At 41.3% G+C, this 115,979-nt stretch overlaps 2 protein-coding genes across 12 annotated transcripts; both read left to right on the forward strand.

Annotated features, from left to right (window-relative positions):
- The first annotated feature begins 2,464 nt into the window (after positions 1-2,464).
- Positions 2,465-44,834, forward strand: TBC1D2B (TBC1 domain family member 2B). Of its 7 annotated transcripts, XR_015259832.1 has the most exons (16): positions 2,465-2,833; positions 7,376-7,402; positions 10,836-10,989; positions 16,203-16,368; positions 22,571-22,728; positions 23,748-23,974; positions 25,790-26,182; positions 27,575-27,685; positions 28,845-29,038; positions 29,559-30,053; positions 32,019-32,136; positions 32,833-33,018; positions 34,372-34,493; positions 37,405-38,201; positions 43,353-43,460; positions 44,633-44,834. XR_015259832.1 is itself a non-coding variant. In XM_086756886.1 (15 exons), the coding sequence occupies exons 1-14, from the start codon at positions 2,480-2,482 to the stop codon at positions 37,598-37,600; spliced, it is 2,901 nt and encodes a 966-aa protein (XP_086613012.1). In that variant the 5' UTR covers positions 2,465-2,479; the 3' UTR covers positions 37,601-37,640; positions 38,019-41,478. The 7 variants fall into 7 exon arrangements, 6 of the variants coding, with proteins under 6 accessions (XP_086613012.1, XP_086613011.1, XP_086613014.1 ...); XM_086756886.1 differs by lacking the exons at positions 43,353-43,460; positions 44,633-44,834 and having other exon boundaries at positions 37,405-37,640; positions 38,019-41,478; XM_086756885.1 differs by lacking the exons at positions 43,353-43,460; positions 44,633-44,834 and having other exon boundaries at positions 37,405-41,478.
- A 488-nt stretch (positions 44,835-45,322) lies between these two features.
- On the forward strand, positions 45,323-97,347 carry DAPK2 (death associated protein kinase 2). 5 transcript variants are annotated; one of them, XM_086756878.1, is made up of 12 exons: positions 45,323-45,458; positions 53,064-53,161; positions 71,117-71,338; positions 78,838-78,976; positions 81,854-81,983; positions 83,115-83,163; positions 83,846-83,872; positions 87,568-87,720; positions 89,099-89,144; positions 94,514-94,603; positions 94,774-94,854; positions 95,385-97,347. In XM_086756878.1, the coding sequence occupies exons 2-12, from the start codon at positions 53,085-53,087 to the stop codon at positions 95,457-95,459; spliced, it is 1,089 nt and encodes a 362-aa protein (XP_086613004.1). In that variant the 5' UTR covers positions 45,323-45,458; positions 53,064-53,084; the 3' UTR covers positions 95,460-97,347. The 5 variants fall into 5 exon arrangements, with proteins under 5 accessions (XP_086613004.1, XP_086613000.1, XP_086613002.1 ...); XM_086756874.1 differs by lacking the exons at positions 94,514-94,603; positions 94,774-94,854; positions 95,385-97,347 and adding an exon at positions 90,029-91,723; XM_086756875.1 differs by lacking the exons at positions 45,323-45,458; positions 94,514-94,603; positions 94,774-94,854; positions 95,385-97,347 and adding exons at positions 45,755-45,936; positions 90,029-91,723.
- Positions 97,348-115,979: the final 18,632 nt, after the last annotated feature.

Genomic DNA, 115,979 nt, shown 5'->3' on the forward strand with positions numbered 1-115,979 from the left:
GAACAAAAAAAAAAAAAAAAAGTGCTATTACTAAAATATTCGTTAATTTTTAGGAGAGAAAAACGCACCAGAAAAAAAAAAGGAAATTTCAAATATTTTCATGTTTGACAAGCTTTGTGGTTCTTTTGGGAGTATAACCAGTGTTTTGCTATGTGTAAAACTTACTTGACTATTGTACTATGGTTAGGAGTTACATGCACACCAAAAGCTTCTTCGGTCCTCGCCTCTGGGCAGGAGGGAAATCTCATCTTGTGAAATGCTATTTGTATTTTTTTTCTAGACATTTCTTAACAGCAGAACGTCACCAGTACCATCTGTGCATTCTGGACATGAAAATGTGAAAGGAAGAAGGAGGTAAATGGAAGAACATTGTTTTCATTTATATTCGCCACAGCAACGTAGAAATATGTTATTTACCAGTTCACATCTGGATCTGTTTGTGAAAAAAAAGAGATCATACATGAAATAAGGAACTTATTTCCCAAAAAGGGGAACTTTCTGTTTACATGATTCAACTGTAAAATTAGGGGATTCTCCTGCTTTGAGTGTTGTAAGGAAGCTGAACAGAAATTAAAAAGGAGAAATACTGACAGCAAAAGTTTTGAGGATTTAGGAATTGATTCTGTGATTTGCTGCAAGATGCAATTATTGATAGCCAGTAGAGTCATGGGTGCTCAGCACACAAAGAACAAGGCCACGCTTCACTAAATTGATGAGATAATCTAACAGATCAGGGATAAGTGCCGGGCACTTAAACTTGTCTAAATGACTGAGATAAGGAACTGGCAGCTTCTAAAGAGAATCAGTGTGTTCCCTGTGTAACTCATGTTCTGGCAAGTGACACTTGCCAAGAAAGAGCATGACGCTACCAGAAGACCAAGAGTACTTTGTCTTTGGGGAGGAAGATACTGAGCAGTGTATATGGAAGTAACATTATTGACTGTTGTTTAAGCAGGATCAACCCTTCTTACCTTCCACATTTACTATCAGCCTCAACTTTTAACAGCACAGAATCAGTCATTCTAGTCTGAAAAAAAAAAGGAAATAAAAGAGTCTCGCCTTAGTGTGCAATATTTAATCTTTCAGTGGATCACACTTCATGTCACGTGAGTTGACTGGGAAGATAACTTCCACACCTCAGTTTCTATAACAAATTACTCAAGTTTCTCTGCTAACAGAGCACTGGCTGTTTCCTCACTCGACACATTTCTTATCAGTAGGCGACATCCGGAGGGGAGGACTCGAAGAATTCTGCAATCCCTTATGTCAACATCAAAGTGGAACCCATGGACAGCCACGCTGAATATTTGAGTGCTTTATATCCTTTACATCCCTTAGCAGAGAATGAAAACGGTTTCTGGCAGATGAGACAGTTACTTTTTATTGAGAAATTAATCAAGGCATTTAAAAATGAGGGCAGATTAAGAAGCTGTGGGGAAATTAGGACTTCTGCATAATTTGAACTTCCAAACTGTCAGAATTCAGTCAGATGAACCTAGTTCATAAATAGCATAATCCTAATAAAACCACCATTGCAAACATCAGCTCCAACCATTGCCACAATTATTTTGACAGCAAACCTGTTGTGCTGTATTTAAGGCTGAGAATGAAAAGCTGAGTGTCATGAAACATGGAATTGTCTCCTCCCCTTTTTGGATGATTATGCTGCATCAGACTGTTTACTGTATTTGTACCCAGAGCGTTCGGCACGTTGGATGGAAATGGGCAGGTACTGTGTTCCAAACGCAGACGTGAAAGGATGTGTACGTCCCTGTGGCAGCCTGATCTCTTCACAGCGAGGTTTTCTGTGACAGGAGCTCTCTGTTATTAAAAGATCCCTAGAGTCTAAAATGTGCGAGACATTTCAGCAAAACATAAAAATGTAAATAGTTTGGCCTGTAGCCATTCTCAAGTCTAAACCCTGCAGCTTTTTACTGCATGTTCCTTAATCTTTCCCCATAAATAGTGTGATTTGGGAGTCCGATAGCAGCGAGAGCAGCAAGGGTTTGGTAAGTAAGAGTGGCCCGTGCTGGGGCAGAGAAACGGCTGGCAACGGGAGGCCACACGAGTCACACGGTTCCCAGCAAGAGAAGGGTTTTAATCTCGGCCACGATTTGGCAAACGCTTTTTAAACGTGGTCCCAAAGTATCGGCGCCCGGCAGCCCTAAAGTGAGGGACGCGGCGGCGGAGGCGGCTCTCCACGTCAGCAGCGGCCGTGCCCTGCCCCTTTCCCGGAACAGGACCGCCCGGAGGCCGAAGCCCCGCTCAGGGCTCTGTGCCCGGGGTCCCGGCGGGGAGCGGGCCCCTGCTCGCCAGCCGGGGCGGGGCGGCCCCGGGCCTTTGGCTTTGCCCGCGGGCGGGAACGCGGGGCGGGCCGGGCCGCACTACAAGTCCCGTGAGGCGGCGCGGCGCGGGCCGAGGCGGCTCCCTGCGCGGCGGGCCGGGCTGCGTCCGCGGCGGGGCGAGGCCAGGCGAGGCGATGCCGGCGGCGGGCTCGGAGGCGGAGGAGGGCCCGGCGGGGGCCGGCGGCGGGGGCGGCCCGGCGGGGGAGCAGGCCAGCCCTGGCCCCGGCCCCCCCAAGCTCTGCGGGTACCTGCAGAAGCTGTCGGGCAAGGGTCCCCTGCGGGGCTTCCGCAGCCGCTGGTTCGTCTTCGATCCCCGCCGCTGCTACCTCTACTACTTCAAGGGGCCGCAGGAGGCGCTGCCCCTCGGGCACCTCGACATCGCCTCCGCCTGTTTCAGCTACCACCAGCCCGAGGCCGCCGCCGCCGCGGGGGACGAGGCCGCCGCCTTCGAGGTGCACGGCCCCGGCGGCGCCGTCGCCGTGCTCAAGGTAGGCCCGTGGGCGGGCGGCACCCGGCCCCTCAGCGCCGGGGCGGGCGGCGGGGGCTGCAGGGCCCGGCCCCTCCCCTCCCCTTCCCTCCCCCGGGGGCTCGGAGCCCTCCCGCTGCCCGCGGAGCCCCCGGAGCGGGGCTGGTCTCCGCCGCGTATGGTGTGGTTTTTCAAAAGAGGAAAAGCGATATTTGTGGAACGCTGAGTATACACGCAAGATCAGGCTGTCCCTAGCGTTAGTTTATTTTTTCTCTCTTTGTCATTTTGATTTTAAAGTGCTTTGCTGAAGGGGAAGAAGATACTTGGCAAGCGCCGTCCCCTCGGAGCGGGATGGGCCAGCCGGCTTGGTTGGGTGGGTTCTGCGGAAAGGTCTGGGTAAGAAAAAAGATTTCCAAGGAAATCTGGCGGGTTGTGGCTTTGGAAGCTGAGAGGGAGTGGTTATTTTTCGCTTTGAGAGTGTTTATGTTGAAAAGCTGATGTGCGGCAGAAGTCTTCATCTAGCCTGAGTTGCGAGGAAGGAAGAGGAGGAGGAAGAGTTGTTTCCTGGTGGTGGCAGGGGCCGCTTAGCACAGCGGCTTGCAAGGACTCGGACTCTCGTGGGATGAGAGGTAAACGTTAGGATTGTTTTATGTATCTTAGCTTAATTGCCATGGCTAGGAAGAGAACCCGAGGAAACCGTTTCCTCTCCATAAAGAAGAAATAAATCTTGCTGAGTGTCCATTCTTTCTGATTGCTCTTAAGGCATATATTTCCCACAAGGATTGTTCTTGTGCCTTCAGTGTAAGTTTTCATGTGAACTGTGTTCCTTTTTAGCAAGATCCTTAATGTTAGAGTATAGTCTATAAAGTTACTAAAGTAAAGCAGCAGAGCTTCCTACTGACTGTTGGAAAAGCTCCTTCTTATACACTTCTTTAGCAGTGGAGATTTGAGCAATGATAATAAATGCTGCGATTGTAGAACCTGACTGTATAAAGCTCTTCAGTGTTCTGTTTTGATAAATATAAATCTCTGTCGAAGTAAGGAATCATTAACATACTTTGCTAAAGAATAAGCAAGTTGTTTGACTGGAAAACTAATATGATGATAATTTTAACTATGCTTGGTTAAGGAAAGGCAGTGTAATCAGCAGTTTTGCGTGCAATCACATGTAAAAATCTACCTTTGTAAAGCCGTAACCAAAGTTTTTATTGCTTTCAATGAATCTACCTTTATAGCTTGACTGTTTATGTTACAGAAGTTAAAACTGCAGCTTTGATTTTTTTTTTGGGGGGGATACTTTCACGGTTTTTTCTTTGTTTGTTTTTAATTACTATTTGGTAATTTTTATGTGGAAGTCTCCAGGAAAATATGTAATACACACTTTATTTTGAGGATTCCTTTTGAGTAGGAGAGCCTTTGTTGAGAAACATGAGATTTATGGTTAGGTTTATAGTGGGAAATAGTACATACCACCTGTGTAACAAGTAACTAGCCTGTCAAACAGTACTCTAGCAGCAGTCTTGGGTGTCTTCTGCAGTTGTGAAGATACAAATCGTCTGCAACGCTGATGCACAAGCGTAAGGAACAGAGGTTTCCTTTCTCATGTGTTTCTTGGTATCGTAGTCTGTGGTGTCTCATAGTTTTTGTATTATTTTTTTTCCTGTACTCTGTAGGAAAGAACCTGCATGGATGGGAGCTCTCTTCATGTTTCACTTGTGGGGATTGACAGAAGGGACCAGTTAAGGAAGTCAAGGTCATTTCTGTAATTATTAGAAAAAAAGAATTTTTTTATCTTCTACCTCTCTATTGTTATGATGCTTGCCCTAAAGCAGCCAAGTGATTGACCATAAAAATGCTATGACGTTGTAGGTGTTTATGTAATAAATAAGGAATTAATAAAAATCTTAAGGGATATTGCAGGACAAACTGGCCTTTTGTGGCTGTGTGATTCACCAAGGGATAAGGCTTTTGCAGCTGGAATTAATTTTCTTCTACCCAACATGATCATTCTTCAAGGCCTTTAAAAACATCTTTCAGCTAAATTAGGTAGAAAGAGAAATAAGAATGAATTCAAGATGTTAAATTGAAAGAAAGAACACAACCCAACCTCCCCCCCGCTCCTCGACTGATCCAGCCCCTGTTGAAAACAAATGTGGTTTAATCTATCGAGAAAACATTACACACAGAGCACGAGGAATAAAGCCCTCTAACTCACACGGCTTGTTTTCCTCAATTTGCTGCTTGTTCAAAATTTCCAGATCTCATGATCTACTCTTTCCCATTCAGTATTGGAGCAGTATGAGAAAAGCAGTAAGAAATTAGGAGGTGGAATTCCAGATTGAAATGATGGTGCTGTTCAGGAATGCATTATTTCTTTGTAATGCCTCGGTTTTTTGTTAATGCAGTGATTTCATCATCTGGATTGCTCAGTCTTTGCCATTTAATGGGAGCTAAGGACTATCTGATATACTTTGGGTTTGTTTCTCAGTTTGGTGGCAATTTCAGGAAAAATATACTGTAGCCTTTACAGCAAATAAGGCAAATTGTTTATAATTTAGAAATGTGGATGGCTGACCTGACACTTGCATGATTGTAGCTTTTCTTTATATTTCCAACAGTTAAAGTACATTAGAAGAAGCTAAGTATGTGTAAAAATATATAGTGGGTATCATCTTACCTAAAGAAGGAGAAAAAATTGTGTGCTTTATGAATTATGGATAGATTATGTTTGATCCTACAAATACTTGCTGGAACACAGAGTACTGGTAATGCAGTCAAGTGAAAATTTGCCTGTGTTTGCACAGTGAGGTCTGTCATGATGGGAGAAAAGAATTGTCATTATGAAAATATAGAAATAAACAAAGGGGTAATTTCTCTCGTATTTTTAAAGCAGTGACACAGTTCGCTTGCTTTTGAAGCAAAGAAGCACTGGCCAGTGATGACGGGCTGGTGTCTCGTCACTTGTGTGCGGATAACTTCTTTGTGACCAGCAGTGAATTGGGAGGGGAGGGGGACAGAAATTGCACAAACTTCTTAAAGAAAAAAAGTCTTCTAGGTTGTTGGCCAAGTAGTAAGCATTCCAGACACTGCGGATTTTGGAGTTCAGATCCTTGAAAGTATTGGACACCAAACTTGCTGATATCGGGATTATTTAGGAGCTTTTACTCTAATTTGTCAATAATCTTTAGGGATGTGGCAGCGATTAATCATGAGGTGCTTGAGGTTAAATAGTGTTGCCTTAGGACCCAACACCATTAGGGCTAGCTCTGCTTAGAAGGTGGCTCAGCAGTGAAGGTGACCTGTGTTTTGGGGTTGTTGGTTGTTTTTGTTTTTTTTTTTTAAACTTTGCTGGTTAGTGGTTATAATACTTTATATATTTAAAAATTGAGCTGCCCTCCACCTAATGAAGTGTTCTGTCTCTCATGGTAGGCACTGGACAAATAGAGAAGTCCTGAGAAATGAGGCAAGGGTGGAAGCGTTCCTTTCTTTGACAGATAAAGTTAATTTTAAAAGTGTTTGCAAATTTGTCTTCTGTTTAGGAGTAGGGAAAAAGGGAGACTTAGAATATTTTATGTGTGGTTTAAAAAAAAAGTCCATTTCAAACAACAAGCTTCAAAGATTAACTTTTTTTAAACAAAACTCATCTTAACAGAGATTCTCAGGATACTCTTTTGCTTGTAAAGTAAATAATTAAGATGCCTATATAAACTCAGCAAAAACTGTTCAAAGGGAGTGGAAAACTCTCCCTTTGAGAGAAGGAAGACGACGTGTGTGAAGGAAAGAAGGCAGAGTAACAGGCAGGGTGCAGCAGCAGCAGGGTACTCAGTAATTCTCGGGAAAATTAATTAAAATAGAGGAGTGAGGAACTTGCTCTGCTTTGCTGTCCTGTTTTGCGTTGAAGGACGGTAACTGCTGTCTGACCCCACGTGTGACAGTGGCATAACTGGTAAACTGAGGGTGCGTAGGTGCTGCTCTGCAGAGAACAAGTGCAATTGGGAATTTAAAAGCAACAACAAGGAGCAACTCCAATAAAATAATTTCATGGTTTTCTAAAGACTGTTGGGGAGAGGATAATGGGACAAATTGTGAAAAAGGCTTATTAAGTTGGACTAATCATGGGCAGAAGTTAATTGTAGGTATAATGTAGATGGACTCCAGGTGAATTGCCTCATTAGCTGTGTTGTGGTAGCAGAGAGAACCACTTAAGCACTACATCCTGTGTTAGTGGAAGCTCTGAATTCTTGGTGGTTTTCTGCTGGTGCACAGTAAAACATTGCTTTACGAGGCCTGTGTGCAAGCCTATCTAAAGGGAATGTAGGCTCTCAAATTTCTGAAAAAGGAAGACTTGCCACTGGATAAAACTCCAAAGGAAATACTTCTGTGCTGGAAATAGAAGGGGAGAGGTCTGCTCTCAGCAAAAAGTGACTGCAATCTGCAGACTTAAAGCCTGCTGGTGTGGTCATTCCAGAACTTCAGTGACGTCTGTGTGGATTGATGTTTCACAGTGTCCAGTTCTTCAGGACTTTCTGAGAAAAACCTGTTGTTTTCCCATGTCTTTTTTCAGGAGGGAAATGTTTTCCTGCAGTTTATTGTGAGTAAGCAAGAATAAATATATGAAACTAATCCTACACTTACTGTAGGATGTTGTGGATGTTTAAAGCTCATGTGGGTGCAAAAAGCCAAATCATAAAATAAAAATCTGTCTCTGATTGTTAAACAGTGATTGCTGAGCCAGAGAGAGCACCCTGGGGAAGCATCAGTTCTTGTTTGCCATGTTGCTAATGCTCGGTCTTGTAATCAGCTGCTTTCAGGGGCAAAATGTGGTGGTAAATGGATCTTCAGTTTGGCTAGACAAAAAGTGTTCTCATAGCAAAAATGAAGACAAATCTGGACTATTCATGTGCTCTATGCAGCACTTGCTGTACTTCCTTTGTGAGGAAATCTGTAGTGTTTGTTGCTCTTCATTGTTTTGCAGCTATGCCCTGCGCAGGTACCCTCTTCGGTCTGTGATAAACAGAACAGGAAGCAATTTGAAATTAAGCTGTCTTTAAAGAGTAAACACAGTAATTTGCCCAAGTAATGAGAGTTTTTCAGTGGTAGTGCCACCAGGCACTCTGAGCAAAGGCAGGAGAAGGGTTGGCTGAAAGGTAAGCACTCTGTGTGCTTACAAGGCAAAGGACTTAGGTGAGCGTCTCTTCGCGAGCATCAGCCTTTTGTCCCTGAACACACCGTGTTGCTGGTACCCGGTGCTTCTTCTAGAAATTACTTTTCTAAGTGAGCACCTGCAATGTCGGTTACCATCGCTTAGTCTCTTGTTGGTACTTGTGGATTGTCATTTCACACACTTTTAAATGACTCATAGCTGTAATTCTTACTGAATCTTAAAGATGTGTTTGAATTCTTGGTCACATATTACATATTCACATCAGTGACTGTAGGCTTGTAGATTCAATATTCATTTTGGGTTTTTTGTTTGTTTGTTTGTTTGTTTTTTTTTTAAGTCATAGAATCATAGAACAGTTTGGCTGGGAAGTGACCTTCAAAGGCCATCCAGACCAACCCCCCTGCAAGGAGCAGGAACATCTCCAACCAGATCAGGTTGCTCAGAGCCCCGTCCAACCTGGCCTGGAATGTTTCCAGGGATGGGGCATCAGCCACCTCTCTGGGCAACTTGTGCCAGTGTTCCAGTTTTTTCCTTATGTCCAGTCAGAATCTACCTCCTTCTGGATTAAAACGATTACTCCTCGTCCTATCACAGCAGGCCCTGCTGAAGAGTCTCTTTGTTATCAGTCTCCTTTAGGCACTGGAAGGCCGCTATAAGGTCTCTCTGGAGCCTTCTCTTCTCCAGGCTGAACAGTCCCAGCTCTCTCAGCCTGTCCTCACTGGAGAGGTGCTCCAGCCCTCTGATCATCTTCCTGGCCTCCTCTGGACTCTCTCCAACTGGTCCATGCCCTTCTGATGTTGGGCTCCAGAGTTGGATGCAGTACTGCAAGTGAGGTCTCATGAGAGCAGAGTAGAGGGGCAGATTCCCTTCTCTCAACCTGCGGGTCACGCTCCTCTTGATGCAGCCCAGGATGCAGTTGGCTTTCAGGGCTGCAAACACACATTGCCGGCTCATGTCCAGCTTTTCATCTACTAATACCCCCAAGTCCTTCTCCTCAGGGCTGCTCTCGATCCATTCTCTGCTCAGCCTGGATTTGTGCTTGGGGTTGCCCCAACCTATGTGCAGGGTCTTGCATTTAGCCTTGTTGATCTTGATAAGGTTCGCACAGGCCCACCTCTCCAGCCTGTCAAGGTCCATCTGGATAGCACCCCTTCCCTCCAGTGTATCAACCGCACCACTCAGCTTGGTGTCATCGGCAAACTTGCTGGGGGTGCACTCTCTCCCACGGTCCCTGTCACCAACAAAGATGTTAAACAGGCCCAGTCCCAATACCGACCCCTGACGAATCCCACTTGTCACTGGTCTCCACTTGGACATTGAGCCATTGACCACAACTCTTTGAGTGGGACCGTCCAGCCAATTCCTTATCCACCAAGTGGTCTGTCTGTCAAATCCATGTCTCTCTGGTTTAGAGAGAAGGATGTCATGTGGGACAGTGTCAAACGCTTTGCACAAGTCTGGGGAGATGACATCAGTTGGTTGTCCCTTATGCACCAATGCTGTAACCTTGTCATAGAAGGCCACCAAATTGGCCAGGCACGATGTGCCATTAGTGAAAGCATATTGGCTGTCACCAATCGCTGCCTCCTTTTCCGTGTGGCCTAGGATAGTTTTCAGGAAAATCTGCTCCATGTCCTTGCCAGGCACAGAGGTGAGACAGACTGGCCTGTAGTTCCCTGGGTTTTCCTTTTTTTCCCTTTTTAAAAATGGGGGTTATGTTTTTCCTTCTTCAGTCACTGGGAACCTCACCAGACTGCCACGACTTCTCAAATATGATGGACAGTGGCTTAGCAACTTCATTGGCAAATTCCCTCGGGACCTATGGATGCATCTCATCAGGTCTCATGGACTTGTGCACCTTTAGGTTCCTTAGATGGTCCCGAACCTGCTCCTCTGCTACCGTAGGCAATTCTTCTCCATGTCCTGGCTAACCAGGTCTCCTGCGTCCTTCCAGAGAGGGCCCGCATTCTCCCTGGTCTTCCTTTTATCCCCAGTGTACCTAAAGATTTTTTTCTTTTTTGCTGCCCTTGATGTCCCTGGCTGCATTTAATTCTGTTAGGGCTTTGGCTTTCCCAGGCTACCTGATCCTTGGCCACTCGGGCAATCTCTCTGTAGTCTTCCCAGGCTATCTGTTCTTGCTTCCACCCTTTGTAGGCTTCCTTCTTGATTTTCGTTTGGTCCAGGAGCTCCTTGTTCATCCATGCAGGCCTCCTGGAGTTTTTGCCTGAGTTCCTCTTTGTTGGGATGCATTGCTTCTGAACTTGGAGGAGGTGCTCCTTGAACATCAACCAGCTTTCCTGGGCTCCTCTTCCTCCATCTAAATATGACCTTTCTGCAGAAGTTCGTTAGCTCATAGGATCGTTAAGTAATACAGTATGTAGCTTTAGCCAGTAAAGTAGGAGGCATTGCAATGCATCATTAATTTGTTGGCTTCTGCTGGTAATAATGCAAGTTAAAAAAGAAAATGTGACTCTTCCTAAGCGTGTATGGGACTTTTTTTTTTTTTCATAATACAGATTTGTAGTTATGTATTTAAACATCGCTTTGGGTGTAAAATAAAGATGCTGCTGCTGCATTTTCTAATGTTTAAGTGTAAAACTGGAGGAAAAAAATGCATATGACGACTTCTAATGGGAAATGGATTTGACGTGAAAGTCAGGCATATGTAAGTGTGCGCGAGGTGCACCTAGTACATTAGTGGTTATTTCTTTCAAATCAGACTGGTTTGGGGTGGTGATACCTTGGTGGTCTGCTAATTATCTGGATTGTGTTTTTTTTTTTAATTGCGCTTGGAATTGCTCTATTCATATACCAAATACGTGCAGTGATCTCATCAGCACTCTGGTTCTTTGTGTTGTAGGCCGCCACTCGTCAGGATATGACGTACTGGCTTCAGGAGCTTCAGCAGAAGAGGTGGGAATATTGTAACAACCTTGACGCAGCAAAAAGGGACAGCAGAACTTCCCCTACGCCGAGTGACTTTTCCAAAGGTCTTGTTGCCAAAGACAGCCCTGGTAGGTTGAATATTGGAGTAAAACCAGAATGCATGTTTCTGTTCCGTGTCGGTTAATTAGTACAAGGCGTAGCATTGGGATGGAGAACAGTCTTAGGAAGTTTTTTTTGTCACATCTTGTTATCCAGTAACTCTGTGTAAACTTTGCATATGTAGATGATGCTAAATTATTTAACATAAATGTAATTTTATTTATGATTTCATATCTTACAAAACCTGTTCATTTTTTTAAAAACAGGTTTTTAGAAAAGAAGTAAAACAGAGTATTCGTAATACTGGGGTTCGTTAAGTGCCAAAGGACAGTTTAGGTTAGATAAGTTGTCTTTTAGTGGTTGCAGTATCTTGAAAGCTTGGTATGTTAAGTATCCTGAGATGTAAATTCCAGTTTTTTTAATGGGAACAGATATATTTTGCATTCTGAGTGACCATACTGTGTTCCTGAAATAGTGTGATGTGGTGGATCTATGTGACTGTGATAAAAATTTCCTGCCTTTTGAAACTGGAAAACAGTTTGCACTGAGATGCTACGTAAGTGAAATTCAGTCTCTGTAATACCTTTAGCCAAGCAAAATGTATTTTTAGACCAGTGTCAGTTATAAAAATGCAGAATAACTTTGTATAATACACTGATATATTTTTAAATACATTGCCCAGGCACTTCTGAATTGTTTTATTCCTGAATCGATGCAGAGATGGAGTGCTTGCTGATTTCTGTTACCCATCAATAAGATTGAGTAAGATCTTGTTGTGTGCCAAGTTAGATGTGTTAGTAAAGCTCTCGTGGGTTTAGACAGAGTCTGGAGGTCAGACATGTTCCATAAACAGATTTTGTATTTTGTTGGTTTTGATTTGCTCATACTGTAGACCCAGAAATGTTCAGCTGTCTTCTTCCCCGCCCTTCTCTCCCCTCCCCAGTTCAGGTCCCATGCTGCAGTGTTGTCCTCTAACCCAGTTCACTGCTTTCATTTGAGAGCGCTCTGCCTGTGGCTGCTTGCTCAACCACAGCTGGCTTGAGAGTCTGTGTTTTCGTAGGGGCTCAGCTTGACGTTTTGGCTGCACCAATCTAACAGCCAGTCACCACTTAAAGAGGCACCCAGCTCTCACCGTTGATCTGGCACTGGTGCTGGTCTCTCTCTTCCTTACACTAGTGCAGGGAGTGCAGCTGGCAGGAAACATCTTTTCCTCCAGGTTAGTTTTTGGCCAGCGTAGCTTCCTGAAGTGGTTTCTTGTAGGGACGGATGACTGTCAGGAGTCCAAGGGAATTGTTGGGAATGCAAAGGGGGGTGGTTTGGGACCACTTTTCTGGCAGCAGGCAGTCTGGGTAGCAGCTTGTCAAACCATACGCTGCAAGAACATACGTACTGGTGTGCAAGGACCTAACTGCTTGCAGGTGCTGGGAAGGGTGAAGGGCTTTTGCTTTCTCAAACCTTTGCCTTTCTACCTTCAGCCTCTCATTCTCTGCTGTGTAGTCTCCCTTTTTGCATTTTGTGGTGTTTGTCTGACCCTGTGCTGAGTTGGTTGAGTTCAAGAGTTAGCCAAAAAGGAAGGGTTTGTTTTGTTTTTTTTTTTTTTCCTGCTAGATTAATGAGTGGGACATATTTACTGTGCAATCAGGTGACTTCCAGAGCAGATGGAAGGGAGGGGACAAATGGCTAAATACGGGAATGCGGAGTAAAGGAGTAGGCAGGACTGCCCTCTTTTGGCAGCAGGCTGTTGGATCAGATCAACTATCATATGTAACTTGGCCCCACATCTCTGTTCTTTCCTTTTTGTGCTGCTGCTCTCAGAGCTTAGATACGCTGAAATATCTGTCGCTGCAGTCTGGGTAGGTACTGTCCTCTCACTCCATCAGATACAGCAATCGTAATCCAGCCACTTCAGGTCACTGATCTGATATTTTCCTTTCTTGGAAGTTGGTGGGAGTTTTCTGGATCAAAGCTGAACCTTCTTTTTTTTAAATTATTATTATTATTAAATCCAGTGCAAGGAATGTCAAAATTAAATGCATGGCTTGAGTAGACCCATCCCTTTCAGGGACATTCAGCAGTTAACCTGCATCTGGAGTATCTCATTTTTAAGGACAAATCACAATGATGACTATATCGTCAACTGAAGTGTTATAGCAGGGATTTCTTCAGGGGAAAATGTAAAGAGTCTGACTGAAAGATTGTTTCTTCTTTTTAAACAAGTACTCCAAAAGTTTAAGACTCTGATTCCACGTTGATGGCTAAGATATGTGTCTTGTAGGTTTTTTTAACCAAAATAAAAAGGAAAAAAAAAAAAAGGTGAAAGTATTTTCAATTATGTGCTTTATACTGGAGCATAGAAATTGGTTTGTTTTGCTAGTGCTTGAGTAGAGGTGCTGTTGCTAATGTTTTAAGTGGGGAAGTCGTCTGTCTTCAGTCCAGAAACAAAATTGCTTACTCTAGTCTTGCCCGTTTTGTCCTGTTTTCGGTCTCTCCTGCCTCAGTTTAGAAATCTGGACTAACTGGAACACAGGTAAAGCTAAGGTACTGCTTTATGGATCAGGCTTGACAAGTTTTTAGGCATATTCAAGGTAGTGATAAATACTTTAAAATATTTTTCAAAGTGGGCTGTGGGAAAGCTAATGTTACAAAAACCATTCTGTAGGATTTGTCGTGGAGCTGCCATACTATCATGGTAGTCAAGTAAATGACTTATTTGTTTATAAGATATGGGATTATTTTTTTTCTTGGCTTTGAGTGAATGTTAGTGTAGTTCTTGTAATTTCAATTCTTAGTTATGCTATTGCTCAACAATGTACTTTAATAAAAATGATATGTCGTGTTTATAAGATTGTTGTATTTTGAAATATGTTTAAAAACAAGGTTTTTTTTTTTTCTTGGCATTAGCTGACATTGCATAGCTAATACAATGTTTGCATTAGCAACCACATTACATTTTTGTGCTGTACCTGCTGTGTAGTCCGTACCTCTGGCCATTCAGCTGGCTGGTGTAGGCAGAGGACAAAATACAATGAGCAACCTCAGAAAGACAGAGGAGATTTGCCTGACTGATGAACATGTCTGTTAGATGAAATGCACGTATTAAAAATTCAGCTCTTGAGCAATTCATTTACCTGGGCCATACTATGAAGTGATTTTGTAGTCTTGTCAAATCATACAGGTGGAAGATGAAACAAGCTGTAAGTATGTAAGCAGAGTGTTAGTATTCCAGCCGAGTTTTGGGTGCCCGTAAGTTTTTGATGTGAGGTTTTTTTGAGGTGAGGCGGGTGGTTGGTTTTTTTTTCATTGAAAACTATCACATTATCTTTCCCCTTTATTAAACAATGAATATGATCAAAAGTTAGTTTTAGCTAGCTTAAGTCAGTTGAATTTAGAATCACAGAATGGTTTGGGCTGGAAGGGACCTTCAAAGCCCATCCAGTCCAACCCCCTGCAAGGAGCTGGGACATCTCCAACCAGATCAGGTTGCTCAGAGCCCCGGCCAACCTGGCCTTGAACATTTCCAGGGCTGGGGCATCCACCACCTCTCTGGGCAACCTGGGCCAGTATTTCACCACCCTCAATGTAAAAAAAAAAATTGTTCAGCTCCAACAGCCAAGGTCCAAAATAATTTGGAATTTAGTTTGGTCAATAAGGCACCGAAGAGGTTTCTATCAGCACTGCTCATAAAAAGAGGTCAAGGCAGTGTAACTTGTACCTGTATTTGAAACATGACGTGATACACTTGTTTCAGATACCGTTTCTCAAGGGTTTGGGAGATTTGTAGTGTCAATGATCTTTTATATTTGGTATTCTTTAGCACAAAATGTTCTCTCTTTCTGCTTCTAATCTTTGAGATGGGCTAAATAAAAGTAACCATGTGCTGAGTAACTGGAAGGTACAGCATGCTCAGAGATGGTCTTGCTGCTAGTGCCAAGTGATCTTCAGAACAAGGGCTGGAAGGCTCACCAGTGACAAAACAGGGTATCGTGATTTCCCAGGGCTTTTCACTTCATGCAGAGAATCATTAAGTGAGAAGCCCATCTGGTGTGTTATTTCCTAATATAGCTGCTGAATCCAGTCCGAGAGCCTTATCTACCTTTTTTAATCCACTTCAGCACTTTGTGAATGATACGGAGAAGAGCCTGAAAATTAAATTTGAGCTTGTTCTTAACTCACCTCTTCCGAGAGTTTCTAGAAGGCCATAAACCACTGTAGGCTATTCTATAATGCTTTTGCTATTCATAGTATATTCCATACTCTGTATTTCCTATTCCTCTGCCTGCTGGAGGAGGAGTGAGGGAGAAAGGAAGCTATCCACAATAATGGAGACACTGAGGTAATATATATATGACGGATTCTACAGTACGTGTTGGACAGTGTGGTGTGTTCGAGACCTGGCTAGCTCTGTTGGATCAGCCTGGATCCTCTGGACTTCATTAGCTCTGGCTCAGGGCTGGTGCCAGTTCTTAGCTGGTTCCTGTGGAGCCATTCAGAGCCTGCAGGAGTTTGCTGGCACGTGTGCTGTGCTGGACCTGAGCTGCATGTCTGCATGGCCCTGTGCCCGATCAGTAGATTTACTGAAATGCACAAGGGAGTTTGGCTGGATGAATTTAGCTGTAGGTGCATTCAGCTTAACCAGAGCTAATAAATCCTTGCTGATCCAATAGGTCTCTGTCTGCTGTGCTCATGCTGATGTTCTTGGCTCTGGGGACGCCCAGGCTGGGTTTGCACAGAGCTGGCTCAATCCGTGAAGCTCATTGACTTGCAGCAGCAGTGTCGCTTTTAGGATGAAGCACACCCTGAAAGCTCTGTCACAGCATTTTTGTGACACTGGTCCTGACTTAGGAATTCTGATAGACCTGAGCTTGCTTTACAGGGAGGTTTTGTGGATTAATATAATCAGTATGCCTTGATTTTTATGGCTTTGTAACTGCTTAAGCTAGATGAATCAATATTGACTGAGATGGTAAATCGCTCATAAAATAATGCTTCATGAACATCACACAAGTCCTGTTACCAGAAGTATGTGGCTGCAGTGAGAGCTCACTGAGGAAAACTTTGCTATTTTTAAAGTTCATTTGAATAGAGTGTTTTATAAAATTGTGTGCAATTTGAAATAAAACCCTAACTACATTACTAGCAGGCTTAGCATATGACTTTATATAGCCACTATTCTTTTACTTACGAAAGTTTTGCGTATTTTTCTTCTTCTTTCTCTCTCTCTCTCTCTTTTTTTTTAAAATAGATTTGAGTATCCTAAGTCAAAATGCTTCAGCAGAGAGAGCAAGAAATATTCTAGCTGTGGAGACTTCTCCTACAGACCTGGTGGGGGAACAAGCAGCTTCCCAACCTGCACCAGTCCAACCAAGTGCCATCAATTTCTCCCTTAAACAATGGAGTACTGAAATCAAGTAAGTTGGGGACATGGGAGAAGAAGTTATCATGAGATTGATAGTTGCTGGCAGGAACTATTTGCTGCTGAAAGATGTGTGTTTATGATAGGCAGAGCTTTTTAGAAGAACTGGGGGCGATGGGTGGATCAATACGTTGAACTGTATCTCTTCAAGTAAACTGTTTCTTTATTATAATTATGCTTACTTGTTTGGAGTGCATAGCTGAACATCATTGTGTAGCGTTACTGATAGCTGAAATGGAGAACCAAGTCCTGTAAAGCACTTCTAGGGACGGCTTTGCTTTCTGAACTCGAGCAGGGAGCCAGGAGTTGTATTCTCAGCTAGTACTGCTTTTTGTCCTTCATTCTGTAACGGAGCTGCTAATTGCTAGCATTGTAGTAGTCATAGTGTTTAATGTTTATGAAGTATTTTTAGTGATGAAAATCAAAACAACATAGATCATTCTTCTTCATTTTATTCTTAAAAAAAAAGCACAGGGCACAGATTTGAAGTCAATGTCGTTTGAGTTCCTGAGTGAAAATGTGGCAGACCCCTTCTGGACAACAGCAAACCCACATCTTATCCCCTCACTCTTAATGAGCTTACTCTGTAGAATTAATTGCTTTAAGAAAAGCAGTCCTGCTAGTTTTCAGCATTTCTAAATGTTTTTACACTTTGTTCTGCCCGCATAGATGGATCTTCCGCTTCTACTCAAAGAATATTGCAGTGCGATTACAGAGCAGCTCACAGAGCAGCTCACAGAGCGGAGCTGTAGCTTTGGTTAACTAGACCACATCCCTCTCAAGCTGTGAGAAAATGTTGTTGTTTGGTTTCATCAGCAGTGCTGAGATAAACAGATTCCGTTTAAAGCTTTCCTGTTAAGCATAGAGATCTGAGAGGTTACAAAGTGTTGCTGGCTTTGGGTTGGGTTTTTTTTGAGTTGTGTGTTTTTTGGGGTTTTTGTTTGTTTTAAAGACTGCTGTATAGGCCTTCATTTAAGTTCTAGAAAAGATGGCTTATGGCTGGACTAAGAAGTGTGTAAATCCTATTGCTGCATGTTGTGTTTAAACAGGTAGTCTTGTATGGTTTATTGGGTTTGGGTAGCCACTTTGCTCTGGTAGAACTTAAATTTGGTCGTAATTGTTCCTGTGAGGTGAATCCCTGTATACTTGAAACTAGTGTTTCTGGCTTTTAAAAACCTTCTTCTTGTTTTTTTTGTGGTTGTTTTGTTTCCTGAATTGCAGGTTATGTGCTCTGGGGAAGCCTAGCTAGAAGGGCAGTGTCAGGGTGAGCTTCTCGGTGTTGCCTGGTTGGTGTGTGTCAGTGTCTCTTTGTAACTGAGCAGAAAGGTAACGGGGGAGTTGTGGGCTGGGAAGCCCTTTTGGGTGGAGGGAGGTGTTTCTGGTGGCAGTGGCCCAGCAGATACTGTAGCACAGTAGTCAAGAGTTGGCCTTTCTCTCTGTTGCTGTGATGCTAATACCTTGGAGTCCTTGCATGTCTCTGGGAATAAGCATGTTAGAAAACTTTACACTGAAGCTCTTTCAGCCTGAATGCAACCCTCTCTCATTCCACTCTTTATGGAGATAACTGCAGTGGTTCATCTGTCTCAAAAATTTCCTGGGAAAATAATGTTTATTGTATCTACTAACAGATTATTTTTTAATTCCATGGGTTGTTTTCTATGGAGTGCTCTAGTGCCCCCATGTGCTCTAAATTCTAAAGCGGACATTCCCCCCTGCAAGCTGATGCTAGTGGGAAATGGTGTCTTTGTCGGTATTGCTCATTAAGCTCAAACATACTCTTCGGAGCTTTTGGAAAGTTTGTTTTTGTTTTTTTTTTTCAGAGGATTTACTGAGCCAGCAGCTAAAATTAAGTGTGTGTGATGTGGACAGTTGTACACTCTCTGGCCATGTATTCCGTCATTGGGATAAGAGTCTGACAACTTTGTCAGAAGCTATTTAGCTATGTGGTAATGTGCTAGAACTTCTCAGAAGTGTGATCACACTGGTCACAGGCCTTGCAGTGATGTGTCTTAAAAGCTATGGACTAGCATTACCCCTGCCTGTTTTGAGCTAGCAGGTCGTGAGCTAGAGGAACATTAAGTTCCTGTATCTAGTAAGATAAGTTTGCTCTGAGACTTGAGTCTGTAGCAGTTTTCACAAGAAAGGTGAATTTTCTTCAGCATAGTTTTGGTAAGGGACAAGTGGATTTTCCTTTTAATGGCTATCCTCAGCTGCTCCAGAGAGGGGCAGGGCACAGGTGTCGTAGTTCAGCCCTGATCGGACCAGACTACGCAGTCTCTCTCTCACTCCCCCCACACTCCGAGAGAACAGGGAGAGAAAATATAAGGAAAAACGGCTCAAGGTTTGAGATAAGGACAGGGAGAAATCCTTAAAGTTACCGTCACGGGCAAAACAGACTCAACTTGGGGAAAACTATTCATTTATTACTACAAACAGCAGGATAATGAGACAGAGAACAAGATAACCTCCCCCCACCCCTCCGTCTTCCCAGGCTTAACATTATCTCTACCACCTTCCCCTCCCGAGTGGCACGGGGGGGAAGAGGGAATGGGGGTTGCAGTCAGTTCATCATACGTTGTTTCACACCGCTGCTTCATGGTCGGGGGAAGAACTCCTCACATTCCTCCCCTGCTCCATTGTGGGGTCCCTCCCACGGGCCACAGTCCTTCGTGGAACTGCTCCGGCGTGGGTCATCTCTTTCACGGGTGCAGTCTCTCCAGAACAGCTGTCCCAGCAGGCCCTCCACGGGCCACAGCTGCCTTCAGGCATCCACCTCCCCCGGTATGGGGTCCTTCACGGGCTCCAAGTGGATCTCTGCTCCTCCGTGGACCTCCATGGGCTGCAGGGGGACAACCTGCTCCACCATGGTCGTCACCACAGGCTGCAGGGGAATCTTGGCCAGGAGCCGCATTACTCCTCCCCCTCCTTCTGAACTGACCTTGGCGTCTGCAGCTGTTCCTCACAACAGGCTGGTAGATGTCTCTCAGGATCTTTTTTTACATCTTATTCACTTCTCATCTCCTTTCCACTTCTTGCAGCCGGGCTGGACCGAGTCGGGCCCAGTCGGCCACCTGGCAAGAGGCCAGAGGGTGAGGCCTGCAAGGCCCATGAGGCCTGCACCTCCCCCTCTGCGCCTCTGCCCCCGCTCAGCTTCTTCACATCTTCTCTTCTCTCTCTTTTTTTTCTATTTTCCCATTCTTAAATACGTTATCGCAGAGGCGTCATCACGAGACATTCTGCTACCAATCGGCTCGGCCTTGGCCAGCAGTGGGTCCGCCCTAGGCCTGGCCAAGTCCCCTGAACAAAGGGGAGCGACTTCTAGCAGTTTCCTACAGAAGCTGCCACCTTAGGCCCCCCCTCACTAAACAAAACCACGACACACAGGTAATCTTAATTGGGACATATTTGCATAAGTATTAATGGTGATCATTTAGTGCTTCCACTTTCCATATCTTTTGCTCATTCAATCCTGCAATAAATGATAATTAACAAGCAAAACTATTCAGTAACCATGCAAAGGTCCTTCAGACAACAGCCTTTCGCATTACGCAGAGTTGGTTTTCACTCAGACCGTTTTGAATGGAACTCCTGTGAAAAAGCATTGAGTGGTCATGTAAGTCTTGTATTTCAACGTGCGTAATCTCGTTTGTCACTTCTTGATTGACAAGTGATCTTCTTTTGTTGGACTGAACAGCATTCTTTGTATTTGTATCACAAGAAAGTCTAGCTAGTTGTGTTGGACCTCTGCGTGGAATCAGGACAAGATTGGTAATATTTTCATAACAGTGAAAGTGAACTATTAATCTTGGAAAAATTAAAATGACATAGTCTTGTGACTATAAAAGCTGATGGCAAAAAACACTCAACTAATATGGTTTCTAGCATTTTCTAGTAAACATATGCAAACAGCAGTACTGTCATGGTTCATTGTGTCTGTTCTTTGCAGTTCTATGCAATTTGGGGCACCTTTAGAATATATGTGCAGAATCCAGTATCTTGCTGGATTATGAGTAATTTTAATCCCAGTATCATAGGAGGGATCAAGGTGTTTCTAAAACTTCAGAAAGCTTTCTCTAAATTGCTGGGAGCATGTATTTGTTACGAACCTAATGGATATCTTAATCAAAGACTTCTTCTTCCGGAACGCACCTGTGATGCATTTGACAGAGAAGCTATTGCTATAATAACTGTATTTGCATCCTGGGTAGCAGTGCTGAAATAATAACTGGAAAAAAGTGACCAGTATGTCTAAGCTGCGTGCATATTTGCAGTAACTGAAGTTGAAACATGCTTTCCCACTTCTAAAAATCTATTTTCAACTACTAATTGGCATATATAGATATTTAGGCCTGAATTTTTTTCACCTTTATGCTGCTAGCTACTTGCAGTTCTTATTTATGTGGAATATAGAGTTGGAATCATATTGAATTATAGTAACCTCAAGTTATATAATCATAAAATAAGACTTAAACCCAAAGCATTTAAAAATATGGACCCATTAGATCATATGACCAGGTCTTGCGTCGTGTGTCTGATTGTACTTGTCATACTGTGCTTAGGGAAATAAATATTGTTTCTTAAATTCAGCTACCTACTTTTAATCTAATAGAAAGCAATGAAGCAGTGCTACTTCAGTGTCCTTAAAAATCCCGTGCAAACGCTTTACAAAATTCAGCATCAGCTGTTATTGTTCACAGGCCTAACAGCAGTTTTTGAAGAACCTTTTTTAGAAGTCATTTGACTTCTTGTTCCTTGTGGTTTTTTCACGCCTTAGAAGGTGATGCTCAGACAGGATTTAAATGCTGAAGCTGACCAAGAGCAGAACAGGCGGTTGTGGAGTTGCATGGTGGAAGATCAGCCGCTGTTCAGAGAACAGCTCTACAGATGTCAGATGGCACTTAGCCATTTTGGGTGCCCTCAGAAATAGGTGAATGATCACCCAATTTGATCTATTTAATCTGAGCAGAAGGTCTGAACAATGAAATGAGGCTTCTTGCCCCCGACAGAAATTGTGATTCTTGCTGGAAAGTGATTAAATGTGTAGTGTAATTCAATTTTTGTCAAGTTTACAAACTGATTGTTGAAATAGTTTCAGGTGCCTGAAATTGTATTTGATTATCAATCCATTCACCTGGTTGGTGATATGTAGGAATTTTGCACTGCATAATGACTAGCCTAGAGTTCACTTTGATTGGATGTTAAATCTCTTGTGAAGCTGAAAGGCTGAGTTGAATCATCAAATGATCTTCAAGATGTAAGCTGGGTTACTTTCTGCTTATGTTTTGAAGAGTAAGAAGAGAGAATGTGGCTGACTGAGCGAAGGCATCTTTGTAGGCTTCCAGGTTGCACAGACTGTGCAGAAAATGCTGAGATGCTAAATACATTTCCAACTTTATACCTAAAATATTAAACTGATTCATATGGATTGATGTAGCATCTCTTCTCTAGTTGAACAAAGACTCTACAATACTGAGCTACATTAATACTCATGGACATAAGTGTGCATGTAAACATTTCTGATTTCATGATGGTTGTTGGGGAAGCTGAGTAGGGTAATCGCATGCTGCTCGTGAAGCATATTGTTCTTCTGTAGAATTATCTGTCTGGAATTTAGAGATTGCCTCTGAAATCTTCTTGCAGATACTTGGCAATGTTCCACCTTAGGAAAGGAAAACTGCTAAGGAGCCTGTCACCAGCGATACAGCTACAGCAGGTCTCTTGGATGATCCCAAGTTTGACATGAATCCAGAACATGAAGCTATAACATATGTGCCTCTTGACTGCATGCTGTTTTATTTAATGCTTGGCAGTTATCCTAAAATTCTAAGCTACAATAACTGATCAATAAAGAGATGCTGCTTCTAATTCTTAAAACTTTTTTTGTTTGTGTTTTCCCCACTGACAAAACAAGATAGAACAGAGTATGACACACAAGATCATAGTGGTCTCCTAGATATTAATATCCTGTTTAAGCAAAAGAATTCTGTTCTTGGAAATAGCACTGCTGATAGCAGGTGCTGTTTAGTAGGAAATGCTTTATTTTCTTTGACCTTTTATTTGGTATTAGTTTTGTCTGCGTTTTTAGCTTGTTTCTAGTTTGCACTGTTTCAACTGCAGTGGTTGTCTTGAAAACCCCTTTATAAAAACAACATGAAATGGAGACATCATTGTCACTTTTCCTGCTGTCTCTTTCACAGAAATTCAATGTCCTCTTTAAGAAAAGGAAATAACGAGAACCGCAAGAGCATATTTTATACCACTGAAGAGTGGGAAATGCTGGATCCAACCCCAAAAGACTTAGAGGACTCGATGGCCCTAGAAGAAAAGAGGAAACACTTTGCAGAAGGAAGTAAAGGTAGAAGTGGGAGGAAGGAAGGGGAGCATATGCCTTACCTTCTTTAGTGTAGTGTACTGTGTTATGTTACTTAAGGGAGTAAGTGAAAGCTTATCTTTTCTTCAGAAACCATGTCCAGAGCTCTGTAAATTCTTTTTAAAAAGGTATTTCTTTATGATGTTTTTGGAGTCCCCTACCATTCAGATACACCAGAATGAAGTATGAACCCTTGTTAACCACTGTTTCAGGTCCCCTGAGCATGCTACCATCTCTAGTTTTGTCACTTGAGTTGCAAAGTTACGGGATGAAGGAAAATGTTGAGGCTTCTGATAACTCATTTGAGCGTCACCCATTGAAGCAGAATTGCCTTTAGTCCCTAAAGGGTGTACATATATCTTATATTGGCTTGCTTCTGAAATGGGGAAGAAAATAAAATAGGGATGCATATGCAGTGGTAGCTCATCTGTGCATTGTAACTGGTTCTCACAGTTGACCAGTGTCTACAATAACCTCTTGAAGACATTTTTATAGCTCTTTAAGAGCACTTTACCTGACAGCCAAGTGATTTAATGTATTAAAAAGCATCTTTTTATCTAAGAATACTCCTGTGGTGTTATAAATGGAGGTGAAACCTTACACTGAATGCCTCTTAAAAGAACAGTGTGCTGTGTTATCAGTGACGTTTTTGCTCTGATCACTTCTGAGCTGTTAAGTATTTGAAGCAAAGTTTACTTTGCTATAGTTAGGGGTACCTTTTGTTTTCTGTAGTGAATTGTAAAGTTCTCTTCGTGTCTTATTTCACAAGTATTAATTTATGAGCTAAATCCTTCATCTGGGAGGGGAGAAGACTTTGAGCTATATACTTTTCCCACCAAGGGAAGTGACTTGGAAAATGAGGTCTGTTTAACACTATTGTATTGGGCTGTTTAAATGCTGCATAGAGTCTTAATTTTAATGACCATATTTTTAAAAGGAAATCTGAATGCTTTGAAACGCCTTTTTACTAAGTGAACTGAACTAGAAGAAATTGTTTTATGCAGGACTGACTAGTTCAGCTTTTCCATTTGATTTTGGCCGCATTCCACACAAAACAAGGCGCCCGTTAAAGGACATGATTGCATCAAGCAAAAACCGGAACAGCAGCGACTCTTCTCCAACTGAGTGGTGTTCTGGTAACGGCAACAAACTAGTCTCTGAACTGCAACTGAAGTATCAAAGCCAGCAAGAAGAGTTGGAAAAGCTAAAGAAAGATCTTTTGAGCCAAAAGGTAATTAAGCCTTCAGGCAAAGTGCACAAAAGCAAACAGATCTGGCAGGTGATTTTGAGTTTACCCTTTATGGCTAACTAACTGCTTTAAGAACCTTTGTTTACAAAAGGTCTTGAAGCAAGACGGTCTGAATTTTACATCTGTTGAAGATTAGATCCCTGAACAAAACTTCCCATTTGCACAGTGTTCATTCATTAACTTGGTGTGTGTATCTTTTTTTACTATCTGAAGCTAGCTTTCTCAGGGTCTGCCAGGATCATGGCAGATAATGACAGCTTCTTTCACGATTAGTACATGTAATTCCTGATGAACTTCTCCCTTCAAGTCCTTTTTTATTTAATTCGGGTTTTGTTTCTTTTAATTCTGGAGAAGAGGGTGGGGGAATGGGGACTCACACCCTTGGCTCGTTGTATTATTAATTAGTGTCAGAGAACTATTTAAAAAAGTAAAAGATTTTAGAAATCTGAGTTTCATTGGTAAGTATTGCAAATGTTTCTAGGATTGAACTTACCTTCCCCCAATTCCACAGTTAAACCATTAACCAAACATGGGAAAGAGCAAAGGTAATCACCCAGATTAGTGAGGCTTGTGCGTGAGTAGTCTGCTCTTCTGGCTTTCTTAGTGTTTATTGTAGATCTGGAATATCTTATTCTCTTCTTGTGTCTTGTTTTGGTTATTTTGGGTTTGTGTTTTGCATTTGTTGGTTGGTTGTGTTTTGTTTGGTTTTGTTTGTTGTTGTGGATGGGATTTTTTTCTGTTTTCTTTTGGTTTGGTTTTTTACGGCCTGACTTTCAGAGAGCTTCTGGTAGTAGCTAAGCTAAACTCTTCCTTTTACAGTATTTCTTTTCTTTTAAATTTCACTTTGACTTCTTTGCATGTAACAGCCTTCACTTCTTGAACGTCACTCAAGATCTCATTCCAACAAGGAATCAAGTAGGGTTTTACTTTTAGTGTAACTGCCTTAAAAATCAGCTTCTCTTATGCATGTGTACCTATGATTCCCTAAGCAAAACACATACATTTTTCATGCAAGGAATAAATGTTGTAGTTGTCCAGGATCTATGCAATGCCATGAGCAAAGATACTTGTCCCTTTTTTAGTGTGAGGGAATAGAAGATGAAAATGGTAGAATTGTTGGATGTATTAAAAAAAAAAATATATATATATATATATATATACACACTTCAGAGTGTTTGATGCTGTCTTTGTTTGTTTGTTTGCAAAGACCACGAAAACTCCCCCTCCCCCCCCCCCCCTTATGTCAATTCTGTTAATTACTTGGCTGGTTCTGCAGCAAGATTTTTCTAAGCATCCCTCCAAAGACTTCCTTTTCAGCAAAGCAGCATGTACTTTTTTTTTCCCTTTTATTTTCTCTGAGTCTGTTTGGGAAGAGAACAATTAGTTATCTTTCCCTTTTTCAGTCTGTAATGTTCACCTCTTCAGTTTTTTGGCTTAAGCCTTCTTCCTGTTTATCTTCTTACAACATGGCTGCTTACATGTAAGCCTTTTTTAGCTGGAACACTGCTGTCAACTGCTCTTCCCAAACATGTTGTAGCTTTTCTAGGCAGGATCCTTAGCTCAGTGAAAGATATTTAAGCTGTCGGTATAGGCCACTCATTGTAAAGTGTTCGGCTGCTAGAAATCATGTTTCCCTTTTTTTTTTTCCTTAAAACACCACTGTGAAGTCTGTTACAAGCTGATGATTCAGGTTCAAAACCTATTCCAAAGCTTTCTTTTGCTTGATGTTAGATTTCTAAGTTATAAACCTTAGAAACTTAAAACTTCATTACAGTCTTTCTTTTTTATAATTCTCAGGAACTCGTGCGACTTCTGCAGCAAACAGTCCGATCTTCCCAATACGATAAATATTTTGCAAGCCGTCTTTGTGAGGGCGTTCCCAAAGACAAATTAGAGCTGTTGCACCAAAAAGATGACCAGATTTTGGGCCTCAACAACCAGCTTGAAAAGTTAAATCTGGAAAAAGATAGTCTCCAGCAGGAAGTAAAGAATCTGAAATGTAAGGTTGGAGAACTCAATGAGCAGCTGGGTATGCTGATGGAAACTATTCAAGCTAAAGATGAAGTGATCATGAAACTCTCTCGTCAACTCAGTGAATGTGAGGACAATACATCCTCTCAAAGTGGAGCAGTAAATTCTCCCATGGCCACCTGTACTAATAAGGAGCTACAGGAACTGGACAGACTAAAAGTAAGAGCAATGTCTCTGTCTTGGTGGATAGGGGAAATCTCTGCTGCCTGTAAAAACCAATTTCTAGTCTGCTGTACTGTTTGAGGAGATCACTGAGCAGTTCTCCAAGATACTCATCAACTGAGGCTTTCTCAGCTTGGAATCTACACTTTGAACTGTTACGTGGCAATCTAAACAGCACTTGTATACTTTGAGCTGGTCTGCACTTCTATAGTACAGTGTCCCCTACTTTCAGTAGTTTAATCATTGGTGTGGAGGAGTGGTGTGAGAAGTAACCAAAGGAACAGGAAAGAGGACAATATAAGCATGAAGGAAAACAACTAGAAAGCTTGCTTTTTTTTAATTAAAAAAAAAAATCAAAAGTGAGGAAATAAAGAGCATGTGCAATGGCAAAGCAGAGCTCCGAGGAGGAGCGTAAGAACCTATTTTACTAATACTGCTGCAGATATTATCAATGCATTTTTGCGTGGGTTTTTTTTTTTTTCCTTTTTTTCCCCCCTCTAACCTACCTCAGTGGAAATGTCAGAAGTTCTTAATGAAGTTACTGAAGTTAGCCACTTTGCTCTAAACATGCTTTCTTGTCTTTGGATAAATGTTGTATTCCTAATTGATGAGCATTCCAAGAGATTTGGAATACAAGTCAGTCATTTAAATACATTAACATATTCATAATTTTCCTTCCTATATGTGAGTCTGGGAAGTTTTAGAAAATAAAATCAAAACTAGATAGCAATGGTCTTGGCAGAAAGCAGACCAAAGCTTGTAGATGCTGTGAAGTGTGGGGGTGTTGTGTTTGTTGAGAGGGTGCCAACATTCCGTCCTCCCACAGCCTCAGGTTTCGGAGGTAGTATCTGCAGCCTGGAGCTGAGTGGGTTAGGCGAGGAAGCTTATTGCTGAGGAGTTCTGTTTTTGTACGGAGGCAGACATCAATCTGTACTTTAAATGAGGACTGGTGAGGGTAACCCAAACCCAAGGGGCATTTGCCCGCACTTCTTACGATGCATGGTACATGCTCCGGGCTGACGCGCAGCACCATGGCCTCTGGTGTGTTCAGCATGCACGCTTCTGTTCTCCTCGCTGGTGTGGCCTCGCAGGGCTGCGCCTGCCCCGTGACAGCAAGCAGCGACCAGCTGCCTTCTGCTGGGAGCGTCGCACTGGAATGGGTGCAAGGGAGGCACGGCACGACCCTGCACACCTCTGTGCTCGCGTTTGATGGGTGTGTTTGACTTACGTGAAGGCTAAAAATAACATTTGATTTGATCCTGATATTATTAATGATAAGTGCTATTAGGAGCTGCTTGTTCTGTATTCTAAGGTATACTTTGTCTGCTAGGCATTTGCTGTTTGCAAGATATTTTAATTAAAAATCCAGTTTGCTTTTTTTATCAACAGGACAATCTTCAGGGTTATAAGACCCAGAATAAATTTTTAAATAAGGAGATTTTGGAACTTTCTGCTCTACGAAGAAATGCAGAAGCAAGAGAGAGAGAATGGCAGGCAAAGGTCAGACTAACAGCATGTTCTCATTTTGTCAATGTCTAAAGCAGTTTTCAAAAATTCAGTTGTAAATCTACACAGGAAATGTAATTGTGGAAAGGAAATGGAACGACTTAAAGGTATTAAATATGATGGCTTTAAAAAAAAAAAAAAATTCCCCCTAACCCCAATCTTTACAGACTAATCTTTCTGAATGAGTTCTTGAAAGAAGTAATTAACTTCAAAATCGTGTTAACCAGTGGAACTTTTTCATAACTTATGAACACAAGCATGTATCTTTCTGAAAACACTGTTTCCTTAGAATTAAGACTGTAATAATTTTTTAAAGTATGCGAAAAACAGGATGTGTAAGGGTTTGATATGTCCCTGAGAGCTTTCTCCTTCTGAGCACGAAGGATGACTACGGTAGGGTGAATGTCAATTTGGAAGTGTGTTTCTGTATAGATGAATGTGAGCGTAGAGAAGTTGCAGGTAAATAATGCAGATTTGCATTGCCGGGCGCTAGGAGCGATGCACACATCCATAGCTAAGGCAAGATACCTGTAGCTATGGTTTGATAGGGTTTGCTTTTGGTTTTTTTTGGAAACGATGCACACAGCAGCCAGGTCTAAATGCTGTATTTCTGGCATGGAGGTGTGTTGTTTACAATTCCCACATGCTATTACCTAACAGGTATCTTTAAAATGCCATTTAAGTTCTTTTTGTTCGAACATGCATAGCCTTAAAGCTGTTACAGCTCAACCATTTTGTGTTTTTAAAGTACTTCATACAATGTAATGACAACTAAAGCTTGCTCAGATTTTCCACGTGTAAAAATACATGTGGTAGAAAATCTCTCGTCTACTGTTCTGCCTTAAAAGACTTCCTGTAAAAAGCCACAAGTCTCTGAGGTTTCTTTATTTTATATACAGAATTTGACAGTAGTGTAATAAAATGCATATTTAATCTTTGTTTTCCACACGCAAGGGTTGCTATATGTTTTCTGGTGCTACAAAAATGGGAAAGTAAAGCTGACTGTTCTTAACTTACAAGTTTCTAAGCAACATAAGCAAATAGAGTAATGTTGAACCAGATTTTTTTAAAAAGTGTAGTACAAAGTCAGTTTCTGAATACTGAAGGTATTCTGTATTGTTTGTTGTTTTTTTTTTTTTTTTTTTTTTTGCAGTATACTAGCTTGGAAGCCAAACTCTGTCAGATAGAAAGTAAATACTTGATCTTGCTTCAAGAAATGAAAACTCCTGTTTGTTCTGAGGAGCAGAGTCCTGCTCGTGAGGTCATCACGCAGTTACTGGAAGATGCCTTGAAAGCAGAAACTAGTGAGCAACCAGAGCAAGCATTTTTCAAACCACACCTGGTCAGGTAGTTTGCTCCTATTAAAATAAATTTCTGTGTATCTTGGTCAGTGGGCCCAGTTCTAACACTGGAAAAGAGACAGTGGGGATGTATTTGCAGGATTTGGGGTTTTTAATGTACTTCCCTTCATGAATAACAGTATCATCATTAAATCCTTTCGGCTGTATAAATCCATTTATTGTTTTATTTGAGATATAGTGTAAAAATTAGACTCAAATGTTGCCCTATAGCTGTTGAAGGTGAGCTACTGAAGAGATGGATTCATTTGAACTTGACCACGTTCTTATATAAACTGCTTAATCTATGTTGTAATATATGGGCACAAAGTCTTTAGTATATGGGATTATAAAAATAATTATGAAAGTTTATACTTCAGAAAAATGTTTAAATAATAATTGTTAAAACTTGAAAACCATGGGGAGTGGCTTGAGGGATACTTGAAGTAAATTTAGGATGGGAACGTGAGAGTTTCAGGGCTCCTGAACACATTTTTAAAAAACTTTTTTCTTTTTTCCTTCAATTTCAGTGAATATGATATATATGGTTTTCAGACAGTCCCAGAGGATGATGATGAGGAGAAACTAGTAGCAAAATCACGAGCTTTGGACCTGCGATCGCTTTCTCTCAGTGAAAATCGGGAGATCTCCACAGGAGTAAAATGGGAGAACTATCTTGCAAGCACAATGAATAGAGAGATGATGCGCTGTGTAGAACTCAAGAATCTTATTCGATCTGGAATTCCACATGAACATCGTTCCAAGATATGGAAATGGTGTGTCAATCTCCATGTTAAAAAATTCAAAGACAGCACTGTTCCTGGGTACTTCCAAACTTTGCTTCAAAATGCTCTGGAAAAACAAAATCCTGCATCTAAACAAATTGAATTGGATCTCTTGAGAACTTTGCCAAACAACAAACATTATTCCTCCCCAACATCTGAAGGGATCCAGAAGCTGCGAAACGTGCTGTTGGCATTTTCATGGAGAAATCCTGATATAGGATATTGCCAAGGGCTCAACAGGTAAGGTTTTGCAGATGTTGATTAATAACTATGCAGTGAAACACATAATGAGCCGTTCAAATCACATGTACAGCGACGTGCCTTTGGACAGCAATTTGCCTTATGGGTTGTATGTTCATAATTTATAATTTTTTAATAAACAAATAACTTACCATTTTAAAAAAAACAAAACAAAACCACAATAAAAACCCAGAATACTTGGATCATGAAACTTGTAAAATCAGCTTGGCAAAAGAACTGGAATTAATTCACCTAAAGAATGGGCTACTTAAATGAAATTTTAGGTTGTCTTCGTGTCAGTTGTAGGGGATCTTTTTGCTCTTTGTCTGCAATAATTTGTTAGGCTTTTTGTTGTTGTTTGGTTTTCTTTGGTTTTTTTGTTTTTATAAACAGAAGAAATACTTGAAAGCTATTTTTGCTGTTAAGGCTACAGATGTCAGCATTTTCCTCAGGATGTCTTCCATCAGAATTGCAGTAATCAATTCAAGGATGATTCTAGTTTTACAATGTGAAGAAAAAATTGAAGTCATTGCAATTGCATAGCTTTGGTACTTCGAGATCCATAGTAAAGGAAGGTGTTGGCTGAAGCGGATGTGTTAGTGTAACACCTCCCCTCATCCACATAATGTAGCGCTATAGGTGTCGATTTGTGCAGTAGTTTATGTACTAGAATAGGGTAAGAGACTTGGGAACTAGAGCAGCTTTATCACTTGAAACTGCACTGAAGAAGTAGTGGAATAGAGGCAGTGAGTAGTGTAGTAGGGGTAGTGAATAATGCAGTAATAAGTATTCTTTTTCTGAGTATTTGTCACTAGTGGTTACGTTCTGTAGGTAAATAATATATTTTTAGCATTAGTATTGTCACTGGCATGTCACACGACAGCTGTTGCAGTCTTGGAGCAACGTCTCGGGTGACTAGAAGGTGTTAGAAATGCTTTTGCTGCATTTGAACTTTCTGAGCAGCATTATTTTCTCCTTGGACATTTTTTTGTTTATTTTTGCTTTTACTGTAAATAATTCTGCATTTGCGTGTACTTGCAGAAGTTAAAAGCAAACAAAATATTTATTCTTTGCTTTGGTTCTCTTAAGCTTTTTGAAGTGTGATCCCCTTATTAAGCTGTGTGACATCAGAAGCAGTGCATGTTATTACAGCTCCTCTGCACACAGGAATAAAATCAGTTTACCTGGAGAAATACATTGGAGGCTACCTTTCATATTCAAACAGCTATCAGCAATGTTAAGTTATCCCCTGATGATTTTTTTTTTTTTTTTTCCCCTTTTAAAAACAGGAAAACTAGGAATGCTGCTGGGTTTTTTTGGGGTGTTTTTTTGTGTGGCGTGGGGGGTTTTTTGTTTGTTTGTGGGTTTTTTTGTTTGTTTGTGGTTGTGGTTCCCCCCCCTCCACCCTGCCCCCTACTTCAAGAAATTCTTACACAAGTTTAGTCTTTGAAAAATTTTAGGGCTTTTTCTTTTCCTTAAAAGATGATAGCAGATAAAGACAGAAGTGTTACTTACATTTATCTTAATGGATATAAAGTAAACATGGTAGAAAGGATTTGATTTTTTTTTTTTCCTAAACTTAAAACAATTTTGTGTGAAATGCAAGAACCATCTGTTCCTTCTCCTCTTCGATAAGGAAAGACAAAAGTCTGGGAGTCAGAGTAGTATATTTAGGACTTGGAAGCTTCTAATTATTTTGGCTTAGTTCCTGGGAAAATGGCTTCTAGCAAATAGCTTTGGTTTTGCCTTTATCTGTTTTCTTATTTAATTGAATAAAAATACTTGGCTTGGCTGAGAAGGCATCTCATGGCCCCATCTTAAACTTTACGAACAGTTTTGCTGTTCAATGCACTCCTGCTAAATATATTTCTTTGCTGAACAGAAACAAAGACTTTACTGTAATTGTTCTTAATACATTTTGTGATACTGTAATAATCTTTTTCTCCAAATAAACTCTCTTTTCAGATTGGTAGCAATTGCACTTCTGTACTTGGAACAGGAAGATGCTTTCTGGTGTCTAGTAACAATAGTGGAAGTTTTCATGCCTCGTGATTATTACACTAAGACGCTGCTAGGATCTCAGGTATGTGCTCTGCCAAAATAAAGCCTGTTGCTGTAAACTGCAGCCAAAAATTTTCCTCTATAATTGTTTTAGGGGTATGTGTTGGGTTGGCAGAGTGAGTTCCAGGCACCAGGACCGTTCTTACAGACGCTCAGAGTGTAACACCGAAATAACTGTACAGTCACCTGCTTGGAGCTCCAGTCCTTCACCCCTCTTCTGATGACTGGCTTCACAACATTGCCTGAGCTGATTCATCATTTCTTTTCTTGGTTGTGGGCTCTGTGAGGTAGTGGGGGCAAGAATGCGTTTTGCAGTACCGCAAGTATTAGACGCTGTAGCAGAGCTTCCAGGTGATGCTCTGGTACGTGCTGCATCCTCCCTCGAAGTCTTTTCCCCAGCTTGTTCTCTGCTCCGGTGCTCCTGCACTGGTGCAGTGCTAGTGGCTTATAGTAGGAAGACAACATCTGGATGTGAGTAGTCCTGTGAGACTGGGAGTAGATTGAGAAGCAAAAGGTTGTGTCAGCAAGAGTGGTGTGCATTGGGATGGCCACTCGTGTTTTGGGTGGGTCTGGCTTAGAAGTGTTAACTAGACAGTCCTTGATTTCCTGGTTAGCTCTTGAAACGCTTGCACTCTACAGATTGGTAGCAGCCCAGCTTTGAATCACATAAGTGTTGGAAAACGTAGGAGCAATAATGTCGTATTTGTCATCTCTTTAGGTTGATCAGCGAGTATTCAAGGATTTAATGAGTGAGAAGCTTCCACGGCTGCATGCTCACTTTGAACAGTACAAAGTTGACTATACCCTTATAACTTTCAACTGGTTTCTCGTGGTATTTGTGGACAGTGTTGTCAGCGACATCCTTTTTAAAATCTGGGACTCCTTCCTATATGAGGGACCAAAGGTGAACTGAATGACTTAAGTTTTTTTTCAATTGTTACCTGGTAACAAAATACTGTGATGTTATTGAGTGCAGGGTGGAAGAAGGTTGTTGACAGGAATTCTGCCAGCTAAAATCATTGGTAGGGGAAAAAAGGAGGAAATGTGCATAAATAACCAGTGAAAACACTTTCTATTTTATCTGTGGTCTGCAATTAAAAGCTTGAGTTACACAGGAGAATTCTAAATGCTGTTTTCCTTTCACTAGCCACCTTTTTTTTTCCTTACCTTTCAAAAATAAAGCTATAGGCAGTGCTATCTACTCCTATGTGCAGCTGTCAATCAGTTTTAAGTAATTATATCAATATGAGAGCTACTCTTACAAAGAAGAAAGCTTAAATGAAGGAGGCAGAAGTTAGAAATATTGAAAAGAAGTAAAAATTTGCTGTGACCAAGGGCTATTGTTTAGCTTGTCTCTGCAGCAACTATTTGTTTTATTTCTGCAGATATTTCAAGTACGACTGACAAGCAATGACTATCTGGGCTCCTGTCTCATAAATTAAGGGATGCAGATGAAATAATTTTCATGCGTTTCATACTTGTGAAGTTGCCATGCAATAAAATTGATGCAGGAAAAAAAATCGTTGGATTCAAACACAGTAATAGCACAGACGCAAATATTGTAGGCAAGTGATGAGAACAGGAGAGTTATAAAATAAGTCAGCAAAGACTGCATTAGCTAGGTTTCTTGTTGGCTTCAGATGAGTGTTCTAACATGCAGTGGTATTTTGGCTGTGCGTTCATTCAAATCGTGGCATTTTGTGAAGGCAGCCGGTTCAGACTGAAGTTCAGAACTTCGTGAAGCCTTTTTCAGAATGAAGGGGAGTTACGCTTCTTCCAGCTCATGCCAAAGCTGATTGACACACTGGTATGAGAAATTCCTTCAGCATCAGTCCTCCAACATGTTGGGAAAACTTAAGGCACTGGAAAATTATGTTTAATAAATAAAACTTCATTTTAGGTCTGAAGAAACTTAATCAACGCTTTCAATGGGCTCAGTAGTCTTTTATTCTACAACTGAACTGGGAGCTCAAAACTTCCAAGAATTTCTGCGCTACAAACCCAATATTGTATTCTGGATAGAACTGCAGAACACCTTGTCATGGTTACAGGCCACAACAGAAGCTTTTGGCAGCTTTTGGAAATAGGAGACGAGGCAGGGATTGGCAGGGAAGGGAGATGGGGAGGTGTGATGAGGTAGCTCAAATGCAGCCTGTGGGAAGAGTAAAGCTTTTCCTTTGAGTTTACAATAGATAATAATGAGAATCGGTGTGTTCTGCTCTTATAAAGAACCAAACATCGTGTGTATCTTTACCAGGTAATATTCCGATTTGCCCTGGCACTTTTTAAATACAAAGAAGAGGAAATCTTGAAGCTGCAAGATTCAATGTCCATTTTCAAGTACCTTCGCTATTTCACACGCACTATACTTGATGCTAGGTGGGTCACTCCAACTTGTGTGTGATTGAAAGACGTGGTGGGGCATTGTGGTTTTTTTTGGTTTGTTTTTATTTAGATCTTAATTTAGATATAAAGCAGCTAGAAATGAAATGAAGATTTCTCATGAGAGAGTAGTTTGTCTAGCAGAGACAAAGGCAGGAGTACTGAGTGCATAATTATAAATTTTTTTAGGTATGATTGAGATGACTTCGCCAAGCTGGTCCTGTTTAGCAGTTGTATCATGTATCATCAAGAAGTCTGTATCATCAGCACTTAAGGATTTCAGCCATAGGTGAAGTCTCACCATGCATTGTGAATAGAACTTACGTTGTAGATTGTTTTATGATAAATGAAAGCACATCCTGGCTCAAGGAATAAAAACATGAGCTATGACCCACTAGGTTTAGCTCCCTTATGCATCGTTAATGCATGAGCTAATGCCCCATAACTCCAGCTGAGTTTAAGATATATGTTGAAAGCAGAGAATAAATGCGAATTAGATGCTCTTCTGGTTTTCAGTCCTTGCATAGGAATTACAATTTGTAAATTAGGGTCTAATGCTTTTAGGTTCTTAGATTCTGGACTCTGGAGCAGCAGATTAATTGTAAAAATAAATGTCATATTGGGACGGTTTAATGTCTGAAAATGTTTTGCACAGATACTGAAACTCTGATTCTGAATTTAGTACAAAATCATATAGTGGAATTGGAGGTGTTTGTTTTTACTGTAATAAATTCCATAGGAATTTAGGCTTAGATTTTGGCTACTACTGTAAGAGCTGTTTATTATTTTTACTTCCTGTGTTCCAATTCTGACTGGAGAGAAGTTAAAAGTGAATAATCTTATTCTGTGCTTAAAAAGGATTGCTGAGACAGATGCAGAGAGCACCTGATTTAGACGGTGAAAGTCTTGATAACAGATGTTGCTTCCTCTGCTGAAAAGTCTCCAAAAACTCTCAAAGGGGACTTATGTGGTGCTTTGTATTTTAGCATTCCCCCCTTTGATTTGAAAAATGCTGGACAGTTGTTGTACTCAGCTGCTTGTGACCAAAATAAATGCTGGCTCTGATTACCAATCTGGAAGTGACAGAGAAGTATGTGCTTGGGAAGAGGGAGCACATATTTTTAACAGAAAACAATAAATAAAAATAATTTGTGGATGTTTTATAATTGATAAATAAGCTATTTGATAGCTTATAATCAGATGTGTAATATGTAGTACTACAGCTGTGTCACCAGAAACTAAAGGCTGCAAAAGAAGAGGGGGGAAAAAAAAGAAAGTATAAAACTTTTTTTTTTTGCCCCCCCCGCCCCCCGCCCCTTACCTAGTTTGAACAAAACTTTGGTGTTTAATCAGAGCTGCAGATTTGGCTTTTCCTTCCTTTTGCACTTATGTAAAGGAAATGATGGCTTAGCTCGCCTGACAAAACTTTCTGATGCTGAAGTAACCTATTTTAAAGATTTCTTATATTGCTGGAAGATATCTCATTTTGCTGTTAACAAAATGAGCTAATCAGGTATCTTCAGCAGGTGGTGAGGTGAGTTCAGGTGAAGGAAGAATTCAGTGCATCAAGGATATTTACAATACAAACATATTCTGTGCTAATCTGTAAATATCTACTTTCCAAGGATTTTAAAAGTGAGAGTTGAAAGTAGTGGTGTGGTGCCATCTAGGGGATACGAATTTGCCCGCTAGAACTGACAGGGCTTGATTCAAACCACCTGGTTTCTTATTCTGCCATTTTTGTACAAATTTTACAGCATCAAAATTTAAACAATGCCAAAGCATGTACAGTGATGTCTTTACTGATATGGACAAGAAGTCATCTTGTTGTAGAGGGAAAAATCAGAACGGTTACGGACATCCTGAATTTCTAATTTTAAGCTCTCTGGTGGAGAAAAGCCTCTACTAATGTGTGTATAATTATACTCTAGGTTATAGGATGTCCTAGTTAGGCTTTTCTACAGGTAAAATTTGTGTTCCATAGCCCGTTGTACACAGGTAGAGAAGCTTTTGGAATACGCTCTCTTTATAAATAGCAGGAAATTGTTCTTGTTTACTCAAAAATACAAACCTAGGGAGAGCTTAGGCTTAAACTGTCCAAATAAGTTTGCTTAATATTTTGGTTAATCTGATAATTAAAGTAGAATAAGTTAAATTCCAGTTGCTCTTTTTTCCTTAGTAAATAATAAGAATTTTTTTCGGTATAGATCAACAGTAACGATGTAGTTAACTGATTTGCCAAAGATAGTTATTAGTTTTGCTGTGACTGAATGATAGTATGATACAGCATGTCTCTGGAAGGGTGATGGATACTCCTGTGGTGCTTCGCTATTTCTTCTGATGAGTTTGAGTTGACACTAGCTCGGAGATTTCTGTGCTCCAGCCAGCAGAATCCCTGAGCTTTCTCGCTGTATCATAAAGTTTGGCTTTTACATGTTTTGTATTTTCCCAGGCTTTATCTAAGCTCTTAAACTATGTTGTTGGGTTGAATAATTTGAGAACTGACTCTCCTGGGATTGAATGAGCTTCAGTGAGTAATATGAAGGAAGTTATCCAGTCTATAACTGGGTAAAAATGCACCAAGTGTTCAGTCTAGCCAATGAAACTTGGATTAGCTGAGCTTTTCGGCATCAGCAAGGCTGTAATCTCTATAGCGTTATATAGAGCTTGCATGTGACTTTGCGAACTGTTGAGGATTTGATAACACATTATCACTTGAAATAACTTTAAAACTGAGTGCTTTATAGAACTTTCCTGCAATACTGATAACATCTGAGACCTGTCAGGTATGTGGAGGAGACCAGAGGTGCCAGCCATATCCTGAATATTGGTATGGATGAAGTTCAAAACTGATTTTTAAAAATGCCAAATATGAACGATTGTCTTCTAATATTGCATAATCTTACAGGAAGCTGACTGCTATTGCTTTTGGAGACCTGAATCCTTTTCCATTGCGTCAGATCAGAAACCGAAGGACTTACCACCTGGAGAAAGTGCGTCTTGAACTGACTGAACTAGAAGCCATTCGTGAGGATTTCCTGCGCGAACGAGAGACATGTGTAGAAAAAAGAGACCTTATTAGTGATGATGAGGAGGATAGTTGAAACTACTCAACATAAACTTTTCTTTGGGATCGTGACCAAAGTGAGTTAACCTCCAAAAGACTTTATGAATCCTGTTAAACAGAATGTAAACTAGTTGCTTTTGGAAATATGCAGGACAGATTTCCAAACCCCAGCACTTTGAGAAATATTGCTTTGTATGGAAGCCAAACACTTCTGTTTACATTTATGTTCATGGAATTGTATGTAGAGCACTTAATATCTGTCTCAGTTTAGTCAAACAGCTGAGTTGCCAGTTGTTTTCCTGCAGGGTACTGTTAGTGCCTGTTTGAAACAGTAGTAAAAAAAGTCCAGGCTCTGTTTACTACATTCATTGCCATTCTGCATTATTTTCAATGTAATCATGTTTTTTTTGTAGCACAGGTTCAGTGTGGGAGGACATCATATTTTTTGGTTTCAGGTTGATTCAATAAATGGCTTTCATCATGTTGTCCTTGAATAAACTAGCCATTCTTGAGGTCACAAGCTAGAAAACTATGGAATGAGGCACAGGAAGAACTTTTACATTCCTTTTGTCTTTTCCTGAAGTGACATGAAATGGACCATGAAACAGAACACTTGAATATATGTACTTAAAGTAAAGGTAAAATAAGTACCTGTGTGTCATTGAATGTTCAGTGTATACTGAAACAGTGATATCAACATCATTTATGCTTTTCTGGGCAGCTGTGTTGATGAAGATTCTCGTTAATGCCAAGGGGTTTATAGACCATATTCTCTTTAGTCAATTTTGTTTCTATTCCCTTTTCTGATTGCAGTATCTCAAAAAGACCACAACCAAAAACCAGCTATTGTGGAAGAAGAACTGAGTTTGCCACAGGAGTACCGTGTTTTAGTAGCTAATTAGTTGTGTATCTTCTGAAGGCTTTTTTGGTTTTGTTTTTATTTTAATGCTTCTTCCTATTTAGGGTTTAAATAAGATGAAGTCTTGGTCTTTAAGAAGAAAAATAACATTCTTTTTGCATGAATGTGTAAGTATTGTACAACAGCAGTAGCAGTAGGATTCCTGAAGCAAATATTTATCACAATCAAAGGAGCCTAAAGATCACATTAATGCACCCAGAAACTCAAGATGCTTTTCCAGCAGAAAAATGCAATATTCTCTTAATGTGCTCAGCTTTGCTGTGAGTGCTGCAGGCACATCCCACAGAACAGCTGTAAGGAAACACTTGGAGTGTTCAGCTGTAGCGTTTCCGACTATGGAAGCGTGACTGGAGGCCACCCTCTCATTTGGTAACTGGCAGTGCTTTTAAACGGTTCTGAGGACAAGGAAGGTTTTTCTTGCTGACTATTCTCTGAACTTTTGCAGTGTGCTTTCTTGAGCTGTTGGATCTTCAGAATGTTGGGTTGGCTTAAATGTTGTGTTTGGATGTGTTGTGCTAAAACTAGCATTCAGATACTAGGCAGCAAACTGCTCAGTTCTGAGAAAGTGGTAAATTAGCAGAAACCAAAACTGGTAGTTGGGAACGGTCAAGTGTATCAAGCCTCTGCTTCATCTGTTTTCTTTCAGTTTTCTGACAACAAGTAGGACTTCTGTCAGGTATGCTCATGTAATTGTTTTAGAAAAACTTAAGTGTGTGCAGGGAGAAATCCTGCTTCTACTTCACAGCACTTTGGGGTGGTTGTTCTTGGGTTTTTTTTGTTGTTGTTGGTTGGTTGGTTGTGGTTTTTTTTGTTTGTTTCTTTTTATTTTTTGGGGTTTTTTTTGAGAATGTATTTGTAGCCTTGTCTAAATAAGCATATTATCAGTCCATTTATCTGGAAGGGAAATATTTAATCAGTGGTGAACATTGTAACTTACAGGACTACTTTTGATAGAAAAACGTATGCTTCTTCTTATATGATATATAATTTTTAATTAGCCAACAAATCCTTGCCAGTGAGGGACATATGGTATGATCATCTTGATTTGTATGTTATTTGTATTCTAAAAGGTCCCCTGCCTTGTCTATTGTACGCAGTAGTTTGGGTTTTTTTATTCCCCAGTTACTCTTGGTTGTGTACTTGAGTTTATTAGGCAGGTTTTTTCATATAATTGCATCTACTGTGTTCTTTTTTTACTTACAATCAGTGTTTAAAAATACAAATGGGACCAGGTTTTCTAATTTTCTAGGTATGCTGTCTTGGTTTTGAAAGAGCCGGTCTCTAAATCAATCTATAATGTCCGGTTTTGGGTTTGGTTTTTTTATTAAATCTTGTTTTCAAACGTTGAATGAAATCTTTCTGAGCTGAAGATCTTCCTTCCAGTGGCAACAGTTGAAATGTTAAGGTGAAGAATTCAGAAGTATGTACCTACCTTATTCCTAAAAGTCTATTATTCCTGGGTTTTGAGTCTTCACTACGAACTAGTCCTATGAATTTAGGAGATGTTTTCTGACTTATGTCATTGAAGTCTTCAGGTTGTAAAGATGAAACTAACTTTAGGGCAACTGTTCAGGAAGTTCTCTAGCTCGCAAAACATGACCTGCCATGTCACAGGACCATTTCTTTTTTGCAGTTGTGCTGACGGTTAAATTTGTGTTTGTTGGTTTTCGTGATGTAAATGGTTACCCAATTGTACAGTAAAATTAAGTAGCTCTGTTTCTTATGCCACTGTGTGAAACTAATACATGAATGTTGGGAAGCTTATGGCAATCACGTTGTCTCTGGGTATTTTGTTAGCTTGCAAATATGAAATGAGTTGATGCTGTTACACTCAAGTTCCCAGTGAGCTGTTGGCTTCATCTTTTTAAGCATCGTTGCTGATGCCTTGGTTAAAAGGCCAAAGAGGCATCTAACCTCTGACCATTAGAAGTCTACATAGAACAAAAGTGAGATGCATATCGCAGGAAGCAATGTCAGGGGAAGCTTGCCTTGCTGTTGCAGATGTCTTTTGAGTGACGGTTAGTTTTATCGCGGTGCTTAATCTGGTAACTTTAAAGCATAGTAACTAGTTAGGGACATGCAAGATACACGGGCAGTATTTAAACCTGAGGAAACCAAGTGAAAATACAGTGTGACTCAGTGGCCGGCAAAAGCTGAACTGCATAGATACCAAATGTTTGTATTTAGAGGTAAACTTCAAAACAGTGCAGGAGGATTTAACACTCATGCCAGCAGCCTAGTAGGAAGTCGCCCTGTTAATGCGAAGACAGACTGCTAAGACTACTTTTTAACTTCAAGGTCATGTACATATGTGCAAAGAGTTCCTTATTCATGGTTCCCAGTATATGTGATGTAAACCAAATCACTAAGTCGCATCTTGCATCTTTGTAAATGTATGCGTGGCTTTCCAGTGAAATTTCTGGTTACTTGTTTAAAACGTTGTATTATCTTCTGTTAAGTAGGCAAAAAAATGGTGCACTACACCTCTAGCTGTTACAACTGCACAGTATTTCAGCTTTACCTGTACATGTGTACAGGTAGTGTTATCATCCAGTGTTATCAGATTGTTTGGGTTTTGTGGTTTTGTTTTGTTTTGTTTTTACCAGCTATGTAATCAATAAAGACAACCTTTTTTGTTGCCCTTTTAGGTGTCTTCTGTAAGCGATTCTCCCCTTCCCCTCAGTCTTTGTAAACATGGTAGGGTATTTCAGCAGAAAGGGAAAGATAGATATATGTATATTTTTTTTCTTTCTTAAAACATCAGGAATGAATGAGTGGTCTTAAATTTGACAGAGTTGTATGTTCAGTCATGCTTAACTGAGAAATGGGGAATTAATTAATTTCATGAGATTGTGTAGCTGTTTAAGTGAATGTTCCCTTAAGTGCCATGTTAGAAATCAGCAATATGCGGTACAAGAAATTTGAATCACAAAATGTAAGTGATGTTATTTTCATAAAGATTGATGTAAAGAAAAAATAAATTGTATATTACTTTACAGCTTGCTCTGGTTCTCTTATTTTTTTTTTTTCTTTCTTCATAACAGATTGAAATAACTGCAGGTGGCATCAGAACAAAGCAGTAGTAAAGCTGGTGGTTTTGTCTGATAATGTCATTTGAGAGAGTTTCTATAGAGGAATATATATGCAAATTTGGTTTTGAAATATGAAGATGTGAACTACAGACATGTTGCATGCAGGTGAAGCTGACTGGGTGAACTTGTTATTGGTGTCTTTATTTTCTTAGGAGAGGAAGGGAGATTAAATTTGCATGAGTGTTCACTAGGAACAGACTTCCTAAGAAACATATGTATTTGTATGATGCCTCCTGACACCAAAAGCCTCTTTAGTAGGTTTGTGCACTGTTCTGCACTTTGTGCCTTTGGTAGCCAAGCGTATAACTTTAGCTGCTTTGTGTTGCCCTAGCAGCTGCTGGTGCCTCTTAAAGAACAGCTGAGGCTTCTGTTTCCTCCTTGGGACTGAGCTTGAGACATCTGTTCTCAGTGGAATTGCAACAGGGATGCAAGTGTGGCTGATGCATATAACTGATGTATGTTGTTAAATACTTATTCCTAAGAAACACCTTAACTTAGAAAAGATTAACAGCACCTCCTCTGCTCTGCTCTGAGACTAAATACCTGCAGGGTCTCACTCTCTGTTGTGGGTGCCTCAGAGATGTAGAGAACACGCTGAAGTCTGCTGGTATTACAGCGTATCAGGTGCTCATTCTGTGGGATTTTCAGAAGTGCTAAACATAGCTTCCTTATCTGCAGCTCCTCGACCTCATTGGAAGCAGAATCCCTGTAGTGCTGAAGCTTTAAGAATTCCCACACAAGAAGTACATTCACTCAGATAATGCAAAGGAAGGGTGTGCTCTGCCTTGGAAGTTTTCTCCCCTGGAAAAGAAGGTAAAAGGTTCAGTCACAAGGAAGTTAGTAGAGTGGTATTTTCGTCATGATATGCTGTAGAAGCCATACTTCTCTACAGTTATACCCATCTACAATGCTAGCTTTTCAGAGGATGAGACTAGAAAGCAAAACTCAGGACTATATACTGAATGTGCTATTAAAAAAACCCAGTTGTTTAATTAAAGAAAACTATACCCTAAATTAGTCTGAGGTGTTCTAAACACAAGTAAAGTAATTAAAACATTCAACACTAGAATATACCTGGAAAATTAAGATTACTTTGGCCTTAATTAGGATACCCCTAGCCTTGAGTGACTGCATCCTGCCTATGTGTTTCAAATTAGGTGTACAGTTTCTGTGTACAAACAGTTTCATTTTTGCAGCAGGCTGCCTCTAAGACTTCAAGTCAGTGATGTCTTCAGGCACTGTGATTTGTGCTAAAACTGTGAAATAAGCTATCTACCTGTTTTCATAAATGCAGGTGGTATTTTTCTGGTATTTAAGCCTGGGAGTCCCCCTTTCCCCCTTAGGAAGTGAGAAAGACTGGTAAGTGCATGGCTAGCAGACACTGCAGTGTTTGGTTGTGCTGCCTGCTTTAAATGCTACTGAGCTTTGTGCTGTCCTTCCCATTCTTGTCCTGTATGCACATGAAAACTTTTGCCCTGATTGCCAAAGATGTTACAAAGATGTCTGAGTTAGTGTTTTAAGGGTGAACAACTAAAGACCCATGTAAGAGCAATTTCTTACTTGGGCAGAACCTGTATTTTGGCTTACAAACTCTGTGGGCAAGGCATCAGGGATGAGATTCAATCTACCCTTGCTGCTCTTGGAGACCTTGCAGGGCTGGCCAGCAGATATTAAATTCAAATTGGGGTTATTTGGAGTCTGGGGAGAGCTTGTCCTGATTTGAAAAGTGGTTGTGGCCTCTCAGCACAAGCCATGCTGTTCTGTCCCCTTCCTTGCAGCTGGGAGCAAGCAAAAGAGGTGGCCTTCCTTGTGTGCCCTTCCTCTGAGTGTTTTGTAGGAGGATTGCTGTGACTTTCATGTGATCATGTCACACTGGAGAACGAAAGGTGAGGAATGAAATATCTGCTTCCTTTTCAAAGGGTTCTGAATTCTTCCCCTGCCCTTTGAAACCTTTACTATTGCTCCTATTTCCTGTCCTTCACCCTGTGTAATATCAGATGCAGGCACTTTCCTTTTGGAATTGGGACAGCAGGGTGGAACTCCTGGGCTCTGAGCACCACTCCCAGGGCACGCAAGCAGAGGTACAGTTCAGTCGTCTTGACTTGGGACAAGCCTGAAGCCAAGTTTCTTTTTAACTGTGATATAGGAAGCACTGCCTTTAGGCACTTGCCTAGTATAAAATTATATTAAAATTCATCTATCTTTGCAATTTATGGAAACAGGCTGCCTATTTATGTATGATAATTTGCCATAGCTTTTTGTTATCTTAACCACACAGAGAACTGAAAGTGAAGGCAGCCTGGCATTTATATTTGACTTCGAAGGTGGGAACAGTACCACATCATTTCTCATTAACAAATGGTGATATTAACTTACCCAGGAGAAACTGAAGGAGACAAAATAGTATTTATTGCAATTACAGTCTGCCACATAAAGAGGGAGAAAACCTAGTTTTACAGGTTTTGGGAATGTCTTTAAGACAGGAGAGTAAACAGTAAAAACATTTGGTCTAGGGCAACTTGGAAAACAGTATTGCAAGTGTTTATTACCGGAGTGTGTATTAATGCATTTTGAGATCTACAGTGAGGACTGGAAACTGGAAACCTGTGCCACAACAGGGAATTTCACTGGGTAATGTTGAGTTTCAGACAGAATAAACACTATAGGCTTCTACTTAGGGTTGTATAGAATATAGAACAAGGCTTACACAAATGAAATGCCTCCCTAATGAATTCACTGCCTCAGCCTTATTTCCTTGGTATTGTTTTCATATATCCTGAATCTACTAAAGCAGAAATTGGGTCCTACCTCTGGGATATTCCCTAATCAGCCTGACAGAGCTGTGGTGGGCTGGAAGGCTTTGAAACAACCAAGTGTGTGTCTGTATCTCAGATGTGGGAATGCATGGCTTCTGCGGTGATGCCAAGTGCTGGGGTGATTTTCCCTGTGGGCTGCCTGCAGGCAGCACATTCATGTCAAAATGGGATTGTTGCAGCGACATCGGGCAGCCGTTAGCATTTGTCTGCGTCCTTGATTCAACTTTCTGCTCTCATTGCAGGCTAACTCAGCTTGACCGCTGATGAATTGGAGCACAACTGAGTAAACAAGTGAGGACAGTGTTTGTTTTTGAGATGCGGGGCCTTTTGATTTCTGGAATAAATAAGGAGTTTGTATTGTTATATATGATTGCTGCTAAAAACTGGGACTATGTGAGTGCTTCACTACACTTTGGGACCAGTTACTACCCAGAAGGAGCAGGAGGGGCCAGTGCCTGTGCTGGGTTATGGTGATGCCAGGTGAGCCTCACTTATGTCCCGGGTGCTGGTCAGAGGCAGCCGCCCTTCATCCCTCCATCCTCAGGGGCCAGGCGTGGGGCCGGAGCGTGGGGCATGTCACCCTGCGACCCAAGGGCGAGGTAGAGCGTGGGATTTTTGCAAGGACCCTCCATTTCCTTTCTGTGGAGCAGGTGACGATCTACCTCCCCTCAGCTCCATCTGTCAGCCCGCACCCCGCCGCCGGGCGGGGGGCGCAGCCGGGCCCCAGGGTGGGGGCGGGCTGGGCGATGGCGGACTCTCTCCTCCCGCCATTTCCCCTCACGAGACCCCCTCCCGCCATTTCCCCTCACGGGGCCGCCCTGGGCGCCGCGAGGGGGCGCAGCGGCTCCGCGCGGTGGGGCGAGGGGCGCGGGCCCCGGCGGCCCCTCCCTCTCCCCGTCCCTCCGGCCCAGGGGCGGGCGGCGGGCACGGCCCCGCCGGCTCCTCCGGTGACCGGTGCCGCCCCTTCAGCCTCCTCCCGGAGGCTGCAGGCGGTGGGGGGCGGGGGCCCTGTGTACCGAGGCAGCGCCGGAGGGAGCCCGGCGGACGCGGACGGGGCCGTGCCCGGCGGTAAGTGGGCACTGCCCCCCGGGCTGGGGCAGGGTCTGGGGAGCCCGGACGAGTCCCGGGGTCCGCAGTCTGGTGGCTGTGGGGCAGGACTGTCGGAGGTGCTGGGGTGGTGGCTTACACTTGGTCATCCCGTTCGCACGGGGTTTTCAATGGGTGCTTCCACCTCGGATGGTAGGTGCCAGCTGTCCCGCAGCTGTCGGGCGGGGGAAACGGCAGCTCCCCGGACGGTCTCCTCGGTGAGCAGCTGTCATTATCCCGCAGGTCCCAGAAGGGCTGGGGAATGCAGTAGTTTCAGAAGTACTCCGCTCCGTGTTACACGCTGCTCGGTCTGGCGTCGTTTCTGTCCAAAGCCACGAGGAACAGTTGGTCCTGGGTTCACACCTCAGCTTACTGATGTCCTTCAGCAGCTGCTGTGCAACTCCATCGTGTCTATCCATATGTTCCTTCCTGACTTTTTGCTCAAAACGCTTGGGATCTGGTAGGTTCCTTAACACCTGCTCTTCGGGGCGGTGAGCTGGGGGTCTGCAGTGACGCAGCACAGCGGGGGCTGGTTTGGCCTGGCCCGCATCCTTTTAGCGGACGGTCAGGAATGAAGGTGCGAATGCGAGGGTGGAAATGTGTGGCAAGGGCTTCTGCTTTCACTGATCATTCACCAGCTGCACAAGGACCAAAATTGGTGGGAGAAGCTCAACTCTGACCCTCTTTGGAGGTGTCTGTTCTGAAGCATTAGTAGCTTTCAGACTTTGCTGCGTCCTTATTCTACTTGTGCAAGAATTGTAGATCGCACGGGCTAGATCTCACTTGACTTTGGGGCAGCGATGTGCCTTATCTGCAGTAATAATCCTTGAAGGCGCCTCGGGGACGGGGAGCGGGGCTCTGCAATGCTGTGCCAGCGTGCCTGGCATTGCGGGCTTCCCCCTGCGCCCTGTCTGTCGAGGCTTTCACACCAAGCTCATTGCTCAAGCACGCGAGGGCTTTGGGATCAGTTACAGCGGCAGCCCTGGCAGCGAGCTGTCTGCTGGGCAGCCGTAATTAGCTGCAGAGCTAACGCGTTTGGTACATATGCTTGAAGTGGCGGCTTGGAAACGCAGTCTTTGGTCATTCACCACACATGTAATTACTGCAGAGTAAACTCGGGAGGTCAGAAAGGGATCCGTGGAGAGCTAGCGGCAGGAGCAGCGATTCTGTAGTGGGACTGAAGTGCTCGGATGTTGGGTGTGTTTCGTGTCCTTTGTAGGCACACAGGTAATAATGGCTGCCTCAATTTTCTAACAGGAAAATTTTCAGGCTACTAGTGTTTTTTGACAGAAAAATACTTAGGTGAAAATAAGGGTTTGTTAAAATTAATATAACTTTTAACTATGCTTTGTTTATGTTTATTTGAAAGCAGATGGTAAAAATTACTCTTTTTTTTTTTTTTTCTGATGAAATTGCTTAGTCTTTTCTAGGCCAAAAAAAGAAGAGAAAGAAAGGGAATGAGAGTGGTGAAGCAGGAAAACACTTCAATGCTCATAAAAATCTGTTTAGTTTTAGCATAAGGCACAAAAACTAGAAGACAATATCATTTGAATTTGTTTGGTGGGTTTGTTTTTGTTTGTTGAGGTTTTGTGATTTTTTTTTTTTTTTCAGATTACCAATTTTAAACAGATTCTAAATTGTTTTGGTCATTTTTCAGTATTAAAAAACAATTTATAAGGGAAGTTGTTACTTTGGTCTGATCTAACGTGTTTTGGATTTTGCTTTAGTGTAACTGTTGTTTTGTAATATAACAAGCATGCCAGAGGGGATGCTTCTGAGTTTGGCAAAGGATTTAGTGATTGAGCTCATGTCAGGTGTACTTGAGAAAGTAAGATTATTCAGCTGTTACCTCAGTCACTTGAAACTGGTTTCCTTAGGGTAGAAGATACCCTAAGGAAAAAAAAATGCAAGGCTAGTGACAAACCAAATGATCCAACAGTTTTGTTCTCAGTTCTGTTTTCTGTAATCCTGCTCTCGTTCAGCAGTGGGTGGACATTTATCATGAATTTGACATGTGTAGACTAGTCACTGATTGTCAACAACTTTGGTGATGACAGGCTAATAACTTACCTATGCAGGGAAACCTTTTTTTTTCAAGACAGAAATAGAACTTACTTTCTTCTGCTCCTCTTAAGGCAGATTCTGTCCCCCTCTTCAGAAGAGTTGATTTCTTTCAATTAATTTCCTTTACGCACAGCACAAGCTGCACTAAAAAGGCACTTCTGTACTGGAATAAGAATATCTACGTCTGGGTTTTGTATTGATATAAAATATATGTGTTTAAATGCATGCCTTATTTCACAATGGGAAAGAGTGTGCTTTCTTAAGGTGATTAAGATCTGATTTTATGATATGACAGAACTTGGGAACATGAAGAATTTAGGCAGGACATGTTTCTAGTGCCTGAAACTGGAATCTCTGAGGTCTGTATCCTGTTTTTGGTTTTGCTACAGCTTTGTTACCTGTCTGTAGGAAAGTCATTTGCATAGGATTGTGACTACTTTGCCACCTTGTGCTATTTGGGATGTGTAAAGGGGAGCTGGATACAGAAGTAGTATCTTGTACTTATACTGTACATATACTATACTACAGAGTATCATTGTAAAAACGTGGTAAGCAATATGAATCTTGAGTAGAAGCTGGCCTTTGTATTAAAAAGCTCACTGGTAGGAATCCTAGAGCAAAGAGACCAAATAAGAAGAGATGGCCCCAAGGTGGGATGGTTGAGGAACATGGCATGTTGTGCAAAAGAACACAGAAGGCTATCTCCTCTGCAGAGCTTGCCTTGGAGCTCTTGAAGCTCCGGTCTGATCCAAAACTCACTGCAGCAGATTCCCCTGTCCTCCTGGTTTTAATGAATTCCGGTGCGGACCCTAAGGGATTGGAAGGGTCCTGACTCGTATTGCGATATTGTTGGGGCACATGCCCCAGAAACGTTAGCATAAAGAAGAGTGTATCAGAAAAGAAAGCTGATTGTTGCTATTTGCTCAGATCATGAATGTACAACTTTTCTGTCTGAATGAGTTTAAGATGAATGACATCTCTAGTTCAGTCTGCTTTCACTGACCAGCATAAGGAAATAGCCGTCTGGCTTGAGAAAAAAAATAAGACTAATTGATCCTTTGATATACTTGTGCTCTGTACATGCAAATGGAGTAAAAAAACATTGTAGTTTAAATCTTTGAATGTGAAGTCACCTTAGTTTCCTAAGATCAGTATATAATATCTGGGGAGGGTTATGATTATGCTTGGGAATGGCATTTTTATTTCAGATTAATTTTAGATGCGTGATGGTTATCTCTTATTATCTGTCCTCCCTCATGCTGTGTATTTGTTAATGACAATTGTCTTGGATCATCAAGTGTGTGATCTATTTTGGGCATCTGCTAACTGTGACTGCTGGGGAAAGCCAGTGAGAGATATCTGTGGAAGTAATGAGAGCGGAAGGCAGTATAAGATAATGTGAAGTGATAGACATGGGAAACACCAGCACATCAGAGGTATGGCTTGAGGGTCTGAACACTCTGGAGCAGTTTAGTGTTCAGTCTTCAAAAACAAGGGTCTAGATGGACTTGGATGCTTGAACAGTTCCTTGGCATTAAGAATAAACTTGCTGGTCTGACCTTTGCAGAACAAGGATGTAAGTCAAAAGACAGGCAAAAGGGATGAGAATTTTCTAGCTGTTTTTGAGATAATATTACATGGTTTCTACGCATCTGCAGGTGTAGGTGTGACCTCTGGAGGATACTGGGAAATGAGTAAACTTGTCAATCAAACATAAAGTGGCTGTGTTCCCAGAGGCATCTTGGGTGGGTTCCCCATTCTCAAAGCAGTCTTTTCAACTTGCTCTTCTGAATGACAGACTCTGTCTCTCTCCCTCTCTTAGAACAATGGTTTTCTTTTAGGTGTGTTTGCATTCATGTTATTTATAGCTATGTACCTTGAATTCTGATGAAGGGAGTAGTCAGCTTGAGGGATTTACAGTCTTTGGGCATGCATGCACTCAGAACTTAATTGTGCAATTCAGGATGAGCAAAAAGTTTGGGGTTTTCAGCAAGGCTTGGCTTTGTCCTTTTTTAGCCTTTTCTGAAGTTTGAGGGTATTGAACTAGGTTTTGCACTAGCACTTCACAAAATCCTGCTCTGAACAATTGCAAGCAAGAGGAGGCCATGAAGATCATCACACGGCTGGAGCCTCTCCTATGAGGCCAGGCTGAGAGAGTTGGGGCTGTTCAGCCTGGAGAAGAGAAGGCTCTGTGGAGACCTTATAGCGGTCTTCCAGTACCCTAAAGGGGGCTACAGGAAAGATGGGGAGAGGCTGTTCAGTAGGGCCTGTTGTGACAGGACATGGGGTGATGGTTTTGAAATAGAGGGAGGTAGATTCAGACTGGACATCAGGAAAAAAATTTTTATGATGAGGGTGGTGGCACACTGGCACCGGTTGCCCAGAGAGGTGGTGGATGCCCCATCCCTGGAAACATTCAAGGCCAGGTTGGACGGGGCTCTGAGCAACCTGATCTGGTTGGAGATGTCCCTGCTCCTTGCAGGGGGGTTGGACTGGGTGGCCTTTGAAGGTCCCTTCCAGCCCAAACCATTCTATGATTCTGTTAATATGGAGCCGGTAGCTCAGAGATGTCCTCGTTCTTGTAAATGCTACCAAAGCATTTATTGACGGTACTTTCAAGCCTTGAGCAATATTGGTCAATGAGCTTTCTCTGAGGTTATGAAAGGTCACTTGAGGAATATAATAATTTGCTTACAAAGCAGAATTTCAGTTGTTTGTTTTCATTGAGAGGAAAACCAGACATTTTTGTCCTGGTTATGAACAGGGCTTTGGGAAGGGAGTTAATGAGCAAAGTAGTAGAAGAGTTCATCTGCTTTATCTTGGAAAAACTGAAAATACAGTCAAAGTCTACATCAGCCAAAAAATGTCTGAGAAAGTATAGGGATGGAAAGTGGATATGGGAAAAAAAAAAAAAAGCCCACATTGTAATGCACGTAGTTGAGGCTCACCAATGCAAGTGTGATTTCTGCAGTGTACTTCAATAGTGCTGTGGTTATTCTGGTCTTCAGCATCACAACCGGTGTGGTTTCTATCGTTTGCCTTGGGTAGCTGGGTAAGAGAGATCATCGCTAGATCACAGTTATACAGGAAGGCATGGGAGGCAAATTTGTCTCCATTGCAGAGTTTTGAAACTGAGGTTTGAACAGATGTGTTAATGAAAATGCAGAAGGCGCAAACAGAGCCTTTAAGAGAGCCACAGAGCCCAAAATGTGACAGAAATTTATGTGTTTTGGTCATGTGACAGATGTCACATCCCCACATGCACCCTTTCCCATGAAGTGTGCAGATATACACCCTTCAAAAAGGAGAGCACAGTTTTGATGTACAGCTGAAATATTTCCCATTGTCGGCTAAGAGCAAAGTGGTGGCTCCCTTGTGAAGAGGGAGTGAGGCTTGCCGGAATGATGCAGGTACCCTGTAGCTCCTCCTCCATCTTGAAGCAAAGAGCGTAGAAGAAAGCAGGCTGTGGGCCGTTAAAGCTCCCCACCTAATGAATACATTGTGAAAGGGAAAGGAGTGAAGGGAAATTAATGGTCACTAAGTCCCCCTGGATCTCCTCATGCTCCGGAAATAGCGATCCAAAAGGATGCCCCGCACAGAGATGTTATGTATATGAGAGCCCTCACGGAATTACACAAAATTGTGTCGCTAGAGGATGGGAGCAGGTGCTGTTTCTCAGCTTGCGTGTTGTGTGCTGAGTGCCTAACAGAAGGATACCTGATTTTGTTGGTACCCTTTTACTAATTGCTACTGTTTTTTGGAAGAGTGAATGTTGTTCCAAACTAGTATCAGTGTAAGCGTTCATGCAGTAGCCCTTCTGCTTGGAATAAAGCAGTCAAATAATTTTTGTCCTAATGTGTAGGTTTTGCTAACATCAGCCAAAAGATATATGTAGAAGAGCTGAGAGACTATTTCGGTTCCTTTGAAGCAATAGAAGGAGCATATTTGGAAAGGAATTGAATTGATACTCAGCATGCTGCCAAGGGTCTATGAAAAGGGAGGGGGAAAACAAAGCAGCCAGTCTCTTTTCTGAGGTGAGTGCATGACAAAAGCTGGGTGTGTTTTGACAAGTTGTTAGATTTTTTTTATTTTTTTTTTTTTACAATGCATTTGCTGCTTATGGTATGTGCTTCTGTGTGAGAAAAATCTTTTAAAATATGTGCATTTCAGCTTGGCAGGAACCCTGCAATTGCTCTTTGGTACTTTGTCCTATTTTATAAGAAGTCTGCTGATTTATCAAAATAACTGAATCTTCTTGCGACATTGAATTGGGCTTATTCCTAAAGGATCAAAATAGAGCTGGGCTTGCTTGTGAAATACGCTTCACAGTGTGCTACGCTCAGATGCCAAGGACTGCTCTTTAAAAACACAGGAGCTGTACAGAAAGAGAGAACCTGGAAGTCCCCAGTGCATCTGAAGCAAGCAGCATCTGGGATGCATAAGGAAGAACACGTTACTTTGAGCAGTACAGATATGCTGCCAAAGCCTAGAGATGTGTGAGAATAACTGCATGGCTCGATGGAGTTGGATTTTGTTATGGTGCTAGAGGCCTTAGACCTACTTTACACATTCCGATCCAAATAGCGGGTGGTGTTTGGGCCACTGGGAATAATGCTAGTGCTTATCTACACAGGAAACACCAAGCATGTCATAAACTGGTCGGCTGGTTATTGTGTTAAAATCCATTCTGTTAACATAACGTGTATGTTGCTTTGTGGGTGTATCTCGAGGAATAATGTGATCTCTGATCTTATGCAGCACGGTATAATGCACTCCCAGATCCTCAAATGCACCACTGTGAGGCTTGTCTTTCCAGACCTCACAGAGCTTGTCAACTGAAAAGAGTGTGTAACTGTGAAGTTTGTTTCCTGAACACAGAGTAATGCACGCAACAAATGCTGCTTTTGTTTTTGTAATTTGAAACACCTAGAGTGTGATGAAAGATGTTGGGCCAAAAACTCCGTAGACAGAATCACAATGCCTTTTTGTAGTATTAGTTCAGATTTCCATTTGCTGTCCTGCTGATGTACTTCAGAAACACTGCCTGACATGAGAAAAAGGAAGCTCTGCCTTGTGATCACCTTGGTACATGGTCTGCCTGCTGACACTGTAATGAAGAAGCCTGGAAAGCTGGTTCTCATGCTAGCTCTTTTTAGTGTAGTGTCTTTTTAGGACTTTTTTAGGATGCTTTATTGTCCATAAGTTTGTCAAATTATTAATTAGTTGCTTTACTTCCATCATATTTGTATTTCAAGGTGTATTCTGTGCTTCTGGTTAAGTATGTGCTCAGGTACTTCAGTGAGGGGCAAGAACAGCCTTCATGTATAGGTGCTCACCTCTTTTGCAATTTGGGCTCTCACTATTTGGCTGAGGCTGCTAAATTAATTCTTTTGATTGATCAGTGCTAACTCTGGCCATGAATAAGCTGCAATGAATCCAAAGTGAGTATGCCAGAAATGTGTTTTACTGATTCTTTGCTTGTTGGAAGATCGTAATGCATGTAATTATTTCTTAATATTCTAGTTGCATCATCTTTGTGCATCAATGAGAAGTCCAAATATGGCTTTGTTCAAGCAACAGAAGGTGGAGGACGTTTACGAAATTGGGGAAGAGCTGGGAAGGTAAGTCTGTACTGATGGTGGCACACTATTCTAAAAGCTGACACATGGGCATATTTGCCACATCTTAAAACAATGACTGTGCATGATAGCCTCAATCAATTGCAATATACAACAATAGAAACACATCCCTTTATAAAAACTGCACTTTGGATTTTATTTTTTTTTTAGGTTAAGTGTGCTAACTATTTTTCCTGTTTCTTTTCTTGCAATTAGGACCACAAAAGGTATGTTTACATGGTGTTTTGTAGATAGGCGTCATCTGTGTCTGTGCTTTAGACTGAGTTCACCTGTCTGTCCTCTGAAACAGCTAGGAAACAGGAACCCATGGTGCTGTCGTCACAGATGCAGCGCTTTAATCTGGCTTGTTATTTTGAACAGTGCTGCACAGCACTGTTGTTTTCAACCGGCTCAGAGCACTGACAGGACATGTTCCTATCTGCCTGCAAAACACTGTATGTATTCCTGAAAAGCTTTACATGTCAAGTTTCAGCTGGACCGGTTAATAACTGTATCCAGCTTTTAGTCTATAAAGGCTTATCTGCAGGTATTAATTAGAGGTGGAGTTAATGGACTATTACCAGGCTTAACCATAAGCACCTGCTTAAACACTGCTGGGTTTGTGAGCTGGATCGCACAGTGCTCCCCAGGTCACTTGGCAACATACAGTGCTCTGGGTGAGGATAGCTGGTTTCCATTCAGTGTCCAACCCTCCAGTGATTTTCTTTTTAATATGCAAATAGCTAAATTAGGGCTATACACATGTTGGCTTCTTTCCTGTAGTCTGGCAGTTGGTTTTGATAACTGACTCTGTATGTGCAATTACCTTTTTTTCAAGGGCCAATAATTTAGTTACATTAAAACACTTCAGTTGAAGCTGTTACCCTGCCAAATCTTATTTTTTTTCACTCCCAGTTATTTCATCTTTAGAGTTGTTGAGAAGATTTTTTTTTTTTTTAAGGGGAGATAGTTTTTTGGGGTCTGTTTTGGTTTTGTTATTTGGGTTTGGTTTTTTCTCATTCCCTTCCTTCTCAGGAACACTTAAACTATTAAATTTTCTGTAACTGCTTACTTTTTAATATTGACTAGTCCTGAGAACATCACCCCTAAAAGTGAAAATCTAACAACAGCAAGCAGTAAAGAAATTCAGTGTGTGTATGCAGGTGTAAAAGGTGTGGTTTTTTTAAAAACCTAGAAGGCCCTAGTATGTGTTGTTAACAGTCAAACTGCTAAAATGAGAAACTGGAAACTGAGTAGTATATTTTTACTTTATCAGTGTATTTTCACTGTCAGATTTTGTGAGGGACTCTGCAAAGCTCTCGTTTCAACTGCGTGTTCTATGTGGGGTGTCACTGAGTTATCACGCCTCCATATCTGAGCAGTAACTACTGATTAGGGCCAGTAATAGATGATATCTTGCTTTGGTAGAATAAAAATAACACACGAGACAGGTTGTGGTGACTGAAACACAAGAATCTTTTCCAAAGCTGACTGATGCCCTTCGAACCTGTAGGTGCTTTTTATTAGTTCAGTATGTTTGTCACGGGCTGTTAGTTGCTGACAGGTACAGAGAGGTAAAAGGATTCATTTATTGTCATTCTGGCAACAAAAGTCACTTATAAAACAAGGATTTTCAAACAACGTCTGTGAAGGGTCTGTCCTGTTCGTGTCCTAACTGAGTTTGTGATTTCTTGAGAACAAAAGCAGTCAGTAATACAGGCCTAATGCTTGTTCTAGCTCAGATTCAGTCAGAAGTTAAAATACAGGAACTCACCAACAGAGCCAGCACCTGTTTATCTGTAAGTCTTTGCACAGGAAAGGAGGCTCCTATTATATAGTGCCAATGCTCCTTCACAAGGTTCTGGTCTGGTGTTGGAATTAGACCCTTCCTGTCACTGTGCAGCATTGGAGGCAGCTGCAGCGAAGGCTCTTCAGATCCAGCTGTGTAAAACCCTGCAGATGGCACATTTGTGGACTCCTCACCCACATCATTCTCAGAATCACTGCTGAGCTAGAAGCATCTCAAAGGATGCTGGAAATGCAGTTGTCTCCTGTGCCAAGGCAATGGTGTGAGGGAAAACTCTCTGCAGAAAGGGGGAGCAGGTTTTCCACAGCTACAGCTGTGTGCTGTAACTAGCTGCCTGGCTCCAACATTCCCTCAGTCTTTCAAATATTAATCTTATGTTTACACCTCTGTTGCTCAACTTCTCCAAAGGGTACATACAGGGAACAACAAGTCAGGCATGTGGCATGAGAGACAAGAAGTTGCTGATGGGCTTGCTCCTTCTAGCAGCTATCCTTGGGAAGCTTAGCATAGAATCAGAGAATGGTTAGGGTGGGAAGGGACCTTCAAAGGTCATCCAGTCCAACCCCCCTGCAAGGAGCAGGGACATCCCCGACTAGATCAGGTTGCTCAGAGCCTCATCCAGCCTGGCCTTGAATGTTTCCAGGGATTCAGCATGGCCTATGCTGAATGAGTGCGATACTTTACTATAAGACATGTATATTTAAAGTTACTTCCTGCAAGATAATATCAGCCGGTCTGTGAGTGTGAAGTCTGTGAGGACTGAGGTTTTCTAGCAGTAGCTGAAAGGGAGCCTAAAAAGAGGAGGAGCCTCAAGAGTGAATTTAGCAAATTTCAACATTTTAAAATAAAAAAAAAAGAAATCTTTTGAGATCTATAATACATTTATTGCTAGAATATTGAAATATTAATTTTTTTCTTTTTCAAAATTTATTACAAGACAAGGGGAGAGTTTAGAAAACTTAACTGCAGATGAATACATTACAGGATATTTATTTAAGAAATCCTCAGTTTGCTAGTTAGTCTGGAAGTCTAGAAGAGCTAGAAGGCAATGCAGTATAAAGTAATCAGTGCCTGCAGAGCTATTAGAATATTCTCTTCTCTTTCCCCTTAATCACAAGGGCAGTAGACTGTGTGATTTTACACAGTCCTCCCAGGCATTTAATGCTATCACTCTTTGAAGGCATCAGAGTTTCTGACACATTCAGTTTCTTTCTCTGTCTGACCTGTTGATCAAAAACGGATACTTCAAAAATTATTTTCCATAGAATATTTCCCTTCTAAAATATGAGTTTATGTTGCTAAATGTAACTTCTATTCAGGTAATGGCAAACTGCATCCTTTACCATTGATCTTAATAAACTTCATAAGAAACCTACTAACAGTTTTGCCTGTTTGAGGAGGATCCTGGTGTAAGCCATTTGCAGCAATGTTTGTGGCAGATCGCTCTAATTGCACGTCCAAGCGATGGAAATGCTTCTGAAAAAGGTGAAAAAGTGAAGGCTAACTTGGCTTCTTGGGAATATGCACCAGGTTAAATAACTGTTGGTTCTTGTGGCGAGGGAGGTGGCAGCAAGTGACAACCAAGAACGGAAATTCTTAAAATAGAGGCCAAAGCATGCCAAGAGAAGGAAGAACTGGCCTACTGAGCCAGCAGTATAGTTCCCAGCAACAAAAGCCCAGTGGAGAACCTTTTAACAAAATGTTTCAGGACTTGTGATTTGGACAAGTAGTTCTGTCTAGCTGGGCAAAAGTTCTTGTAGAAACCTGCAGGAGCCTTTTCCAGTTGTACTAGCAGGCACTGATGGTGGTCATAGGTGCATTGAGAGTGCTGGAATTTCAGAGATGTGCAGTGTAATTTATAAAAGGTTGTACCATAAAGTCATTAATCTGCTACCCAAATGTGTTGCCAGCCAGGCTGTAGAGAGCTGTTGGCATTTGTGCCTTCTGGGCAGTGTCACTTACGTGTCAAGTCTGGGCTGGCGGTAGGAAGTGTCACGGAGCTTGTCTGGAAGTGTTTCATGACAGCGCCTGTTGAGAAAGCGTGTTCCTGCAGGGTGGTGCGAGAATGGCACTGCAGTGTCCTGAGACAGTGTCCTGCTTGCTGCAGGCCCGCTCTCTGCAACGTACAAGGACTTAGAGCATGCTTAACAGAGACAAACTTTGGAGTCATGTTTGGGTAAGGAAGTGTCCCCTTTCCTTCCTTATTGTCCTTTCACTGTAGGGAAGGGGCTCTGTCTTCCTCCATAATGTGTGCCAACCTGCCATTCCAGTTTCTTGCCTGTCTCAGTAACTGGGAGCTCTGCTCGTCTCTAGCCCCTCCTTTCTCCAGCTTTTGTCTGGCTTTGCTATGTTTTCTGCACAGGTAGGAGATCTTTCATGGATACAAGATGCACAGTCTGATTAACTGATCTTCATGGGAAATCAAAACTAAGTCTTCCAGTATGCATGAGAAACAAGAAAAGCATTTTGTTCACTTGCTAGTTTGAAATCCTCTCCGTTGGGAAATACAGACAGTTTGTTGCTGATACAGCATGGTGGCCTCTGAGGAACGCAGCTGGGCACATCTTTAAAATTGTAAGAGCTTTTCTTCTGACATGAAAAACAAGCAGAGGGCTTGCTGAAGTTGTGGAAACTAGAGTACTGAGATGGCTGTTTTCAGTGGGGTCCTATGCGTAAAGAGTTCCTAAAATGCGTAAGAGTTCCTAACCAAGTTAATGCCTGGTTAATGCAAAAGGTGAGTTAAATATGAGTGGATTGAGCTTAGACTGTGGAAATAAATTTTATAGTAAGGCTGTGACATTTTTCTGATGGTTTCTATTTCACTTTGAGGAGTTTTCTGCTGTATGTGGTTAAATATCACTACCAAGTTGTTTCCTCATGTTTCTTGGGGCTTTTTGTTTGTTTGTTTGTTTTGTGGGTGGGTCTTTTGTTTGTTTGTGTATTTGTTTGTTTTTTGTTACACTGGGTTTATTACCTAATCTACATTTTATTTTCTACAGAAATGTTGAAGGCTGAGTGTCTGGCTCCCCTATTGCTTTCTTATTTGGAGCCTAAACTCTCAGGGCTATGAGCTGTCTCTAAATACTTATATTTTTAGCATTGAGGTTGCTGGGTTAGTGAAATCAATATGTTACTGTAGGAAAAGTTACTCATAATATAGAAAAAAAACCCTCCCAAGTTTCTGTGGCCATTCATTTCTCTACCGCTGCTTGAATTGACAAGTGGCCGGGTGAACAGTGGGAGAGAAGCAATGGTACTTTGTGACAGTCGTGTGCTAAATGAAAGCTCTTTTTGGTGAGCAAGTAGAGTCATTCCTCCTGATTTCCTCTCCTTGCTTTGAATGATCTAGTTTGCTTTTAAAGGCTTTTAGGATTTGTTGAGCTCCAAGTCTTCATTGTTAAGTTTAGGGCTGGGGGAAACTCATGTATCATGTGTAGTAGCTGATTTTTGTGGAATGGATGAACAAAAAATATGTAATTGGTGTGAATGGATGCTTCCATTTTTTTCCATGGTGGTAACATTCTTTCAGGCCACTTCTGAATTATTATATTTGTTTCCTGCTTCTACATGACAGTGTTTCATGTTCTAATGGGACTTTTAGATATGTAGAGTTTTGATTCACTCTCTGGACTTCAAACAGATTGCTGAATTTTTTTCCTCTTTGAATAAGGTACTTAAATTTCTTGTATAATTGTAGTTCAGCAGTGTCATGTTGTACATACCCACTCTGCTAAAGAACAAAACAGGTGCCTGCGTTGGGTGCTTGCTTTGGTTTAAGTTGTTCCTTTTGCATTCTGTGTAACCAGGCCAGTAAGAAATTCCACGTGATTTAGTCAATGCCTTAATATAAAAGGTAATCACTGTGATGTCTGTTGACTAGTTTGGCCTCCCATTTCTCAGCCCTTGCTCACCTGGGGTGTGGTTTCATGATTAAAGCCAAGCTAGATCTTTCATGAATGGCCCATCATTCCTCCTGTAGTCCCCATTCTGCAAGTTCCTGTCTCCTTCCCTGTGTTGGACATGGAGAATCAGCTCCGCTAACTGAGATAAGTGAAACCTCTTTTTTTTTTTTTTTTTTTTTTTTTCTGAGTGAAGCTTAAAAGGACAGCAAATATAACATTTTACCAGTGGTAATGGAAACTTGGGGCTTGGCACGTAATTGCTGTTCTGACAGCGTAGGTAGTAAATATTTATTTATGTAATGAAAACAAAAAGCAGAGATAACTGAGTTATTCGTTGTAGGGGAGGAACTTGGAAATCTATGATAAAAAGTCATGTCACCCAGCTAGGTGGACTCTCCCTGGTAAACAGAGGGGTGTGACTGCAGCTGGGAAATTCACTCGTTACACACATCACACAGGATCTTCATACCAGGAATTTTTTTTCCTCTCTATAAAAATTGTTCAATATTGCGCTTTCTCAGACATGAACCTGAACTCTGTTCTTAGATCAATGTGTACTTTGAATTAGTTCTTTAAATTTGGCAGAATAACCTTGGATTATTTTGTCCCTACAACACACACAGAGCAAGTCTCTGCTTCAGATACAAAATGTAAATTTAATTATTAAGCACTAACTAGCACCTCTGTTAGAAGATTTTTGTAACAAGAAATATTATGTCCTGTGTTTGATGTGTATTGTCTTCTGTTGAAACAGTTTTGGCATCTGGTACTTAGTCACCATCACCTATGATAGTAATGGGCTGACGGATACAGTCAATATTTTTGGAATTTTTTTAATTCCTTCTAGCAGAGTGAGTGATATTAGCTTTTTCCTTTTCAAACAGATTTCCCTGCTAGTTTTCAGTGTCTTTCAAGTGTTTCCAAAATACTTCATTTGTTACAGAAAGTGCAGAGAAAATAGTGGGATTTTTGTTGGTTTTGGTTTGGTTTTTTTTCTTCATAATAACAAAGCTGCTCTACCCACAGTAACTGAGAAGAACTGGCCTTGGCTTCACTTAGTAACAGTCATGCATTTTTTTTTAAGTGAATTCCTTATTGCCAGCACCCATCTTGATGGTGGAAGTGATCTCTGTATCTCCTCAGTCCATATCTGGCTTTGAAAGTATAATTAGAGCTGAGTGACCCCAGTGGTAGTGGTCAGAAAGCTCAAATTTGGTCATGTCTTTAACTACTGCATATTAGGGCTAATCCCTGTCTTTGCTTTGCCACTTCTGTAAAAACAAAACTATTCTTTCCACTTTGCATTGCAGTAGAAAGCAGATGGAAATTTGAACAGCTGAGAAAATAGACTCTGTATGGTATTCATTCCATGCTTTTGAAATGAAAAACATTACTTATGAGTAAAAATACACATAAAATAAACATAGTGCAGCTCACCACTGGACCAACAATGATGAAACATTGGGCCAATTATTAGCATCTTATGCAGAATAGGGCTTGCAGATACTTGTCTGAATGGTCAAGCTTAATTTAGCTCAGGTGACATCTATTAATCATTGTTAAAGCTCTACATCAGTGGTTTTGAACAGGAGTGAAAACCTGTTGTAATAGCTGAGCATGGTGTGCAGTGATGCTGTGGTGAGGAGCCTGAGAGCTCAGGAGGAGGAGCTGAGAGCTGCCGCTGTTCTGGGCAACCCATAGTGCAGATGCAGTCACACAAAGTGGGTGGCTGTACCCTAAAGCCAGGACCTGTAATCTTTACTTACTACAGAATCTAGAGCTTTTGTGAGAGAGTAATTAACCTCAATTTTGTGGATCTATAGTCCTCACAAAGAGGGAATTTCCATTGGTCTCTGTTTCCTATGTAGGAAGAGTGGAGGAAACAAATAATGTACCTTCTGTGCTGTCCTGCTGCCGGAGGAGATTGTTTACTTCAGTATAGCAAAGATTAAATAAGATGAGGAGGTAACTTCCATCTCTTATTTTGGCAGGCCAGAAGAATCCACAAAGAGCAGAGAAATGCGAGTCTCTGCAACCCTCTGTGGTTTTGGCCTTACAGATAATTTCCTAAAATGTTGATTAAAATGCCAGCATGATTTCCATCTGTTTTATACATGTGGAAGGAGAAAAATAATTTAACCATTTGACCATAATGCTGCTCCCCTCTTACAATTTATCTGCTCCCAGGTGTGTTACATTCAGTCCATATCTAGCTGGATTTGGACCTTTAAATGTAAAGGTACAGCGTACTAGCCTTCTGCACGCATATTGCGTATGCGCTGCTGTTGCTCCACGTGGCAGAAGGAACAGCTTATCACATCAGCTGTTCCTGCCGAGCCTGAGTCAGCTTTGACCTTCCCCAGGTCTCTGGACTCTGTTCATTACCACTCTGAAAGCTGATACTCAATCTAAAAGCTAAGTGTGATAAGTGGGGAAAAATTTTTAGCATGTGCATTTTATTCTTGAGCTTCAGATTACAAAAAACACTTGCCAGGCTCTCAGGAATTTGCCAGAATTGTCGGGCTTGTGCTGTATCACTGCAGACTCTGCTCCTCCAACCTTAGGAGCTGATAAGGGCCACATTGCTTGTCATTGTGTGATTGGGAAGTTTCCAGAAACATTTAACAGCTTCAGGAGATGCTGGTGATGATTCAGTAGGTGGCAAGGTTTCTTGTGACTCAGGGCTAATGACCCAAAATGGTGTTTAAGGCATTAATTGCCTGTAATGCAGATGACATTACTTTACTGATAGCCTGTAATAATTCATAGCATTGTTCATGACCATAAGATGTCTTAAATCTTGAATTTCAAATATTTTATTTGCTCTCTGACGCAGAGATGGTCTTTGGGCCGGTACGTGTTGGTTACCTTTGCATGAGCTGTCAAGAGATGTGGATGAAAGGTGCCAGACAGTGATGTTATCAGAGTCAGTGTATGTCCAAAGGTGCTCAGCACTTCCCTGTCGTCAATATCGAAGCGTACCGTGTAAAGTCACTGTATTGTAGAGTACTGTACAGTCAGTCAGTAAAACATGAGTTGAGTGAAAATGCCAGTGTGTTTAAAAGTGGCAGCTGATTTTTTTTTCCTCTTTCTGTAGAAAAGAGTATGTCTCATTAGGTTTAAAAATTAGCATATTTTTAGCATAGTGGTATTGTGATACCTCTTTCTATAATGTTAACTGGTTTGGTTCGAAGTCACCCTGACACTGCGTGGGCACTTGGTGAGCCTGAACTGAAGTCATGTTTGTAATTTCTCTTTTCTTCCAGCCTGTATCCCAGGGCTGTTTCCTGTGATAATCTTGTGTGAAAGGTTCAAAAGAGAGCCGTTAGTGAACTGGATTTACTTCTGTATCTTTCAGACATGTAAAGAATTTATCTACTTTTTAGTAGCCAAGCAAAATTCCTGTTAAATACTCTGTTAAGAAAAGTTTTAGATCATTCTATCATAATCTGGCATCTGCCACAGTTTAGGTTCTGTGTAGTTGCTTTAGGAGAGGTTGCCACTTTGTTTGCATTTTGTTTGGGAAAAAAAACCTCAAACAAACCAAAATTGGCTTTTTATTTGCAGTTTAAACAGGAAGTACAGTGACATTTGAGACAATTTTATTTGTAAAGCTATTCATGAACTTATAAGAGGTGTCAGCAGAGTATTTAACAGGTTGTTTGGGGGATTTTTTAAGTTTCATTCTATGAAGACTGATCGAAACAGCAAGATACTTTCATTTCAGTGACGTTGGCATGCTAAGATTTCTGTTTTGTTTTTTCAGCTATTGTACGTCAGGTTTTTTGTAAACACTGTGCTGTTGAACATACTATTTATTCACTGCTTAGATTAAATTTCTGCTGTACCAAATCCTGGTTTAGTCTGCCAAAAAAAAAAAGTATATAAAAAATAAAACATACTACAAATTAATGCTATCATCCATTTACAGAAGGCTTCCAGTGCTTCATGGCTGTGACCACAAACTTCCTACACAAAACTTCCAGGAAAGTGCTTTTATGCACAAATTTTGTGAACCTTGCATGGCCTTTAGTTGAGCTGTGTTTCATAAATGAGCTGAGAGCGTACAAATGGCTTGCAGAAGTTACCAACAGACTCCTGTCCTCTCTGCTGGGAAGAGCATGCCAGTGCACTTACAACTAGCAGAAGCCATCTCTGAGTGTTAAGGAAAGAGGGAGGGTAGTATTTCGCTTGATGCAGTAGAGCAATTGTTCTAATCACTTACATTTGAGAGGAAAGCAGCTTTTTCAGGATTGAGGGTTTTTTTTTTTAAGAAAGGCATTTGGCAAGAACTCTCAAGGGCTTTGCTTTGAAAGTTGACAAAAATGTAACCATGAAAGGATAAAATTATTAGTGTCGTTTTTCCAAGAAAAAGAAATAGAAGTGAAAAAGATGGAAAAGTAATAAGATGCAGGCTTTCTAAGCTTGAGATCGCCAGTTAAAACCAATCCGAATTTAATAGTGGCAAAAAGGCAAGATGAACAAAACTGTTGACATAAGAACAATTGTTTTAAACTGAGAATAAATCACTCTTCTTTGTTGAAACTAAATAAACCAGCCTCTTAAATCTAGAGAACTCCTGCATTCAGGTTAGCTAGACGCTATTATCTCTGATTATGTTGATGTATATTAACTTAAGAATGTACACATGATGATTTCATAATACATTTTTAGGATTTTTACTCGCCTCTAACTGTAGATTATGCAAAAACAAAGCAAAGGATGCTCTAAGCTCATTCACTGGAGAAAGGGCAATGTGATGCTAACGGAAGGTGAAGCTGACTTGGCGTATGACATAGACTGTAAAGTAATCAATTGCTGTCAGTAAACATAAATAAAATTGTTTTCAGGGTTAAAGATATCGTATTGACTCAGAGCTCAGAGAACATATGACACTGGATAGGGTGTCAGGTTTTTTTTCTTGCTGCCAAGGGACCAAACATAATTTATCATCCAATTAGAGAAAGAGAGCCAACGACTGGCAAACTTTGCGAAGTCTAGTAAACCTAAAATTAGATCTCTAAGCTGTGTTTTGGCTTCCTAACCACATAGGTGAATTATGTAGTTTGTATTTGTTTGGGGTAGGGTTTGTAAAAGCAAATAAACCCTTTTAGATTTGCATTCCCACAACTAAATGTCTCAAATGTGGAGGAAAAAAAGGACAAATTCATGTTTTTATTCAAACTGTGAACACCACCTGATATTGTGAAAGCTCGTTTTTTCAGTTCTCCTATAAGCTCCTCCTTCTAGGAGGCTGTCTTTTACAATATGATGCCTTGTGTATGTTGTTGTGCCCCAAATCTTGCATTCAGATACATAGATCATGTTTTGGGTAGTGGGGAAGGATGCTGTGAGACTAAAACATTTACCCTACTCTTCTATAGAAAATAATCTTAAATCAGAATCATGTGTTTGTAATTTGATGTAAACACAAGTCGGAACCATCTAGTTCCATCCCAGGGATGTGACTGCTGTTTTCAAGGTATTGCTGTGAGGTGGATGGATGAAGTGACATGCCTGAGGCAGCCCCACTTTCTGGCTGGGCTTTCAGCACCTAGGTGTTTGTTTTCCTCAGTGTGTGGAGAGGAAGTAGTTTAAACAGGATTGCTCAAAAAATGTGAAAGTTCTCCAATGTGTCTTTTACCTTCCCAGTGTCTAATATAGTTCTGAATTGCCATCAGGCTTGAGTTTTGTTGTCTTCCTACATTGTATGGCTTTGAGACTTCTGGTGTGAGGAGTTTCCTTCAAGGTTCTTAATTGTCCAGGATGTAATTACAGTGTTAAAACCCGCTGGCTGGCATACCAACCATAGTTTCTTTAACCCAGCTTCACTCTTGAGAGGCGTGCCTGTCTCAGCAAGAGCTGGAGTAGGCTAGGAAGAGCTTGGTGTAACCTTGGTAAAACATAATAAGCAACAACAAAACACATGAGGGCGGAGAAGATCAAGGGGAATGGAAGGTCATCTCTGCTCCCCTTAAAAGCATTTGCTTGTGTCCGCTCCAGTTCAATGACCTTTGCCGTCTGGTGCGGCAGTATCAGATGCGTTGACGTCGGTACTACCATGTTCGTACTGCGGTAGCTTGGTGTGCTTTAGATTGCTGTTTTCTGTTCTTCTCAAATGAAAAGAGCAAACCTTCACCTTTTTGGAATTTTCACCTCCCTACACCTGCTGTCGGTCAAAACCAACATCAAAAAAGAATAACAGATATTTATGGCACCATTCAAATAAAAAACTGTGTGGAAAAAGTTTTGCTCTGTTTTGCTGTGTGCAGTAGGCCGTGATTGCACCCTTCCACCAGCCTGGCCCTGTACTGCTGGCATTGCTGAGCTGAGTGGCTTCTCATCGCAAAGTCCAGCATCAAGCAAACACTTCCCAAATTGGAAACAAAAGGAATCCCAACTAAATTCTCAGACCCCTAACTGAGTTCGCAGGTGCTCCATGAAAAGAAAGGTTAAACTGTCTTGCATTCACAGTAGTCTGTGTGCCCCTAGGCAGTTACAAGACTGGTTGAGATGCTATTTGGTTTTATTCTTGTTTCCTTTCTGGTCATGTATTATTGTGCAGGAAAACCTAGTGAATAAAAATATGAATTGTTATAATTGCAATTCTAATGATGTCTAGAGACATTAAGTTAATTTATAGATCCAACTGTATGCTTACCCTTTAGAATTTAATTTCATTTTTCCAGTAACATTACCATCATTTTACAGACTTTAGGACATTAAGTACAGAAAGACAAAGGTGTTATTTTACATCAACTGTGTAGCAACCTAATTACTGTTAAAGTCAGTGGGAGGTTGCTGCCTAAAATCCCTTGCAAATCTGTTCCAAAATAAATTGTCTGGCTTGTTTAGGGAATTGAGTGTTGCCTTCTGACTGGCAGAATGCCAGAGCACTGTCCTTTTCCAGGTTCACTTACTTTTCAAAGAACTCCTTGAAAACATATTTCAGTGTAAAGTGTATCTGTTAACATGTTCTAAGGTGTAATCTATTTTATGGGAATTTCACATTTTAATAACTATGAAAAAATCCTCCTTTTTAGAATTCTTTAATGAATGAAATGAAGGTGAATATGGACAGAACATAAAGGAATAGATTGAACATGCAGAAAGGGAACGTATGTTTGGTATTTGGGGAAGAAATGGTTTTTCTGTCTGTCTCAAATGACAGACAGAATCAGCTTCCTGACTTCCCCCTGGAGCCAGGCAACCTGTAAACCTGTACTGTCAGCGCAGTGTTTTGTTTACATATTTTCAGCATTTCATGACAGCTACTCAGCAATGTGGTGTTTCTGGAATATAAGAGGAAGATTCATATAAATCCACACCTACACAAACAGTTGCTTAAAGGCTCTCTCTATTCTAACGCTGCGTAGCAAAACCACTGTTATGCATCGAGGCATTCAAACTGGCAGGCTGCACTTCTGTCATTCTCCCAAGTCAAATTCTGCCCCAAAGCATTATCCTCTAGAACCAGTATTTTAAAAAAATAATAATAATTGGAAAAAGCAAGAAGTCATCCTGTTATTCTGGAATGTCCAGTTTCTCTCTCTTCCCCACATCCTTTCCTGAACTGTACAACAATAAGCTGAGCTTGTGCTCCTGTAAAGCATGCTTCTGAAAATAGGCTCCAAAACCTCCTGGTAATGCTCTCTCTGTGTTCTTCTTCAGTCAAATATCCTAGATGACAGTAGCAATGTGAATAATAGATTGCCTTCATCGCTAGGATAAATTCCCTTATTAATAATAGACAGATTTGATGTTTTAGCTAAATATATTGTAACTCACAGGTTGCAGCTGCTATTGTTTATACTCTTGAGCTATTACAGTTGAGGACAGCCTATGTTGAATCTGTGACAAGGCTGTTTTACAGCAGTCCAAAGTATTTCCGAAAGAGAACAAACTTCATTTCTGGGGGAAAAAAAAAAATAAAATAAAGTTAGGAAGTGTCAGTGTCTGAGCTTATCTTGTGTGTGTTGTAAATGCTGTTGTTTATGATCCAAGTCATCTTCATTTCAGCAGTATACTAAAAAGCATGGATTTTGGCAAAATCATTTAGTTGAAATTTGGACATCTGAGCTGTGAAATTTAGTTTCAAGTCTAAGAACAGCCACAGACTCCCTGTGTGAAATCAAGTAAATGGCTTAATTTCTCAGTGCTGTCAAGTCAGGTGTCAGACATACTTTCCTTTATTCTACTTTTTTTGTAGTCTAGATGGAAAGTTTTGGGAAGCTGGTGCTGTTTGGCTCTTATGTGCTGAACGCAGATGCATTAGGAGGCACAGAAATGCTGTTGTCTTGGTCCTTGACTTTGCAAGCTGTAGTTAACAAAAAAACCCAAAGTGTCTCTGACTGTGATTGTAAAATACCAGTGAGACATCCTCTTTTTTCCACAGCTCTATGGGCCTCGACATGAATTATTCATTGAGTCTGGTAGAAAAGCAGAGCAATATGCTACCCCTTTCTACCCCTTTAACACTTGTTCAAAGACTTTTCTCCCTGCCCATCCCTTCTCCAGCCTTTAGCTCTTCTCTCAGTGTGCTTCAGCACTATCAGTGCCTGGCAAAGCGCTGGGCTACTTGTGTGGAGAGATACACCAGCTGCTGCTTTGTGACAGCAGCCTTTAAGGTGGTTGGAAAATACTATAGCGTTACCTTGTGATGCTTTAATAAAGACCCTGGGAATTCAGGAACAAGCATGGGCAAAGCAAATGTGCTCTGCAGTGAGCAGGGAAACAGGTGAGCGTGGGTTATGGGCGGTATCGTGCGTCGTTTCATTGTACCTAGGCTAACAGATTGTGCTTTTGTATTTTCCCCTGTGGCTAGCAATCTTCTATTCAGTCATAAACTATCTCGGTAAAGACTGACTGCAAAAGCCTGTTTTTAAGGGATAAAGGAGGTGGCATAAAGACTGGGATAGGAGCAGGTGGAGCGTATGTTAACGGGTGTGCAGGGGGAGATACTACGAGATGACAAAGGAGTGGGTATTGTGAGGAACAATTGTCCCAGAGTGTAAGTATGTAGAAGGAGAAGAGAAGAATTCCCATGCTGTGTCATTATTTTTGTAAGCTTTTAAGTAAACAAAAATGTACAAAATCCACAGTATCACTGGACTTTTTAAAGACAAAAGTGACTGTGTTTGTTCCCATAATCGGCACTCACAAAATAATATTTTCTCCCTGAACTTTGCTGGCAAAACTTATGTCCCTAGAGAGAATTCAAGGAAGCAAATACAGTTACATTAGTACTGTGTCTCTTTAGAAAGTCTGGACCAAGCAAGATGTGTGTCTTGCAACAAATGAACAAACAAACAAACAAAAACATGAAACCCAAGATGGTGTCCACGAACAGCTCTCAGCACTGCAGAATAAACTCTTTTAGCAGAATGTTTAAGGCGAGTTTGGGGATTTTGCAGCAGGGATATAATTCTCTTTATTTCTCTAGGATTTGCACGTAATGATAAAATCAGGAGGCAGAAATATAAATGAATTAATGGATGTGACAAATGGCTGCAGTCTCGACTCCATTTGTGGTTGATTATTGCTGAAGGGCTAAGTACACTTTTCCCATCCGTTCCTGCCTCTCTCCTGAGAAGTGTTTAGGATACATGTGAAAATGAAAAACAAAATGTAGTACTTCAGGCTGTCTGGCATTGTTTGAACCCTTTGAAATGAGAGGCTGTCTTTGCCATGGAGTGTTAGCTTTTGAGAGCAATGGAGCACCAAGTGATAGCCTTAATTTTTAATTTCTTTGCTTTTGTAGGTTTAAGACAGACTCCAACCAGACATCTGTGTTAATGAAGCACTAAGTACGTTATATAATTATAAGGTTCTGAATATAATTGCTGTGCATGCTGCATAATTTAAGTTCTGACTGTACTTGAATCTCTCATTTACCAAGCCAATGAAGGATATAATAATATTGAAAACAATAACAGCTTAATGCTTCTACAGTGTAGTCGTGGGGGGTTGCACTTCATGAGTTTGCTTGTGAATCTTACAAAGAGATCCTGGCTGATAAAATCACAGTGGCTAAAGGTTAAGGTTATCTGTAAGATGAGTCTTTTCCTTGCAAGGCTGGATATAATGCCCTGAGTAAGGAAGTATCTGATACTAAACTTGCATACTGGGACTGGAAACCTGCCAGTTCTTGCAGAGTGAGATCTCGGACGTACAGGGTGTTGTGGCAGGGGAGAACAGGGCTGCTCTTGGATGTAAAAAGGAGCTCACTGTCTTGTCTCTTTGTAAAGTGGTTGGACATCAGCAGAGACTTCTGAATCTGAGGAGACAAGGGCTTGGATAAGATGGTTCTTGTGGTGGTAGGATCTTGCCTACCTGTTGGGTTTTACACATGGCAGGCAAGGGGAACTATTGGCACTGTTCTCTGAGGTTTGTTATTTATTAGTTGACTCTGGCTTCCTGGTCGTATAGCTTACTAGAGCTTTAAAATTCATTTCTACTCCATGGTGGAAATGCAGTGAAATTTTTTTTTTTTTTTTTTTTTTTTAAAGTATGATTCTATCAAATATTCATTGACAAAACCTGAGCCTTTTCTGACTAAGGAATGTTTGTAGGATATGGGGTGCACGTATGGTAGACTTAAAGTTCCCCAGCATGGATTTCAGCTGGGGCTCCTTGTCTCCAGATTACTGAGATTCTGCAGATATTGCTGACCCTCCCTCCATTTTGATACCGAGTTGCCAAAACAAAATGCAGCTCTCATGAAGCAATAGCTTTAGCCAAAATTTGTTTAACTGAAGTCCTATTCTGTCTTTACAGCTTGCTAGTTTTTCTTCTCACTGTAATCACAAGATGCATTGTATGTTTAAACAAAGCAGACTGACGCGCATGACCATATCCACAGGCTCAGTTCTCCAGTTATCTGGTGCGCTTCACCACCGCGGTAGTGTTTGTAACAGTGGATACATGGCCTGTTTGCAAGGCAGATTCTGTGGTCTTTTCTTTTTTTCCCCTCTGCCTAAAGGAAGTTTGAGAAATCCCTCCTGTAACCTAGCAATGGAAAAATAAATAACAAGAAGTAACCCGCAGATTAAGGTTTCTGGCAGAGGAGGTATAGGGTTGTAATAAACTGTTCTTGCCGCTTGAAATCACAGATGTACTTAGGTGGGCTTTGAGGTCCTTTAGCTAGTGTCCAAACAAAAGTAGTCAACTTTTCTTTCAGTTCGTACTCTTGTAGCTTTTATTACAGAGATATTGCTCCAAGACTTGTCAGCAACAGCCTACCATCAGACTTACCAAACGCAGTCTCCGAGTGCTGCTACTAGAGTCATTTTCCTTGACAGCTGTTCTTGGCACTGCAGCACTTCTGCACTAGCTCCTTGTTTTCCACCAGCTCAAATTCAACATCCCATTTTGTTATGTACTTAGCACATCATTATGTCAAGGTCTGCACTAGCAGTTAGTAGTAGTTAGTAACAATTGTCTGATCTTGAAAGGCTCCCACCGCTGCAGCCTGTTGGGTTACTATTAATGGAGTTAATCATCTGTCTTCCAAGTGTTTCCCTTTTAGGAAATAAGAGGGAAATTTTACAGTTGGACTGGAATATCTTATTTTAGGAGACACAGTGAGGACAATTTTATTGGCAAGTTGCAGCTACATGCCTTTTAAACTTTAATGCAGCCACTTTACTATTTGGTACAGTAGGAAATTCTTTGTCCTTGAAGCGCAGTGAGAAAGCTGCACTTACTCTAGTTACACTTACGGCTAAATTATCAAATAAAGTGCAGAAATGTGAATAAACCATTCTTATTTGAAAATTGATTACTGGAGGCCAGTTCTACACTTCAAAAGGGTTATCAATCATTTGGATTCTTTTCTGAGAGATTATTCTTAAGGGAAATACCCTAATGCATGCATGTCCTTTCAGAACATCCAGTGGTGTGTTGCAGACTTGAATGCCTTAAGCGTTACCCAGTGAAGGAGTGGCAATTTGAACCTTGTGAGGCAGATCTTATTTATTCAAACATGAACTGCTTTTTTAGAGATTGTAACATCTGTCCTCCCTTCTTGTCAGACATTGTTTGGTTTTGCTAAATTTCAGACTCTATGCTCTAGTGACTTGAACTGCAGAATTCTGACAGTCCTCACTGTTGTACCAAGACAAAGCTTGCATGGTTAGTAGTGTTGCTCGGGGATTGAGGGATCAAGCTTTATATATGAATGGCTTATTTGGGAAGCTGTGACTGTATGAAAGCTTTAAGAGAATTTTTGTTATCTTCTTGTCCTTGCAGTGGCCAGTTTGCTATAGTGAAGAAATGTCGAGAAAAAAGCACTGGTATGGAGTACGCTGCTAAGTTCATTAAAAAACGTCAGAGCCGGGCCAGCCGTCGTGGAGTGAGACGTGAGGAAATTGAACGGGAGGTTACTATTCTGCAGCAGATTCTGCATGCCAACATCATCAAGTTGCATGACATCTATGAGAACAAGACGGATGTGGTCCTCATCCTTGAGCTGTGAGTAAGGGACTTCCTATCCTCCAGGGTACGATGAGCTAAATAGGAACAGGAAGGGGCTGCAGAGGTTGCCAGAATGTAGAGGCACTATTAAATTGGAGCTGTTGTGTTCTCAGGCCTCGCAGATCTTGGCAGGAGAATTGAATGAGATGGCTGGTAAACAGCCCCGCCCCGCCCACCCCCGACAGTTCATCTGTGTGCCCTGGGATACAGGTGCACCTTGACATCGGCTGAGGCCATTGTTACTGAGCCAGGGAGTGTTGTCAACTTGAAATCAGTTTACTAACAGAGGGATTACCTCATGTCTGCCTAGCGCTGCCCCGACGTGAACCTTGGAGGAAGCACAAATGGCTACTGAATTCTCATTTTATTTTTCTTTCTGCTTTCATCTCTTCCAATGCATGTGAAGCCATCAAGTCCATTGCAAAATTTGCAGCCATTCGCACTACTCCCATAGCTTCCTCATTTAGAGGAGACTAGGGGAGAAGAGGGCAAGGGAAGAGATTTTTTTTTTTTTTTTAGTCCCTAGACTTTGACTATCAAGGGCGAATAGCAACAGGGTGGGAGTGAAGGAGAGCTGCTCACTCTTCTCTTCTTTCCCCCTGTGACAAGGGAAAATCCCTGCCGCTTAGGTCCTGCTGACAAGTGAACCCCCCCCAACCAGGGGATCTGTGGACTGCTGTAGCTTCACCCCTGCATTGTGACCCACTGGATAGCCAGGCTACTGGTTTAGGATGATTATTGGGTATATTTGTCTATGTAATGCAAACTGGTTTATACTGGTTAAGAAGAGAGTTAAAACCAGCTAGCAGAAGCTTCTCTGTCTAGGCTGAGGGGACAGTGGCTTATTTTGCAGAACCTGTGCATGTCCCTGCCTGGAAGAATAAATGCACAGCCCAGGGAAGCCGAAAGTGTGGTCAGGAATCATCTTAGCAAAGCCTTGGTTTAAGAGCCTTTGCTTAGTTGATACATGAGATTACACTTTGGGGAGTCACCTTTGATGCTTTTGTCTGTATTTAATCTTACTGACTGAAAGGAAGTGAGAGAACCTGGCTAACCAGTGTTGCTGTGTAGAGAAATGCCAGTTTGTTAGAATTTGAAGCAGTATCAAAATTGCCAGTCTCTGCTAGAGCTATTAAATTACCTGTGTGAGTTCTGTTTGGCTGTTTGTTCCATCAGCCTAGAAATACTCCATCCCAAAGACATCAGCTGTTGCTTACACTCTGTTGCCCTTCCTGTATGTTTGATGGAACTGAGGTGAAACATTTGAGACAGATGCAGACCGTGGACTAATAATGTCATCTCTTGTGATACAACTTGTTTTGAACATGTTCTGCCTCTTTCTACTGCCTGGTTTGAGATTCTGAAAGTCCACCATTTGGACAGACCTGCCTGATGATCTTTTGGAAAGGTGTCGTATCATTTTAACGGTGTTTCAAAGTCAGTACATTTTGGGGATTGCATGCAGGGGTTGGCTATGTGACGTTAATCTGAAATGAATGTGGAGGGTAAAGTGTGCACAGTCACTTCAGTGCTGACACTAATGTTTGTGTAATGCAATTTCTTCACTTTTTAAAAATGTAATGTGATGTAGAAGGACCCTAACAATAAGTTAAGTAAATAAGTCTTTCCAGCCCAACCTGGAGAGCTTTGCTCTCGGTAAATAGCATTTTTGCCTCTGACCTTGCAACCTGCTATGAGTCAAAATGACATTGGAAGAGTTATTCCTGCTTATGTGACTTCAGCGTATACTGGAGAGGCTAAAGTAGAGGTTTTGTGAGAAGGGACTTGTGATATCCCAAAAGAACAGAGTTGCTTTGGCAGAGCTAGAGCAGGACACATGAGCCAGTTGCAGCAGTTTTCAGGATTACTGGTGTGCGATACCGAGGGAAGATTATTAGAGTAACTAATCTGTCAGGTAGACCGAATATACTGACGTGTTAGATGCTACAGGAAATTGTCATCACTCTAGGTAGGTCATGTAATTCATTTCACCTTCCGCTGCTTGCACCAGGGATGCAAATTCTTCGCTGTGAAGTTGGGAGGGGAACAAAGTTGCCTACTGCTGTTTGGCTTTTTGTTCTCAGTTTCTCTTTGCCAGCCATTTGGGTGTGTATTAGATTTGACCTGTAGCGGCTGGAGCGCACAGAAAGATCACTTGCTCCTCTGCATTGCATGTGCAGCTGAGTGCTGTAGAACATTTGGATGTCCCCAGATTTAATAGTGTTACTGTGGATGTGTTAGTTTGAGAGCCATTTCAAGAAAACTTTGCAGTTGCCTAACATCAACTACTGAGTAGAAAAAAAATCTCCCATGATTATAATTTTATCACTTTTTAAAGATATGAAAAAGGGGAGGCACCGTGTGGTTGGGTCTGTTTATACCCAAATTTATACTGGGACAATAAATTGGTGTGAAACTAGGCACTTGTTGCCATTCCAGGTGTTTCACAGCTGAGGATCAGGACTGTAACAGAAGTGAGTGACTCTGTGTGCACCGATGACCATATAGACCAATGTCCAGAACGTCTCCTGTACGGTTCATAGTGTGTGCTGTTGGTCTACCTTAAGTTGAAAGGGATGTAAATTATCTTAGTGCATGTGCAAATTTATATCTGTGTGTATCTGAATGGCTCAGCATTCCTAATCTCCACTGGGAACCAAGGGAAGCCCGAACACTGTCACACAAAGCAGAGAGCAGAACTGTGGGTGTTTACTCATCGGAGTCAGGAATGGAAATAGCTCTTCTGGTAAATGGAGCTTTGCTGGTCAGAATGTATGGACTTGGCCTAAGGGGATGAAATTTCTCATGTAGTGAAGGCAGCTTTTTTGGGCTGTGTCCTGCTTTTTTGTGGAATCGATATCGTCTGGTTTACAAAGCTCTGAGTCTTAGAGGAGCTGTGCAGAGGATGACATATCCTTTATCTGTCAATTCCTGGTACTAAAGTAAAGCTGTAAGCAAGGAGGCAGTCTGAGGTCTTCTGTTTCCTACAGTTTTTAGGTAAAGAGTAAATGATGCAATTTTTCTTTATGTATGAGTGAGGAAATACAGAGACACCATGGCTAAAGGTATGTAGACCATATGTTCCCTAGGGCACCTGCCTTGACCTTTTGTGTGTGGAATCCTAGCAATGAAGCTTTGATCCCTGAGTGCGATGAGATAAGCACTAGCTTTCCAGGGGAGACAGCATTTAGGCCAGGGAGCATTTCTGGAGATTGATGTGACTGCTGGCAGATGGCATGTAAGTGATGGTAAGCATCTGTTAATTTTTAAGTATATGCTTATGGCTAAATGTTGGTCTCTGAAGCCATGCACTGGAAGACAGGAAAGGAGCTTGGTTTTTCTGACCGGCAGCTACTTTGTGCTAAAATGACCTCCCATTTCATTATCATCTGCTTTTTCCTGTCCTCACATGGCTGGACGTGTTTTGGGTGTCCTATTGTCAGACTGTAGCTTATTGCATTTTTTAAAGGCTGGGTGCACCAGGTTGACCTGATTAAGGCCACTGCATTCAGCTGCTGTATACAAATTGAGGATTATGATAACTGCTAATAAAGATATAATTAAATTATCTCTGTAAACAGATGATCTCTCCTCCTGACATGCTGATATCAGTCTCATACTCCCTGCAGTTTATCAGAAGCGTTGCAGCACCTGGCCAATCAATCTTACACTGAGCTCTAGTGGACTTCAGCTTCAAAAGAACATCCCCATTATTCTTGATTAATTGAAGAAGCTACCCTAATGTTTAAAAGAGGCTTTGGCTGAAATGCTGACCCTCTCCCAGACTGACTGTCCTGGCACAGGTGAGACTATCTCCTCTGTACACAGAGGTTGACTCTACAGGTGCTGTTTCTCCTGTGCCGGAGCAGGACGAGCATTCCCAAGTCCACTGCTCTTACGTGCAGTTTGGCAGGTACACACTTTGCCCTTCCTGGTGCACGTTGGTCAGGGATATGCTCCCCACAGTTTTTTGTGACCTTGCTGTTCTCTGTCTCTTGGGCCCTGCCTTGAGGCTGCTTTGCCCAAACAAAAGCAGCCTCAAGGCAGGTTCGATTGATATACCGGTCTCCTCTACTGGTAAGTGTCAAGGTTGTGTACACAAAATAAACAGCTATTTCCAAGACGTAAGGCAGCATTGTTGTTTGTCTTTTATTGGGCTTTGAAGGAAGAGCAAAGGTATCATTTGCTTGCTTCTTTGTTTGATATGGGAATAAGGTGACATGGTAAAAGGGAAAGAGATGGAGCCAGGGGAAGGGATTGTCCTTTGAGAAAGGAACATTTGCTCTTTCACAGGTGGTGCTGATTTAGGAAACACACCTCCCTGGATGTTCAAGTGTGACTTGTAGTGCAGTTATAAGTGTTTTACTGCAAAGGAGTTAGTGCTGGACTGCTGTTTTTCTGAGATTTCATAATGGCTGCCTTTTGAGACTGCCACATCTCTTCTGCCTGAGGGTTTCTCTGAGTTCAGGTGCACAACTTGGATAAGAATGATACTGTCCTAAACTGCTTACCAGTCTCTTTGTACAATTTACTCAGAACTGATTTTAAAGCCTGAGTCTTTGTTAATGAGAAATCATCACATCTCTTCTACTGAATTTTCCTTTAGATTACTCTTCTAAGATCTCTGCAGCTTAGGCCAATGTCTTTGGCTATACAACAGGAGGCTGTACTGTTTGTAATGTATGCCGATCTCTGACCTTCAGAAAATTAAGTGCTCATGCAGTTGTTGTAACAGGGAGTCTTTTGCTGATACAGTGACAGACAGACTTCAGACTCCCTGAATCTTTTTTTTTTTTATTTCCTTATTTATTTTTATGTTGTGTTCTGTACTTTGGAAGTCCCCCTTACCTAGCCTGATGTGAGGCTAGTGTGAGCAAGAGAGAAGAAGGAAAATATAGCAAGGACATAGCAAGGAATCTCCTGGCATTCTTGCAGGCTGTACAGGTTTTTCAGTGGTGTCTTAGACATAGGTGGTTGCTCAGGATGTTGCTGAGGTTGCCATTGGAGCAAAACTCCTGGTTTGCCTTGAGCAGCTAACCCAACTGTTTCAAGTGACCACTCTTGGGGGCAGCAAGAGAGAAAGAGAATTAAGTACCTCCAGTCTGGGCAGCTAAACAATTTTCTGACATTCCTTTGTGCAGCAAAGGAGATTCCTCAAAAGAGTTGCCAGCCTCCTCCAGGCAGGAAGGTGTCCTCCTCTGAAATTCTTAGCACAGTCCTCTGTGCCAGAGGAAGGTGAGGAGAACGGCTTTCATAAAGTGGCTCAGCATGTGTGCTCTCCTTTAGGTGGTATCTTCTTTTGCTGGTGTTGGAGGACCAGAGGCTGGCCTGCATGAGCTGTTGGTCTGGCCCAAGAGAAAACTTTTTTCTTCTTTTTTTTTTTTTTTCAATACTGTTTTATTCTTAGTCCTGATTAAAGTCCACCTTAAGGAACAATCACTGAGGAGATTTTACAGAGTAAAAGAGGAAGAGATTGTAGTCTGCATAGATGGTTAAATTGCAGAAAAGTACAGGAGGTTATCCCGGTACAGCTGGCTTTCTGATGACCCGGCCATAGTGCCTGCCACAGGTGATTGCTTATGTGCAGCTTGAACAGAAATCATTAAGGAAATGGGCCTTGCCTGCTCTCTGTACACAGATTTCACCAAAAGGCTACTTGGTTTTACTTACAGATTTCTTTACTGGCTTGTTGGTCAGCTGTAATAATTTTTAAACTGACGAACCAAGGCACCTAAACCTACTACAGTGAGGAAAGGAGAAAGTATTCCATGGCTCCTGAAATGCAGGGTAAAACAAAACGTGTCCAGCAAGGCTGATGGTAGTGCTGAGACCCTTGGTCTGTGTCACATACAAAGAAAATCAGAGACCAAGTCAGAGTCTGACAGGCTGAGTCACTGAAATGAGTAGGAAGGAGAAGGCAGCAGCCAGAGACAGCAGTTGCAACATATTCCTAGGTCACGTAAGTTCTTTTTTGTTTGCCAGCCGTTTAGTTGTAACAATTAAAGCATCAAGTGACTTCTGCCCAGGTGAAGTGAGGTGGCTTCTCAGGTGAAGTGTCCTGCCTTTTGTTGCTTAGAAAGTTTCTGCCTATGTGAGAGCTGCAAAAAAATATCTGGTAATCAATTCTCAAGTCAGTAGGCCCTGTGTAAATCTCTGCCTTTGGAACAGCAAGGTATGCTGTCACCCACAGCAACAGTAGAAGCTAAGAAATAAGCCCAGTGTCTCTGTGGCTTTTAACACGTTGTTCTTGTTTGCAGTTGTCCTCTCTTTCCAATTTTTGTAGCTGTTCACAGTAGTTTAATCTGAAAGAGGCAGAGTAGGGAATCACCGTCTTGTCACCACCGGCGTGACAGCCTGGGGTCAGCAGAGTGATTGCACCCAAGACCTCTGCAGTGCACAGTCTGATGTAACTTGTCTGTGAGTCACAGCACTTTGTTAACTCAAAGCATTTGAACCTGCCAGTTCTTTGCCAGGTATTTAATTAGACAGCAGGGCCAAAAGCTTGTTTTCCAAAATGACTGTTGGATCTCTCAAGTCTTCTGCTTGCACTCTGAAGGTGAGCACAGATGGGTGGTACCTGAGCCCAGGAGCAATAACTGCTTTGTGGGTGCCCCCACCAGTAAATCTGAATGAGAATGAATCAATAATATCAATGACAATGTGAACTGGAAACAATAAATGCAAGTGTAATTATGAATAGCAACTGCAAACAATGCCCAATTCAATATTTAGATCATCCTGTTTCATAATATATAGAAAAATAGCACTGGAGCTCTCAAATCAAGGCACAAAAATGTAAGTAGACATTTTAGGTACTAAATATACATGGAATGTATTTCAATTTTTATGTGCAAACTCATAGTAATTAGTAGCACTTCCTTGATTTGGGAGAACAATTTTAGGTACCTTCCAAGCTGCTACATTCTGCTTTCTTAAAAATTCAAACAAAATAAATGCTTTCCTGTCAATTGTGTCAGACAAGAATCTCTATTAGTAAACAATGTAATGGCTGTTCTGGAAAGAAAAGAGATTCTGTTGACAGATCCTATTGCCTCATGTTTCTGATTGCAACTGATGTAAAGTAATTCTTTACCAGTTGTTGACTATTACAACTTGTTCTGTTTCCTCACATCCAAAATGAAAATGTTGAAAAATAGCAGTTGAAGTGGTTAACATCAAAGTTTATCTATTGAAATATGTTTGTAGATTCATGGAACAATGTACCTTTTTTGGATCCTTTGTAACCCTTGATGAATCAAACCTTGCAGCATCAGTGAATAAAGGAAAGCTAGTCCTTAATTTAAGTGGAGAGAGCTGAAGCCAAAAGGAAGTTTTGGCACACCTGGGACCAGAACACAAAATTCTAGATTGTCTGCAAGAATGGTCTTTTTCTAACCATATGGAGTTTTTTTTGCTACATTAGTTTTCTATGCTTACATTTATTTTGTATTTTACAATGTGGTAGATAACAGGACGTTTTCTGGTGTATTTTGCAGAGTTTCTGGAGGAGAACTTTTTGACTTCCTGGCACAGAAGGAGTCTTTGAGTGAAGAGGAAGCAACGAGATTCATCAAGCAGATTTTGGATGGTGTGAATTACCTTCACTCTAAGAAAATTGCTCATTTTGATTTAAAGGTAAAGATGTTGATTTAGACTTGTTGTTTTTTAATGATGGACTGTACCTTCTACAATTTCTTAAATATCTTGTATTTGATACCTAAAATAATAGGTAAGACCACTTTAAATGCACTTCACAGCTGAGTGCTCTAAGGAAGACAATCTCTTTTATCAGGCCTGTGGTAACTTTTGGATGGGCTTACATATTTACTGACCGAGAAAAAGAAATTGTAAGTGTTCATCCTTCAAATGTTTGCATTTGTGGTATCTTCCCAAGCATGCTGTTTTTAAGAAAAAAAAAATAGAATTCTGTTCAGAAGAAATGCATTTTTGGGAAGAGGAAGGCCAGGTCCAATTGCTGCTTCCATTCCCCACTGTGTTTAGATTTACATGAGGAGTATGTGTCATCCGGTGAAGTTTTGTTAACAAAAAGACTTCTTGCTTTCTTAGGCACTTAGAGCCTTGAAAGCACATCACACAGAGCTCTCTTCCTACCATTTCAGGTGACATCTATAGCTTTGGTCCTTGACTTTGAGATCAGTATAACTGGCCTAGGCAATATAGAAGAGACTGTCTCTCTGTCTCCTTTTAATTGTGGCCTACCTAGGTGAATGTGCTTCTCTGAAGCTAGAAGTCTGTTGTCCTTGGAAATGAAACTAATCATGTGTTAGAGTCCTCCCAGATTCTCAGTATATATGTGCTGATTCCTCGTGCTAAGTGTGTGCCTAATGCTGTCTCGGTCTTATGCTTGGCCTTGATTCAGTGTTAGAGGCATATATGTAGTTGCAAATTATTGCAAATCACGTCTAACCCAAGAAACTAGTTAGCAAACTACTGCCCAAATCTTCAGGGGGTGCATGTGAAAGTGTAGGAGATGTGCGAACACATGAAGCATGTGCACTTGGTTTTGAAATTACTACATGAATCCAGAAGCCAAAGACTGAAAGTTTTCACTGTTTACTAGAAAAAAGTGTAATATCCAGTGGCATGAAATTATTGTGAGACTACAGTTGCAACTTTTTCTGTACTGATCTCTAGCTACTAATTTTGGTATTTAATGCCAGTTATGTCAGGTGGTCAATGAAGTTGTTACAAGAAATGCAAGATAGAAATCAGAAAGGATAAGAAAAGAATAATTTCTCTGATGGTGAATGTCAAATTACCTAAAAGATGTTCACACAATAACTTTCCTGGGTTTTACAGGACTGGGTTTGGAGTTTTACTAGTGTTAAATTAGACATGTATTCTTAAGCAGTGATCTCATTAGAGAGATGATGATTCATAATTATCTCATCATTTGACAGGGCTCCATCGACTGCAGTGGAGCTACAGTGCCTTACACCACCTAAGGAACAGAATACTCAATAGGTAGTGAGGGGGACTTTTTGCCATTTCAGACTGTTCTGTCTGCTCTAAACAAGCTTACATCGTGTATCTTGGGTGAGCACATATGCCCTAGATCCATGGACGAAAACGAGGCTTGTTAGTGTGAGGCTAAAATATCCCTGGTCCAATGACTATGACAATAAATTATTCGTATGCTGTCTTTCCCAGTGCAGCTCTGACTGAGCGTGTGTGTTAGCAGGAGCTGCTTCCACGTTAGGATCTGCTGTGAAAAGGCCAGGAAGCTGCCAGCAGGGAATCAAACTGTGTCACTATTGCTTTTCAGCTTATGATTAAATTATGAGGAATTAATGTATTAAAGCTCTTCATGGGAGATAAACTGAACCCATCGTTTACTCTGAAACCCGTGAAATAGGGCCATGGTAAGGAGTAACTAAGGCTGAGAAATTCAGTTGAAGAAATACGTTTATGAAATATCTGTGGAATCTGGTAGAGACAGTCAAGGTCTGTGGTTGAAAAAGTTAGCTTTAATTGCACAGTTCTAGCTTTGACTTTTCTCTACAGCACTGTGAGAAATGCCACGTTTTCTTTTAATAGCTTGCTATCGTATATGAGCTAGGACTTCTGATTCCAACTCTTTCCATTTTCTGGACTGTTCAGATAGTAAATCCTAGATCTTCCCTGGCCTTGTTGTTGCAGCTGTGAACATTTTCCTTCCAGAAGTAGGTTCAGATGTGACTATAATCTCTCGATAAGCATTTAATAAGACATCCTGCAGTGGGTTACAATACAGTATAGGAACAGCTGGGCAGAAATAGTGAGGTTTCCCAGTGTAAATTCCAAGAACAGATCAGTAAAATTGCTGTCAGTCAAAATATTCAGTGGTGCAGCTCTCCCTCGGGATCAAGCAATGGCACTCTATCTCTGCACCAGGTATCTGCGCTGCTTCAGCCACCTGCTAGCTGCTGTTACATGTGCTCCAGTTGTTGTAACCAAGGTAAATCCATGGAGTCACAGTGTGACATCTTCCCAGGAGGCCCTGCGGGCCAGGGATATATTTTCTGTTTTAAGAGGGGACAAAATAAACTGAGCTTCCACTTTGTGTTACATCACGATGCCGCTGAGCTGATAGTCTAGTGGCATATCTTGTCAGATTAGGGAGCTACAGAAGTTTGAAAAACTTCTGTCTCCTGTGAAGACAAGGGTGTCTTGTTTTCATCCTGGCAATAGCCATCATTAAGAAAATAAGCTAGGAGTGCTAACAGGAAGATAGAGAAAGGCAGATTTTGCATGAGATAAAATTAAAGGAATTAAGTATTACTCTTATGAGATTTGCTTTGATTTTATGAAGTTCTGGTCCATTCTATGATGTCAAATTTCACAGTTGTCATCCCTTTCTCAAAAGAATTAATTGTAAATGGTTAGGCACAGGTATGTATTTCTTGTTTCTACAGTGTTGTATATTTGAAGGAAAAAAAAGCACTGGAGAACTGTTACTTTCCCAAGATATTAATATTATAATAACAAAGATCTATGGTTTGTTATTTTTAGCCTGAAAATATTATGCTTCTAGACAAGAATATCCCTATTCCACACATCAAACTCATTGACTTCGGCCTGGCTCACGAAATAGAAGATGGAGTTGAATTTAAAAACATTTTTGGAACCCCAGAATTTGTAGGTGAGTGACTGACCCGTTCCTTTGTCTCATATTGCAAGTTCCGCAATATCTTATCAAAGGTAAGAAGTGAGGAACAGAGGTCTTTTCAGTTTCCTTTATATCAAGGTGATATGGGTGACCTGTATCTAGAGGATTACTTTATTTTTCTGGAATAGTTGACAGGTGCTTTCTGTAAACCAGATGTGCTACTCCTGTGAGAGCAGGTTCCTGCCAAATAAATATTTAGAGATGTAAATTCAGGATTGAGATTGTGAAACCCTGCAAATACAAGTTATAATTTTTTACTTGTTACCTAGGGCAAGTAAGCTCTCTGTGTTGTACACAGGTACACAATTACATGGGTGTCTCCCACTGGTTTCTAGGTAAAACTGCCTCACCTCCCATTACATTTTTTTTTACCTGATTCTCTTTTTCTTGCTTACTGATCATAACTCTAATCTGTCTTGGTTGGATTTTAGATTAATTCTACCCCTTTCTACTATTTTCAGTTAGAGGTTTAGGGGATGGGTTTTGCGAGGTGGGGGACGGAAAGAGAATTGTAATTCATATTCCGGTTAAACACAACCATCACAGACATGTTTTTTCATCTCATTACCTCACCTTGGTCTCTTCTGTTGCATGCAGTCTTATATGGGGATGTTTTCCAATGAGAAAATTATTCTTATAAAGATAATAGGGTTTGACATGGATAGCAATGGACTCTGGCATGTAATTTCAAGCTCTTGCCCAAGGACTGTTCCTTACTGGCCATTAGAAACTAGCTGTAATGGCACCAGTTAAAAACAAAACAGAAGCTCAGATTCTTATGTGTAACGGTATCCTTGGGAGGTGAAATAATGAGGTTTTTTTTGTTAAAATTTGCACTATAATTAGTATATAATATTTGCTTGACCCTTATTCTTGAGGGTTATTCTTGTTGCATTATGCTCCAAGTTACTCTACGTAATCTGGACACCTGTGAAATTGAATTTCTATCAGGGCTATAAAACTAGAAACAAGGCATCCTATAAATACCTTTCCTTTTCCCACCTTCCCTTTCTCCCTCTTGTTAATTCTTGACCTGCTACTCAATTCAACCTGGTAAAAATTTGTTACCTCGGTTGCTGATGTTTGATTATTTTTTTCTTACAGCTCCAGAAATAGTAAACTATGAACCACTTGGACTAGCTGCAGATATGTGGTAAGGTTTTAATGGTGGTGGGTTTGTTGTTGTTTTTGGTTTTTTTTTCCCCCTGGTTGCTCTACTACTTCTTTTTCCTAATTGCTCTGAATAGAATCCATTCTACTGCAACAACTTAAAAACAAAACAAAAATTTAAGTGCAGTTAATATCTCGTCATTCTATATTTCCATTTTTTATGCAGTATTTTAAATCAAAAGATAATTTCCGCAAAATTACAATGAAAAGCTTTAATGATGGCAGTTATGGAGTTAACAGTTTGCCACTGTCCACTGCAGAGGAGCACCCTTAAAAGAGAGCATGTTCCTGCAGCGCTCGTGACAGCTTTATTTCTTAGAGCACTGCATGCAGAGGAGACCTGCGTACTAATCCTATCTGTTGAGAAGGCAGGCAAAAGAGATCGCCTCAAATAAAACATCCGTGCTTCTATTTCTTTGTATTTCTGATGTGTACTGTAATAAATAACTGCTAGAGTAGAAATACATAGAGACTTCAAGTACCCACGTTGCTTGAAGTTATATGTAAAATTCACATTTTCCCTGAAACACCATTCTGCGAGAGAAGTTATCTAAAGCCGCAATGGCTCTCCTGCCTGTATAGCAGCTACTGTTGACTTTTTTGTATTGTCTACGTTGAGTACAGGTCATGTTGAACCCCTGCAATTAATCTCCTTTGTTTTTTAGGAGCATAGGAGTCATCACCTACATACTGTAAGTACAAGAGGTTCACTCCTGTAGAAGTGTTCCTAAAGCTTTCTTGCACTAGTTCGGAGCAGCTCTTCCCTTTACTCCTTTCAGAAAGGAGCTGCACACATGGGGTGGGCATGGTTTGTCTAATGGGCAAATGTCATTCTGCAGCCTTCTCAAGTTTCAAATAAGGGGTGTAAAAGCGGAGGGGCATTCTGAGCAGATAAAGAACAAACGTCTCTAGCATCACTGAGCATTTCTGCTCCTTATGGGACCTCATCAGCTCCAAAGGGTAGACGGAAAAGCCCAAGCGTATTGGTTGTTCATGGAAGGGCTATGAGCTACCAGAGAGAATAGAAACAGAAAATGGAATAGTACCATTTACAAGGTGAGTTATTTCAGGTGACAACAGGGAAGTTTTAATTTGCTTGTAAAGGCAGCAGTATAGATTACTATGCATAAATACGGTCATCCGTATTAAAAAAGGTGAATTTAAGCTGGGATAGGAGCAGAGAAGTTGACCCTGGGAACTGAGAATTCATCTTAGAGGAGAAAAAAGGGCTTGTTAAAGCCAGTAAAGCAAAGGCGGGTTGGGAATATCATTGCAGCCAGTAAGTACAAGGGGAAAAAGAAAGATACTTTTTAGAAGAAAAGTGTGTCAACTGGTGATGAATAAATAAAAGCAGGAAATTACGAGAAGCTCAAACTCTCAAAGAAATGAGGTTCTGTGGGCATCCTGGGGACAAGCAGTTGAGAGAGTTTTAAGATAGAGTTTGACAGTTTGTGAAACTGCTGTCCCTTATGCGATGGAGGGACAGCACTTGTTGCTTCAAGAATTCTTTCCTCTGGTTTGATATGAGAATGACAGAAGTGGTCAGGGATCCTTTGACCTAACTGCTTCTGTTGAAATCAAGCGCCTGTGACTGCTGGGGAGCAGCATATGCTGGATACTGCATGCTTGGAAATGTCTCACCCAGACACTCCTGCCCTAGGCTTCTGCTGTTCCTTATGACACTCGGAGGAATAACTGGCTGCCAGACTTAAAGAAGGTGCACTCTGGTATGAGGGGTTTGCACTACACGGCTCAGGGCTCAGTGCAAGTACGGAGGCTTGAAGGGGAGGGATTGTCTTTTCAGTGTGGAAAATAAATGTAGTGGAATTAAATCCACTCTTGGGCTATGCCCAAGGCTCAGACCTCAAAGCTGTAAAAGAGCTATGATCTGAGAAATCAGATCCAGTGCAACAAATTCCCTTCTGTCCTGTGGTGCAGAATAAGATAGCGATACTGATTGAGCCCAAGCTCAGGTGAAGGGGTTTAAAGTATTGTCCAGACCTTTACTTTTTATCAACACTCTGGTCTTCAGTGACGTGTACTTGACAAGACATTAAACTTTGTAAATTGCTGTTCATGTGTGTTCATAAGTGATGAGAGGAGAATTTAGGAGTCACAGATAAGCAGGTGGGAATACTTACCCTGCAACTACAGGGATGCACAGGTGGCCAGTTGCTCTGGAGGTTTTCCTGTTGCGTTGAGAGTTCTCTCCTGGGGGCAGAATAATGAAGCGGGTTTCTGTACCGTATCCAGTGTGGGGGATCTGTGTTACCTGGTCAGCTACTAATGTTTGCCATAGTCATTAAGGTTGAAAACTGTCTCCCTGCAAATGTTCAGGAAAAAAAAAGAGCATGCTTTTTATGATGGGAGGGGTCAGCTTGCATGATATGCTATGTACTAGAAATTTGTATGACTGTTGATTTTAAAGCCTTTTGTTCTGAAGAATTCTGAATAAATGAGGTATGTTTAATGACACCGCCTACTTTAGCAAACACGGCAGCAATCAAATGGATGCCAACATCAGATGTAGAGATCCAAATTCCTACAGGTCCTTAATTCAGTAACCAGTGGAGAGATTCACTGGGTCGTAAGGGTGAAGCCTCTGTTACTGAAGCCTGCTATTAGATGTTTACAGGCACTGGGTCAAGATGACAAAAGTCATTTGCATTAGGTGTTAGGATTTGAGAATCCTCCCATTTCACAGACCTCAAAACTGAGTCTCAAAGATGAAAAAACAAGAAATCAGAGGAGAATAGAGTGCTGTTGGCTTTGGCTTCCAGTGAAGGGCCACGAGGTGGAATTACAGCTGCTTCATGGCACAGCTTTGGGAAATGGGAAAAGAAACCAAGGCTCTAGGGCAGGTTTCCAAGCTTTAGTTTTGGAACAATGCCCATGGTCTGTGGCGAGGTGCTTGCTTGTAGCCTTCTTTGCGGCCAGCAGAAATGGAACAAAAGCTTAAGAGGGAGTCTGTAAAACCTGTTAAGAAGTGAGATTGATTGTGGCTTATGGGATGAAATTTACTGCATCAAAGACAACTGGAGGACCTCACTCATGCTGCCTTGCTGTGTCAGCTGCTTTGGTGTCATTGTATGATTGTAGAGGGAGAAGAAACACTTTATGCACTCAAATGTTTTATTTTGTGCATGAAACTACATGTGGTAGCTGGGGACTGGGCTGAATGTCCCAAGTGTTCCCATCTAACTTTCTGCTTACCCCCAAATTCCCAGTCAACATGGTAGTGGCAATACAGAAAGGGTAAAAGGTCTGTTGAGCAGGATTGTGTAAGCAAGCACTTCAGTATTCAAAACCTCAATTTAGATCCCAGGAGTTTGCTGCAGTCCTGTTTTGAGCCTGCTGCATCCTGAAACTATGCTATCAGAGCAAGACGTAATAGATAAGCATAATAACAGCCCAGAAGATTTTTCAAAAGGAATGAGATCAATTTCCTTGGTTATAAATAACATTTCCCGTAAACCAGACTTTTGCAAATCAGCATCTCTGTGGATTGAGGAGGGAGGAAGGGGAGGGAAGGCAGGGCAGGAGGAGTCTGCAATGAATCTGTGTTGACACTCGAGTTTTATGGAGCAGAGGTAAATAGTGAAGGTCATCAGTCACAGTTGAGAGACAGGCAAAGCAGAATGAAAGCTTTTTCTGTCTAAGTAAAGATTGCTGAACAGCATTTTATTATGGTGATGTCTCCATTATATCCTTGCAGTTGGAGCAGAGTGCCAACAGAATGAAATTTTGCATTGTTCAGAAACAGTTGGATTTTATTGCAGCCCAAGTCCTTTTGTTTGTGGATTCCTTTTAATGAGCAGCATGGCTCTACCTCTCTGGCAGAGCTGGCTCCTAGGCAAGGCCACACACCTGACTTCTGATCACACATTATATTTTGGTTCCAGCTGAGAAAAGTCTCTTAGCTGAACTGTCTGTGCGGGGAACTTGTCAGTAGCTTTGTAGACAGAAAAGCAGTAGGGGCAGAGCTTTTTATACCCAAAGAAAATCTATGGAAACACTACTTTATCTGCTTGAAGCTGATAGAAGCTTCTACTTGGTGGTGTTTATGAGTTCACAGGGCTAGAAACTTTCTTCAGCTGAAGCTTCTTCTAGTTTGATTAGCAATGACTGCAATGAGACACTTAGCAGAGGGGAGTCTGTGTATTCTCTGTGCACGCATTAGTGCTGTGCTGGAGACTTTCAAGATGAGTCTGACTCATAACCACAGATGTAGCGAGCCAAAGGTGGACCTGTTATTTCCCACGTGGCATGGCTGCTACAACACAAGATCTACAAATGTCCTGAGAGTACATTACACAGTCACTGTAATTTCATTAGAGGACCTCTGCTGTTTATTTTTCCAATTGATTCTTGTTTCTGGCTTATCTAGGCTTAGTGGTGCATCACCTTTTCTTGGAGAAACTAAACAAGAAACACTTGCAAACATCACAGCTGTGAATTATGAATTTGATGAAGAATTTTTCAGCAATACCAGTGACCTGGCAAAAGATTTTATTCGGAAACTCCTTGTGAAAGATACACGGTAAATAAAAATCCAAAAAGATCCATTTTTCTCTAAGATAAACCTGGTGAAACGTAGCCTGATGAGTAATCTACAATGCTTTCCCTGCAGTGTGTATTGCCATTCAAGAGCCAGACAGGAGGCAAAGTTCTGCTGCTGTGCCCCTAGTTAATCACTGGACCCAGAAGCCCTAACAAAAGAAACCAAAATCTCCTCAGTTAAATTTAACTTTCAGGACTGAATTATCACCTGAGTCAAGCTGGCACAACAGGCTGTAGGTGAAGGGCTGAAAATGGTGTGCAGAATCTCTAGTTCTGGCTAACTACCACTCCAATGTTTCAGTCTATTATGAACTGCTTGCAAGGAGGTGACATGATCCCAGGTTATGCTCCCGGTGGTGCAAGGGCAGAAAAAACTTCATATGTGCTCATAGTGGAATTGTTCCTTACATCTCTCTGCATCTGTTGCAATCACTTAGCATTTGCATGAAAGCTATGCACATCTTTATTCCCAGTTCATAGGAACCACAGCTTTTTTTTTCAGTTGTTCTTGCTTTTAAGAAAGTGCATACAGAAGTAACATCTCCTTCCTCATAACCGTATTTGTCCTGGAAGGAAGTCAGGCCATCGCAGTTCTTTCTAATGGTTTCTTCAGGGGAAAAAAAAAATATTAAAGAGGCAAACTGTTGGTTAAGATTTCTGTGAATCCTCAGGCCTTAGAATAGGTTAGAATAGGTGAAGTTTGACGAGAGGCTTGCACAGGTCTAGCAACATCATTTTAAGAAGGGAGAAGTTAGGCTGATATTTGCCCCATGTACAGAGGCTGTCTCTGTGCAGTGGGGTTCTCAGGGCTCTTCATGTGCCGTTCACCAAGCTGCCACTGTGCAGAAGGAAGTTAGGACTGATCAGGTTTGACTAGGTTGGAAGTATTCCTCTCAGAAATGTTGCTTTCAGGAAATGACATCTCCTGCAGTGACGTAATATTGTGTCCCAAAGGACAGTCTTGATGTAATTAATGTTGTATACCTTGATTCAGACACAGCTGTATTAAAGGTGTATAGAAAGGATTTCTTTTCTGAGCATGTAGGCTGAACAAAACAACGTAATGTTTTATCACTTTTTATGGAGGGATACACAAAAATACAAGCAGATTTTGATCAAGTAGAATTAAAATTGTGTGGAGTGAGGAGAGCTCCTTACTGAAACTTAGAACAGTTACTAAACTGCACACAAGCAGTATGCCTCGTGCAGAAACATAACCCTGAAATTCGAGAGTTAGCCCTGCCATTATCTTGATAAATGCTTCCTATGAAGCCTGGGAGAAGTGTGGGTCAACGGACTTGTGTACAAGACATTTCTCATTGAAGTCTGGGGGCTTTATTTGTGTTGTTGTTTTTTAGGAAACGACTTACAATTCAGGAAGCGCTCTCTCATCCATGGATAATGGTAAGACTCAATAAAGAGACAGATTTTGCTTTTTGCCATGAGCAAAGCAGAGATAATATTCTCACTCTTATTGATGTGTTAAATGGAAAATTGTCCTCTGAGTATGTAGAGACCATAGGTGTCTCAGAAATGCACTGGAAAGAAATTGATTGTGTCTGACTAAATCCTTGGATTTCTGCAAATTACTTCTTTCATTATCATAACTTTCAAAAAGAGGGGGACAAAGCTTTGATATTTGTTGCACTTAGAGTATCCTACATTAGACCGGGCTTCACATTTTTCTGTTTGCATGCATGTATACTACATCTTGGGTTTAGTGCTTTTTTAAGTTGACAGTTGACTACAGCCAATGTAGAAAATATAATATCACTGTCAAGATATTACTCCTTTACCATGTCTGTTGATTTGTGTCTGTATATTTTTTTTCATCATCAACATTGCGTGCTTTTGTGATAAGTCTTTTATTGAAAATATATTTAGCTAATCTTAGCGTGACTAATGAGGATGTTTGAAATTCAGTTTTTGCTCTGCATTGCACAAAACATTAACTGGAGTGTTTTCAGGATTGTTGTTTCTCCTCTTACAAATACTCATAGCTTTGAGACTATTAACAGCTAAAAATTAACATGAAAATAAATTGCCGCCCTGTTATTTGCAGTTACCACATTGGAATGAATGCACATCACTTGTCACATTCATTTCTGGGTTTGTGTGTTTGTTTTTTTCTTCTTTTAATCAAATGCATGAAGGAAAATCTGTGCCAGCAAAGAATCTCCCAGCATTGTGGAAGTTCAGACTGCACCCTTTGTCTAGAGTTTTTTGAATTACTGCACTGTCTTGTAAATGTTCAGTAATATTGGTTCTTCTGTCTGACGACTCACCAGCTGAAAGAAGAAACAAAAGTCCAAGAAAATAAGAAGGTTGAGAACACAGAGCTGAAGACAAAACGCCTGAGAGAGTACACCATAAAGTGCCATTCGAGTATGCCTCCCAATAATACCTACATCAACTTTGAGCGCTTTGCCCGAGTAGTAGAAGACATTTCACTTACGGAACGGGGTTTCAGCACTTTGGCTGCATCCCACGATTCCTTGCAGGAGGACATTGATGCTCTGGTTTCCATTTATAATGAGAAAGAAGCTTGGTATAAAGAAGAAAATGAAAGCGTAAGGCACAAGCTTTCTCAGCTGAAGTATGAATACCGTAAAATTGAATCCCTGAAAAGACATATACAAGACGATATCAAGACTGTAGGCGCTAGTCTTACAGGCATAACGGGGAAATATGCTGATCTGCAGAGCCAGTATGAATCTCTCAGTCAAGAACTTTCTGAGGAACTCAAGTGGATACAGGATTTAATGAGTAGTTTTCAACTGGAAAATGAAGCCTGTGTGAATGGAAACTTTGACTCTGTTTTCAACAAAGATATTAATGAATCACTGATGGAGCTGTTAAACAGATCTCGCTATGAAGAATTCCTTGCAGGGTTGAATCTTGATGTAGCAGAATCAAATCAGTAATGTTGTAGATCAGGTTAGGTGCATGGTTTGCTGCCTGTTTCAATGTACAGCAGTTTAAAAGTTTTCAGTGCTTAGATTCTACACAGAAACATCACCTAGAACTAAAATAGGAATCCTGATCTATTGCACGAGATACTGACCAAAACCATAAACTCCCAGTGGTTTGTAGTGTTGAAGTTTTTTTCCCCATGTTCAGTGTCTGAACTTACAGGAACTAGATTATTACAGTGGTACAGACACATCCAGCCCTACAGCCTTTTGCTATATCATACTCTATCAAGTACTACAGTTCCTGAAGATTTCCAAGTAATTAACTTGGAATAAAGAGTAGGTCAGTCTGTACTTATTAGAAGCCAGGTACCTGGAAACTAATAAAAATCTCACGATAGCATCTTCGGTTGGATGAAGGAATCGGTCGCGTAGACCTGCTGCATGCAGGCAGTTCTGTAGACCACATGAGAGAAATATTTGCAAAGGTTAAATCTGTCCTGTAAAGCAAAGTAAATGGTGTAGTAATTTAACATTTAGCTAGTACTGTGGAATTTCTCTGTGAAATGGCTGCTGATGAAGAAAAGTGAAGATCATTTTTTAGGCTAGTTATGCAGGGTGAAATCTTTTACCATTAAAGGTGTTAGCTATTGATTAATCATTTAGTTTAAAATTCAGCTGAGTTTCCTGTCCTACACCAAATAAATTTTATTCAAAAGACACAACTTGGAACTTGTAATGAACTGATCAAATAACTGTGTATGTAATTTTACAGTGCAAATATTAATTTGTGAGTGATAAGTGATAACAGACCTCTGGTTTGCCTTCTACAGTAAAGTTGATGACAAAACTGCAACTAATTTAATCTGTGGTGTGGGATTTGAGACTAGTATTCTTGCTGTGAAGATCTTTTTTCTTAAGTTTTATAAAGGAAAAGAAAAGTTGATCTAAATCAACTGAATCATGCCCTGCTGTCTTGCATTTCAAAGAAGTCATTTGATTATACTGTATTAATATGCACAGATGTACGCGTCTCGTTTCTGGACACAATAAATAGTTATTTATGCAGGATGCAATTGTTCCCTGATGGTGTAGTTAGTGACTCAAAAAGAGATGTCAAGCTGCTTTGTACAGGTAAGAGCTGCTAGCCCAGGTTCTGCAGCTAGCGTACAGCCCTTTGCTTAGCTGTATGAATTTACTGCAAGGTGACTGTTACACAGCTTCAAGAATTGGTGAGATAGTAGCCAGACATCCCTGCCTCACTGCATCACAGTCCATCCAGAGTGGATCTTCATACAGAAATTAGAGTATGTCTTTCACTGCCCAGCCTCCCTCCTCCTTTTCCAGAGACGTGAACGACCTAACTAAATGGAACTGTTGTGCTTCAATATTATTAAGAATCATGTTTCCTACTTTGAGATAAAAAGATCATCCAATTTGTGTAGAGGACAGTGGACCCATCACTGCCATGTCCTCATAAAGATGTGCAGAGGCTGGTGAAAGTTCAGAGTTCTGAAAACAGTTATTCAATAGGGGCATTGTTGTTCCTGTCATTGTACTCCGTGGAGGATGGAAACTGGATGTGCTCTCTGTGGCACCTTTTTTACACAAGATGTAAAATTTTCAAAAGCTTCAAAGTAGTGTAGATAGCCAGGACATATCCCTAGCAAGCTGGTGTTGATGACTGGGGAGAATTGGGCTCCACTGTGACAAATAGTATTGAGAATTTTATTTATGTCCAGTTTTTCTTCTCAAAATGCTGAAATTGTCATTTATGATGGTTCCTTGGAGCTGGAGGACCCATAAGGTACTGTCTAGGGGAACCAGAATACAGGATGTTTTTTTATAAGGGAGAGAGTTTTAATTCTTAAAAAGTAACTTAAAGCTTAGTGAGAGTTAGTATCTGCAGAAAAGACTCAAGAAAAACAGTCTGCCTTGCCTCAGCCATGATCTCCTGTTCCCTGTTCATGTAGATTTTCTTTATGAACAAATGTGCTGGCACGATGAGAAGGAACACTAAATGAGGCCACTCTGTTCCTGAGTGTGTTGCGTGAGGTTAATAGTGTTGTGACTCAGTCCTTGAGGCTACTGCTCTCTGAGCTGGAGGTGGTCATGGACACACTGCTTTTGAGAAGACATCCTGATGACTGAAGACACGACAAGGTCACTGGTTTGCGGGCTATGTAGAAATTGAGAGGCAGTTATTAACAGTCTGGTGTACTGTAAAGTAAGCTATTTTATTCAGCGATGGTTCTGCTGCTGAAAGGGCGCGCAGAAATTTTTCATGATGATTGTACAGCTGACAATCTGTACAGTTCTGTCACAAAGCCAGTGACGTTTTCCATTTCACGTTGATTTCTACTCTGTTTTGTTGCAGTGTGTTGCAGCACAAGGAAATGATATTTAATGCTTAAATGTTCCAGTTTTGTTGTGTGCAAGTGGTGTATACATCTAAATGAGAAAGAGGGCTAGCTGACAGGTTGGCTCCTTGAAGTAGTGCTGAGATATCTGTACAAATGTTCTACCTATGGCATTTGAAGAGAAAAGTGAATTTGTTGTCTTATAAACTTTGTCAATTATTTTTCTGAAAAAAAAAATGTTTAAATCCTCACTGATGTGTTTTCCATTCTCCTTTGGCACTCTTGCCTTTTCAGGTCTCTGGCTTGGTTGCATTCCAGTCCAGTTCCGTAGAAGTATTTCTGGATTATCCCCCTCCTACATATGCAGATCAGAACTACTGGAATGGTTGTCATTCCATAAACTTCATCATCTTTGAAGGATTGATTCCTGGCCTTTCTCCTTTCACTTTTACTAGATCTGGTTTTAAACTTTTGTTTTTCCTTCAGTCTGTTAGATACAGTTTTCTGGTCTGTGCAAATTTTTATGTCATTTTGGAGTTCAAAGGCACTTCATTTTCAGAAGCACTGAGTCAAGGTTTGCGGAACATCTGTTCCTTAACACCAGATTGGCATCCAGAAATTTTAGGCACAACTGTTTTTTGATTCCTGGCGAGTCCAGTATTGACCAAAGCTGGTCATGGATTTACTTTTCTTGGGCCACCTTCTAATTTTGCTAAAACACCCTTGTAAAGGGCAAAATGTGCAAACTTCTATGTGAAAATTTAGAAGGTAGCATGGGGCCTAGCAAGCACATGCAAAACCCCTGAGCAGTGGTGTGCTGCCGTGCTGTTGATGCACTGACAACAGCTCCATCTCCTTTCTGTTGGGCCTCTGTGGAACCTTTTAATTGCTCTCCCAATGCCTTTCAGAAAGGAGGGGCATGAGTAAAGGCCAGTTGATATGAGCTCAATACAGAGAAAATGGAGATGGTGCAGGTGTGCACTGAGAAGCACCTTAGCAACTTTACGAAGTGGAAGCATTGCCTTAGCACCCTCTAGAATCCCCTTGTTATCTCTTTTTGTTTGGCTGTCCTTCATCCTGTCCTTTGGCTAGAAAAGCTGTCCCCAGACTTTTTGCTTGTTTTTTTTTTTATGTGGATCTTTATGAAGCAGAAGGCAGAAGTGGAGGCTGGAGCAAAGTCTGTGCCATGCGATACATCTTTTGTGCCAGGTCGAGTGGCTAGAGTGGGGCAGCAGTGGAACTTCTCAGAACAATGTTGTGCACAGGGCCAAGTGTGACCACTGACTGTACACTAGTTTTAGGATTTTGTTTGAGATCAAAGGGGTCATGTCCAGGCACAGGGTGGACTAGATTTAATTCTTTTTCTTCTGCTTTTACCTGTATCAATCCACAGCTTCCCTAGCCAGCATTCTTTCCAGCCAGCTCCAGAGCATGTGAAGAATCTTGCATATTTTATGCACCAAAAGGAGCCAAGCAATAAAATTGCTCTCTTATCTTCCAGCCAGTGGACAAGCGACAGGCTTTGGTTCGGCAAGCATCTGTTGTTAACATGGAAAACTTCAAAAGGCAATATGCTAGAAGGCGATGGAAGGTATGACAGCGAGCCTTAAATCCTTCTCATGTAAGGCTTCCCAAGCCTGACGGGATCAGAGGGCAAGATAGAGCTTGAATATAAAATTGTAATACACAGTCAATGAATGAAATGCGCCTGTCTGTGCTGCATATATGTGGTCAAACTCTCATTCTTCCCTCTCTCCATAGCTTTCTTACAGCATTGTCTCATTGTGCAACCACTTATCCCGTTCGCTGGTGAAAAAGGTCCTAATACAAGATGAAAGTTTGGTAGGTACATTTCTCAAAGGGGAGGAAGAGAAGGACTGATTTTACTGTGCAGTGATTTTTGCCATCCTTATATGAATGCACAACCCAACAGGATGGCAGTGGTTTTGAGTGGGAAACCAGACTGGACCTTGGCATCCCTTGTGTGTCTTTAATGCTGCTGTAAGTTGTGTTATTGTGACAGAAATATTGGGCAAGGAGACCTGGTGATTCTATAAACCCTTTAGGTGCTAGCCACATTTATTCTGTAAAGGAGCAGCACGCAGGCTGCGGATTACGTTTGGATACCATGGCAGTGACCCTGCTGTGTCTGACTGAGAAATGAGCAGCGGTGGAGGCAGTCTGCGCTGCTGCTGTGGTGCCCAGCTGTGTGATGGAGGGTGGGGGACCCCTGCAGTGCGAATGAAACTCTGTGGGATTTCTATTAGCTCTACTTTTCTCAATAGATGATACACTAATAATATTAGAACATCATATTTAGCAGCATGGTATCTCATTTATGCGACTAAAACATTGTGGGCTTTCTATTTCAGAGAAACTGTGCAAGTGACAGTGAGGATCTTTCACAGAGAAAAGCCACTCATCAGAGGAGAAGCAGCATATCATAATGGAACGAGAATTCCCCGGGCAGGAGAGAGAGGAAACTTTCATCCTTGCTGAAAAAAGCAGCCCTGACAGCAGACCTTGGCTTCTTGTCTGAATCCTTGGTATGATGCTTCTCACTTCTCGAACTACACCAAGAGCTGGATGATATTATTAAATGCCTACTGAGCATTTTAGAAAATTTGGGATCTGGATTCCCAGGGAAATGCCACAGCACAAGCACTGATTTGAGTGCTTTTGTATGTTGAACTTTTCAGTGATATTTCAATCTACTTGTGATATCAGCTGCACTCAGGACGTAGGGTTTCCACTGATATTCTTTTACTGCAGAATAATTCACATTCTGCACAATGATTAAGACTGCGTTATTATTTCAGTCAGGGAAATTGTTTTTGAGTCTTAAGGAAATTTTTTATTACAACTTTTATATTTGTTAATAGCATAAATATTTTATGACAGATATCTGACAGGTTTTGTTAGCTGTGTGCAGTACTCTGTTATTGCTGTCGTTGAAGAGAAAATCATAGTGCCGTTACATATCATAACCTTGATTTCACGAACCCTGCAGTAAGCAGTGCTGTACTGCAGCAAGGATTGTGCTCTGGCCATTGTCTTTGGCTGAAGACTAACACAGCTGCCATTTGTCAATCGTGAGTACAACTGATTCTGGCCACTGAGAGGACGAGATGGGCCAGGGAAATTTTGGGGTGAAAAAGAAAAAAAAATTCTGTAGTGACTTACATGCACCCAAATACAACGTTTCTACAAAATGATGTGTACAGGGTGCTTCTCCAAAACAGGGCACTTTAAAACCCAAGGTATATGAAGAAATAGTCTTTATTAGACTTTGTTATTGTTTTAATTTATTGTTGACAAGTCGGAGATTTATTAACACCTATTTATATAGGTGCTGCTTACATGTGACCCAAACTGCAGACATCTCTGTGTTATTCAGGGGATTGTATCCAAAACTGAGGAAGGAAGAACTTTGATATAGATGTAATGTCTTTGTGTTAGGAAGTTGCATCTTTTAAAATGTATTAATTTCTAAGCCAGTATTGTTCAACTGGTACCAAAAAATGTGCATAGACTAGGTTATTTTTCATTTAATATATTAGTTGTTAGAAGTTCATATTTATTTTGCCATTTAATAAATAAAAAATCAGAAAGTAAGCCTACTAGAAACAACTATAGATTGAGAAGGAAACTGTTTTTGTTTGGCTTTATGGTTGTCACTTCCAGGCTGAGGTTTTAGAGCTGAACGTGTGAACTGGTGTTGAAAACTAGTATCAGGTTTATTTTGCCTGGCTTACAGTTTCTAAGAAAGAAATAAAAATACAATATTTTTAGTTGTAGCTGTGTATCCTTGCCTAGGCAGAGACTAAAATGCGGTTGATGAGAGAGTATTTCTACGAAAGGAAGTAAATGGATGAGAAGCATTGGAGGAGAGAGGCAGAAAGTAGGATTTGAGGGAAGAAACATAAAATGAAGGAGATGGGGGAGGGGCGGGGGAAGCAGTGGAGACGAATGAGAGGGACATGTAGGGGAACGGAGGTGGACCTGGACTGGTAAGGTTGAAGGAAGCGAAAGAGAATGTAGCTATAGGAATTGTGGAAGCAGGAGAGGACTGTTTCGGCAAATATGACACTATTTTGATGCTATTTATTTAATTTGCTTTTATTTCATGTCTTGTGCTGCCATAGCCTGTGACATGTGCATGGTCAAGGGATAAGGAGCAGGGCATGGGCTTCTCTTCACATTCAAAGATGTATTTCTGAGCTTTCTGTGTAATTTTTGAGGTAGAAACCTCAAAAAGTGCTATTAAGAGGGAGCAGTAATGGAAAAAAAATACTTTTTCAGTGTCTGGAGGCAATCTTTCATAAATAAAACACTATATATATATATATATATATATATATATATATATATATATAGTTGGATAAAAAGCTGCTCCAGCTTACCTACTAAACTTTGCTTCCTGCTTTCCCTGTCCCATGCCTTACCATCAGTTAATTCCCTGGGCTATGAAAAACCAAATAAACTCAGAGCCAGTGGTATTTTTCCAAATTCCTGGAGTTTCAAAACACCTTCAGTTTCTAAATTAGAGATGGCGGGTTGTGTACATAAATCGCACTTCTGAAAATTAAGCCCTGGTTAAAATAGCTGTTAGGTTGTTGCATCAGAAGTGTGCTTTCACGGAGATGAGGTCATTCTTCTTAAGTGAAGTCCTAGCAACTCTTGAGCAAGACGGGATGCAGTAGAATGGCAGACAGAGGAGTGCAAGGAGTGAAGCCATAAGCTCCAGTTTATTAATTCTACATTAATAAAAGATGTAGCGTGGTATTTTAACATGGACGTTACAGACAGCTCATGGTGTTTGTTCTTCAGTCATCTTTTTGCCCAGGTCAGCTAAGGACAGGAGTGTTGCCTTAGTGACCGGAGAGCAGCAGGGCTGGCCTTTCTCTGCGGCACTCAGTCCTTGCGTGGCTTCACGTGGCTCCGGAGTGATGTGGCATTCACTGCACAGAAACCACAACAAGCAGCACTCGTGTCAAGACAAGCTATTTCCTGGCTGTTCCAGAGAGGAGTAGGCTGTGAGCATATAATCTCTTGTTCTCAGGACTAATGGCTGTGATTTATTAGGAAGTTTTACAGTGTTTTTCTAAACGTGGTGTTCTCTGTGTTTATCACCCTGTCTATTCCATTGAGGTGGAAATTCAGCCCAGCTTCAGGGAGGTGTAGTTTAATTAAACTCTGTTTACAGCACTGGAGGACACCTTCTGCAGTGCAGGGGTTAGTTTCATTCTTTGCCATTGATGCGTTTTGAGGAACAACCCGGAGGTTCCTTTTATTAATGAGGGGAGTAGGCAGGGGGGAGCATGGAAAGGATGGAGATGGTGCGAGGGGAAATGTGGTACATTTCAATAAAACAATTTATGTTACAGAATTTACTTTGATGGAGGAGAAAAATCTATTTTCTGTGTATTGTTTTTGAGCAGTAAGGAACCTGGAGATAAGTAAGTCATAGTCTGAAAAAACCCAAGTATTTTTATTAAAATAAGACTATTTTATTGTTATTTTAGTGGTGATGTTTTTAAATCCATGTGCCTATATTTTTATTAAGATAAATACTGATTTTTATGTACTTGGAAGTAGTACAGACTGTCAGAACCAACAAATATATTTGTTATTCTGATTTGCTAATAAAATTTCGCGAAGCAGGACATGCGTCTGTCCTTCCTTTCTCTCCACGCGAGCTGGCGTGAAGCAGGTAAGTGGGGTGTGCAGTGCCGTGCTGGTTTGTCTCTCTGGAAAGGTCAGTCCCTCCATGGCCGCTGTGAAAGCTGAAATGTCAGCGGCATGGCCGCGGCCACACCGCTGTTTTTGCAGCACTAAGCTGCGTACCTGAGAGGGGCGGAATTTACGCGGCTGAGGCGAGGCGGGGGCACAGGCCCCGCCGCCCCGCGCAGGCCGCGGCCCTTGGGCCGCTGCTGACAAAATGGAGGCGCGGCCGTCAGGGCCCGCCCGGGTGGCGGGCGCGTGCCCCGCCGGGCAGCCTGCGGGGTGCGGGCGGGAGCGGGGGTCGGGGCCGGCGGGAACTGGGCCCTCGGGCGCAGCCGTTACCGTTATCACCCCCCTCCTCCGCGGTCACAGCCTGCGGGGAGCCGGCGCTCGCTGCCGGCACCCCAGCTGGGGTCAGGGGACAGGGTGGGCTTCTGGCGAGTGCAGATGAAAATGGCTGCTCTGGGAGGACCATTGTGGTGCTGCGTAGGACTTCGGAGGAGCCCTCACCTTGGCACCCGCTAGCCGCCGCAGGCTAGTCACTTTGCTGTTAGCCACATGCTGAAGCAAGAGGGAAGGCTTGCTGGACCGTGATGGAACCTCCTGCTTCTTCAGGATCGAGGTCCCGACACGGCACCCCTGTGTCCCACAGCCTCCGGGATGGGGTAAGGCCGGCCCCTCCTGACCCCAGCAGCTCTCTGTACAATTTCTGGTGTTACATCTGGTCTGTGCTGTTCAGACCTGTTTACTGTGCATCTGGTGACCTTTCTTCTTTTAATAAGAGGTGTTGCTCCTATCCTCATCTGTATGTAGATCAGGGAAGCTGTTTGTGGCAGGGGAAAAAAAGAGATATATATATTTATCAGTGTTCAGTTGAGAACAGAGGAGGACTTGGAGGCATTTCTTTTGCCTTTCTTTTCTGTATGGTCACTCTGTGAATTGGCTAACATACTTTGTATTTTTCACCTAAGTATCTACTCTGTCTTCAGGTAAACCTCAAACTTTATCCCCTTCAGTGCTGGAGTGGTAGGCAGTGTGTTATTTTTAGCATGTGTGTTGCAGTGAGAGGAGTTAAGAGCAGTGGTGGGCTAGATACACCTTGCTGTTGGGCGGGGGTGGCAGGGCACCATCACCTGGAGATGATCACGGGCCTGACGAAGTGATGTTACAGCAGGCCTGGTCCAGCTGGGCAGGAGAACCAGAGTGCTGACGGGGGCTGGCCAGGTCTGAGCCCCAGCTGGGGTGACCAGGTGAATTGCTGAGGCTCAGGAGCAGAAGTTTAGTCTGGAGGCAGAGCTTGTGATGAGCTGAGAGCATGAAGGTTTCAGATGGGTAAGAAGTTGTGGTCCTCGTCGGAGCGAGTGATTTTGCTGAGGGAAGGGTGGTTTGAGGAGAAGCCTCGGGGAGCCTTGGTGGGTGGAGGATGGGCTTTGGCTGTGTGGTAAGATGGGAAGGAATGGCTGACTGGTTGTTGGTCTGGGGGTGGTGTTTGCGCAGGAAGCCTGTGAGTGTGCCCTGTGCACAGCATATCCCATGTCAGAAGCATGAGGCTATTAGGTTATTCAGAGGCAAAACAGCATGAACCTTTGGCTCTACCCGCAGCTCTGTGCTGCACACCAGAGATTTAGCTTCTCGGGTTTCTCATCATGGTGTCATTGCTGGTGTAGCTTGCTGTTATTTTTGAGGAAGTGAGTGAAGAGACTGTCACCGAGCGTTAACTTTTTATATAGCACTTTGCTACAGTGTGTGCCCATTGGTCTCACAGGTGTAACATTCTCCTATCCTACTTGGAACTGCGCTCAGTCACAGGCCTTTTTAGGGTGGCAGGTATCTGCTCAAAAAAATCAGGTAAGAAAAATTGTTTCACATCAATAGTTCCTAAAATACTTTTTTTCTTTTTTCTTTTTTTTTTTTTCTTTTTTGTGAGGATGAGCCTCCGGAGCTACATATGCTGCTTTGTTAGAAATGATTATTTGATGTATTCTGTAGTAGTGTGTGTAGATTTTCTTAATATAACAATTATTTGGGGAAAAAAAGCTTTTAAGTAATTCAGCTGCCTTTCAAAATCTTTGTACTCTTATCTACCTAAAATATGTTGTGATGTACTGGTATGAAATTTGAATTTCATTAGATTTATTGTCTTGAAACGTGGAAGGGCCTTTCTGATATTTAGCTTAAAGCTGCTCATTCGGTTGACAAAGGACAGGAAATGCTAAATGAAATTTAGTCCTTGTCATGCAATTCAAGTAACAGAAAACTATGTAAGGATGGAGTTTTGGTCTCAGTGCTGAGCTTTAGACTTGTCTTAGCTCTTGCTGGGCCTTTAAAGGCTGCAGCACACAAAGTCCTCAAAAGTCTATAACAAGAGAAGTCTGATTTTGAAATGTGAATGGCTCAAAGACTGATCGCGAAAAGTTGGGAATATGTAATGCTACTCACTCACCTAGAGGACTCTGTTTCTCTGCATCTGCACCTGGATGAAAGCAAGAAGAAAGGCTTTTCTCAGCCTGGCACAGGAGCACTTTGTAAGCTAGTGGTAGTAGAAGCCAGTATTTAAATATGCAGTGTCCCCTGTGCAGTGTGTATCTGTGCCTCTATTTATACTGTTATGAGGCAAATCAGTGAATTGGAGACTCCAGATCCTTTCTTGGTGTTTGGTTATTCTGCTGGGAAGAAGTCCTTCAGGAGTCTCTGGGACATCTGGGAAGATATAAAGCAGGTAGATGTGTGACTGGAGTAGATCCAAAGCCAGTTTCTGGGGGCAGATCACTTACCAACAATAGTCTGTCATGCCAGGGCCCAGAAGTAGACCCTGCTATGTAACAGACTTGCAGCTGGGGCCCAGGGATACGCTATTATGCCAATACTGGCCTAAGTTTGTTTATGATTCATTTTTTATCTTAAAGGACTGAATTCATAGAGCTATGCCATTTGACATGCATGCTGTTGAAAGAGAGATGTTATATGGGAGAACATATGATTTTCCAAAGTTATTAATGCAAAATCACTATAATTGCATTGTAAGTGGGACCATGGTAAATGAAATGATTCATCAGTTAGCAGGACAAGCTGTATAAAATGATTTAGATCTCTAGTTTTGGGCTTCCTAGACCATATAAGGCAATTTATGATTTTCTTGTCCAGTGTATCCTGGTGTTACTTATGATGAGATAAGAATTAGTCATGCATGTGGAGCTACAAGTACCTTGGCTTTTGCCGTAGTTGATAGATAGAGCTTTTTTTTCAGACCACAGGCAGAGGAACCTGGGTTCTGCAGCTTAGAGGACAGGGATCTGTGTTTTCTGCATGCAAAGATGTCTCACAGTTGCATACAGGAGGTTGAACCAGATCTGTCCTTCAGCTTCTGCTCTGTGGAGCAGTAATTGCTTGCTTCCTTCCTGTAGTTTCTCTTCCTAGTTAGCTAATGTCTCCATTGCAGAACTGGTTTCCTGTGTCTCAATGGTCAGAATCAATTGATGTAACCCTTCTTTTGCTTTGAAAACTGAGGCCATTTAGCCTGCAATGGTACATGCTTTCAGTGCTTTTTAAGCTAAAATACATAAATCATTCTTGTGTGGCTTGTGGCTACCTGACTTCTCACCTTTTCACAGCTGAGAGCCCTAATCCCGGGTGTAGAGAACAATGCTCGCTCTCTGATCCGAGCAACCTCCATGTCCCATATGGAATATGGAAGCAGCAGCAGCACCTCTTGTAGCTGTGTTGAACGAAAGACTCGACCTTCCCCACAGGAGAAGGTTGGTGCCTGATTCTAGGGGACAGTTTGGGGCTGCCACCAAACAGAGGTAGACACTTTTCCATAGTCCAGTGGAAAAGTGGAAAGGAAAGGAGCGGAGCCTTGAAGAAGAGTTAGGTTTCAGGTGCGCTTTTTTTCCTCGCCTCTCCTTGTGTCTTTCTAGGGTAATTCCACATTCATCACACTGCTTCTGGGCAAGTCTAACTTTCTTCAGGTAAGACAGAGAGAGTATAGGTGCTTTCTGACAGCTCCAGGTGGAGGGTGGGAGTCTAAGTGCCTACTAGATAATGACTGAAGGGCTTACCCAGCCTCTATCAACCTTTGGTTTTTGTGGCAAAGTGCCGCAGCCTGTTCTTTTTAACCACTGAACTTCGTTGCTAGGAGGGTTTGTCTTTGTCCTTAGCAGAGGAGGGAATGGTTGGGAGAGGAAAGAGTTTGCTTTCCTTCATGCTTGCTGATTCTTGATACAAACTGTAAATGGAAAAGTGATTTGAGACCTCAGTCACCAGGTACTGCCATGGTAGTCTCATTTCAGTCTGGAGCCCTCTTAGGAAAGTGGTGTCAGCTAGGATCCTCTTTTAACTTTTGTTTTTTCTCTTTGGCTAATAAGTGTGACCTTCTTTACAAGTCAAAGCATTTGAAGGGCAGAGGCCGTAGTAGTAATTTATCGTTATTCTGTGAGTCCTCTAGGACCCATTAAGAATTATGGAAATCTTTTTCTATTGTGTTTAGAATTATTTAAAACCTATGACATGATGCTGAAAAGCAGTTGAAAAGCTGTTTCTTTGTTTGTTTTTCTTTAAAAAGTGCTGAAAAGTGTTCAGTGTCTTCCAGGAATGACACCTCCAGCTGTTTAGCTTAACCTGGTGTAGCAAGTCACTGCACTTAGTACCCAAGATATCCTAGTTCAAAAATTACACTTTCACCTTGCTTTTAAAGTTCTTGCTCTCTTCTTCCCACAGCAGCTTTCTTGCCTTGCTCTCCCCAGCCCAAAGTCAGATTTTTTCATTTCAAGGAGCACTGGCTGTTTATTTCTTTAAGAAGTCACACTGGGAGGATTCCAGATAGTCATTCTTTGTTTCGAAAATTCTTTCAAGAGCCTACAGACTGTTACAAATGTGACTGAGAATTTTTTCCATTAATGATGATGAATGCAACGCTTATTCTGTTTAATGGCTTTGGCTCCACTGGTGAAGCAAATCCTAATGAACTGTTCAGATGGTTCCGCTTTTGAGAAGTTCAGGTGACAAAGCTATGTGGGCCAAAGAAACATGTGGGGAAATACAGGCTGTTTCACCACTGGATGTCATGCCTGGCCTGCCTGTCTTTGTTTAGAACTGTCTGTGCAAATAATTTATGTCCTGGGTTAAAGGTAGACCAAGCAGAGTGTACTCACACCACTGAATCTATTTGCTGCTAAAAAAACTCTCCTAATTAAAAAAGAGGGCAAGAAAAGTCTCTTCAACCTGAAATAAAAACAAAACAGTACCTGAATGTGACAAAAATTGCAATGTTGCCTGCAAGTTTGGGACATGACTTTCAGTGCCTTTTGGACAAGCAATGTAAACTCTTGATAAAATCTGCACTGGAAGTCTGTCATACCTCAGCTTCAAGCAATTTCTGTAATTAACATTAATTAAAATACTTAATGACCTGCTGTGATCTGGAGCCTCTGTGTCTCCCTTTGTCAGCTGTTCTTACTGCTCATGTATAAGGGGATGCCTGATCTTTAATAAACTTTGCAGCACATGATCTGCAGGAACTTTGAAAGACACTGGGCAGAACAGTGTTAATTTGGGAGATGCAGATCAGCAGTCCAGCCCCAGCAGGTGAATTTTAGAAAGGAAGATGACTGACCTGTCCTTGATAGTGTTTTTGCTGTCATTGGAGCTTCTTGGAGAACATGCTGAAAGTCACAGGGCTGAGCTCGGGGGGTTGCTGATGGCTGTTCAGGAGTTGCTATACCTGTCTCAGGTAAGTGGTTCATTGCATACAGCTGAAGCAACTTCATGTCTTCGGTTTGAGTGGTGCTTGTTAGAGAGGCAGCTTGCTTTGCCCCCTAAAAGAATATGTAATGGACAGTACATTGAAGGGGAAGCAGCTGACAAGGTATTAAATATTTGCAAGGTATTATTTATCTGCAAGTGGCAGATAGATAATCTTCTGAGGCTGTGGTAGATGTAATGATTCCTTCTGCTTCGGTCACTGCTTCTGCAAAATGTAGCCTGGAAGTAACACACTGAGTGATAAAACTCTTATCACGCCAAATGGCACTGTCATCTGACAGGAGGCCTCCGGCTATGTTCAGTTCAACCAGACCAAAAAGCTCCTTCCAAAAGGTATTCTGATACCTTTGTTCTTGTCTCCTACTTGAGCATAAAATGAGCTTAGTGAGTCTTTTCTGGAAAGCTGATAGAACACATGGCCCTAAATGACTGTAAATCAATCTGATTCCATTTCACTCCACTGCTCCTGAGGATTACCGAGGGTACCAACTCAAGTAAACATATCTCACGTGGCAACGCTTGTCATGTTATGTATTGCACCTGTACTAAGACCTGATAGTGGATTGCAAGAGGTGCTTTCCCTATTCAATCTCAGCACCTGAATTTGACTGATAAAGCAGTTATCAAATTTTTAATTTTCTTATTTTTGCTGGGGAGTTTAATTTAGCCATTGTATGATGAGTATTATTAAGAGGGGCTAAAATGTTCTTTATCTTGACCTTGTGTAGTATCAGTGTCTTTCTCAGTCTGCTTTGAAACTAAATAAGCACACCTAAGACGATGTACAGTAATTAAGAAAAGTATATCTAGGCTTGGGGCCATAACATGCCAAATGTCAGAAGACATGCAGTGTGTAGTCATTCTGGGACTGTGCTGAGGAAATAGCACCTGATCAAAATAAGTTGAGATTGACAAAAAATAGCTGCTTTCTACAGTAAAACTCGGGTCTAGGGAAGGCAGGCGTTCTGATGTGGCTGTGTCCAGCATTGTGGTTGTGGAAAGGGGGTCCTTACTGACCTGACAAGGGCATGAGAACTGGGAGTGATTTGTTCTGATTTAAAAGCAATTTCTTATAAGAGGTGGTGAGTGTGGTCGTATAGCAATGGTTTAAGTGATTGGTGGTAATGAAAAAAATACTGGTGTGATGACAAAGAAATGTCTTTGATTAGAAAAGAAGACTGGATCTCAAAGCTTTCGATTATAAAAAACCAACAAACCTAGTTTGATACTGGGAGGCGGTAAGGCCCAGTTCATTTAGATGTGATTGTGAAACCCTCTTTAGAAACACACTATGAATTTCAGTTTTGGAAAGCCTGTTCTAGCAGTTTGGTTGGTAGTGAAAAGGCTTGGCTTCTGATGTGGTAAAATTATAAACTTGGTAGATTCTGCAGTCTTTACAACTGTTTTCTCTGTACTTAGAAACACTAAACAGGACTGTAAAGCAAGAAGATGGTATTGTTGAGGTAATTGTCAAGTAAATGCTGGGCAGCCAGCATGATAGGAATGTGTCTTTGATACTTCTGAACTTGAGTGGGCTTTCAGCTTGTTGGAACAGGTTTGCTTGTTTGGGATTTTTGCTGATAAGTGTAGATAATGCTGGAATTAACAGCAGGGTACAAGGCCGAAAACCCTGAGGTGTTTAACTGTGTACAGCTGAAATCGATGTCCTGGCTTTCTGTTGCCGGTGTTGTTACTTTGTTTTAGATTTGGGCTTTTTTTTTTTTTTTTTTTTTTTTTTGCAGTTCAAAGTCTGGTAAAACTACATTGCCTACAGTATACGTTGTATCACTTAGAGATGAGAAGTATTTTCTGTAACTTAGGTTGATACAACAAATGTCAGCAAATGTAGAATTAACTTTTAACTACCATATACACCTTGGCATGGTTGCTTTCTGTGTGCAAAGTGGGAGTAAGTGCTTCTAGACTACAATTCACTCTTTGTGCTGATAGTGTTTTACAACACTGCAGCACGAACTTCACACTTTTTTTTTTTTTTTAAAGGACTGCATAAGAATAAAGTCGGTGGGAAATTCAGTCTGTTACAGATCAGCATATAGAAGGAGGAGAATGGTCTGACTCAGATGGTAAAGGGTAATTTGTTACCAGAGGCTTCATATTAGTACAGCTCAATATATTTGGATACAGTGATAGTCTTCACCTCTAAGATGTGTATTTTCTTAGTGATCTACTTGCTTACGCTTGTGTACTTGTAATGCATGGCAAAAAAAAAGGTGTCTTTTAGTTCTTATATTATGCACAAAATTAGAAAAGATCTTCACTGTGAATTGGTCATGCATATCGTGCATATCATAAGTGAGTTCTAATTTCCTCAGTGTCCAGTAGAAGGTTTTTGTTTGGGACACTTGTTTTTCAATTCTTAAAATAATTTGTACTGCAGCAGTTGGTAACATTAGAAGAAATTTTTCTAAAATTTCAAGCCTCGTATCTTCTTGGGAATCAAAATGTGTGAATTGCTCAGTTTGAAGAAAAAAAAAAAGTTGTGAAAAAAAGATTAGAAGCAACTCAGAGTCTCATACTGTGTATGCACACACGTTCATTTTGTAACAGTAAATGCTAAATTACCTGTTTCTCAAGTGTGACATTGGATTCATGTATCTGCATAGTCTCTGGACAAAACATGTATTCAACTTGCTCTGATTCTTCAGAACATAGAGTAAAATGTCTCAGAGGAAAGGGAAGCTCTATTTTGAAATTGAACAAAATGAACTTCCAGCATTGTTATGGGAGGCTTAGAATCAGTTGAAAAGCCAGTTTTCCATATTGAATCAACATTAATGTTAATATTGGCTTCAAATGTTTTATTTGGTAATAAAGGAAAACTAAGAATGTTGAAATGCTCTTTCAAACATTTCCCCTCCTGCCCCCCTGGACTTTTATGCTTATCAACTCCCTAGAGAACCAGAGAACAAGAGATTACATAAAAGTTTTCTAAAAAAAAAAGTTTATGAAAACTCCAAATTTGCAAAAACTAGAAAGTTATAAAAAGTTATAGAATATCATGTTCTTTCAAATCAATTCTTGTTATACACCTGCTTTTTAATCAAGCTTCCATAATCTTTATGTACAATAGACTTATCGTGTACTTAACAGCTATGTACAACCAGTGCCAGCCAAAAGAAAGGTCACGTTAACGTCTTTGTATTGTTCTAACTGCATGAAGTAAAGATTTTTTTTTTTCTCATTACCAATTTTTCTTTCTTATGACTACTGGGATTTTCATACACTCTGTTGAAAGAGTCCGTTACTTAAACTCTTAGGCACTACAGGTCATGCCAGATGTGTGGTTTGCACTCAACCAGATGCTAATTCTTAAGTACCTTGAAGGTGACATGCCATTTACTTTTGATTTTTGTGTAGTAAAAATGTAAACAGGAGTGTGATTTTAAGGGCACTTACTTCAGACAGAGTATGTGTACAGCTACAAAATGTTAGTCAACATCTCTTTCGATCCAAATGCTAAAGATCAGTGGACAGAGACCTCACATAATAAAAATTTATCTGGTCTTCCAGTGTCTTAGCTAATTAAAACATAAAGGAACCTAGCAAATTTATTACAGTATTATATTTAAAATCTCAGACCATGACTGTAACCATGGCATCTGTGCACCTTCTCGCCACAGACAGCTGTCGTAATGATGTGAAGTATCCTCTTAAGGGTTAGCAAGAAACTGATCAGCTTGACTCTTTTTGTCACCTAGATTCTTGCTCAGGAAAATCACTGATGTTCATGAAAAAGACTTGCTTTCGTGCTTATTTTTCAATATAGGCTTAAAATCTTCTTAACTTCTTACTGATCTGTAACTTCAGGAGAAGTTCAGCATCTGATCAATTAATAGCCAAGATACAGAATTCACTGCTATGGGAAGCTGCTGGTAATTTGCTAGGTGTTATTTTTGTTATCTGATTTGATATCTTGAAGTATTAAGTGACATTGTGTGCTTGGAGGTGCCCCATCTTTGAAACAATATAAAGCTGCAGTCCAGATGCCCTATAGCTATTTTGGAAGGATAGCTGTTGGCTGTGGGAGGCTGGCCAGTTTCCCATTTCAGTAATTGCTTTTGGCATGCCCGAGATGTGCCCTGCTGCTTCAATGGTATGCAGTATCTTTCTTTTGTTTCCTGCCCTATATTGTCCTGTAGCTGTGCTCCCATGTCACATTTGTATGTGAAGCTATTGTGCAGCACAGCCTGATTCCTCGTGCTGTAAAACCATTATTTTCAGATACAGAAGAACATTTAAAATTGAATGAAAAGCCTGACCTTGAGCACTCTGAAGAATGGGATCATGCATCTGTCCCAGATGCTCTTCTAAATGATCTTTGACCTGTGCTGCTCTGCATCTCCATTTAGATCTCAGCAACCCTGGCCTTCTTTGCAAAGTCTGAAAATCCTTCTCAGCGGCCTGCTTCCGGCCTGTCTGTGCTCTTTCTGTTGCTGTAGACTTTCTATGTGTTTTGCCTCAACTTAGGCATGGATGTTGATCCTGTGGCATGTTAAAGCAACCAGGAATGGAAAGAGCACTGGTATGAAGCTTCATGTGTCCCACACTGGTGCCTGGAAACATGGAGAGGCAGGTACCATCCCTCCTGCCCTCCCTGTTGCTTCACTGTTGTTTCGCCTTACCATCTCCCTGTTCCATGTCCATGATGGTCTAATCTCTTCTCCAGTGCTCAGCTCTGGCATAACTGCATCGCAGTAGTTCCCTAGTAGGGAATGGGACCATAAAATAAATTCAAAGGGCTAGATGAGTGCAAGGGCATGCCCTGGCAGAGGAGTACTAGAGAGCATCACCCGCGGTCCCCACTGTGTCACAGTGTTTCTGCCCCAGGACTTACCAATAATGGAAAAAGAATAATCACATAATACTCCTGGGTTGAAGTATGTGTCATGTCCGGGAGCTTCCTCTTTGCCCAGGCCACTGTGACTGTCTGCTTTTCGACAGGCATGGTGTAGGTGATCACTATTTCTTTCACTGTTCAAGCTGGTGTATTTATAAAAATTGGTCATTGTTACAGTATCAGGTATCACACATTTCCTCTTCATACCTTGTCATTTGAAATCTACAGGCAAGACAGGGGAATGTTTCTTCAGGCTACTATCTCTTTAAAGTTACATTCTCCCTTTTTATTAATGCTTTGATGTCATAGATGTGAATTTCTGTGAGGCAGTGGCTGTAGGCTTGTGGTTTGTTACTGTGCAGCCATGCCTGCAGTGATGGTGCTCCTGGCATCTAGCAGCAGTAGCAATGTAAGAATAGTCTGAGCAGGGTTGTCCGCTGTTGGTGGCAGCATTCTCAATCCATATGTCCCAAATTGCCTTCCTGCAAAACTACTGCTGCAAATACTACTGAATTATCTTCTTGTAGTACTGTGGTGGTTCCTAGTTTTCACACTAGCATTTCAGCTTGTATTTCAAGTAGGACACCCTTACATGAAGTGTGCAAAGATGATTGAAAGTGTTGTCCGTGTTGCTTTAACTGTCTTACTGCTTTTGGTTTAGTTGGATCATGATTGTTGCATCTCTTCTAAACTGTGACCAAGGTAGATGATAACTACTCCTTTTTAAAAAATTATTTTTAGTCATGAACTTTAAAATCCATTCTTCCAGCATCACGTGAGCAATAATATTAGATTTGTATTGTTTTATTCAGCTGCTGCATGAAAGTGACATCAGTTTTGATTTTAATTCCTTTAGTCCTTAATGTATGCTTCTTCAGACAGTTATGTAGAAGATAGATAAGGACGTTTCTTGGATTGGCATTTACAAGTTTGCTCTCTGTTCTGTACAGTTCTTGTGAGTGGTGGTGGGTAAGTTATACTTCAGGCATTGAAAATATTGCAGACAAAATAAAATACCAAGCTAATGCATTCCTGCACTTCCTTTATTTTCTCTGTTGTACCCAGTTGATGCTGGAGACCCTGCTCTGCTTGGGGCTGACCTTAACTAGCATTAAGGTGGGATATGTTGCACTTTCAAGCAGCTGGATCACACAGTGTTCCACTAGACTTCCTCCATGCTGGGCCTAAACAACAGATGTCCCCTCACCAGTGAAAGGCAGTGGCTGCCAAACTGATCATACTGTGTGTACTGAGTGGGGGCCAACTGGAATAAAGTGTGTTTGCAGGCTGGCTGGCCTTGCAGTGCAGATGGGCTGGTTCAGATGTTGATGGATGTGAGAGGAAATTGGACAATGTACTTAAAAAAGGGAGAAAGGGTTGTGGATGAGGGACGCGGGGGAATGACACTGAGGAGAAGCTGGGAGAGGTGGGGAAGGGTCACTGTATTGCACAGCGGGGGGAGCAAAGTTTAGGGAGGTGTAGGTGGTGGCAGTGAAGGTGGGCTCATCTGCTGTCCTGAGGCACATTCCTGGTTGGTGCCTTCTAATATAACAGGAATTTTTATTTCTATGACACCCCATAGCAACAAAAAAGAGATGTCTACTGTTGTTCCCGTGTCACCGTGCTGAAATGAACCATTCTGGTACTTGTCTTGTTAGCATGCTTTATTCCGTGGCTTGGACTTCAATCCTAGCACCAGAATTCAACACTGCAGAACCTCACTCTGAAATACGGATGTGAGAGCATGACCAAAAAGGATCTTAAAGCCTCTGCCTCACTTCAAAGGCTGGCACACCAGGTATCTAATTGCACATCAGTACGATAAACTCTACATTAGATAGGATAGTATGAATTTACTGAGTGCTTCAGCTGGAAAAGATAACTGACCTAGTGGATGTCTAAGCTCACTCAAAAAATGCTCCTTGCGGAATTTTTCTATCCATTTTGTTGCTTCCTTCACCCTTTTAATGCTTTCTTTTCTGTCACCCTGGCTGGTTATTTAAATATGGGAGGAAAAAATCTTTAATCAGTACTATATTATTGTGTTGCCATTGATTTATCTTCTCCATGCTAGAAACTACTCAGTAATAATTTCTGTAATTGCTTATGTGCAGCATAAACAGGGCTATATTTTAAAAATTAAGATACATCTTCAGAGTAATAAAATGAAGCAGCCTAACACAGAAAGCTTTTGTAAAAAGCCCAGTCAGAACTGCTGAGTCACAGCATAATCTGAACAAATGGAATTGCCCTGTTAGCTACTTTCTTTAGAGGGAAAAAGGAAAGTGATAATTTTGAATATTATCCACGTTATTGAACCAGTTTAGTTGAACTGAAAGTCATGGATTCTCCCATGTACTTGATCACCTGAATAATTTTTCTTTGTCATTTCCATTGTTTATAGTTGACAACACATTTTACAAGGGATAGACATCTAAGCTGTGACAAAACCAGTCTCTCTTGCCACTAAACTGGAAAAGAGTTTACATTTTTAAATGAATATAGTGCTGATTGGTTGAAAGAAAAAAAAAACCAAAACATATAAATGCATTACCAAATGTGGCTTTTATATATTTGCACTACCTTGTTAGCATTTTCCATGGACAAATGACAAGACATTACAGTTATTTATCAATTAATGTTAAAGGATGTTCCAGGGCTGTATTCAGTTGTTGCAGCTAATTGTATTTCTTTATTCTATTTTTTTTTTTTTTTTTTTTTTTTTTTTTTAAGGACCAAAAAACTAGCAATGAGACCCAGTATTGTATAACTTCCCTAAGTTCTTATTTAATTATATCTTGGGCAGTTGGGCAATGCTGGATCTTCTTGCAAGCTCCAGGGGTTAATTCCTGTCTTTAATAAAACTTCCTTACTGAAGTTTGGAGGGCGCTGCGTAATGTAAAATGTATTCTGTACTTAGTTCATAACAGACTGAACTAAACTATTCACAGGAATTAGAGGCTGCTCTTTGCTTGGTACCCAGAAATCAAGAATTGATGAGGCTTCTCTAATATTAATTTAAATGAAAGTATTTCAGAAATAGGAATATGAGAGAGAGAGAAAGAAATCCGGAAGGTGTACAGAGAATTTAAAAGGAGGAGAACTTACTGAGGAATGTCATGCTCTATTAGGGAGTGTCTTGTGTTCTGTGTGTATCTCAAGATAATGGTATTCAGGGCTCTGAAATGGGTAGCGTAGATCTGAGGTTTTGTTGAGTTTACTGCAAACTGTCTTCCTCTGGCAGAATTTCACACTTGGGATTTTGTGAATATTTATGTTATTTATTATAAAAACTTCTTTTTTTTTTTTTTTCAGTCACTGAACAAAACTGCAATTTTAGCCTGCAGAGTTAAACTGTTCTAGTCTGGATGTGCATGACAGTACATCTGGTGACTTAACTGAAAACTGATGTCATACTGGCTTCCTCAAGGGTGAGGGCTTGAAAATACCTAAATATTTATTTAGGTGATACAGCTTAAGGGAAACTTCAAAATGCTGTGTTGAACTGTTGGAATGCTGGAGGAACCACAGCTTTAAGAGTGACATTTTCTAGAGAAATGTCACCTTGTGAAAAGTTATACTGAATATTTGAAGAAAACAGGCTGAAGGGAGAGTTTGGGGTGTTTTGCTGAGTTCTTGGAATTTGTTAAAAAAAAAAAATCACATTCCACATCTGTGAGTTGCTTTATGCACAGAATTTTTATTTATTAGCAATTTGTTAACATTCCAAGTACAAAAATTATGTCTGGAAAGTTCAGATGGGGCTGACTTGCATGCCATCCTAAATATGCAGATCACCCAGAGGATATCTTGATGGGCTGTTCCTCAGGACACCAGCCTGGTTAAATGGGATGCCCTTTGCACCTCTTTCTGTGCAGTGGGCAGAGCCTTCTATTCATCTAGCCAAACGTTTCTATATAATGGAACTGCTTTTCATTTCAAAGCAAAACTTTTGTTTATTTTGTACATTTTTTCTGTTAGAAGAATTCTGGGCTTTTGTTAAAACAAGTAGAACTACTCAAAGTGAGGTGTTGTGTGATAGTTCAGTTAGTTCTGCTGCTGGGAAGAGCAGTGAAAGATTTTTTTTTTAATGCTATTTTCTATGTGATCATGTGATTAAATTGATTTAGCACTATCTACCTAGAGCTTGAGATAGCACATTTGGAGAAAATTCAAAAGTAAATGTAGGATGGAGTTTTAACTGAATTCGTTGTTGTGTATTCGTCTTACTCTTTTTTTTGTTTTGTTTTGTTTTTACTTTGACCTTTTTAAAAATAGCTTTACCGACTCCTATTCATTTTAATAATTTTCCTTGAGGAATCTTTACATTCTTTTAAAATTTTTATTATTGTTACATCTGTGTTTATAGCAACAATTAAAACCAAACATCACACAAAATTATGAGCCCATTCTAGTTGTGTTCAGAGTGTATTAGATCAGACCTTTCACTGTGGCTGTACTCTTCCGAGGGAAGCTGCTGACCTGCACTGATGGAGCGTACAATCCTGCAGCTGCTGGTGAGATCTGATATGAGGGGACTGGCTCAGAAGATAGATGGTGGCTCTGGTTTTAGCACACTGAATTTGGGCAGCGCTTTCTCTGAGATTTCCCTCTGAAATGAAGAGGGGAAATTCGAGAGTGACTGAAGCCCCCTGAGATGAGCAGCTTGTCTCCATGAATTGAAGGAAGAACTGGCATGAGAAATAGTTCCCATTGGACCCTACATATTGTTCAGAAATACATCTCTGAAATCTGCCTGGAAGTGGGAGAGGTGGGTAAGGAGGGGGCAAGTGGGCCAGTATGCAGATCGCACATAAAATGACATGTAAGGATGTTTGACCGGGCATTGCGTAGGCTGTGTGGGGTGGCTGGCCCCTCTGGCCTGCCTGCTCCCGTCGGCCGGGCTGCTCTGGCTGGGTGCTGTGCTGTACACTTGCCTCCCTCTCGCCTTCAGGGCCTGCATCCCAGTCAGCAGCATCCAGCAGCTATTCAGGGCCTTTCAGGAGCTGAATATTCCTGCTGTTTGGCAAGGAGGAAAAATAGGCAGCTTGAGGGAATTAAAAATAACAGCGAGAAAAACCTGTTCAGTAATCAGCTGAATACTGAGGGAGGGGTGCGGAGGAGGATCCCATGGAGCGTAGCCAGCCGTATGTGTTTGCCCCCTAGCACTGCATTTGGGCATGGGGATTGATTATACCAAATCCTGGATGTGTGACCAAGCAAACTTTTCCTTACAAGAGCAGATAAAATTTAAAAAATAAGGAAGTTTCACCATTTACTTGCTATAACTAGTTAAAAATGTTTATGATAGAATTTTATTGGCTGTCACGTCTACAAAAATTGGGGGGAGGGGGGAAGTCAGTAGCCTGTTTGCAGGACTTTGCCACAGTGTATTGATTGGCTTCTCGCCTCTTCCACCTTGCTGCTTATTCCTCTCTCTCAGCCTGGCAGAACACTTCTGCTCTATGGTCACCTACTTCAAAAAGCACTACCCATCATGAGGTAGTGCAGGTATTGCAATTTAGCATCCCCAGCTAAATGGACAGAATATGTCTTTCCGAGCATGTGTTCTTCTTTTCCAAGGCCCATCCGCAGAAAATTGTTCCTTTGGCTGCACCTCCGTAACAGACATAAGACCAGAAACCCTTAACCCCCACTCCCCAACCGCCCTACAACTCATTTTTGAGAAGCAATAACCAGGTTCCCAGCTCAATTTCTGGTGTTTTTCTCAGCTGGATGATTATTCAGGCTTGAGTTAATTCTTTAATTCACATGATTCAGGGCAAATGAGAAATAGCTGCAGGTAACTACTCGACTGGTTCCAGACGACCATTTTTTTCTTTAATATTTAAAAAGTGAACTAATATCTTGAAGTTGTGTGTACTAAGTCTCGTCTTGACTTCACGTTGTTGCCTGTCTGATTCTAGGGCTAGGTGGAGTTTTGGTGGGGGTTTTTTGGGAGGGGGGTTTGTTAGCAAGTGTGGTTATAAAGAGAGCCATGTGCCTTTAACTGGTAGCGCATGAACAGAAGATGGAAATACGTGCCTCAGCATTCATCCCAATGGCATCAGTCCTGGTCATTTACCAGTGAAGTAGGTTGCCACAGACAAGGCTAGCCCCAGTCAGCAGAGCTGTACTGGTCTTTTTACTAACTTGTTAATTGGCTGAAGTGTTTATTAGTGTTTCACAATATATCACAATATTGTTTCACAGTCTCTTTTCTGGGTGATTTAGGGCTGAATTAGCTATGGCAAAGAGGAAATGTCTGTCAGTTGCTCTGGGACTCTGTCTTTCAAGTCCAGGGCTTCATGGCACGTAAAAATCCAGACGCCTGTGGGCAGAACCTCTGGGCTTTTGGTTAAACCCTTGTGTGGAGACTGGAGCCATGTTCCTGGCTCTGCTCAGAGTTATACCCCGAAACTCCCGAATAGCCTCAAAAAGTTGCTTCCTCTGTCTAGGCTTCATTTTTTACCTCTCTGAAATGAAGATGTTGATAGTGTTCCATGTGAAAGATTTCTCTCCAGTATTAATTTTGAAAGTGACCTTTATATTTTCATGTCTCTTTTGTGAGTGTGTGCTTTCTCTCCCCAGCAGCAGCGAGGTATTGTAGTGGCAGCAGCCCAAA

Source organism: Chlamydotis macqueenii, chromosome 12 (genome assembly GCF_036417535.1).
Source record: "Chlamydotis macqueenii isolate bChlMac1 chromosome 12, bChlMac1.mat, whole genome shotgun sequence".
Classification (NCBI taxonomy): domain Eukaryota; kingdom Metazoa; phylum Chordata; class Aves; order Otidiformes; family Otididae; genus Chlamydotis; species Chlamydotis macqueenii.

What these genes read in the sequence shown, in the direction of transcription:
- TBC1D2B (XM_086756885.1), top strand. Translation starts at nt 2,480, where the DNA reads ATGCCGGCGGCGGGCTCGGAGGCGGAGGAGGGCCCGGCGGGGGCCGGC. An exon ending in ATGTTTTCCTGCAGTTTATT is followed by an intron (nt 7,403 to 10,835) that starts GTGAGTAAGCAA and finishes TTTGTGTTGTAG; the next exon opens with GCCGCCACTCGTCAGGATAT. An exon ending in AAGATCTTTTGAGCCAAAAG is followed by an intron (nt 23,975 to 25,789) that starts GTAATTAAGCCT and finishes TATAATTCTCAG; the next exon opens with GAACTCGTGCGACTTCTGCA.
- DAPK2 (XM_086756874.1), top strand. Translation starts at nt 53,085, where the DNA reads ATGAGAAGTCCAAATATGGCTTTGTTCAAGCAACAGAAGGTGGAGGAC. An exon ending in TGGAACCCCAGAATTTGTAG is followed by an intron (nt 81,984 to 83,114) that starts GTGAGTGACTGA and finishes TTTTTCTTACAG; the next exon opens with CTCCAGAAATAGTAAACTAT. An exon ending in CTCCTTGTGAAAGATACACG is followed by an intron (nt 87,721 to 89,098) that starts GTAAATAAAAAT and finishes GTTGTTTTTTAG; the next exon opens with GAAACGACTTACAATTCAGG.